The sequence below is a fragment of the Schistocerca americana genome, chromosome 3 (assembly GCF_021461395.2).
Source record: "Schistocerca americana isolate TAMUIC-IGC-003095 chromosome 3, iqSchAmer2.1, whole genome shotgun sequence".
Taxonomy (NCBI): Eukaryota; Metazoa; Arthropoda; class Insecta; order Orthoptera; family Acrididae; genus Schistocerca; species Schistocerca americana.
The window spans coordinates 959,102,704-959,212,165 of NC_060121.1; the positions used below are offsets into that span (position 1 = coordinate 959,102,704).

Below are 109,462 nucleotides of genomic sequence, written 5' to 3' on the forward strand. Positions count from 1 at the left end.
AAATCATATTTTTAGAACTTAATTAGATTAGAGATTAGATTAGATTAGATTAGTACTTGTTCCATAGATCATGAATATGACACTTCGTAATGATGTGGAACATGTCAGGTTAATAAAAGGTGTCTATGGGGGTTGGGGAAATTACCCACTATATCCAAAAATTCATCTAATGAGTAGCAGGAGTTGCCATTAAGAAATTCTTTTAATTTCCATTTAAATGCTATATGGCTATCTGTCAGACTTTCGATGCTATTAGGTAAGTGACCAAAGACTTGTGTGGCAGCATAATTTACCCCCTTCTGAGCCAAAGTTAGATTTAACCTTGAGTAGTGAAGATCATCCTTTTTCCTAGTGTTGTTGCCATGTACACTGCTATTACTTTTGAATTTGTTCGGACTGTTAATAACAAATTTCATGTTGTTGTTGTTGTTATGGTCTTCAGTCCTGAGACTGGTTTGATGCAGCTCTCCACGCTACTCTATCCTGTGCAAGTTTCTTCATCTCCCAGTACCTACTGCAGCCTACATCCTTCTGAATCTGCTTAGTGTATTCATCTCTTGGTCTCCCTCTACGATTTTTACCCTCCACGCTGCACTCCAGTGCTAAATTTGTGATTCCTTGATGCCTCAAACCATGTCCTACCAACCAATCCCTTCTTCTAGTCAAGTTGTGCCACAAACTTCTCTTCTCCCCAATCCTATGCAATACCTCCCCATTAGTTACGTGATCTACCCACCTTATCTTCAGCATTCTTCTGTAGCACCACATTTTGAAAGCTTCTATTCTCTTCTTGTCCAAACTAGTTATCGTCCATGTTTCACTTCCATACATGGCTACACTCCATACAAATACTTTCAGAAACGACTTCCTGACACTTAAATCTATACTCGATGTTAACAAATTTCTCTTCTTCAGAAACGATTTCCTTGCCATTGCCAGTCTACATTTTATATCCTCTCTACTTCGACCGTCATCAGTTATTTTGCTCCCCAAATGGCAAAACTCATTTACTACTTTAAGTGTCTCATTTCCTAATCTAGTTCCCTCAGCATCACCAGACTTAATTTGACTACATTCCATTATCCTCGTTTTGCTTCTGTTGATGTTCATCTTATACCTCTTATACCTTTTTTATATATATATATATATATAAACAAAGATGATGTGACTTACCAAATGAAAGTGCTGGCAGGTCGACAGACACACAAACAAACACAAACATACACACAAAATTCAAGCTTTTGCAACAAACTGTTGCCTCATCAGGAAAGAAGGAAGGAGAGGGAAAGACGAAAGGATGTGGGTTTTAAGGGAGAGGGTAAGGAGTCATTCCAATCCCGGGAGCGGAAAGACTTACCTTAGGGGGAAAAAAGGACGGGTATACACTCGCACACACACACATATCCATCCACACATATACAGACACAAGCAGACATATTTAAAGACAAAGAGTTTGGGCAGAGATGTCAGTCGAGGCAGAAGTGCAGGGGCAAAGATGTTGTTGAATGACACGTGAGGTATGAGTGGCGGCAACTTGAAATTAGCGGAGATTGAGGCCTGGCGGATGACGAGAAGAGAGGATATACTGAAGGGCAAGTTCCCATCATCTCCGGAGTTCGGATAGGTTGGTGTTGGTGGGAAGTATCCAGATAACCCGGACGGTGTAACACTGTGCCAAGATGTGCTGGCTGTGCACCAAGGCATGTTTAGCCACAGGGTGATCCTCATTACCAACAAACACTGTCTGCCTGTGTCCATTCATGCGAATGGACAGTTTGTTGCTGGTCATTCCCACATAGAATGCGTCACAGTGTAGGCAGGTCAGTTGGTAGATCACGTGGGTACTTTCACACGTGGCTCTGCCTTTGATCGTGTACACCTTCCGGGTTACAGGACTGGAGTAGGTGGTGGTGGGAGGGTGCATGGGACAGGTTTTACACCGGGGGCGGTTACAAGGGTAGGAGCCAGAGGGTAGGGAAGGTGGTTTGGGGATTTCATAGGGATGAACTAAGAGGTTACGAAGGTTAGGTGGACGGCGGAAAGACACTCTTGGTGGAGTGGGGAGGATTTAATGAAGGATGGATCTCATTTCAGGGCAGGATTTGAGGAAGTCGTATCCCTGCTGGAGAGCCACGTTCAGAATCTGATCCAGTCCCGGAAAGTATCCTGTCACAAGTGGGGCACTTTTGTGGTTCTTCTGTGGGAGGTTCTGGGTTTGAGAGGATGAGGAAGTGGCTCTGGTTATTTGCTTCTGTACCAGGTCGGGAGGGTAGTTGTGGGATGTGAAAGCTGTTGTCAGGTTGTTGGTGTAATGCTTCAGGGATTGCGGACTGGAGCAGATTAGTTTGCCACGAAGACCTAGGCTGTAGGGAAGGGACCGTTTGATGTGGAATGGGTGGCAGCTGTTGTAATGGAGGTACTGTTGCTTGTTGGTGGGTTTGATGTGGACGGACGTGTGAAGCTGGCCATTGGACAGGTGGAGGTCAACATCAAGGAAAGTGGCATGGGATTTGGAGTAGGACCAGGTGAATCTGATGGAACCAAAGGAGTTGAGGTTGGAGAGGAAATTCTGGAGTTCTTCTTCACTGTGAGTCCAGATCATGAAGATGTCATCAATAAATCTGTACCAAACTTTGGGTTGGCAGGCCTGGGTAACCAAGAAGGCTTCCTCTAAGCGACCCATGAATAGGTTGGCGTACGAAGGGGCCATCCTGGTACCCATGGCTGTTCCCTTTAATTGTTGGTATGTCTGGCCTTCAAAAGTGAAGAAGTTGTGGGTCAGGATGAAGCTGGCTAAGGTAATGAGGAAAGAGGTTTTAGGTAGGGTGGCAGGTGATCGGCGTGAAAGGAAGTGCTCCATCGCAGTGAGGCCCTGGACGTGCGGGATATTTCACAACCTTTCCAGCAAACCTCAACCACCTCTCATTGCACACAAACCCAGTCTCTCCCATCTACTCAGTCTCCCACTTCCAGCTCCACTCCCTCCAAAACCTCAAAATTCCAATCAACACAATCTGGCACCACAACACCCCAATTCAGTAATTAATCTTTCCTCCAAACCTCTCTCCCAATCCGAAACCTCTGTCCTATCCAAAGGCCTCACCTTCAGCCCCACTCCCAGATTCAACCAAACAGCCCTCGTCAAAGATTTACTGTCCTACACTCGTACTCTCTGCTGGAAGTATCACTTTGCCACGAAGAAAAATGATCCTAATCCTACCCCTAATGATCCAACTCCCCAAGACACTATCCAAATTGAACCCTGCCTGGAACAGTTCCATCCTCCATCACAGCGGGACCCACCTCCTCTTCCTCAAAATCACCCTCTCCAAACCTTCCAGGAATTTCTGACTTCCAGCCTTGCCTCTCAATCCTTCTTAAAAAACCTTAATCCCACTCCCAACATCACCACTGCTGAAGCCCAGGCTATCCGTGATCTGAAGGCTGACCGGTCCATCGTCATTCTTCTGGCGGACAAGGGTTCCACGACCGTGGTACTTGATTGTCAGGAGTATGTGGCTGAGGGACTGCGTCAGCTTTCAGACAACACCACATACAAAGTTTGCCAAGGTAATCCCATTCCTGATGTCCAGGCGGAGCTTCAAGGAATCCTCAGAACCTTAGGCCCCCTACAAAACCTTTCACCTGACTCCATCAACCTCCTGACCCCACCGACACCCCGCACTCCTACCTTCTACCTTCTTCCTAAAATTCACAAACCCAATCATCCCGGCCGCCCCATTGTAGCTGGTTACCAAGCCCCCACAGAACGCATCTCTGCCTACTTAGATCAACACCTTCAACCCATTACGTGCAGTCTCCCATCCTTCATCAAAGACACCAACCACTTTCTCGAACCCCTGGATCCTTACCCAATCCGTTACCCCCAGAAACCATCCTTGTAACCATTGACGCCACTTCCTTATACACAAATATCCCGCACGTCCAGGGCCTTGCTGCGATGGAGCACTTCCTTTCACGCCAATCACCTGCCACCCTACCTAAAACCTCTTTCCTCATTACCTTAGCCAGCTTCATCCTGACCCACAACTTCTTCACTTTTGAAGGCCAGACATACCAACAATTAAAGGGAACAGCCATGGGTACCAGGATGGCCCCTTCGTATGCCAACCTATTCATGGGTCGCTTAGAGGAAGCCTTCTTGGTTACCCAGGCCTGCCAACCCAAAGTTTGGTACAGATTTATTGATGACATCTTCATGATCTGGACTCACAGTGAAGAAGAACTCCAGAATTTCCTCTCCAACCTCAACACCTTTGGTTCCATCAGATTCACCTGGTCCTACTCCAAATCCCATGCCACTTTCCTTGATGTTGACCTCCACCTGTCCAATGGCCAGCTTCACACGTCTGTCCACATCAAACCCACCAACAAGCAACAGTACCTCCATTACGACAGCTGCCACCCATTCCATATCAAACAGTCCCTTCCCTACAGCCTAGGTCTTCGTGGCAAACGAATCTGCTCCAGTCCGCAATCCCTGAAGCATTACACCAACAACCTGACAACAGCTTTTGCATCCCGCAACTACCCTCCCGACCTGGTACAGAAGCAAATAACCAGAGCCACTTCTTCATCTTCTCAAACCCAGAACCTCCCACAGAAGAACCACAAAAGTGCCCCACTTGTGACAGGATACTTTCCGGGACTGGATCAGATTCTGAACGTGGCTCTCCAGCAGGGATACGACTTCCTCAAATCCTGCCCTGAAATGAGATCCATCCTTCATGAAATCCTCCCCACTCCACCAAGAGTGTCTTTCCGCCGTCCACCTAACCTTCGTAACCTCTTAGTTCATCCCTATGAAATCCCCAAACCACCTTCCCTACCCTCTGGCTCCTACCCTTGTAACCACCCCTGGTGTAAAACCTGTCCCATGCACCCTCCCACCACCACCTACTCCAGTCCTGTAACCCGGAAGGTGTACACGATCAAAGGCAGAGCCACGTGTGAAAGCACCCACGTGATCTACCAACTGACCTGCCTACACTGCGACGCATTCTATGTGGGAATGACCAGCAACAAACTGTCCATTCACATGAATGGACACAGGCAGACAGTGTTTGTTGGTAATGAGGATCACCCTGTGGCTAAACATGCCTTGGTGCACAGCCAGCACATCTTGGCACAGTGTTCCACCGTCCGGGTTATCTGGATACTTCCCACTAACACCAACCTATCCGAACTCCGGAGATGGGAACTTGCTCTTCAATATATCCTCTCTTCCCGTTATCCACCAGGCCTCAATCTCTGCTAATTTCAAGTTGCTGCCACTCATACCTCACCTGTCATTCAACAACATCTTTGCCCCTGCACTTCTGCCTCGACTGACATCTCTGCCCAAACTCTTTGTCTTTAAATATGTCTGCTTGTGTCTGTATATGTGTGGTTGGATATGTGTGTGTGTGTGCGAGTGTATACCCGTCCTTTTTCCCCCTAAGGTAAGTCTTTCCGCTCCCGGGATTGGAATGACTTCTTACCCTCTCCCTTAAAACCCACATCCTTTCATCTTTCCCTCTCCTTCCCTCTTTCCTGATGAGGCAACAGTTTGTAGCGAAAGCTTGAATTTTGTGTGTATGTTTGTGTTTGTTTGTGTGTCTGTCGACCTGCCAGCACTTTCATTTGGTAAGTCACATCATCTTTGTTTTTAGATATATTTTTCCTACGTGGAATGTTTCCCTCTATTATAACCATATGTGACTTACCAAACGAAAGCGCTGGCACGTTGATAGACACACAAACAAACACAAACATACACACAAAATTCAAGCTTTCGCAACAAACTGTTGCCTCAACGGGAAAGAGGGAAGGAGAGGGAAAGACGAAAGGATGTGGGTTTTAAGGGAGAGGGTAAGGAGTCATTCCAATCCCGGGAGTGGAAAGACTTACCACAGTCTTAGACTGTGTATGTGCGGATGGATATGTGTGTGTGTGTGCGAGTATATACCTGTCCTTTTTTCCCCCTAAGGTAAGTCTTTCCGTTCCCGGGATTGGAATGACTCCTTACCCTCTCCCTTAAAACCCACATCCTTTCGTCTTTCCCTCTCCTTCCCTCTTTCCTGATGAAGCAACCGTTGGTTGCGAAAGCTTGAATTTTGTGTGTATGTTTGTGTGTCTATCGACCTGCCAGCGCTTTCGTTGGGTAAGTCACATCATCTTTGTTTTTAGATATATTTTTCCCACGTGGAATGTTTCCCCGAGGCTACAGTGAAGATCTCTAGCTCTTTAAATAAGTGTCTGAAGGATGATCTTTGATGAGTTCCAGCAGTTATTCTGTTGACACGCTTTTGTGCAATGAACACTCTTTTACTCAATGATGAGTTACCCCAGAATATGATGCCATACGAAAGCAGAGAATGAAAATAAGCATGGGAAGATAATTTACTGAGATGTATATCGCCAAAATTTACAATGACCCTAATAGCATAAGTAGCTGAACTCAAACGTTTCAGCAGATCCTCAATGTATTTTTGCCAGTTCAACCCCTCATCAATGCATACACCTAGAAATTTTGAATATTCTACCTTAGCAACTGATTTCTGTTCAAAGTCTATATTTATTAATGGTGTCATTCCATTTACTGTGTGGAACTGTATATACATGTTTTGTCAAAGTTTAATGAAAGCCCATTTGCAGAGAACCACTTAATGATTTTCTGAAAAACATTGTTTACAATTTCACCAGTTAATTCTTGTCTGTTGGGTGTGATAGCTACACTTGTATCATCAGCAAAAAGTACCAGCTTTGCATCTTTGTGAATATAGAATGGCAAGTAATTAATATATATTAAGAACAGCAGAGGACCCAAGACTGAACCTTGTGGTACCCCATTCTTGATTGTTCCACCAGATTGAGAAATCACCAGTTTTTTGCATATTATGTGAACTGCTTATTTCAACTTTCTGCACTCTTCTGGTTAGGTATGATTTAAACCATTTGAGCACTGTCCCATTCATACCACAGTACTTGATCTTATCTAGAAGCATTCCGTGATTTACACAGTCAAAAGCCTTTGAGAGATCACAAAAAATCCCAACGGGTGACTTCTGGTTACTCAGAGCATTTAATATTTCATGAAACAAGCTTTTATTATCATGCTGGAAATGCCATCAATTCCATGTGAGCTTTTATTCCATTAACTGCCTTGCTTCTTCTAATGAACCTTTAGATCCTATTTTCCCTACAACATTTAAAAAATGATTATTCAAGATGCTTTTGACTTACGGCTTGTTGTTTGCCAAGTTTCCATTCACTTTGATTGTAATGTTGTCATCCTGCACTCTTTGTTCCCCTGTCTCCCTTGTAATAATATTCTAAATTGTTTTGATTTTGTTATCAGAGGTATTAATCTCAGATATGAGGCATATGCTTCTCATCTTTTTAATAACCTTTCTTTATGTAGCACAGTAGTTTTTATAATATTTGGCTGTTTCTGGGTCATTACTCTTTCTTGTTGTTAGATACAGCTACCTTTTGTGGTTACAAGATATTTTTATTCCTTTAGTAAGTCAAAGTTTTTTTGCATGGTTTCTTATAATTAGATTTAACTACTTTCTTGGGGAAACAGTTTTCAAATTCTCTTACAAGTGTATCATGAAATAAGTTATATTTTAAATTAGCATCGGGTTCCTTGTACACCTCATCCCAGTCTAACTGCTGAAGATTTTCACTGAAATTTCTAATTGTTGAGTCATTAATTGAACGCACAACTTTGGATGGTAGTTTTGAATTACTGAATGGAGCTATGTCATATACTGTAACTAGCTGAGCACCATGATCAGAAAGGCCATTCTCAAAAGGACAATTAAGACGTTCTAGACTCCAAAAACACATAAATCAAATTCCACAAAGAGCTAACACTTGACTCAGCCATTAGGAATTTGTTTGTCACAATGATTCATCTTCAGACCAGGATTTTTATTTATTTATTTATTTTTTTTTTTTTTAAGCACAGAATGACACCTGCCTGATCTTGAAGTAACTTATAACTGCATAAAAGAATTCAAATAGTAAACAAAATGACAATCAAAACTCAAATTTTAAACATTTATTATGTAAACAAATAACAAAATATACATTTTTGTATTAACTAATAGGCTGACAAGTCACCAGCAGCAAGTGCTGATTCTCCAAATAATGCTTGGAAATGCTTGACATATACTTCACAATGTTCACCTGCAAAAGAAAAAAAATCAAAATATGAAAAACAAGAGAAGGTCCATGTGATAATAATACTGGCATATGCAGCACGTTGGCATGTTTTAATTTTTTTTCCTTGTTATGTCTAATTGATGTAGTAGAAAGTCGTTTTGTGGTGACATCTGTTTCATAAGTGATGTGTTTCATTTGAAGAACTAGTGTGTGGCAAGTCGTCTCAACCCTCATACAGGGTGATGCGCTTAGGACTAGCCACTCCAAATACATACAGATGTTTTTTGCTAAGTTTTATCAGACAATGTAGAGCAAATTTTCTAATGTAATGCAGATGATACGTGCCAAATTATAACTCTGATTTTTTTTTTTTTTTAATGGAACTGTTTCTTTTCTGAAGCACTGCAAAGAGCTTTTGAAGAGGACTTCAAATAGTGATTCGATCAAATAGTAACAAGATAACAGTACCACAAACCACTGCACCAAATTTAAGTAAACACACAACTTAGGTAAGATATGTGCACTTGATGCCCATCAGTTTGTTCTCAGCTATTGTAGTGACCAGACAACTTGCTTATGACACTATTCAGACTTTCACAATGTATAGTGTTTGTTTATGGCAAACATCACACCCAATACTTTGTGCTTCTTTTTTACTGTTAGTATTTGATAAAGTTCTACACATGATACATCACTGAAATCCTATATGAAGACTTTTCCAGTGCCACAGGAAAATTACATGGCTCCATTTGGAAGAAAAAATCTGAGCCTAGAGTCATAATTCAGCAACTTTAAACATTAAAAATTATTTGTGGACATCAGAACATTTGCCCACACGTAATCTGCAAATATTGTACCTTTATATACTTTCTCATCCGGATATATCTGCAAAAATGGTTCAAATGGCTCTGAGCACTATGGGGCTTAACTTCTGAGGTCATCAGTCCCCTAGAACTTAGAACTACTTAAACCTAACTAACCTAAGGACATCACACACACCCATGCCCGAGGCAGGATTCGAACCTGCGACCGTAGCGGTCGCGCAGTTCGACTGTAGCGCCTAGAACCGCTCGGCTACCCCGGCCGGCTGATATATCTGTAGTGGCCTGTCTTTGCTGTATCATCATATATATGTACATTTGTTAAAAGTTTCTTCTTAATTTTTTTTTCGCCTTCTACCTCAGGATTTATATACTTCAGTCATTAATCATCCATTTTTTCCACTGCTGCCACTGTAAAGCTTTGCTGAGTACTACTTTTGTTTTCCCACTGGCTTACCTACCCTTATTATACATCCCTAGAAATGCATTAGTCTGTGTTTAGAACATAAAGTGGCTTGTGACTTGGTAAACAAAAAAAAGTCTTAACTTTAAATTTTTATAAATTACTTTCATGAATTTTCTTATCGTGCTGCTCACATAGAACCATTAAGTAAACCATTGTTGTTGTGGTCTTCAGTCCTGAGACTGGTTTGATGCAGCTCTCCATGCTAATCTATCCTGTGCAAGCTCCTTCATCTCCCAGTACCTACTGCAACCTACATCCTTCTGAATCTGCTTGATGTATTCATCTCTTGGTCTCTCTCTACAATTTTTACCCTCCACGCTGCCCTCCAATGCAGAATTTGTGATCCCTTGATGCCTCAGAACATGCCCTATCAAGCGATCCCTTCTTCTAATCAAGTTGTGGCACAAACTTCTCTTCTCCCCAATCCTATTCTATACCTCCTCATTAGTTACATGATCTACCCACCTAATCTTCAACATTCTTCTGTAGCATCACATTTCAAAAGCTTCTATTCTCTTCTTGTCTAAACTATTTATTGTCCATGTTTCACTTCCCTACATGGCTACACTCCATACAAATACTTTCAGAAACGACTTCCTGACATTTAAATCTATACTCGATGTTAACAAATTTCTCTTCTTCAGAAACACTTTCCTTGCCATTGCCAGTCTACATTTTATATCCTCTCTACTTCGACCATCATCAGTTATTTTGCTCGCCAAATAGCAAAACTCCTTTACTACTTTAAGTGACTCATTTCCTAATCTAATTCCCTCAGCATCACCCAACTTAATTCGACTACATTCCATTATCCTCGTTTTACTTTTGTTGATGTTCATCTTATATCCTCCTTTCAAGACACTGTCCATTCCATTTAACTGCTCTTCCAAGTCCTTTGCTGTCTCTGACAGAATTACAATGTCATCGGCCAACTTCAAAGTTTTTATTTCTTCTCCATGGATTTTAATACCTACTCCAAATTTTTCTTTTGTTTCCTTCACTGCTTGCTCAATATACAGGTAGAATAATATCAGGGAGAGGCTACAACAGTCTCACTCCCTTCCCAACCACTGCTTCCCTTTCATGCCCATCGACTCTTATAACTGCCATCTGGTTTCTGTACAAATTGTAAACAGGCTTTCGCTCCCTGTGTTTTACCCCTGCCACCTTTAGAATTGGAAAGAGAGTATTCCAATCAACATTGTCAAAAGCTTTCTCTATGTCTACAAATGCTAGAAACGTAGGTTTGCCTTTCCTTAATCTTTCTTCTAAGATAAGTCATAAGGTCAGTATTGCCTCACGTGCTCCAACATTTCTACGGAATCCAAACTGATCTTCCCCGAGGTCAGCTTCCACCAGTTTTTCCATTCGTCTGTAAATAATTCGCATTAGAATTTTGCAGCTGTGGCTTATTAAACTGATAGTTCGGTAATTTTCACATCTGTCAACACCTGCTTTCTTTGGGATTGGAATTATTATATTCCTCTTGAAGTCTGAGGGTATTTCGCCTGTCTCGTACATCTTGCTCACCAGATGGTAGAGTTTTGTCAGGACTGGCTCTCCCAAGGCCGTCAGTAGTTCTAATGGAACGTTGTCTACTCCCGGGGCCTTGTTTCGACTCAGGTCTTTCAGTGCTCTGTCAAACTCTTCACGCAGTATCGTATCTCCCATTTCATCTTCATCTACATCCTCTTCCATTTCCATAATATTATCCTCAAGTACAAAGCCCTTGTATAGACCCTCTATATACTCCTTCCACCTTTCTGCTTTCCCCTCTTTGCTTAGAACTGGGTTTCCATCTGAACTCTTGATATTCATACAAGTGGCTCTCTTTTCTCCAAAGGTCTCTTTAATTTTCCTGTAGGCAGTATCTATCTTACCCCTAGTGATATAAGCCTCTACATCCTTACATTTGTCCTCTAGCCATGCCTGCTTAGCCATTTTGCACTTCCTGTCGATCTCATTTTTGAGACGTTTGTATTCCTTTTTGCCTGCTTCATTTACTGCATTTTTATATTTTCTCCTTTCATTAATTAAATTCAATATTTCTTCTGTTATCCAAGGATTTCTACTAGACCACCTCTTTTTACCTACTTGATCCTCTGCTGCCTTCACTACTTCATCCCTCAGAGCTACCCATTCACCTTCTACTGTATTTCTTTCCCCCATTCCTGTCCATTGTTCCCTTATGCTGTCCCTGAAACTGTGTACAACCTCTGGTTTAGTCAATTTATCCAAGTCCCATCTCCTTAAATTCCCACCTTTTTGCAATTTCTTCAGTTTTAATCTACAGTTCATAACCAATAGATTGTGGTCAGAGTCCACATCTGCCCCTGGAAATGTCCTACAATTTAAAACCTGGTTCCTAAATCTCTGTCTTACCATTATATAATCTATCTGACACCTTTTAGTATCTCCAGGATTCTTCCATGTATACAACCTTCTTTTACGATTCTTGAACCAAGTGTTAGCTATGATTAAGTTATGCTCTGTGCAAAATTCTACCAGACGGCTTCCTCTTTCATTTCTTAGCCCCAATCCATATTCACCTACTATGGTTCCTTCTCTCCCTTTTCCTACTGTCGAATTCCAGTCACCCATGACTATTAAATTTTCGTCTCCCTTCACTACCTGAATAATTTCTTTTATTTCATCATACATTTCTTCAATTTCTTCATCATTTGCAGAGCTAGTTGGCATATAAACTTGTACTACTGTAGTAGGCATGGGCTTCGTGTCTATCTTGGCCACTATAATACGTTCACTATGCTGTTTGTAGTAGCTTACCCGCACTCCTATTTTTTTATTCATTATTAAACCTACTCCTGCATTACCCCTATTTGATTTTGTATTTATAACCCTGTATTCACCTGACCAGAAGTCTTGTTCCTCCTGCCATCGAACTTACCTAATTCCCACTATATCTAACTTTAACCTATCCATTTCCCTTTTTAAATTTTCTAACCTACCTGCCCGATTAAGGGATCTGACATTCCACACTCTGATCCGTAGAACGCCAGTTTTCTTTCTCCTGATAACGACGTCCTCTTGAGTAGTCCCCGCCTGAAGATCCGAATGGGGGACTATTTTACCTCCGGAATATTTTACCCAAGAGGACACCATCATCATTTAACCATACAGTAAAGCTGGATGCCCTCGGGAAAAATTACGGCTGTAGTTTCCCCTTGCTTTCAGCTGTTCGCAGTACCACAACAGCAAGGCCATTTTGGTTAGTGTTACAAGGCCAGATCAGTCAATCATCCAGACTGTTGCCCCTGAAACTACTGAAAAGGCTGCTGCCCCTCTTCAGGAACCACACATTTGTCTGGCCTCTCAACAGATACCCCTCCGTTGTGGTTGCACCTACGGTATGGCTATCTGTATCGTTGAGGCACGCAAGCCTCCCCACCAACGGCAAGTTCCATGGTTCATGGGGGGAGGAAGTAAACCATAACAAAAATTAATGGTGATGGCAAGAGATACATAAAATTTATAGGTAACACTGACCTTTAGCAAATGAAGCACTTCCTTTCAGTCTTTGATTTCTGCTTTCAAAAAATTTGAAAACAGCATAAAATATTGCTGGATCACCACAGGATTTTGCAGCTTCAAGAAATTTGCGAGATGAGACTTGATCAGCAACACCCGCACTTCGTACAAACCTATAATGAACATCATATTTAAAACATTAATACCGAGATCAGTGTATATCACATAACAATACAAAACTGTCTACATGAAATGACCAAATTATTTTCTCACTTATAAGGGCCACCAATAACAAGTTAATTCCCAAACCAACTAAAAATAGGTTTGTAGCCCAAAACCTATCCAGTTACTAATGATTTCAAAAGACATTCTTTTCACCTTTATAAATACACAAGATGAACTTTTCAAACTTCCTATATCTGAAATAGTCCTGATAGCTAATAGTGAATGATGATAAACTAAAACTTCAAATATGCCACAATAAAATCCAGTACTTACTTTACTGTCCCCAACTTGCTTCCACTTGTGTATCTTTTTCGGAATGGATAATATCAAGTCTGAACCGTGGCGCCATTGAGTTAGTAGACTGTTCTGTCTGGCACCACTGGCTCAGGTGTAGTATCAACTATCCTTCCTGTGGCCCCATTGCCAATATCTATGAGGAAGAGTTGGTATCTGTGGGTGGAAGGTCTTTGCTTACTGATATATATATGGGGTTCATCGGCCCGAGAGGGGAAACACCAAGTTTGGGGATTGGCGGTAGCGTTGCAACAAGAGGTGGCCACGAGGTCCGAGCGGCCGAAGCCATGAGCTGCACAAGGAGGGCCTGCGCAGAGCGAAGATACCGGAGTACTTCACAAGTAGCAGACCAATATCCTGTCGCTTGGTTGGCAATGTTCGTGTCGGACAACCGCTTGTGGCCTGGCTGCCCTCTCCTACCTCGCTTTCATCGGCACCACTCAGTAACTCCTGCAACGCACCATGGACTCATGGAACTGCTTGCTGATAAAGGGGAGTAACATTCTGTAATCCTTTTGGTGATTTGTTTCATTGTCTACCTGCCCTCCTCATTATTTTCTGGTTTGTACCCGACCCTGAGTTTTACTCGAACGGCTCTTTGGTCATAAGCACAGGCAGTAGTACTGTACAAAGACACTAGCTGTCATTTGAAAATTTGTCCCACTATTATATTGCCTTTCCTTTCTGGTTTGTAAATTAATCAGCTCTTGGTCATAAATACAGCTGGAACAATTGTACTAAGACACAGGTTGCCATTAAACAAATGAAGGACCTTGTGGTTAGATTTAGCTGTTAACCGGTTCAATTCTTTGATTGTAATTGCATTTCCCAGTCATTAGTTATAATCTGAGCAACCTGTTGTACTAAGCTGTTCATTTCTGTGTTTGAAAGACCAGGTCATTATTGGTGTATTTTAGGTGGATCTTGTGGTTCCACTGAGTGAGTTCTCAATACATGATCACAAGTTATGTTTTAAGACGTTCCTTCAGGCCAGTCTTAATAATTGACAATCAGTTTAACCTTGAAAATATTAACAGCCAACTTCACCAGGGTTTTAGTCAACTGTCAGAAGGGACGGATTGTGGTCCAGTCGCACCTTGTTTCCCGATTGAAATTAAGAGGTTGATTGCCTAGAAGTAAGCCTTATCATTGTCATATTGTCTGCTAATCTTTAACCTTTAAGCACAGTAGAACATCTGGACCCCGAACCTTTCGACATACAGCTTTCAAATTAAAAGTTAAGTCATTTGTTTTGAGTGATTGAAACACTCTTATCATTAATGGTGCTTATATAGTATTCATGGCTTGCAGGAGGGCATTTAATAAGACAGACTGTGTTTGGTGTGGTAGTAAACACCACTGTTTCACCCGATAACAGGCAGGCTGCAAGTCCAGACATCTTGTAATCATTGTCACATTGTTCATTTTGTTAAAGAAAATGTTATGGTTAAATGCTTCGATCATCTGTAAAACACAGCATATATATTGTTAAATAAACAGGTTGAGTGAAAAGAAAGTTATATTGGTGGGTCCTCCCTTCCACGTTTTCCTTAATTCCAGTAAGTGCCATGTATCAAAGTCTACATTCAATGCCTCTCCAGTTTCTTTCAGTCCTGTCCATATCTCACTATTACATAACTTTTCACAAAACAATGTACAAACAATTAGGGAATTGAATTAGAGGGGGCGTAAGATCCACTAGACAGCATTCATCCACTGGGGCATTGGCTATGCACTGTGACACTCACTATTTGTTGTTTAGAAGCATTATATATTCAGTCACACTGCATAGGTAAGACCTGACATTAAATGAAAGCAGATTGTGGGAACAAGTGTATTAAAAGCTGCCAGAGTGCGAAGTGTATGTACAGCAAAAAAGTGGGGAAGATACACAACATAAGGCATCTGAGAGAAGACAAATCCAACCCTCTATTACCAAAATTCTCTATAATCATAAATTATTACCATAAAAAGCTGCAATACTAATGTGATGAGTGATTTTAGAACTCAGTAACAAGTTGATCTAACCTGTAAAAACTGAACAATCACAGATCACAATTAATAACACATTAGTATACTATACCTATATGACATGAACAAATGTTTATCAGCAGCGAGTAATGGAAAGGGTGCAGAATGTCTCACCTGATCATTTATTTTTTTCCAAGCAGCTAACATGGAAGTATTATGGTTTTTCAAGTGTTAAGAATCATTTCTTCCAACTGTAAAAACATTTCATCTGACATTTACATCATACACAAGCAGAATGCTCCAACGAGGAAAAAAATGACAGGAAGACAATTATACTGTCTCCTGGGGTAATGGGGTTGCATTGTGTTAGGATACTACTTTGGAAAGCCCACTGACTGCCTGCAGAAATAACGCAGCCATCAACTATGTTACAGATGGTATGCCTTGTTTGGTTGATTACTAATGGCCTGTTTATTTATTTAATAGAAAAAAACTCTGCACAGTCTTCATTGTGGAATGTGCAGCTTCAGTATCAATTTTATTCATCACCGAAAATGCTGCAACTGGCCACTGGCCAGAAGCAGGCTGTGCATCACAATTTAAAAAATAAACAAAAATACTGCTTGGCTGTTTACACATTATTGTGTGTATTTTGCATTGTACAAATTGAAAAAAGATGAAATATGGACATTATACACAGTAATCAAAACAGTCATCATTAATATATTCATTGGAATGGTTGTACAGTAAATAACATGACTCATGCTATGATGTATCTCAGCTTTATTATGATAAAGATTATTTCACAGAATGGAAGAAACTGATTGAATGGGGTAAGACTAACAATAAGAGTTGTGCAAACTGCTGAATCACAGGGTTATCATACAGCCACATGAACAAGACTCACGAATTGACTGACAAGGATTGTGTAGGCAACATCTTTCATGCAGGACTTACTCTTCCTTAGATTTTTCCAATAACTCTTAGTTTGGCAACCACCTTCTGCCAGGCTAGTTTTTTGTGGTTGTCTCACCTCAAATCACTTGTGACTGAAACCCCAGATATTTGGGGAAGTTGTGTCTGATACCAATAACTAGTCACTAGTTGTGTCAAATCATATCTAAATCTATACTATGAAAACCACTGTGAAATACATGGCAGAAGGTAAGGCCTACTCTAATAGTTATTAAGGTTTTTTCCCATTGCATTCATGTATGGAGCACAGGAAGAATGATTGTTAAATGATTCTGGGCATACAGTAATTACAGTGGAACCTCACACAGCAAGCATAATTCATTCCAGAACCTTACTCCTCATGCAAACACTCATTATGTGAAACAATTTATCCCATATAAATTAATGTAAAGTGTTCCATGCAGAAAAAGTACTAAAAGCTTTATCTTATTCATCCCATTAACTTAAAGAAAATTATATATTCAGTTATAAAACTGTATTTATGATACTTTATTATTCAGGATACATAACTAATTCTTTTTTACTAGGAAACTGTCTATAGTCATTTGTTTCTGCAATGCTTCAACACTTGGCCAAAATGTGACACAACAGCATTATAGTCAAATAAATTTGTAGAGCACATAGCCACTGCTTTATTGGGGTGATGATTTTCAATGTATGATGCAACAGATTCCTACACCTTCAGCATTTCTCTTATTGCTCCAAAAGATTGCTGCTTTGCTGTTAATCACTAACTCCTCTCCACAACTTCCAGTTGCAAAATATACTGCAACTCCACAAGCTCTTTGATGGTCATTCCTTGGCTGTGATCCTCCACAAGCTCATTGATATCATTGTTATCCGCATCTAGTCCCATGCTCTTGGCCAAAGTCACAATCTCATTGACTACAGGCTCCACAGGTACTGACTCAAATACCTCAGTCACATTCAACAATGCACTGTGGCCAAAGCTTCTTCCAAGCAGAAGTAAGAGTTCTCTTGGTAACCCCTTCCCATGCCTTTTCGATCATCTTGATGCAGACAGTGATGTTGAAGTGATATTCCCAAAACTATCTGAGAATGAGATTGATAGGTTTAGTCAGCTCAAAGCAATGCTCGAAGAGTGCTTCAGTGTAGAGCTTCTTTAAGTTAGAAATAATCTGATGGCTATATGCTGGAATAATGGAGTGGTGTTGGGAGGCAGAAATTGGATCTTGATGAAATGAAATTCTTCAATGACATGGTGCTGTAAGCCTGGAGAATGGGCAGGAGCACTGTACATAACACACAAGACATGGAGCGGCAGATTCATCTCAAGCAAATATTTTTTCATTGAAGGACCAAACACTTCATTGATCCAATCACAAAAAAGATCATGTGTCACTCAAGCCCATTTAACCTGATCTTCTGGACTTTACACTTCTTGAAGACTCATGGGGTTTCTGAATGGTAAAAAGCAGTGAGATTTAATTTTCAAATCACAGCTTGCATTGGCACAGAATAGCAGTGTGAGACGGTCTGTCATTGGCTTGTGACCAGGCAATGTATTCTCCTCTGCTGTTATGAAGGTACGCTTCGGCATGTTTTTCCAGAACAGACCCATCTCATCACAATTAAAAACCTGTTACGGCAGACAACCCTTAGAATCTACAAGCATCTTGAAACTGCTGATGAAGTTCTCTGCTGCTTTTGTGTTGCAACTGGCTCGTTCGCCATGGATACTGGTTCTTCTCATAAACGTCTCAAACCACCCACAGCTTCCCTTAAACACTTCTTTGGCCATTGATGATCCTGGCATCTTCTCAATGAGGTCAGCAAAAATCACTCTCACCTTCTCACAAATGATGTTCTTGTTAATAGTATCACCTTCGAGCTGCTTTTCATATATCCATATAAGGAGTAACCTTCTGATGTTGTTCAGAGTACGAAACTGTTGTTTGGATATTCTTGTCACTCTCTTTGAAGCACCTATCTCCTTAATCTTGTCCTTGTTCTTGAGGATAGTGCAAAGGGTTGATGTAGATCAACTGCATGTGCAAGTTAAATCAGCAATGCTCACACCACGTTCAAGTTTTTCAATGATTTTACGTTTCATTTCTAATGTCATTTTCTTTCTCTTATGGTCGTCTTCTTGCGGCTTTATCTTTGAGGGCATTCCTACGAAGATTATTAAAATTTGCGTATGAAAAAACAGTTGTTAATACAAGTTTAGAAAAATGTGTGATAACAAGCTGCACTAGGATAGTAACATAAAGAGCACTACATCCAGACTGCAGTACATACTAAAGCTATTGCTCATACGCTGCTGGGTGAAAGGTGTTCATATTATTGAATGTTTCCTCCACCGGGCACGAATGGCTAGTGATGTGACAATAAATTGTCATCACTCGTTATGCAAAACATCACTTATTAGAAGAGTCACTTTTTTACAATTTGTTTTGCTTGTTATGCAAACTGCATGTTATGGGTGGCACTCATTACGTGAGGTTCCACTGTAATTTAATCTGGTCTTTGCAATTCCTACGTGAGCGAGATGTAGGGGGTAGTAGTATATTCCTAGGGTCAATGTTGAAAGCCGGTTCTTGAAACTCTGTCAGTATGTTTTCTCAGGATAATTCATGTCTGTCTTCAAGAGTCTGTCAGTTAAGTTTCTTCAGCATCTCTGTGACACTTTCCCATAGATCAAATAAACCTGTGACCATTTGTGCTGTCTTTCTGTGTGTATGTTCACTTTTCCCTGTTAGTCCTTTTTTGGTACTGGTTCTATACACACTCGAACAATATTCTAGAACCAATTGCAAGAGACATTTGTAAGCAATCTCCTTTGTAGATTGATTGCACTTCCCCATATTCTGCCAATAAACCTAAGTCTGCTGTCTGCTTTATGCATTTCATATCCTTATAAAGTGTTACACACAGGTCCAGTAGTGTCTCACTGATACTACAGTCATTTTCACTTTGTAAAGTGCACAATTTTACATTTCTGAACATTTAAAGCAAGCTGCCAATCTTTGCACCACTTTGATATCTTATGAAGATCTGACTGAATGTTTATGCAGTTTCTTTCAGTCAAATTATATCTACATCTATACTCTGCAAGCCACTGTGAAGCACATGGCAGGAGGTACACCCTACTGTAACAGTTATTAGGGTTTCTACCCATTCCATTCAGGTATAGAGCACAGGAGAAATGACTGTTTAAATGTCTCTTTGTGTATAGTAATTAATCTAATCTTGTTCTCACAATCCCTGTATGAACAAGACAAATTGTACCACTATTATTGTATTCATTATAGATAACAGCATCATCTGCAAAATGTCTTGAGTTTACTATTAATATGGTCTACAAGGGCCTTAATAAACTACATGAATAGCAAAGGTCCAATACACTTCCCTGGGGCACACCCAAAGTTATCTCTACATCCGATGATGACTCGCCATCCAAGATAACATGCTGTGTCCTCCCTGACAAAAAAATCCACAATCCAATCACAAATTTCACTTGCTACCCCATATGTTCATATTTCTGACAATAAGCATAGGTGTGGTACTGAGTAAAATGCTTTTTGGAAATCAAGATATAGAAATCAAGATATACTGCATCTACCTGACTGCCTTGATCCAAAGCTTTCAATACATCATGTGAGAAAAGTGTAAGTTGGGTTTCGCATGATGGGTATTTTCAGAATCCCTGCTGGTTGGCATGGAGCAGGTCATTCTGTTTGAGATACCTCATATATTTGAGCTCAGAATATGTTTTAAGATTCTACAAAGAATCAATGTCAAGGATATTGTACAGTAGTTTTGTGTATCACTTCTATTACCCTTCTTGTAAATGAGTGTGACCTGTGCTTTCTTACAACTGCTTGGCAAAGTTTTTTATTCGAGGGATCTACGATAGATCATAGTTAGAAGAGGGGCTAACTCTGCTCCAAAGTCAGTATACAATATGATATAAATTCCATTGAGCACTGAAGCGTTGTTCCATTTTAATGATTTCAGCTGTTTCTCAACACCACTGACACTAATATTTACTTCACTTGTCTTTTCAGCAGTACAAGAATTAAACTGGGGTATTTCTCCTGGGTTTTCCTTTGTAAAGGAACATTTGAAAATGGATTTAAGCATTTCAGCTTTTGCTTTGCTACCTTCAGTTTCAGTTTCTGTTTTACTCGTCAGTGACTGGACACTAATTTTGCTGCCACTAACAGCCTTTACATACAACCAGAATTTCTTTGGATTTTGTGCAACATCATTTGACAATATGCTGGTGTGACAGTCACTGAAGGCTTCACATATTGCTCTCTTGATGGCCAAACACATTTCATTCTGCATTTTTCTATCTATAGCCCTATGGTTTGTTTTACACCTATTATACTGTAGAGTCTGTTTCTTTAGGAGTTTCTTCACAGTGACTGCATACCATGGATGATCTCTCCCATTATGAACTGTCCTACTGGGTACACATCTGTCCAGTGCATGGTCAACTGTTATTTTAAAGTTTATCCATAGTTCTTCTACATGCTCCTGTTCTGTGCTGAAATTTTCAAGTTTCTAGTCGAGCTGTGACTCCACTTCTTTTTTTATCTAGTATACTGAAAATATATACCTTTCTACTTTTTGTAATTGGCCTTTTTACTTTGTTAATCATTGTTACCACAACCACAACATTGTCACTGATACGAGTTTCACAACAGACATCCTCAAAGAGGTCAGGTCTATTTGTTGCCATTAGATCTAATATATTTCCATCATGAGTGGGATTCCAAACTATCTATTTTAGGTAGTATAGTATCTCTTTGTGTCTATTTATATGAATAACACTGAATTTATTTATGTTTAAGCCTAAATTTCATAACAAGTTTCTAAGACTGTTGCGTTTCTGTAAACAAGTGTGTCATCTAGAAAAAGCCTCAAGGATTTAGACATTGTCTGTGGAGTGCAATGATCTGGTGCTAACTTCGATGGAAACAACAGTCAAGATAGCAATAACATTTGTTTATTATGACCAGTTTCAGCTTATATTAAGGCCATCCTCAAATGTTTTGACTCCCTATGGCTGGTGCTGGTGGCTCCTTGGTTCTTCACACGATACCATGATTGTTGACTGTATGATCGTTGTATCACGCGAAGAACCAATCAGCTGCCAGCACCAGCCATAGGGGCCCAAAATATCTGAGGATGGCTTTAACATAAGCCAAAACCAATCATTATAAACAAATGTTATTGCTATCTTGACTGTTGTTTCAATCAAAGCCTCAAGGGGCTACAGACTTTAGCAGCCAGACCACATACATATACAGGGAGCATCAAAAAGAAGCATCAGATTTTAAAAAATCATAATGATTATGTTATTTGAGATATGTGCATGAACAATGTACTGTTGGAAAGAGCAAACACTCGAGTTTTACATGGTTCCACTAGGTAGCAGCAGTGTGTGCCCGCTCCAGAGCTAGTAAAAATGGTGACAGGACAACAGTAAGAATTTTGTGCTCTATGTTTTGCACAGTGCAGGTCAGTAATAACTGTTCAGCATGACTTTCATACTAGGTATGGTGTGGATCCCCCCTACAGCACAGAGCATTGGATGATGGCATAAACAATTCTGAGAAACAGGTTGTTTGTGTAAAGGCAAATCACCAGGCCATCCACGTGCGTCTGGCATGAACACATCTGCCATAGTTGCACAAGCAGTCTGCAGAAATCCATTCGCCGTGCAGCTTGACAGCTCAACTTGCCCCCGATGTCCATCTGGCATGTGTTCTGTCGATGTTTACACATGAGACCATATAAGATTCAGCTTCTGTAAGCTCTTTGTGAAGGCGAAAAATAACAACTTGTGGAGGTCTATAATTCTGTTCTTTGCAAGATGGGGGATGGCATTTTTCTTCCACACTTACTATTCAGTGCCAAGGCAACATCCCATTTAAATGGAAAGGTGAACAGTTGTAATGTGTGAATATGGGACACGGAACAACCACATGAAGTTGTACAACATGAGAGGGACTCTCCAAAATTTAATGTGTTTGTGCAGTTTCGTGGGAAAGGGTGTATGGTACATTTTTCATCACCAAGAACTTTACATGCTTGAGAACCTTCTTTCGCCACAACTGGAGACTGATTCCAACAACTTCATTTACCAACAGGCTGGGGCAGCGCCACACGGCATCTGGAAGGGTGGGAATTTTTAAATTAAAGGATTACTGAATGATGGATCAGATATACTGGACCAAATGCAGATGTACAGGACCAAATGATTCAGCCTTACATTACTGGCTTCTGACGTCACTGGACCTGACTGTATGTGCCTCAGTTACCAATGCCAATGAATGAACTGAGACATCACGTAACAGCAGCTGTGGAAGCTGCAACTCAAGACATGCTCACTGCAGTGTGGGAACAATCTGAATACCGCATCAACATATGCCATACATCTCAAGTGGGGCCTATTAAACACCTATGAAAAGTATGAAAAAAAAACTATTTGAGTTTCCCTTTCATCAGAAAACAAAATTCATTGTATAGGTTTCCTAGTTTCAGAAATATAGAAGTGCCAAATCAGATGATTCTTTTTGATACACCCTGTATTGTGAAGAGCAGTGGCACTATCACACCTGCACTTCCAACGATGTGTGTCTCTTAAAAGTGACAAAGTTCTGTCTTCTATACTTCCTCACTCTAATTTCAAGTCAAGGACCTTCAGAGTCCAATGATTTTAGGTCTACGTTCCAAGTATGTTCTTCAGAAAATTTCTAGCTTGATTTTATTAGCTCATTCATTGTCAGATTTCTGTTAGATGGTGTTCTCAGATTATTTAGCATTCTGCTGTATTCATACAATTTAGATGCACTTCATCTACATGCTCTGTATTTATTCTGTATGTTCCCAAGTGATGCCAAAAGTATGTAATCTTCCTACTGTTTTTTTATGACCATTCTGAATCTATGTAACAACATTATTTCATTTTTCCTCATGTGGTTAGGTTTCTTTAAATCTTACTTATTTGTAATTTTACATTTTATTTTGTTCTTATCATTGTGGAACATTAATTACAATTAGAACTGTACTTAGGCAGATAGTGTGATTTGAAAATCACTTAATTGTTTAACAACATCCTTTGATTTTGCATGTTATTCTTCTTTAACTCTGAAGGTCCTTTACTTGTTCTGCTTTCTGCTTACACGTCGCTTGCTGTCGCTGTTCCACTCAGTCCTCACGTTAATTTATGTGTAGTTACATTTGTCACAACCAATTTCTCTAATGTCTATACATCTAAATGGCAATTCATGTATTTCTCATTAACTTTACCTCAAGACCTGTATGGCCCATGGTACATCTGTAACATTTTTCACATGTATTTGTTGTTACTACTTCGTCTGTGGATTTCATCTTCTATTTTCATTGCCCCATCTGATCTATTTTTGTATTTTTCATAGCTACCATAATAATGGTTTGAAACTGAACATGGTTGCATAGTGTCGCACATTTTTTTAAAATTCATATATGCTGTTGATTTTTGCCAAAACAAAATGTTCTATTCTGTACGCCCCGACTTTTGTTAATAGTCTGGTACAGTGTCAAAAACTCTTGGAAATCTTCGGATATGGAATCTTCCTGTTTGCCAGCACCCACAGTATACATAGTATTAGATGTGAAAAAAGTGAGTCATGTTTTGCATGAATGAGGCTTTTTAAATCCACATTCATTTGCAGACAGAAACATTTCCCTCTCTACGAAAATTTATAGTATACGCTGCAGTATCCTCCAACACACCAACATTGAAGACACTAGTCTACCATTTTGTTCATCCATTCATTTGCCCCTCTGCTACATGGGAGTAATTTGCCTTTTTCTCCACTTTACTGATAACTGTTCATTATGTTAGAGATACATAATAAATTTAAACTAAGAAAGAGCCAATGCCACAAGGTAAATTGAAAAACTGAACTGGGTTCCAAGACCTGGCTCCTTGTTGGTTCTCAATCAACTGTTTCAATTTTCAGACATAGCTGTTGATGGCGACATTCTTGAATAAATCTTTAATGGAGGTCTGACATGTCAGACTTGTCAGTGTCCAGCTTTCGATACAGGAGATATCTCCTGACAACGATGAGTCACTGAAAACTCAAGATTAACGAATCTGGAATGGCAAGTACTCCATGAAGCATTTATTCAACTGTTTCAACTGCCTTTCAACATCAGCGATGTTTATTCCTATGTCATCCTTTGAGAGTTTGTGTGGTAAACATGATCTTCCTGTGTGATAAATGTGACATTGAAAACTTCAGCTTTCTTTTTTGCTGTCTTCTACTTTCACATCAGATGGGTTGACGAATGGCTGACTGGGAACTTTCAATGTATTTTGCTTGGGAAGTGGTATTTTAAATATCTAGGTTCACTGGTAACAGGGTCACAGCATGAAGGGTATTACAAGGAGAACTGGCTGTTGACCTATCCTTGGCATCTCAAGTGAAGACTTTCTGTCAAGGTCATCATTTAGCATACCCTCTTCGAACAAGGAACACCACTTTTGTGTGGCTATTAAGTAAGATGTGTTCAAGGCCACTGAAGTTTGAAGAGGGAAAGTTTGCAGCACCCTATTTTGAAATATATGTCCACATTTTTCTATTTTTTATGATATCCATCTTTTTTTAGTGATTCACTATTCCACTTACAACAGTAAAAATGTGCTTACTACTAACAGTATACTCAAACTAATAGTAAGTACTGTGATCAAAACTATTTAAAACCTTTAACAGACCTTACAGAAACGTTTACCACAGCCCCCATCATTTCAACCTTCTGCAGCAATATGTTTTGGAATGATCAACAATTTATATATTTGCTTTCAGTTGTAATTGCAGCACATGCATATAAGATATTCTCTCTATTAAACAATACTCATACAATTTCTACTTTTTCTTTAAGACACTGTATCTTCAATCGCTTATTAAGTTGTACCTGTGCAACTTTAATTTTAGTTATTCATGTTAATGCATACCTCAGTGCTGACAATATCTGCTGCTTTGAGAGAAGAACCTCAATTATTTCTTCATTGGCTGTTGAAAGACGCTTCAGCATATCCAGTGCAAGTTGATGAGCAGCTGGGTATAGGTTTTCCAGTGACAGCAACAGGCATGCCTATAGGAAAGTGGAGTAATTATAACAAAAAAGCAAAGGACATGATAAAGTAAACAAATTTCTGGAATATGCAAAGTGAAAACCCAACATGCTACATTTACAGACAAGTTATTTATTGTTATTAAGCACCCACTTCCGGGACCCGGAGGTGCGCCAGCCCTAGAGAGAATACACTCAACGGGTTAACAATGGGTGTTGGTGTGCCAGCCAGCCTGGAAGTGGTTTTTAGGCAGTTTCTCACATCCAACAAGGTAAATACTGGGTTGGTACCAAAATTCTGCATCAGGTACCCACAACAAAAAATTAAGAAAATATTCTCACACTTAGAGAACATGAGATATACTCTAGACACACAAGTATGGGGTACACAAAATTATATCCTGAGGTAAAAGTGGCATTGTCAGGAAGGGCAGCCAGCCACAACTAGAACCAACCTTGCCAAAACCAAAGTAATATGCCAACCCCTTAAGCCGTTGGAAAAGGCAGAAGAAGAACAAGAAGAAGAAAATTATTCATTATTATTATTCCATCATCATCATCATCATCATCATCATCATCATCATCCTTTTCACAACAGAGATTGCATGTCAGATATTTTCAAGTTTGCTGCATGTTACGTCCAGGTTCCTCAGCTGTAGGCCTGGTGACTTAAGTGATTTTATAATACATCACGGGAGGTATAGGTAGCTCCAAACAGTACTGTATCTCGTATTTCACCCAGAGATTCTGGGGTTGGGTGGTTGTTGGGGAAGAGACCAGACAGTGAGGTCATCAGTCTCATCGGATTAGGGAAGGACAGGGAAGGAAGTTGGCCATACCCTTTCATAGGAACCATCCCGTCATTTGCCTGGAGCGATTGAGGGAAATCACGGAAAACCTAAATCAGGATGGCCTGACCTGGGATTGAACCGTCGTCCTCCCGAATGCGAGTCCAGTGTGCTAACCACTGCACCACCCCACTCGGTCAGAGATTCTGGACTGAGCACTCTGGAAGTTACGTGGTCCCACGGTGCCAGCGGTAAAGGGGATGACAAGTTCTAACACTTCACATTTGACTGACCTCAATGTTCAGATAAATTTCATGCAAGTCAAATTATCATTAATATTCTTACCACACAGGATTCATTAATATTCTTACCACACAGGATTGAGATGTTAATTAAGAGATGTGGTGTTTTATTTGGCTGACATACACACACAATGATGCCTAGATTGCTACATTAGGTCAGTATGTATTTGCTGATCATATGTGATAATGTTTCAACCAATTGTCAAGACTGTTTTAGGAGATATCTGTGGGAGATATCTGGTACTCGAGTTTCTAATAAGTATTGATATTTCTCCAAGATGGGGCAAACTGATATTACTTGGGCTGTTGTCCGGGTATGTCCTAAGTTCTTTTCATTACAACTTTTCTGCAGTTCTTCAAGCGCAAGATGTGATATTGTCCAGCAACTAATATAGCTTCTGACTCCACTTTTATTTTTGGCCTTTTAAGCCAGAGACCAGCCACAAACGCAGACTAATGCTGATCATACACATATTTCTGTGCCGAGGTTTGTTTCAGCTTATTTTTGAGTTCCCATTTTGTTGTTATTTTGCAGTATCAATATCTTCTGCATTCTGTGAGAATTTTATTGCAACCTTCTTAGCCTAGGCATAATTCCTCTCTTTCCATTTGCCATCTCAGACTTTTATTTGATGCATAGTGGATCATTCATGTGTTGGGTCACATACCTACTACATGCAAATGTCAGCTTAAATGTTTAACACCAATTTAGATTGTTATTTATTAGCTACCTTATTTATAGATGAAACAAACACGTACGCGCGTGTGTGTGTGTGTGTGTGTGTGTGTGTGTGTGTGTGTGTGTGTGTGTGCGTGTGTTTTCTTTTCTGAAGGACACTTTGGCCAGAAGCTAAATGTGTAACAGTCTTTTCGTTGTACCTGTCTGCAACTCAAGTGCCATCTTTACGTTGAGCAGCAATCTACCCTTTTCCTAAAGTTGTTCACTTGTACATGATATTGATATAATATTGGCCCAAATAACAAGTTTTCTCCTAGTGAGCTGTATTCTCCACAAACCAACATACTATTCTGCAGGTATTCTGTAAAACTGCTCTCTGCAGTTGCCAACAGTGCAAAACTATTTTTATTGTAGTATAAGTTATCTAGCACAAACTATAGTATTGAGACCAACTGAATGCAGTTGTTATTACACTGACTTCATATTTGGAAGGATGGAGCTTTGTCTGTCTGGTGTTGCTGATTTAGGTTTTCTGCAGTTTTCCTAAATTATGTCAGGTGAATGCCAGGATGGTTTCTTCTGCAAGGCCACAGTCAACCACCTGTCCTATTGTCATATATTAAATGTGTCTGCATATTTGAGCTATTTATTTTCTTAGCACTATGACAAATCCTTTATCATTATCATATTATCTGTGGACAAATAAATACATAAATAAATAAAAACAGAGTGGAGGATGAAATTTTAGATCCTGTAGGCTCTGCCAGTAGCTGGTACTACTGCAGGGGTGATGTGTACAGACTTCTGTTTCCATACAGCTTTTATGTCTGCTAGCTTTACGCATCTGACCATCTTCTCATTGCAAATTATGGGAACAGAGATGTCTATGAGGAAGAGACTTACTCTGCTTCACTGATAAGCATGAAGTCAGGTTGATTATAATGAATTGTTTTATCTGTGATTATGTTCCAGATCCAGTAAATTTTGAATTTTTCATTTTCTACAACAGTGAGAGGATCACATCTGTGGTAGGGAAGGAAGTCTTTCATTAACAGGTAATTCTGTCCCAACTTCTAGTGGATTACTTCAGTGACTTCTAGAAGTTGTCCTTCACAATGACCTTACCTAGTATTGCTGTCAGAAATCCCTCAGCTTTTGCATGCAAACCTGCATCCATGAACTATTTGTTTGGCTGAGGTCATTCACATGTTTCTCATGCAGTTCTTTTCTCAGCCACATGTTTCTGCTAGATTTATTTTTGCGTAATTAATGTCTGTGGATACTACTGCTTCACAGACTGACAAGCTGCTGTTGTGAAAACACTTCTTCATTGTGCCTTTTGTGCAGCTGCTCAATATCTATAAGCTCCCTGCCTTCCTTTCTCATGTAGGAAAGTCAGCCTTTTAACAGAGTGAAAAATACCAAATGACATGAAATATCCTGTGTTTTCCTCTGTATTTCTTCCAGGCTGGTTTTGTCCAGTTAATGGAACTTAAAGTGTAAGTTGGCACTAGAACTGCATATCTACTAATGGTGCTGAGATTACAATATTATGAAAAGAATAAATTGATACCCAACATACAATGGAGGTGTTGAGTCGCAGACAGATGAAACAAAAAGACTGCTAAACAAGTAAGCTTTCAGCCAAAATGTCTTCTTCTGAATTAGACAACAACTTACACAAACACATTCATGCAAACACAACTAACATCTAACATGCCCATGACCACTGCATCTGCCTGCCCTGGCCAGTCAGAGAGAGAGAGAGAGAGAGAGAGAGAGAGAGAGAGAGAGAGAGAGAGAGGAGAGGGAGGTCTAATTCAGAAGAAGGCCTTTTGGCCAAAAGCTCACTTGTTTAACCGTCTTTTTGTTGTATCTGTCTGTGACTCAACATTTTTCACTATTTAGTGAGTAGCAATCTGTAGCAGTCTATCATTTTCATAATACTGTCATTATTCCACCCTGGATTTTCCAGAGGCACTGAGTCTGGATTCCAAAACTGAGGAAACTCTGCTAATGTAAGTACTGATGATGGTTTGCTTTACAGTTTTATGCAACATTCGTCTTCTTTGAAGGAGAACTAAACACTTACAGATGTTATGTTCATTCATAGTTTCATTACCTCAGACCCCATAGCTTGGTGACTTTAATCTGTCCAGTATTAATTGGCAAAACTATGCATACATTATCACCTGGCAGGATAAACATTTTTAAAGTAATACTGAAAATTTTGTCTAACAACTGCCTCAAACAAGTCTGAAAACCCCACATGCAGAAGAAATATTCAAGATTTCCTACTTACAAACAGGCCTGACATTTTCAACAGGGTCACTAATGAGAAGGGATTAGTAACCATGATGCTATTACAGGAACAATGGTTATTATAGGCAAAAAGATCATCAAGAAGTCCAGCAGAGTATGTGTGTTTGGTCAAACTGGTCAAGTCTCATTATCAACCTACGAGATCTGTTTAAAAAATTCTGGAACGCTGTCCACAAAATTTTTCTATGCTTACCTTTTACTTACTGTGCATGTTCTCCTTTGAAATACTCTCCTCCACAATTGATACACCACTTCCAATGCCGTGTCCACTTCCAGAAGCAGCCTCTTGCTGGATCGCGCAAAGTGCCGTCTGCAAATTTTCTTTTATCCCATCTATCATTACAAATCTTTGCCCTTTCAACGGGGTTTGGAAATGGAAAAACGTCTGCAGGGGGCCTGTCTGGAGAGTATGGACGATAAGGCAGAACAGTGATTTCATTTTTTGTGCAATAGTCATGCACCGACAGTGATGAATGTGCAGGTGCATTATTGTGATGCAAGAGCCATCAATTGTCTCACCACATTTCAGACCATTTCCTTCTTACATTTTCTTGCAGATGTCGCAACACACGCTGATAGTACTATTGAGTAACAGTTTGTCCTAGTGGCATGAATTCTTGATGAACTAATCCTTGACTTTCAAGGAAAGCTATCAGCATGCCTTTGACATTTGACTTGACCTGATGAGCTTGTTTTGGTCTTTGAGAACCTTTCCTGACCCACTGTGAAGATTGAACCCTGGTCTCGACATCACAACCACAGACCCACATCTCATCACGATCCTCTTAAGGAACGCTTCGTTCTCATTTGCATAATCCAAAAGCTCTTCACAGATTGCAAGGCAGAGGTCCTACTGGTCTTGACTCATGAGTCATGGGACGAATTTGGCAGCAACACAATGCATTCCAAGATGCTGTGTCAGGATTTCATGACATGATCCAAATGAAATGCTACATTCTCCTGCAATCTCTCAGTCAGTCAGTCTTCAATTGGCACACACAATTTCATTGATGTTTCTGACATGAGCATCATTGGTAGATGTCAAAGGGTATCCCAAAAGCAGGTCATCTTTAACTTCCATCTGGCCTTTTTTAAACCATGTGAACAATTCATAACACCGAGTACGGCTTAAGCACTCATCACAGTAGGTTTCCTACATCATTTGGTGTGTTTCTGTAAGAGTTTCACACAAAATTTAATGCAGGCACATTGCTCCTCTAACTCTGCATCTCAAAATTCACAAACATATGACAAAATATTCTACTTTATACAACACTGAAGTATAACTAACACACGTAAAACAGTGAAACTTCCAGCAATTACACATTAAACACAGGCACATGCAGGGACGCTAACCACATTTCTCTCAAACGTACAACTGGCACAAAACTATGAGTGTTCTTGAATTTTTTGAACAGGCCTCATATGTAAAAGATGAACTGTTAACATTTAGTTCATATCTGCCAAATACAGAAAAACTGTGATTCAATTTGAGAGATGTTATAAACCACGGTATGAGCAAGTATGATCCAAGCTAAGTAATAAAAGATAAAAAAGATCCACCCTGATTTAACATTATAATTCACAGAATGTTGTGAAAACAGCATCTAGTGCACTGAAGGGACATTGACAAAGAAAGGTTAATAGCAACTTCTGCATCTGTAAAGGGAGCCGTACGTGAAGCTCACAATGATTTTCACAGTCAGATCCTGGAAAAAGCTTTGTCAGAAAGTCCTAGAAAATTTTGGTCATATGTAAAGTCAATGAATTGGTCCAAACCTTCCATTAAATCTCTCATGGATTCATCTGGTTTCAAAACTGGAGACAACAGGTAGAAAGCAGAAATTTTAAATTTTGCATTTCGAAATGTATTCATGCAAGAGACTACTGTTGTACCTATGTCTGGCCACCACACACACACATAAATGAATTCTAACAATATGAAAAAAAAAAAAGAAAACTACTCAAAGCCAACAACGCACCAGTCGCTGACAGAATTCCAATTAGGTTTTACTTTGCAGATACAACAGAATTAGCTCGTTTCATAGTTCGTATTTATTACTGAGAATCGCTTATAGGTAGTGAGTAGTCCTGTATCACTGGAAAAGTGCACACTTCACTCCCGTTTACAGAAAACATAATAGACTGGATGCACAGGTTTATACGTCAATATCACTATGTCCCTCTGTCCTAGTATCCTAGCGCATATTGTAAGCTCTCACATGACATTCTTGGAGGAAAATAAGATTCACTCAAAGAATCAGCATTGATTCAGAAAACAACACTTATGTGAAACACAGCTTGCTTTATTCACTCATGACATCCTGTAAATAACATATGCAGTGAAGAGATAGATTGTGTCTTCTTAGATGTCCACAAAACATTCAACACTGTACCACATCATCAACTACTAATCACTATAAGAACATACAGAGTATCTTAATGAATATGTGATTGGCTTTATGAATGTTAAACTAACAGAACTCAGTACATTATATTGGAATGCAGATGTTCCACAGAAATGAATGTAACATTGTGTGTGCCCCAAAGAAGTGCAAGAGGATCTCTAATGTTTTCAACACATACAAATGATTTATCAAATAGGTTCAGCAGCACTATAAGATTGACTGCTGATGATGCAGTTATGTACAGGAAAGTATTGTTGTTCGGTGATCACAAGGGATTGCAGAAAGACTTGGACAAAATTTATAATTTGTTTACTGAATGGCAGCTCCAATTAACTGTGGATAAAAGTAAAATAGTACCTATAATAAAGAGAAACAGTATCAAATTACACACACAACAGTATCTGATTACAAGATTAGTGAACACCTGTAGCATAATATATCATATAAGAATTTGTGGGTAATAACAAAATGGGTAGATCACATAACTAATGAGGAAGTATTGAATAGGATTGGGGAGAAGAGAAGTTTGTGGCACAACTTGACTAGAAGAAGGGATCGGTTGGTAGGACATGTTCTGAGGCATCAAGGGATCATCAATTTAGTATTGGAGGGCAGCGTGGAAGGTAAAAATCGAAGAGGGAGACCAAGAGATGAATACACTAAGCAGATTCAGAAGGATGTAGGTTGCGGTAGGTACTGGGAGATGAAGAAGCTTGCACAGGATATAGTAGCATGGAGAGCTGCATCAAACCAGTCTTAGGACTGAAGACCACAACAACAACAACAACAAAAATCGATATGAAATGGGACGATCACATAAAATTAGTATTAAGGGTGACAAATGGAGTACTTAGATTTTTTAGTACGGTTATGGGAAAGTGCAGTGCAGCTGTAAAGGAAATCACATACAAGAGACTAGTGCAACCAATCCTAGAATGTTGTTCCAGTGTTTTCAGACCTTATCAGATGGGTATGAGAACAGACATCGAATCAATACAGACAAATGCTGCTAAGATCATTAAAGGTCATTACAGCCCATATGGAAATATAACAGAGACGGTCAAGCAACTTACGTGGGACTCTGTGTAAGAAAGGAAACATATTTCTCATGATTTAGAGAACCTCTATTTGAAGAGGACTATGCAATCATTATGCTGATGCCAACATATGTCTTGCATCTGGATCATGAGAGGCATTTAGATAGATATTCTTCCCTTCTCTCGACATGCGAATGGAATAGGAGAAAATATGTAACATTGGTATGATGTATCCTCACAATGGACAGTACAGAAGCTTGCAGAATATTCATTCATATGTAGACGATGATTGAGGGCTAAACAGAACCATAAGAGTCTGAAGCTGTCCCCATAAAATACTTAATTTGTTGCTGTTATAATTTTGTTGTTGCCTTTCATATGTAAATGTGTCTTCCAATGCTTCATCATCATGGATGAGACAGTACTGATGACTGAACCATTTTTCTCATAAATCAACAGAACTTAAATAATCCATGTATGTGGAATGTAATCAAAGGCTTTTTTGTAATCAATGTGGGTGATAAATACATTATGGTTTTAATCTGCTTCCTCCTCTAGTATGGCAGACTATAATAAGCAGTTCTTTGCAACCTAAAGATTTCTTCATATAGTTTTTCTGCTCTTTTGGCAGTACTTTGTGTCTATACGGCATTTTCTTTACATTTGATGTGAACACTTCACACATTGTGTGTAAGCATGTTGGTCCAGTGTTTTGCATATTTGGAGGAGTCTGTTGTATTATTTTGGTATAATAGTGGGCTGTTCAATAATACCGAAATCCTTAGTGAAGTAGGTGCAAGTTGGATTTAAGCTACAAATTTGGTATGTTATCTGGGCTTGTTGCTTTCCAGTTTAACATTGATGTTATTGCCACAGTGACATCTTTCTACTGACGGTGTGACTTTCAATTTCTTGCAGATGTTTTATTCTTTCTTTCTCATTTTTAATTCAGGTGTTATTTGGCTCATAGTTCACTTCTTGTGTCCATTTGGAAGACCAGGTATGTAACATTTCTTGTTGATCAGGAAGCTCATATTGCTGGTTGATTTCCTTAGATGTCAGTAAAATTCTTTACATCACTTTAGCCTTTTGCTCGTAGCACTAAGTTTCTGTTCCAATGATTTTAACATATCATATGCGTTCATTGTCTGAGTAGTTATAATAATAATAACAATAATAATAATTATTATTATTATTATCACTTTTCAGTGTATTTTGATATTATTCCACATATGTGTGACAAAGTTAAGAGGTCATTTGAAGCAAAAAAAATCCACATTAAGACGATCTTATGAGAGATGTTCAGAAAATGTAGACAGTGTGATGCTGTCACGGGAAAACCTTTAAATGCCTAAACTATGTTACAGAACAAAAATAAATGTTCACATCACTGCTGCTTGCTTTTTTTCACTTTACTGCATTGACAGATGGTGAGTCTTCTTGTTTCCAATTACTTGTTTGACAATTCCCATTTTTTCACTGTACAGTCTACCATAGGCCTGCACTAGACTGGCAGGTCCTGCATCTTATCAAATTGAATCCTGTGGTTTTTTGACTGCAAAGCATGTTCTGCTACAGCTTTCAATTTGAAAGATGAAATGTGTGATTTTTTGACCTTCTGTGGATGTATCTTTCTATGAAATTTCCACTTCAGTGAAGAGTGAGCCACTAATGTAATGAACCTCCTTGAAAATGTCCTCCACAGAAGAAAACAAAATGCAGAAAGCATCAAGAAACGCCATTCAACCATGGCAGAATAGCCTGGATATTTTTAACAATTATAACATAACATTTATGGGTATACAAGCTTACATTTTATGGGTCTTGGGGAGACTACCCATTATGCCCTAGATTTAATTAAATTAATTAATTAATTAATTTTAATAAATGTAAATAAAATATGTGGGTGTCTGATTTATGTTAAAGTCAACTAACAATAGAATGAAATTTAAATAATCTCAGATTTATTTTTCTAGTGGAGTACCCAACTTCATTTGTGGTGGGCCAGCTAACATTGAGGAATGGACAAGTTAAAATCCCATTACAATTTCCTCAGCACAAATTAACTTAAGACTGGCATGGCTCACACAATAGCCAAAGTCCCACAATAGAACCCAGTAGTTTTCAAGCAGGACAGTTCTATAATTTAATGATACATGCACAGTAAAAATTGATACTAAGTGTTGGATATCATTTTAAACTATATTATCATTCCAGACAGAATCTTTCACTGTCCAGTAGAGTATGCACTGTTTTGTGAAAGGCAAGGTTTGGGTTTGAGTCCCAGTCTGACACACAGTTTTAATTTTTTTTCTAATTAAATAATTATGTAACGAAGGAAGGAGTATTTTTGAGAAGTCACGGTGAAATAACTTACCAGTGGTTTGGAATCTGATACCACATGGTACTGCAGCAACTGATGCAACTGGTAATATGCCTTATAGTGAACTAATGAATTAATCACTAGTTCATGAAGATAGTGTTGCACTGGTATGTGATAATCTGTCAGAGAACGGATGTACTCCAACAACACCCACACCACAAATTTGCCACCTCCTGTAACAGGATGCATAAACTGAATCACTTAACCCTACAATATATGCCATCTTAAAACTCATATTCATGAAAGACAAGCCTCAGAATGTAATAAAAAAACTGGAAACACTCTCCAGGTAAACACAAACAAAAAGTATTTAAAAACATCAATGAAGTTTAAATGCGAACATTTTTAGGTTAGGCTTTACCGTGACTGTTACTGACATTAAATGAAATAACAATTTCATTGTTACCAGTCACCGTTTTATTTATTTCCACGACACGTTTCGAAGGTTTAAACCTCCATCATCGGGTGGATTTACATTAGTTAGTATGATATTTGTGTGTGTGTTGTGTTACGATTTTTTTGGAGGAACTTCTGGCACTGCTTCCAGTGGTCACAGGTTCCTTTTGCTGTCGTAACACATCCCATGTATACTGCCACATTTGTAAACGCCATGTTTGTTTACAAATGTGGCAGTATACATGGGATGTGTTATGACAGCAAAAGGAACTTGTGACCACTGGAGGCAGTGCCACAAGTTCCTCCAAAAATCGTTACACAACACACACACAAATGTAATACTAACTAATGTAAATCCACCCGATGATGGAGGTCTAAACCTTCGAAACGCGTCGTGGAAATAAATAAAACGGTGTCTGGTAACAGTGAAATTGTTGTTTCATTTAATTAACATCAATGAAGACTAAATTTTCAATCGAAATCAGCAGGTATTGCGACAGAAGTGCATTTCTACGTTCTTTACTTTTTTTGTATCGAAAAATATGACATTTATTTCTGTAGCACTGATGTCACAAAATTATTAGAATTTACAAAACTACAACTGGAATACAAGAAAACTCACTTTGAAGATAAAAAACAGTACTGAAACATGTTTGGGTATAAAAAGTACCTAATCAGAAAGCAGAGATCTACTTACTTCTCACTGATACATATAATATGCATTTGCCACACCACTTCTACATGAATTTAGTCATCTTTGTGGAGCTGTATTCAGTAATGTGAGGGGTATCCAATAAGTAATGCAAGAATGTTTTTTTCTCTGCAAATGTCAGCTGAAAAAAATGTGGAATTTGTTTGGGACATTGTGGAATTATTCCCACTTGAGACCCTGTAGTTTTGTGAAGTTCTCACAAGTGGTGTTTACTATAAGTAGCTTTCAAAATGGCAGCTGTAATGGAGATGCATTCCAAGCACACAGCTGGCAGTGAATTTCTTTTGGTAGGGAAACCAAGGCATCATAAGTATTCCTATGTCCTTGCAGAATGTCTATGGAGACCTAGCAGTGAAAAAAAGTAGGATGTGTCACCATCACAACAAGGTCACGAAAACCTGTCCAATATTCTGCATGCAAGCTGGCCACACAGCTGTAATTCCTGCAATGTTGGAAATGACTTCATTGTGTTCATCACCACAAAAATGCCAACAAACTTCTCCTTCTCCATGACAATGCAGAGCCGTATGCAAGTCTGCACATCTGGGAGGAGCTAACAAATTTCAGTGAACAGTTCTTAAATGGTTCAAATGGCTCTGAGCACTATGGGACTCAACATCTGAGGTCATCAGCCCCTAGAACTACTTAAACCTAACTAACCTAAGGGACATCACACACATCCATGCCTGAGGCAGGATTCAAACCTGCGACCGTAGCAGTCGCGCAGTTCCGGACTGAAGCACCTGGAACCGCTTGGCTACCGTGGCCAGCAACAGTTCTCACCCATGCGCCCTACAGCCTGGACCTTGCATCTTCTGACTTCCATCTGTTTGGTCCAATGAAAGGTGGGCTCTGTAGAAAGCACTATATGGATGACAGGGAGGTTAATGATGCAGCAAGACATTGGTTCAGATGTCAACTAGTGGAATGATACCATTTGGGCACACTGGCCTTCCCAGTAAAGTGGCATATGGTCATCCCCCTGAACAGAGATTATGTTGAAAAATAGGAATTTGTAGCCAAACGAGTGGGGAATAATATGGTGCACTGGAATACTGAATGAAAGTAACCTTCTTTCAGGAAAAAAAAAAAAGTTTCATTGCTTACTGAACACCCCTCATACATTTATGTAGAATGGAAACAGTCCTCCCATCAAGTAACTTTTTCTTAATGAAAGTAACCTTCTTTCAGGAAAAAACAAAAAAAATTTCATTGCTTACTGAACACCCCTCATACATTTATGTAGAATGGAAACAGCCCTCCCATTAAGTAACTTTTTCTTTTGAATTTTGACTGAATGATGTGACATAAATCAGTGAAAGACAAAAAAATAACTGCCACCTAAAAAACATCAGGCATCAGACTGCAAACCCAAAGACTTGAGATTCACTCCTCTGCAGGCATAGAAATTTTCCTGTCACTTATCGTTTCTTTCTCATTTGGAAATGAACAGTATACGTGAAAAATTTTAAGATGCACCATAGTTTTAAGTCTGTGTTAAACTGTAAGTGCCCCCCGCCCCCTCCCCCCATATCTGATGAGGTTTGTCAGTTAAGATATGGTTGTGTCACCTCCAACAGGAACATTCCTGTACAGCACAGGGATATTCAAACCAGTCTTCAGATTGAGGATAGCTTTAGTTTTAGCTGGTCGAAAACATGAGCTGAAAACATTATTGCCAAAGAGCTACCCAAAACTACATCGTGCACACCAGAACCACTGGACTTCACTGGTGTCTTAAATGCACAGCAGACAGTTGCATGTTTGAGAGTACAAGGAAAGTTGTTGCTGTGGCAGTGATATCAGACAGCTGGGATACACAACTTGACTGAACAGCACTGAGGTGTGTTTACTGGGCAATCAATCCTTCTATTACTCATAGATTCTGCTAATAGTTTCTAACCACAGTATACACCTCTAAAAGATTCAGTCACGGGTAGACAAGGGCCACATACAATGCCACGACTGATTATTTGCAGTTATACTCTTAACACTTATGGAGCTGGTTTTGTATGTAGCTCCCATTACCTCTGGACTGGCTGAAATAGGATTTTCTTTAAGTTGTAACTTGTATATATAAATATGTACTTCACAATAAAGGATGACAGCCAAAAACAGTTGCAGGATAGAATTTTTTTATTAAAATTCTTGACCAAGGTTTCGGTACATATAAATATACCTTCATCAGAAGTAAAACTTCCTGAACAGAAAGACACATTCATTAGAAAAGCCATATCAACGAAAGTGAGAAACAGAAGCTTAAATAATGGTGAAATTGCTAAAGTAATACAGGCACAAAATCTTTAGTACTTACTAAAATTACATCATGCACTGGAGAATAATAAAACAATTATGCCAAAAGGCGTCGTCAATAATTAAAATATCATCTCCATTTGTACAACATGTGTAATGGGCACAGGATCAAAGCGAACAGTTTAACACCGTTACTTCGCCTATGAACTATTGAGACACGAGTGTGAAGGCACTAAGGCAGATTGTTTCGCCGAGAGAGGGCACTTGCATGTGCCAGACTCGCGCATATTACATTTCATAAATATATCTAAAAAGAAAGATGATGAAACTTACCAAACAAAAGCGCTGGCAGGTCGATAGACACACAAACAAACACAAACATACACACAAAATTCTAGCTTTCGCAACCAATGGTTGCCTCGTCAGGAAAGAGGGAAGGAGAAGGAAAGACAAAAGGATATGGGTTTTAAGGGAGAGGGTAAGGAGTCATTCCAATCCCGGGAGCGGAAAGACTTACCTTAGGGGGAAAAAAGGACAGGTATACACTCGCACACACACACATATCCATCCACACATACACAGACACAAGCAGACACGGTCTGCTTGTGTCTGTGTATGTGTGGATGGATATGTGTGTGTGTGCGAGTGTATACCTGTCCTTTTTTCCCCCTAAGGTAAGTCTTTCCGCTCCCGGGATTGGAATGACTCCTTACCCTCTCCCTTAAAACCCATATCCTTTTGTCTTTCCTTCTCCTTCCCTCTTTCCTGACGAGGCAACCATTGGTTGCGAAAGCTAGAATTTTGTGTGTATGTTTGTGTTTGTTTGTGTGTCTATCGACCTGCCAGCGCTTTTGTTTGGTAAGTTTCATCATCTTTCTTTTTAGATATATTTTTCCCACGTGGAATGTTTCCCTCTATTATATTCATAACATTCCATAAATACATATATAAGCGCATCAAAATTATTAAAGGTTGTGTTAATTCAAACTTTGTCTTAATAAATAAAACGTATTACGCCAATTAAAGACATTTATGTAAAATAGAAATATAGAACCAAATTTACTTGTGTCCTAGTGTCAAACAGATAAAGCTTGCGCTTGGAACATCTAACAAGAGAGGGCACTAGTGTAATGCGCGAGAGTCTCGCATAACGTAGGCAGTGAAATACATACTAGCGAAACAACCAAAATGTTATAATAAAACGAAACCATCTGTCATTATGAATAAAACACAGTAGTCATTTAACCACACATACACATTGAAATTCATAACTAACAAACATCACAATATGTAGAATCCCAACAAGACAGGAAAAGCGCATTTCACCGGCATCAACAAGCAAGAAAATAACTCCTAGTCAGCCAGACTATATTACATTAAGGCAATGAGGGGTTTGAGACCGTCTAAAAAATTTTTGTTTCGAAGCTGCACCTGTTCATTAAGAACAAAACCATCTTTTAGAGACAGATGCTTGAAAATCTCTAATTCTTCGAGCAAGTCTAGTTTGTAACCTTTATTAGCTTCATGAAGCAGCTCTACGTCGTCCAGTTGACTTGGCGTGTGCTGTAAGAGCCATAGATGTTCAGCAAAGGTGGAATTATATACGTTTTCCCCATTTTTACCTAACCTGTGTTCTTTATACCTAACTTTAATGGGTCTACCTGTCTGCCCTATGTAATAGTTTGGGCAGTCGTTACAAGTAATTTTGTATACACCGGACTTAGTGCTGAGTTCTTCTCGTGTTCCAATATTATGAATTACTCTACGTTTGAGGCTATTATTTACGGAAAAAGCAACTCTATAACCGTATTGTTTCTGTAAAAGTCTTTTTATCTTATATGAAACGTTCCCTAAAAATGGAATAGAAATAAAGTTATTACTCTCATAGTTTTTTGCCCTGTTATCTCCTAAAGTAGAAAATTTTACAGCTGTTTTTTTCTTAGCAATTTGGTCAATTAATTTAGGGTCGTATCCATTGTTAGTAGCTATTGATTTTAATAAAGATATTTCATTTTCAAAACAATTCTGTGCTAAAGGTGTGCTCACAGCGCGATGAACTGCAGAATGAAAAAAGGCGATCTTGTGAGTTTGAGGATGACAGGAATCTGCTGGAATAATATTATCAGAAAAAGTTTCTTTACGGAAAATGTCGAAGCTAATAGTGTTACCCGATAACTTAAGTTTCAAATCAAGAAAATGGAGTTCTCTCTCGTTATTTTGTATCTCTTTTGTAAATTTTATTTTCTCGTGGAAACTGTTGAAAACGTGAAACAGTTGTTGTAGATCTTGGTCACACCCTTGAAATAGTATGAGTATATCATCAACATAACGAGCATAAAAAGAAATCTTATTGCCTAACGTAGGGTTGTTTTTGAAGAAATTTTGTTCTAGTGCATTCACAAAGATGTCAGCAAAGATGCCAGCTAACGGGCAACCCATGGCTAAGCCGAATGGTTGCTCATACATTTTACCATTAAACTAAAAGTAATTGTAATCTAGTACAACCTGCAGTAGTGACATAAGTTCCGACAACTGTAGCTCACTTAAAGTTTTATGTTGTCGAATGTTACCTTCAATAATCTTAAGAGTGATATCCACTGGAACATTAGTGTATAAACTTACGACGTCAAAAGAAACCAAACGAGAGGAAGAAGTGATCTCTATTGATTTTAGCTTATTTATTACCTCAGCACTATTTTTAACAGAGTAATTGTTTCCAAAAACAAAGGCTTCTTTAATTTTAGTGTGTAAAAATCTCGCTAATTTGTGATGTGGGCTCTTTATTCCATTAACAATGGGACGAACTGGGTGTTGACTTTTGTGTACCTTAAACTGACTTCTAAGCATAGGTGCTCTAGGGTTCATATTAATTAAGGTTTTCTTTTGAAACTCTTTCACAAGATGTTTACTTCTTCTTAACGTATCTCTAATTTGCTTTTGTAACGTAGGGGTATGATCCTGCTCAATTTCAAATATACCATTTTCTTCGAAAAAAGCCAAAGTTTTAGTAATATATTCACTTTTATAGGCTACAACAAGCGAATTTCCTTTGTCTGATTTAGTGATGAGAGCCTCATTATTTTTTAATTTACGGTTAATACTAGTAATAATGTTACCACCTCTCTGTTTTAAATCACTGTTTTTTACCGACTTGACCTCTCTTTCTATAATTGCGCTACATTCATGAGCTATCCTATTTTGTTGGGATTTTTCAGTTTTTACGGAATCAAGACCAACTTTAAGGTCAACAATAAAATTATCTACCACTTTAGGATCGTTAATATTAGGCTTGAAATTGTATTTAAAACCTCTCGCTAGCATGGCGCTTTCTTGAGGGGTAAAGCTTATAGAAGTTTTGTTTAGCACTCTGTCGAAAAATTGGTGTTCGCAGTTGACAGTTCTGTTTGCATGAACAACATTAGATTTTGGGGTAACATTTTCCAGTTTATGAAGTTTAAAATCATGCCTACACTGAATTTCAACCTTACGATTGTGTAACCACTCATTAACACTATGCCAAATACTGTCTATGTGAAAGTTAAAATAATCTTTAAAAGTCCTAGTAATACAGAGATACAAAGAGTAAGCTTCTTCATTTAGTTTATCTTTCTTCTTATAAAGGTCACTGATTCTGTCACTCATAATTTGTTTCACCAGTTTAGCTTTAGTAGATGGAAACTTCTTACACTGTTTCACACTGATAAAAGCCTTCACGTAATTTGGTGTCAAATGGCGTCTCTCACACTGTTTAGTGAAGTCAATAGCCATACCTGTTTTCAGGATTTTAAATGAGATGTCCATGTATTTCGAAACAGCCTTTGAAACCTGGGCAGGTACATATTTCAAGATTTTAAACATGGCTGCAGCAGCAACTGTTAAAATTCTTCACAATAAAGGATGACAGCCAAAAACAGTTGCAGGATAGAATTTTTTTATTAAAATTCTTGACCAAGGTTTCGGTACATATAAATATACCTTCATCAGAAGTAAAACTTCTCCAGTGCATGATGTAATTTTAGAAGTTTTACTTCTGATGAAGGTATATTTATATGTACCGAAACCTTGGTCAAGAATTTTAATAAAAAAAATTCTATCCTGCAACTGTTTTTGGCTGTCATCCTTTATTGTGAAGAATTTTAACAGTTGCTGCTGCAGCCATGTTTAAAAAACCCTCTCTGTTTTGTGCGTTTTGTGAAGAGGAGAAACTTCTGGAGCAAATGTTTACAAAATCCTTTATGAGTCTGCAGATAATGAGAATAAAATATATGATAAAGATTCAGATTATGCATTAACATATTATTTTTCCTGATTGTGTTGTTATGAAAGATATTCCTGCAGGTAAATCAGGAAAGCAAACTGAGGATCTGATTCCAGTGAGTGTAGTGTTGGACTATGTATCTTTTCATGTTTCAGTTTGCATCACACGGTACTCTACCATAAATGCTAAAGTTTGGTTTGTACTATTATTTTGTGTGTTTCTTTAGAATTAAATGGGGTGTAAAAGAAATTTAAATGGAAAGATCACTTGTTTGCTTACCAGGGTATGTATGTGAATACCAGAACTCCTGTTCAATCTTTCTCTGTGATAATCGTTATTAAATCGAAGTTTGATCTCTGAATTCAGATTTAACACTAACAATGCCAAAATATGTATATTTATAGTAGAAATTCGAATAAACCTAATAATGTTTGGAAATTCCAGCTACATATTTATATCAAGATTTTAAACATGGCTGCAGCAGCAACTGTTAAAATTCTTCACAATAAAGGATGACAGCCAAAAACAGTTGCAGCAGTTCATAGGCGAAGTAACGGTGTTAAACTGTTCGCTTTGATCCTGTGCCCATTACACATGTTGTACAAATGGAGATGATATTTTAATTATTGACGACGCCTTTTGGCATAATTGTTTTATTATTCTCCAGTGCATGATGTAATTTTAGAAGTTTTACTTCTGATGAAGGTATATTTATATGTACCGAAACCTTGGTCAAGAATTTTAATTAAAAAATTCTATCCTGCAACTGTTTTTGGCTGTCATCCTTTATTGTGAAAAACAGAGAGGGCTTGAATGTTGTCTGATGCCTAAGAAACAAGAGATGATAAAGGTTTTAAAAATGATGAATTTTTCCAGTGATACTGCTGTTACCATCTAGCAAAAACTACAAAGCCTACAAACGTGACAGATGTTTGCGGGAGCTGTAAATACACGTTTGACACTGCTGAAAATCACCATAACAGCTGTGATGTAATATTACATCTGCCACACATTCCCATTTCCTGCAAGCACCATAACATTATGTCAGCCATATGCCAAGCTATAAAGAACTAAGACCACAGCATATACTATATACTGTCTGCCCTTCCTGTAGCCACCAGAAAGGTGATCTCACTGAATAATTGGTGAGGAAAGCTCCCTGAAGGTGGGTTTGAAATTAGGCATCCAGTCACATGTGTACTGCACACCACTAACCATGGCAGAGAGCATGTGTAGTGGACACGCCTACACACAGTGGACTGCAAATAACTGTTGTTCTCCTCTTGATGAACATGCACCTGATTCACTTCCTAGATGACAGTAAAAGTGTTCAAATTTGGTGAGAAGTCTGAAATTATTATCCATCAAATAAACATCGAAAAATATCTGTCAGATGAAGCAGCAACAGTGTATAGCACCGTGTATTATTATGTGGACATACATAACTCCAAATCTTTCCCTTTGAAACCGTGACAGAGCATATCATAAAGATTACATCCTTCACACTACTGAAAATCCTTATATTGATGTGATAGGTACTGATTTCAGTTTACAAGATGACACCAGTCAACCACACAATGCTCATGTTTTTTTTTTTTTTTGGTCATCAGTCTACTGACTGGTTTGATGCAGCCCGCCACGAATTCCTTTCCTGTGCTAACCTCTTCATCTCAGAGTAGCACTTGCAACCTACGTCCTCAATTATTTGCTTGACGTATTCCAATCTGTGTTTTCCTCTACAGTTTTTGCCCTCTACAGCTTCCTCTAGTACCATGGAAGTCATTCCCTCATGTCTTAGCAGATGTCCTATCATCCTGTCCCTTCTCCTTATCAGTGTTTCCCACATATTCCTTTCCTCTCCGATTCTGCGTAGAACCTCCTCATTCCTTACCTTATCAGTCCACCTAATTTTCAACATTCGTCTATAGCACCACATCTCAAATGCTTCGATTCTCTTCTGTTCCGGTTTTCCCACAGTCCATGTTTCACTACCATACAATGCTGTACTCCAGACGTACATCCTCAGAAATTTCTTCCTCAAATTAAGGCCGGTGTTTGATATTAGTAGACTTCTCTTGGCCAGAAATGCCTTTTTTGCCATAGCGAGTCTGCTTTTGATGTCCTCCTTGCTCCGTCCGTCATTGGTTATTTTACTGCCTAGGTAGTAGAATTCCTTAACTTCATTGACTTCGTGACCATCAATCCTGATGTTAAGTTTCTCGCTGTTCTCATTTCTACTACTTCTCATTACCTTCGTCTTTCTCCGATTTACTCTCAAACCATACTGTGTACTCATTAGACTGTTCATTCCGTTCAGCAGATCGTTTAATTCTTCTTCACTTTCACTCAGGATAGCAATGTCATCAGCGAATCGTATCATTGATATCCTTTCACCTTGTATTTTAATTCCACTTCTGAACCTTTCTTTTATTTGCATCATTGCTTCCTCGATGTACAGATTGAAGAATAGGGGCAAAAGGCTACAGCCTTGTCTTACACCCTTCTTAATACGAGCACTTCATTCTTGATCATCCACTATTATTATTCCCTCTTGGTTGTTGTAAATATTGTATATGACCCGTCTCTCCCTATAGCTTACCCCTACTTTTTTCAGAATCTCAAACAGCTTGCACCATTTTATATTGTCGAACGCTTTTTCCAGGTCGACAAATCCTATGAAAGTGTCTTGATTTTTCTTTAGCCTTGCTTCCATTATTAGCCGTAACATCAGAATTGCCTCTCTCGTCCCTTTACTTTTCCTAAAGCCAAACTGATCGCCACCTAGCGCATTCTCAATTTTCTTTTCCATTCTTCTGTATATTATTCTTGTAAGCAGCTTCGATGCATGAGCTGTTAAGCTGATTGTGCGATAATTTTCGCACTTGTCAGCTCTTGCCGTCTTCAGAATTGTGTGGATGATGCTTTTCCGAAAGTCAGATGGTATATCGCCAGACTCATATATTCTACACACCAAAGTGAATAGTCATTTTGTTGCCACTTCCTCCAATGATTTTAGAAATTCTGATGGAATGTTATCTATCCCTTCTGCCTTATTTGACCGTAAGTCCTCCAAAGCTCTTTTAAATTCCGATTCTAATACTGGATCCCCTATCTCTTCTCAATCGACTCCTGTTTCTTCTTCTATCACATCAGATAAATCTTCACCCTCATAGAGGCTTTCAATGCATTCTTTCCACCTATCTGCTCTCTCCTCTGCATTTAACAGTGGAATTCCCGTTGCACTCTTAATGTTACCACCGTTGCTTTTAATGTCACCAAAGGTTGTTTTGACTTTCCTGTATGCTGAGTCTGTCCTTCCGACAATCATATCTTTTTCGATGTCTTCACATTTTTCCTGCAGCCATTTCGTCTTAGCTTCCCTGCACTTCCTATTTATTTCATTCCTCAGCGACTTGTATTTCTGTATTCCTGATTTTCTCGGAACATGTTTGTACTTCCTCCCTTCATCAATCAACTGAAGTGTTTCTTCTGTTACCCATGGTTTCTTCGCAGCTACCTTCTTTGTACCTATGTTTTCCTTCCCAACTTCTGTGATGGCCCTTTTTAGAGATGTCCATTCCTCTTCAACTGTACTGCCTACTGCGCTATTCCTTATTGCTGTATCTATGGCGTTAGAGAACTTCAAACGTATCTCATCATTCCTTAGTACTTCCGTATCCCACTTCTTTGCGTATTGATTCCTCCTGACTAATGTCTTGAATTTCAGCCTACTCTTCATCACTACTATATTGTGATCTGAGTCTATATCTGCTCCTGGGTACGCTTTGCAATCCAGTATCTGATTTCGGAATCTCTGTCTGACCATGATGTAATCTAATTGAAATCTTCCCGTATCTCCCGGCCTTTTCCAAATATACCTCCTCCTCTTGTGATTCTTGAACAGGGTATTCGCTATTACTAGCTGAAACTTGTTACAGAACTCAATTAGTCTTTCTCCTCTTTCATTCCTTGTCCCAAGCCCATATTCTCCTGTAACCTTTTCTTCTTCTCCTTCCCCTACAACTGCATTCCAGTCGCCCATGACTATTAGATTTTCATCCCCCTTTACATACTGCATTACCCTTTCAATATCCTCATACACTTTCTCTATCTGTTCATTTTCAGCTTGCGACGTCGGTATATATACCTGAACTATCATTGTCGCTGTTGGTCTGCTGTCGATTCTGATTAGAACAACCCGGTCACTGAACTGTTCGCAGTAACACACCCTCTGCCCTACCTTCCTATTCATAACGAATCCTACACCTGTTATACCATTTTCTGCTGCTGTTGATATTACCCGATACTCTCATCTGACCAGAAATCCTCGTCTTCCTTCCACTTCACTTCACTGACCCCTACTATATCTAGATTGAGCCTTTGCATTTCCCTTTTCAGATTTTCTAGTTTCCCTACCACATTCAAGCTTCTGACATTCCACGCCCCGACTCGTAGAACGTTATTCTTTCGTTGATTATTCAATCTTTTTCTCATGGTAACCTCCCCCTTGGCAGCCCCTCCCGGAGATCCGAATGGGGGACTATTCCGGAATCTTTTGCCAATGGAGAGATCATCAAGACACTTCTTCAAATACAGGCCACATGTCCTGTGGATACACGTTACGTGTCTTTAATGCAGTGGTTTCCGTTGCCTTCTGCATCCTCATGTCATTGATCATTGCTGATTCTTCCACCTTTAGGGGCAATTTCCCACCCCTAGGACAAGAGAGTGCCCTGAACCTCTATCCGCTCCTCCGCCCTCTTTGACAAGGCCGTTGGCAGAATGAGGCTGACATCTTATGCCAGAAGTCTTCGGCCGCCAATGCTGATTATTTATCAAAATTTAGGCAGTGGCGGGGATCGAACCCAGGACCGAAGACGTTTTGATTATGAATCAAAAACGCTACCCCTAGACCACGGGTATCGGAATTCTCATGTTATGGAAGAATAATTATCATCAGCACCAAAGCAAATGCATATAATGACCAGCTCGGCCTCCCACCATGCCTAGACTTCTCAAGAGTTGCACTGTTGCTTGCAGTCTTCGTCCCCAGACCAATACTCATGTAGAGAGTTGCATGCATAATGGCATTCACTTCATATTAGCTCAGAAATGCCACTATTAACATAACATATTTCTGTTTGGGGTAACCACAGCCCGTACTGAAGTTTTCCATAACTGTGTACTTGTGTTTTGTTTATGCCTTGCTATGTATTCTGCACTATGGTTAAGTTTTGTATAAGAAGCAAATTGGATTTACTTGAGCTTATAATTATAAACTCTATCTATTCCTATCAATGATGGAAAATAAGAGACATAATTCATGTAGGCGCAAATAACTTGAAGACTGCAGACTGTAGACTGTTGTGAATACGTATCTCAGTACAAAATTTAAGTTCATTAAATTTCCTACTAAAAAGGTCCTGTTCATTTTTCCCTAGGACTAATAATCTGTGAGAGACAGGGGATTAAAAGATTACAAATTATTTCAAATAGTGTTTTAATTCTATAAAATTAATGCTTACTGTTAAATGAAGTGGATTTAGAATGAATATTAAATATATGAACAGCATATAAGTGCAGTAGAGCCATATTAAGAGTTAAATTATGTTCTGCTGATGTGACATATACAAGAGGATAGCATGTGGAGGCATGGAGGATAAAAGTGTGAGGGAAAGTAGATCAATGGAATGTGATTATGCCCTTCTCACCTTTGTGGGTCTAAAACTAAAGAGCAAGCAAGCTAATTCCCACTCTCTGTATCCGACTACACCACAAGAAGCATCTACTGGGAGTTTCAGTGTTATACCAACCCTTCTACAGAGCATCTTATAAATCAGTAGCAATGCAGAACATAGTTGCCCCCAGGGCTGTTTGCTAGGAAGGAAATTGGTTCTTAGTCATCCTGTATGGGAGTTGTAGCATTCTCCTCGGAAAGGCGATCATGAGCACTTTTTATTCCCAGTTTATGGACTGTACCTCCCCAACAGTCTCTCTCCCGTTCCCTCATATGAATAGACAAAACATCATCACTGTTCTCAAGTTTATACACTCCTGGAAATGGAAAAAAGAACACATTGACACCGGTGTGTCAGACCCACCATACTTGCTCCGGACACTGCGAGAGGGCTGTACAAGCAATGATCACACGCACGGCACAGCGGACACACCAGGAACCGCGGTGTTGGCCGTCGAATGGCGCTAGCTGCGCAGCATTTGTGCACCGCCGCCGTCAGTGTCAGCCAGTTTGCCGTGGCATACGGAGCTCCATCGCAGTCTTTAACACTGGTAGCATGCTGCGACAGCGTGGACGTGAACCGTATGTGCAGTTGACGGACTTTGAGCGAGGGCGTATAGTGGGCATGCGGGAGGCCGGGTGGACGTACCGCCAAATTGCTCAACACGTGGGGCGTGAGGTCTCCACAGTACATCGATGTTGTCGCCAGTGGTCGGCGGAAGGTGCACGTGCCCGTCGACCTGGGACCGGACCGCAGCGACGCACGGATGCACGCCAAGACCATAGGATCCTACGCAGTGCCGTAGGGGACCGCACCGCCACTTCCCAGCAAATTAGGGACACTGTTGCTCCTGGGGTATCGGCGAGGACCATTCGCAACCGTCTCCATGAAGCTGGGCTACGGTCCCGCACACCGTTAGGCCGTCTTCCGCTCACGCCCCAACATCGTGCAGCCCGCCTCCAGTGGTGTCGCGACAGGCGTGAATGGAGGGACGAATGGAGACGTGTCGTCTTCAGCGATGAGAGTCGCTTCTGCCTTGGTGCCAATGATGGTCGTATGCGTGTTTGGCGCCGTGCAGGTGAGCGCCACAATCAGGACTGCATACGACCGAGGCACACAGGGCCAACACCCGGCATCATGGTGTGGGGAGCGATCTCCTACACTGGCCGTACACCACTGGTGATCGTCGAGGGGACACTGAATAGTGCACGGTACATCCAAACGGTCATCGAACCCATCGTTCTACCATTCCTAGACCGGCAAGGGAACTTGCTGTTCCAACAGGACAATGCACGTCCGCATGTATCCCGTGCCACCCAACGTGCTCTAGAAGGTGTAAGTCAACTACCCTGGCCAGCAAGATCTCCGGATCTGTCCCCCATTGAGCATGTTTGGGACTGGATGAAGCGTCGTCTCACGCGGTCTGCACGTCCAGCACGAACGCTGGTCCAACTGAGGCGCCAGGTGGAAATGGCATGGCAAGCCGTTCCACAGGACTACATCCAGCATCTCTACGATCGTCTCCATGGGAGAATAGCAGCCTGCATTGCTGCGAAAGGTGGATATACACTGTACTAGTGCCGACATTGTGCACGCTCTGTTGCCTGTGTCTATGTGCCTGTGGTTCTGTCAGTGTGATCATGTGATGTATCTGACCCCAGGAATGTGTCAATAAAGTTTCCCCTTCCTGGGACAATGAATTCACGGTGTTCTTATTTCAATTTCCAGGAGTGTATAATGGAGTTGTTTTCAGTTTATTAAGTAAATACATACACTCCTGGAAATTGAAATAAGAACACCGTGAATTCATTGTCCCAGGAAGGGGAAACTTTATTGACACATTCCTGGGGTTAGATACATCACATGATCACACTGACAGAACCACAGGCACATAGACACAGGCAATAGAGCATGCACAATGTCGGCACTAGTACAGTGTATATCCACCTTTCGCAGCAATGCAGGCTGCTATTCTCCCATGGAGACGATTGTAGAGATGCTGGATGTAGTCCTGTGGAACGGCTTGCCATGCCATTTCCACCTGGCGCCTCAGTTGGACCAGCGTTTGTGCTGGACGTGCAGACCGCGTGAGACGACGCTTCATCCAGTCCCAAACATGCTCAATGGGGGACAGATCCGGAGATCTTGCTGGCCAGGGTAGTTGACTTACACCTTCTAGAGCACGTTGGGTGGCACGGGATACATGCGGACGTGCATTGTCCTGTTGGAACAGCAAGTTCCCTTGCCGGTCTAGGAATGGTAGAACGATGGGTTCGATGACCGTTTGGATGTACCGTGCACTATTCAGTGTCCCCTCGACGATCACCAGTGGTGTACGGCCAGTGTAGGAGATCGCTCCCCACACCATGATGCTGGGTGTTGGCCCTGTGTGCCTCGGTCGAATGCAGTCCTGATTGTGGCGCTAACCGCACGGCGCCAAACACGCATACGACCATCATTGGCACCAAGGCAGAAGCGACTCTCATCGCTGAAGACGACACATCTCCATTCGTCCCTCCATTCACGCCTGTCACGACACCACTGGAGGCGGGCTGCACGATGTTGGGGCGTGAGCGGAAGACAGCCTAACGGTGTGCGGGACCGTAGCCCAGCTTCATGGAGACGGTTGCGAATGGTCCTCGCCGATACCCCAGGAGCAACAGTGTCCCTAATTTGCTGGGAAGTGGCGGTGCGGTCCCCTACGGCACTGCGTAGGATCCTACGGTCTTGGCGTGCATCCATGCGTCGCTGCGGTCCGGTCCCAGGTCGACGGGCACGTGCACCTTCCGCCGACCACTGGCGACAACATCGATGTACTGTGGAGACCTCACGCCCCACGTGTTGAGCAATTCGGCGGTACGTCCACCCGGCCTCCCGCATGCCCACTATACGCCCTCGCTCAAAGTCCGTCAACTGCACATACGGTTCACGTCCACGCTGTCGCGGCATGCTACCAGTGTTAAAGACTGCGATGGAGCTCCGTATGCCACGGCAAACTGGCTGACACTGACGGCGGCGGTGCACAAATGCTGCGCAGCTAGCGCCATTCGACGGCCAACACCGCGGTTCCTGGTGTGTCCGCTGTGCCGTGCGTGTGATCATTGCTTGTACAGCCCTCTCGCAGTGTCCGGAGCAAGTATGGTGGGTCTGACACACCGGTGTCAATGTGTTCTTTTTTCCATTTCCAGGAGTGTATTTGCAGTTATTTGCAAGTTCTTAGGTAAATACATTTGTATAAACAACAGCTGCAAAGTATTTAATTTGTAAGCGTGATGTTGTCAGTGACATATGTAATATTTGTGGGAAAGGGACTGAATTGATAAATGTGGCACCTTCGTGGTGGCTGTCATTGACAGCATACTGTAAAGTTGAGTACACCAGTTTGTAGTCATTTGGAAGTGAATTAATAAATAGTAGGAAAATTACTGCACTTCTCTCACCATTAATTTTGTTATTAATGGAGTGCATAAACCGTTTCCATTCAGGAATTGTTAGCACTTGTACAGTGGGCAGCACTGAGTGAAGCCACTTAGCACACATCCACAGCATATCTTGCAAGGTGGGTATGAATATGTATGATGGAATGGGAATGATCCTGGTCAAGTCTAGAACAAGAGAATGTTGCAGTGCCTTGCTTCTCTTATGTTAAATGTCTTAAGTTGCATAACACCTAGCAGTTCAACAATTTTTGACCTAATCTATAAAAACACACAACAGTTTTCTAGTGCAAATTGTACTGAAAACTATGGAATCCCCGTATTTTCCCCCTTTCTGTTCTTGACTAGCTTTACATGAAGGACTGTTTCTGAAACTTGCTTCAAAAGCTCATCTAAGGTGAACTGGCAGTCATAATTTCCCCTCTATGGAACTCAGTATCTCTCCCCTATTGATGCAGAAATTTCTTCATCCTCAGTGCGTCCTCTTTTTCTCATTCTAGACACTGAGCCTGTAAAGAACATTTTGTAGCTACCCTCATGATATGAGTTGCTACCCAAACTATCCAAGAATTTCACTGTAATGATCAAACCAGTAGCAGTATGATGATCCACTGCTAGATGTCCCGAGGTACATGTCTTAGCTACTGTGGAACAAAGTTGCGTCGTCTGTTGTGCATGCAATTGTAAGTTGTTGAGGTGCATGTTTCAGTGCTTCTGTGAATTGTGAAACAGATAACAACAAGGAGCAATGGTTTTGGAATTCATTCTGTTTCAAGTTGAAGAAAACTGTAGCTGAAATCCAACCATGGTGACAGAGGCATCTGTTGAGTGTGCACTGGGTCAAGCAAGAATATTTGAGTAGTTCAAGTACTTCAAGGAAGGCCGAGAATCTGTGCAAGATGACAAAAATTGTGGTTGACAGTCAATACGCACAACACCAGAAATTACCATCAAAGTGCGTGATGTGATTCACAAAGGCCATAGGCAGACAATTCACTATGTTTGTAGCAGATTTGGGCTGTTATACAGTACACGTCAACAAATTCTAACCAACAAAATAAAGACAAGATGAATTGCAGAAAAGTTTGTCCCTCGCCTTCTCGGCATCAACCAACAAAACCTCAGTATTCAGATGTGCACTGAGCTGCAACAAAGAGTTTGAGAGTGTCCAAAATTCTTATCCAGAGTCATAACAGGTGATGAATCTTGGATCTACAGTTGTGACTCTGAAACAAAACAGCAGCCATCATAAAGGAAAATGACATCATCTCCAAGGCTGTAAAAACCTCAACAAGTTCACAGCAACATGAAGTCAATGCTGACCTTATTTTTGACATTTGGCCAATAGTGCTTAAGGAGTTTGTTCCACCTGGTCAGACTGTCAATGGGCAGTTTTACAGTGAGGTTTTGAGGTGACTGAGAGAAAATGTTTGGTGCATTGATGAGAGTTGTGGAAAAATAAAGATTGGTTGGTGCACCATGACAATGCACCTGCACACACCTTGCTCACTGTGAAGGAATTCCTGACCAAATGCAACATGGCAATGGTGCCCCACCCTTCCTTCTTGCCAGCCCCGTATGATTTCTACTTGTTTCTGATGATGAAAATCGCACTGAAAGGGCGACATTTTGGCTCAGTTGAAGATATCCAAGAGCAATTGCAATGGGTCCTGCAGACTTCCAGAAGTGCTTCCAAAAATGAGAACACCACTGGAATTGTTGCATACACACCAAAGGTGACTACTTTGAAGGTGATAGAGGACATTAGGAGGTAAGTACAGTTTTATTATAAAATTCTCGGATATTTTGGGTATCAGTTCATACTTTGCACCTACAGTGCGTCGATCCCCACAAAGCATGTATTTCTTTGGATAGTGTCTCCCAGTTAAACTTTCCTCTCCTGTGCAAGAACTGTATTTATATTGTCCTAAGTGAAGGACTGAGCAGTGCAAGCTTTTTGTTGCAACTGTTGAGATTTGCCATCTGTTTACCAACAAATTCATCCTCAACAGCTTTAACACAAAACAGACAGTTTTAAAACCACATTTCACTTCAGCTGAATGTAAAAGTGGGGCTCCATGTGACATTTCAGACTGTGTCTCTGAAAGAGCTTCTCTCAGAAATTTTTTCATTAAGTCAGCTCTGGTGAACTCTTTCCTGCAATATGCATGAAAAAAATGCTCATAGTCCCTGAAAACTTCAGCATTCCCATCTTTTCTCAAGTTACTTGGATTTATCAATCCAGTCTCTGTTCCATTAACATTAAATAGGTCACTGTTGACATCACACTTACAAATTAAACACTTCTCAGCCACTGTTTATATGAACTCATTCAATAACAGCACATAAGTACTCACTCAATAAACATACAGAATGACTAAGAATCAGTTTCCCCATTACAAGTATAGAACAGACTGCACAGATTTGCATACATTTTGTCCCATACTTATTTCTTGAATTAGTATTATTAGTAACTCATATCCACATTCCATTGACACATTTTGTTGAAACACACAACTTCAGATGTGCCTACACACTGCATAGCCACTGACTTGTAAGACGTGTAATGGAGCTGTTGGTATAAAATATTTCTTGTGACATATGGGGTAGAGAGAGTGGGAAGCAGCCTGCTCTGTCATGAGTTTACAGTCCCACAAAGTAGGAAAGTGCATGACCACATTCCACTGACCTTCACTATCCCCCCCCCCCCTCCTCCCTTCAACCCATTACACCACATGAACACAATTTATCCCTTAATAAAGTTCTATTGCACTTAGATGTGGTACACAAATTTAATATCTGTTCTTAACCCACTTCATTCAATAGCAAAAATTTATTTTATATATTAAAACACTGTTTTTAATAATTTCAATATTATGAAAACGACAGTTGCTACTCACCATATGGTGGAGATGCTGAGCTGCAGATAGGAATAACAAAAGACTGTCAGCAAGTAAGCTTTCGGCCAAAAGGCCTTTGTTGGACTTATACAAAACACACAATCCCCTACATTCCACAAATTATCAGTCATTAAAAATGATTAGGACCTTTTTGTACTAAGTTTAATGTAGTTTAATTTTGTGCTGTTATATGTTTTTGCTATGGTCCATGGTTTACAAGTTATTCAAGAAAAACATTAAAAAAGTTACCTCCAAATTAGCCCCCCACTTCCTGACCAACAAAGGTCTTGATTTTTACTATGTTTCTATAGTACTCCCTCCTGAGACTGTACGAAAGTTTGTGAGTACATGAATTATCTCCCCTATTTCAAGTTTTTGGGCAATGCATCTTCACAGATTGGGATAACCAACTTACTTGGGAACATCTGACTGTCATCATGCTGCCAGAGTCTCTGGTCTCTGGTATGCTGTGGCACCCTCTCAAACATTAACTGCTCCAGGAATTTCTCAATAGACTCTCAATTTTGACAACCCATGTTCATGTAACCAAAGAGATTTTAGTCACTGCCTCAGTAAAAGCTATTGCTGTACATTGTAATATTTATGGTCTCTCTGATGATTTAATCAAGCAGCATATGAAAATACTATTCTGGGCTGAATAGTACGCAGAAGTACATCTTTTCCTAATTTTGACATAAAAACTGAAGCACGGTCCTAAAAGAATGGCTACTGAGGTTGAGGTACAAGGTTAATCCTCTCCAAGAAAGGGAGTTGTAAGGATGCTCAGCAATTTAAAGATGATACATCTATAGTGCTCCTTCCTTCCTTCGGGACTACCAACTGCAAAATAGGTAGGGTCATGAGCACACAATGCCTAATATCTATTTTCTGTGTGCTTAAGAAGTCAAAAGACATGCTAGGCTTGATTCAGGACATTTTGATCTATGGATCCTTGGATTTTTCAATATTCCATATCCATGTGGAAGTAGTTGTGCCAGTTAGTCTATTGTACAGTTTCTGAACTTTGGGAAAATCAACAGTTGCTAAGCACAGCCTCACAAACAATAATAAAATTATGTTTGGTGAAATAAAATCTTGTTCTATAAATCAACCTATTGGAAATGTTACTATGATGCAAAGTTCCTTTGGACATGCATAAATGTCCAAAGGAACTTTGCATTGTAATCAGAATAATGCAGGCATGGCAATATCATATTTATCTGTCGCTACCCGGCAAGTGACTTTCAAGTACAATGTCTGACCTGTTTGGGAACACACATAATGATGTATGAGTACACATCACAGACGCATGTTTGATAACATATGGAAGTTTGGGTCTGGCCGTAAGTCGTGCATGGATAGCCGAATGGTAAGGCAACTGCAGGCGATAAGTGGGAAATCCAGGTCTGGCACAAATTTTCATTGCAGTCATTTCATTCTACAGCCAACGATTGGCCTCTTTCACAATTGCAAATTCATTTGATGTATACTGGGACAGTTGTCACCAAAGCAGCCGTAGAAATCAGAATGTGCAACAACAAATTTAACCAGGACAGCAATCTTAATGGTGCACAATATCTTAGTAGTGCATGGATGAGGGCTCTCAATACTGAGAGACTGCAAAGAATTTCATGTTCCAGCAGGCACCAACTGCATGGTAGACAAAACATGATCCCCCTTACAGCCATGATGCCAGTCAGTTGTTCCTGATGAAGATGAGGAAGATTGTCACCAAAATTTCGAGTATTCATTATGTTTTAATGCTACAGTAATATTGACAACTTTGTTCTCATATTGGTTAAGTTTTGTTACATTCAACATAAAATTTTTTAAGCTGTCATTATTGTTTTAAATTTTCCTTGATTTATAGAAACTATAGGAATACCCACATATTGAGAAATATAAGCTGCTGCTGTGAATCCACCAATAAAACAATTCGATACTATGATCATCATCTTTGCTAAATGATCCTAGAATATGTCATAATTTTTATTCCAGGAAATGTTTCACCTAATGCACAATGTGTAATAACTACTCCATACACAGTCCTGTCCTTCTACTTCATATACACACACTACAGACAAAACATTATTTTTTGTGTGTGCATTTCTCAGAATACGATAATTTCAGTTCAGAAGAGCTATCTCTGCTACAAGATGTTTATATCTTATAAATACAGTTGGCAAGTTTGAACAAACATGTGAATGAGTAGTGTTCTATAGGTAATTTAATGTAGCTAGTGCCATGACTGCCATTTGATGTCGTAAACGGTTTTCATTTCAAAAATATGCTGCAAGTATAGTTATGCGATTTTCCACATCATTCTCTTAACTTCCTTTGAATCTGGAGAGTTGATTATATTTTGTAACATCAAATGGGTGTCTTAACTCTTTAGTTTCCTGAGTTTTCTGCACACTTCATCTCCCACTAGTTGTCAGCAACAATACAATACTTGGCCTTTTGTTTTTATTCTCACTTACTCTGCACCTTATTTGATATGTTGCATGCCTTCCATCGAACATCTGAAGGTGAAAATCATGTAATCAAAATCAAAATTATCATAACTGTTCCCATCTCTTCATCATTCTCACATTCATTTGAAGGTGCTGGTAACAGAACTAAATGAAAAGTTCATATTTCTGTCTTGATTTCAGACTTAGCACTCGTTAATTTATAATAGTATCTGCTCCTTCCCAGTCCTTCAAAGTATTTCTACACTTCTAGAAAAGAAGTATCCACAACATAGATATACACATTTTTTTGTAATGGAGAGTTTCTTCTAAGTTCATAAAAAATGGAAATCAGAAAAACAAAGATGAAAAAAATGAAAATTAAAGAATGAATACAAAACACATGACTTAAGCTTCCAAAAGGTCAAATAGTTAATGAGTAATTCTCTTCTACTGCCGATAACGTTAATACAAGTGCCAGATAAAAATGAACTATTCAAACTATCATGGTGTATTATATTTGAATCTAGCATTCCAAAATATTTTGTCCTCATATACATATATATAACTCTGGAAAAAATGAAGTATTAACATCAGAATGTATACCTCTGGTCTCTTCTTCCTTACTGTGGTCAGCATATTTTGAAAAGACATTTGTGTACAGATCAGCCTGGTCTATGACAACAGATGCCTTTGGTACTGCAGGGACAGTAGGTTTGGCTGAACTTACACTCAGACCAGTTGATGCCGGGGTTCCCATCTGGTTAACATAGTTTTTGTTACAAGACTTAGTGACAAACAATTCCAAATTACATTAATATAGGTTAGAAAATTACGTCATGTTCAAGAATATTATCACAAAAAAGCTGCAAAGAAAAATGATAATAAAGCCTAAATCTTCTCTACTGTACTCTGTAAATCACTATAAAGTGAATGGTAGAGGATACTCTATATTATATCAGGTATTACGGTTTCTTTCTATTTCATATGCACGTGGACTACAAGAAGAATAACTGCTTATGTGCCTCAGGTGGAGCATTAGTTATTTTAATTTTACCTTCATAGTGTCACTGGGACCAAAAAAATTAAGGTGAAGAATTTTGTTTCTGTTCTGGAACTATTTCTTGGATTTTATGAGTAAATTTTTGGAATGTATTAGGAATCCTTATGCAACAGCCAGCCATTTGTTATTTTTCGTATCTCTATTATATTTTCCTGTGAGGCAACCAAACCTTTGAAACTTCTTGGCAGGTTAAAACTGTGTGAAAGACTAGGACCCAGTGTCCTCATGTGCAATGTTTTTACAGACTGAACTATGCAGGCATTGCACACAACTTGGTCTCTAATCTATATTTTTGCCAGTACCCGCTCCAGCATTCCAAACTTGACAGAAGCCATCATGCAAACCTTGGAAGAAAGGATATGCAAAGAAACAGCTAAACTGTGGTCTATGGGATTGTCTCCAGAATGAATCTTTTTAGTATGCAGTGGACTCTGCACTATGAAACTTCATGGTAGATGAAAACTGTGTAGTGACAGGGGCTCAAACCTGACACCTTGAGGATGGGTTGTGAATTATGCCTGTGTAGTTCAGTTGGTAAGAGATTCCTTGCACAAGGCAACATTTGAGATTCTAGTCCGAGTCTGGCACACAGTTTTAATTTGCAAGGAGTTTCAAAACAATGCACACACTGCTGCAGACAGAAAGATACATGTTGGACAACTGTGACTGCTCATTCTGTACTTCACTGTATACACTCAATGAGGTGTTGGTCCAACATGATACGCATCTCTCACACTTTAACAGTATAGGCCATACAAGAGTTTCATATGCAACCTCTGTGGCAGATAAGCTTCAGATGTTGAGATATGCTGCTCTTGTCAGAAAAGTCCATACCAACATTCAAGGCAGACAGTAAAATTAATTTATTGTATAAGGGCTTAAAATACTGGATTATGTACAGAGGCATTGTCATTTTTCTTGTGTTCCATTTGTAGGTAGAACAGAGAAAGAAGTGACAAATAAATGAAAAGTACTCTCCACCACATAGTATACCAAGGATTGTGGAGTTTAATGGGAGATTTCTTTTAATGATTATATATTTACCTGGCTCTGCATTTCGACTTCCAAAAAACTCCAGTAAACATCATTCAAGTGATCAAATAGCTCTGATATGACTACAAGATAAGCACGGTTTTGTTCTGTGGGTTTTAAAATATCTTGTAAAACCTGAGAGGAGAAAATACATAAAGTATGTTACAGCCTGATACTATCAGTGCACAAGAATAATAAATAAAATTAAAAAGTATCACTGGTACTTTTACATTTAATTAAAATATGCATATAACTCAGAGAAAGAAAAAAATAGGTACATAAAACACACCTACTTGGATGATGACTGACTTGGAATCTTTGCGCTGCATGAGGAAATCCACAAGCAAACACCTGTCAGGTATTAGCTCTACCAGTGGCTCCAGATTAAGTTCAACATACCTAAAACAAACCCTGAGCTGTCAATGTAATTTCACAAAGTCTTAAAATTCTAATAGACTATTAACAAAGGCTGATAAAGGTGTTTAGAAACATTTAGTGGAGGGGAATGGGGTGATATCGTAATTTTTCCAGTTCATCTCTAAGCATCTACAATATTTGTTAAAGGTAGGAAACAAGAGAACATGTAAATGTCTGATAGCCCTGTAATGGTAATAATGTGTAACTCAGCCTGAAAACTGCCAAACTACAAACTATAAGGTATTATTTTTTTATTTTTTACTTAACCACTTAATTTAAAATACAACCATAACTGGTTTCAACCTTTATTTGACAATGCATGAATCCTTATTCATCTAATGGCACCCTTAGAATCTGTAAATGGCTTTTGAAGGCTGAAACTGGTTGTGGTTGTAACAAAAAAAGTGACTGAGTAAAAAAAAAAGTAATAATACCTTACAATAGGTCAATAACTGTCTCTGGAAATGGAATGTCATTTTTTCTACAAATTGTATTCAAACAAAATTTCCTGAAATGTTAAAACTGTATGCTGGACCAGGACTCATTATAAAATTTTTGACTTTTGTACAGAGTGCTCATACCAGGTGAGGCATCTCACCACACATTATGGTGGCCAAGGCGCAGCACCTCTCTCTCTCCCTCCCTCCCTCCCTCTCTCTCTCTCTCTCTCTCCCCCCCCCCTCTCTCCCTCCCTCCCTCCCCCCCCTCTCTCTCTCTCTCTCTCTCTCTCTCTCTCTCTCTCTCTCTCTCCCCCCCCCCCCTCTCTCAACCTCTCTCTTATCATCCTGCATACCTTGTGTGTTCACACCCCATTTAGCAATGACACAGTGGCAAGTGATATAGCTGCAGTCCACAGAGTGCTTCTGGCATGATTCTTCCACTCTACCCAACAATTACAGTTAATGAACTTTTGTACCCAGAACTCTTTTACAGTGAGCCAACTGTGTCTCTTCCCTTTCCGCTTTTCCCAACGATGCTTGATTTTTGGAAATAATTATTTCTTTGACATGCCATCCACAAATCAAGTTATGATTGTACTAACAACTTTGCAGTGCAGGCACTATTCTGACCACAGTCCTCAGTATAAAATACTAGGAATGAATGCTATGTGCATATTATTTTGTACTGCTGGTGATGAGTGTATGTGATGGCAAGCTTAATCCAAATAGCCACCACATTTGATGAGAGCTGACAAGTGATTTTTTTCTGGATAGATGAGTCATGGTAGCAGCATAATTTTACAATCAACTAAGAGAGGTTTACAAATATGAGCCAGTGAGCAATTTTAAATTTTACCTGTGATTGCAGCTTTCTCAACATATTCTAATGATAAGATCTTCTCAGGTGATCAGCTGAGGGGTGCGTCATCTTCTCACAATGTTTCAATGAGTTTTGTACCCACCATCTTCAGGCAAAGACGGGTATGAAACTCACTGAAATGTTGCAACAAGATGATGCCACCACTCGCTTATCACCTAAGAAAATTTTATCAAGATTTTATGTTCACTTCACACTGTGAGGATTTCCACAGGAAAGGACAAATTGAGCACACACTTAAGTGACGGAGGAATTGGTGGATGTTCTGATGTAGTGATTAGGTTACATTGAAAACATTTCACGATGGTGACACAAGCAATTCATGAAAACGTATTTAGACTGGATTTTATCAGAAAATGTGAGCTATTTCATCAGTCCTCAACATAAAAATGAAACAGTTAAAAAATGTGTTTAATTTCACTTACCATAGACACCCTATTTTGGCATCAATTACAATATTTGGCTGAAACAAAATCCAGTTAGGAGAGTATGGACAAAGTTAAGAAAAATTTATAACAAGATTGGAACATTAAAATTGAGCACATACCAAAATGTTTAATAACTACCTTTAGGTGGAAACATTAATCTAAATTATGGGGTGGAATATAACAATATTTCATTATACATTTACAATCTATCCTGGATTTTCCAGGGTGGAATGTAATATGCATAGATGATAATATGTCACTATTCACAAAGTAGATATGGTATTAAAAAAAAGTTGCATGTAAAAAAGACAGCTTAGCTTTCACACTAATCCTTCATTTGTGTTACCACAAATACATTTGCGTTACCACACATAGCCACTATTAATGTTTTCCTATCTTCTATACATTACTGTTTATCATTACCTCTAATTGATGAATAGCATTCACTATTATTTTCAAGTAGATGTTTCTCAATACTGCACAAATAGAAAAATAAGGTGAACATTAAAAGCATATAAATATAAGCCACTGTTGTTTATTCAAGTCTTTACCACTCCACACACTCTAAGAGATTTTTCTGTTGCTGCTATTGTAAAATTTAAACAATGATAAAATTATGAAGATACAGAATGCCTGGGCAGAACTTCATGAGGTACAATTCCTAGTGCTGCTAACAGGAACATTTAAATGTAGAAAATAGTAACCCTAGCTTCCACCTTTTTGGAGGAAAAAGGGACTGGTTGGGGAAGGTTGAAAAACAGAGTTAGGCAAGTCACTCAGGTCCATCTGCTGTGAGAATGACGTGAAGCAAAGGCAATTATGTAGTGTTTACACTTTGGGATACTTCTCTCCAAAAAAAAAAGTGCAGTTGAAACAAATAAATCCCTTAAATCCCTTGACGACCATCTGCAACTTGCAAAGTGGACATAACAATTTGCAAAAGAATCACAATCCACTGAATCCCCAAGTTTACAGTGTTACATGCTGGGAATATTATTAGAGAAAAACAAACTAACCTGGCAAGTCAAGTGTGAGTAAGAAACAAAAACATTAAATGTGCAAAATAATTTCAGTATTCATACTAAGTGAAATCACAATACTGAGTTTTGTTTGTCAGGAACAACTGATTGTCATAATTGCTGTGTTGTGGCTTTGTGATAGGTCGACAACTGGTCAACCTACGTCATTGTGACAACATGTTGCCAGAGACTGCAGTATCTCTTGTACTAATAGCACTTATTGGAACATAAACAGCTCAACTCGATGAATTTCTCTGTAATCTCCAATGTCAAGAGCCCAACTCCATGCACCCTTAAAATTATAGCTCCTGTCCCAGCACAAGCTATAGCTGTACCTCCTGACCTATACTGCCTTTTTCATGAGAGATTCCCATATGCCAACACATCAGGCAAGATTTTTATGTTATCAAACATAACTCTATGTTTATTCATGAAAGAACACTCATCAATTGCTGATTTTTCTAAATTATGATCATTAATTACTTTTTTAAATAGGGGTCCATAGCTTCCATAATTAAAAAAAAAAAAAGAAAGAAAAAACATGTCACATTGCTTTTAGCTATTATTGTTTTATCATAAAATGTAAGCTTTCACGGCTGGTACTGACATCATTTAAAATTTCAGGCTATTAGGCTGTGCTCGATGTATAAAACTTTCTCCTAAAGTTTCGTCTCTGACTGCAGGAGACATCTTCAGAGATAGAATGGTGAACTGCAACCAAAACTTGATGGAGTGCCAAATATATAGGCAGTGTAGATGGCAGCACAATCTATCATGTGATGTCAGCTATGACATTACCACTGATAAGGCCAACATTCTCAATTAAAAGTAATGGACTGTCATTCTTACATTGCAAGGTTGACATTATTAGTAATGCTATGCATGTTGTGACTGGAATACAGTTGATGGTCTAACATTCAGGACTATGAAAATTACAGCAGCGACATCAATTAATACACAGAAGAAGAAGTTCGCTAGTCTACAGAAGAAAAGTCAGTAGCTTCAATTGAGGATAATTCTTGAACTGTTATTAATCTGTCTGGTAAAAATTTGACTGAAGCTGAAATTTCTGTTCAACCAAAAGAAATAATTTTGCTATGACGCCTTTAAAAGTATCCACGGAAGATATTATAGCAAATATTGAGACAGGGATCCATCAGCTTCCACAGCAATTGGCTGATGTAATTAGGATGGAAACAGCTAGAAATTTACGTACATGTAAGCCACCTAACAGAAATGTGTCACAAGCACAAAGGACAGCACTGAGGGATATCAATGCAGATAAAAACATTATCTTTCTTACCGCAGACAATGGTAATTCCACGGTCCTGACGAGGAGTGAGGACTATCATGGAAAGATTAATAATATTTTGGATTCCACTAATTATAAAAAAAAATTCAGAAGGATCCAACTGCAAAGATTTTAAAAATCATTAATTGAATGGTGGAAGCTTCTTCACTCTCCTCTGACGATAACATGCTACTCTGCAAAACAAAGGTGTTTCTGCCTAGGCTCTATGGATTACCCAAAGTGCACAAGCCACAGATTCCTAAGAAACCTATTGTGAGGGCTGTAGGGTCTCCCATTCATCAATTAGCTAGACACCTTGCCTCACTACTGCAACTTTACGTTGTGGAACTGATAGTAATATTAAAAATTCATTTCATAGACAAATTAAAAGAAATGCATGTGGGAAAAAGGTGATAGCGTTGTTAGTTTTTATGCCGTGTTGGTATTTACCATGAATCCAGTAAACAAAGCTATCTCATGTACAGATAATACTTTTCCAGCAGATATTGTGGACTTATTCAGATACTGCCACACCACGGCCTATTTTTGAAACAATAATGATTTTTATGAATAGATTGATGGGTTGCCTATGGGCTTGTCCTCTTAATCTGGCTGTTGCCAATATGTTTATGGAGAACTTTGAACAACAGGCATTGCAGACAGCCATGTCGATGATACTTTCGTAGTATGGACACATGGTGCAGAGGAACTGGATGTCTTCCTGATACATCTCAACAGTAGCAATCCCAAGATACAATTTACTATGGAGACAGAAAAGAGGCCAGCTGAATTTCATGGATATGTTTGTTAACAAGTGAGGGGCTGGACATTGACCCATATAGTATACAGAAAAGCCACACTTAGTGACTGTTACCTGCATAAGGACCACATCAGTCTAAAAAGAGGTATGATTAAAAACTTGGTAGTTTGGTGCATAAAATTTGTGAACCAATCTACTTAAAAGATGAGCCTGAACATCTACAGTCAACATTTAAGAAGAATGGTTATTCTAACAAGGAGACAGATAGAGCATTTCACTCTAGAGAGAGAATCAAGACCGATGAGGAAAGATGGCTGTTCAAAGGGAAAGTTTTCCTTCCATTCATCAGTATAATTACAAATCACATTGGGATAGGGTTGAGTAAGTACAGTGTGGAAACTGCATTCAGACCCTCCAGAAGACAAAGGAATGTTTAAGAGCGTCAAAAGACATACAATATCCTGTGGCTACACCAGGTGTACATAAAATTCTTTGTAGTTGTGGACTAGTTTATATTGATACCACAAAAAGGAATGCTAACTCGTCTCGCTGAACACAAGAGGAATTGCACCTGGGACATACAGATGAATCATCCATAGTGGAACATCTTTACTACAGCGAGGGGGGATCATGAAATAAAATTCACTGAGATGAGTGTTATATTGAAAATACCTCATTATTATACACATATGTACAGAGAGGCTACTTAAATTTATAAACATCATAATAATTTTAATAGAAAAGATGAAGGTGTTAAATCAGATAAAATTTGGATGTCAACTTTGCAACGTAAGAATAACGATTGATCACTTTGAATTGAGCATGTTAGCATTTCCAGAGACAATCTCATAACCAATGTCACATGATAGACTGTGGTGCCCTCTACATTACCTATGTATTCGGCACTCATTTGAGATAAGGTAGCAGTTCTCCATTTTACCTCTGAAGATGTCTCACGCAGTCGGAGAGGAAATGTTAGAAGAAAGTGTTATACATCGACCACGGTCTAATAGCCTGGAAGTTTTAAATGAGTTTATTGTTTTATTTCACAACTGCAGTTTCAGCATTTGTGCCATTTTGAAGCAAAAGATTTTTGACATACAGGTTGATGACAAATTGTATGTCAAAAATCTTATGCTTGGAAATGGCACAAATGCCAAAACTGCAATAATAATATAAAACAGTAACAGCTGAAAGCAATATAACATAACTTTTATTCCAATTAAAATAACTTCATGATTTGCAGATTTCATTGGTGGGGGGAGGGGGAGAGCAGTGCTGCCAGGCTACCAGACAGCCATGCTTCACAAGACACAGCAACTAACTACAAAACAGGCAACAAAGTGAGCATGTGACACTCAAAAATGAACTATGGTTGCCTGGCAGGTAGCCTCTACCACTCACCTTGCTAAAATGACAAATGTGCCGCTGGTGTTGTCTACAACATTTGGAACCTGTATGGCCTGACTGACCAACACAGTGGTATCTGCACTGACAAGAGATGATGTAAATTCAAAAGACACTGAATAGAAGAGATCCTCAACCACGTGCAGATCTTTTTATGATCTGACTACTACATAAAATTATAGTAAGATGGAAGGCCATCAACACAAGAAATGAGCTACTTTTTGCATACTTATTGTTCACTTTTAATATAACATTTCTTGGGTAATATTTTAAGGATTAGCAAGATGACACAATTTTGTTTGCTGTCTGCACCTGAAGAATATGATTTCTACATGTTGTACAAAAACAGATAGGTACTAACAAGGTAAAAAGTTTTGATCTTCTGGTAAGGTTAAATGGAGTAGCTCCTTCAGGATAAGTAAGATGTGGTAATGGACTTCTCTATGATTCTCTTATCCACTTGGCAACTCTTGTTGCTGAGGATTACAAACAGCGGAAGAATTTCAGAGACATCACTAAGAACTTAATTTCATTGTATTCACGAAATATTATTCACACAAAAATCAAACAACAGAAAATCCAGGATGGAATGTAACAATATTGGAGAAGGAAATCTTTGCAATCTGGATTGAAGGTGAGGACACCCTATCCTCATTCTTCCAAAACCTCAACAACTTCTCCCCCATTTGCTTCACCTGGTACTACTCAACCCTACAAGCCACCTTCCTAGATGTTGACCTCCACCTCAGAGATTGCTATATCAGTACCTCCGTCCATATCAAACCTACTAAACCACTTCAACAGCTGCCACCCATTTCATACCAAGAAGTCCCTTCCATGAAGCCTAGCCATCCATGGTTGTCACATCTGCAGTGACAAGCACTCCCTCTCAAAATATACTGAGGGTCTCACTGAAGCTTTCACTGACCATAATTATCCTCCCAACCTTGTACAAACACAAATCTCCCATACCTTATCTTTCCAGTCTCCCACCACCTCCTTACACAACCCTTGCTCCCAATCCCTTACTCATGGCTCATACCCCTGTAATAGACCTAGATGCAAGACCTGTCCCATACATCCTCCTACCACCACCTACTCCTGTCCGGTCACTAACATCACCTATCCCATCAAAGGCAGGGCTACCTGTGAAACCAGTCATGTGATTTACAAGCTAATCTGCAACCACTGTGCTGCATTCTATGTAGGCATGACAACCAACAAGCTGCCTGTCCAGATGAATGGCCACCGACAAACTGTGGCCAAAAAACAAATGGACCATCCTGTTGCTGAACATGCAGCCAAACACGATATTCCTCATCTCAATGACTGCTTCACAGCCTATGCCTTATGGATCCTTCCCACCAACACCAGCTTTTCTGAATTGCGCAGGTGGGAACTTCCCTGCAATACACACTACGTTCCCGTAACCCTCCTGGCCTCACCCTTCATTAGTCACTGTCCTCACCCATCCAGCCCCCTCCCTGTTCCCATTCCAACACTACACAGCCATTATTTCACCGCCACACCCAGTCTTCTAATTTCGTTTTATTTCTCTCCTTTCTGTTACTTACCTCCCTCCCCCTCCCCACCTTCTCTCCTGCCCTCCATCTAAACTGCAGCACTTCACTGTCCACCACCCCCCATCATAATATCCCTCCCCCTCCCCTCCCCAGCCTCCTCCTTACACCCATCCAGCCGCCACACCCATCATGCACTGGTGTTGCTGCCCACAGTGTGGTTTCAGTTGTCTGAGACTGCAGACGTGTGTGCAAGTTGTGTTTGCCTGAGTGTGTGTATGTGTGACTATTGCTGACAAAGGCCTTAATGGCCGAAAGCTATAATTGTGTGAGTCTTTTTGATGTGCCCATCGTGACTCAGCATCTCCACTATATGGTGAGTAGCCACTTTCCTTCTCTAATATTGTTGTTCATACAAAAATTTATTCTCATGCTGAAACTACTGTTGTAAGTGCAAAAATGTTTCCCCAGATCTAAAGTCATAATCATAAACTATACTTAGAAAATCATTGTAAAAGCAGTTCCAATGCATAACAAACTTTAACTGCAATTTTTGACATTATTGAAAACTGTTGTTTCTAAATTAAGATGACTAAATAACAACAAAATGAGATGGACAGATTGCTACTCATCAGTGAGCAGCAGACAAGCATACTGACAGACGACTGTTAGATACTGTATGCCATCAGATAATGTTTAAAAAAACACACACACACATTAACACACACACACACACACACACACACACACACACACACACACACTTATACACCCATAACACAATACACATTGCCAAATGCTACGGCTTGCGTGCATTTTTCTATATCTGGAGGAGGACACTGTCCTATAGCTTATAATGTCTAGCAGTCTTCTTTCAATGTGCCTTTTTTCTGCTCAATACCTCTTATATGCTGTAAGCAGCAATCTAATCTAGCCGCTTCATGTCATTACTACATCCCAGATTTTCCATTGTTTAAGAGGATTAAAAATGCAAATGAGCTACATAAACATTCCCCAAATGAAAATACATCAAATGTCTGTACTTTGGCATCAGCTCTGATGGACTGAGGGTTGAACTAAGACCCTTCTAGTCACCGATACGCATAGTGTCTACTGTCACCAAGCACCACCAGTCAGATATTGGAGACCAATGTTCTCTCTCTGGATGCATCACCAGTTGTTGTTGGGGCATGCCACCAACACACTGAGCTTGCAGTATTGCCCTTCCAGTCTGCAGCACCAGCAACTGATGCAGCTCCATCACTCTGCTTCCATGCCACAACGAGGAATAGCAGCCACAGGAAGGTATACAACATCACTTTCCCAATGGGACTGTGGGTTTGATGCTTGCCCCTGTCTGTTGGACATGGCATTGGATCTCCACTGTAAGCTGAACCTAAGATGTTGTCATCCTACAGTGTTACATTTGGTGTCTGAAGAGATAGTGGGGGCTACGTGTGGTGTTGGACATCATTTACATTGAAAATGCAGAGCAACAATGGCGCATCCAGATGCAAATGCAATTCATTGACAGTGTTCAGCAGAAGTGTGCAAGTAAGTGCCAATTACAAATATTGTATGGGCTTGTTGGGTCTTTCCTCCTCCCCCCCCCCCCCCCCCCGCCCCTCCCACTTAGTGGTATTCCTTGTGTAGTTGTTTTCCTTTCAGCGTCTGATGGTAACACATTTTGAGCAAGATGACATCAGGTACTGAGAGTAAGAACGTGACCATCCAGGAGCAGTCACCCAGATGTGAGATGACAGCTTTGAGTTGCACAAGGAACCAGAGCAGTTAGAGAAGAAGAGAAGGAGACAGCCTCTCCTAGTGTACTCATACCCTTCTTAGATGTTAGCACTGCCACATCAGTGATTGTTTAGGCAAGTAGGGAAGATGCTTTTGTAGTAACACAATTCACAATGTCCGTCACACTTCACATGTTGTAGACTGGGAACTGTCCGCTTGGCATGCCCAATGTAAACTGACTGGGCACGGCCCATGCTGCTTGAGTTGTTGTTCCGCCGGCAGAGGGCGCGGCCGAATTCTCGCGTGTCGTCTGGTGGACGGGACTTTACCTGCGACAACTACTGTCCTTGACGCGCCGTGCTGATGTGCGCCTCCCGCGATCTTTCTGGTGGCTACTGCACTCCTCCTCCTTCGGGGGGTGAAGCCACTGTGATTCACTGCGTCGGAAGGTGGAGCATCGTGCAGTAGCGATAACCACCGAGTCCATTGGAAGGCTGGAGTCGGGGGGGATCTGCCAACCCTCGAGCCGGAACCTTCGAATACGGTTGGAAGTGACCCACATGAAGAGGCCCCCGTCGTCCCACCACCGCAGCCCAGGACAGAACGAGCGACAAGCCATCAAACTCCGGATCCCAGTCCACCTCGGGAGGGGCAAGACCCAGTGGTGGGGACGATGGGGAAGGGATGACCACAGGTGAGCCAGCCTCCTGAGAAACCGGGCCTGCGAGGGGGGCCGGCTCTCGCCGGGGCATCTCTAACGATGGTGATGCCCGCGCTGGTGCTACTGGAGGCCGCCAAGGCGGAGAACCATCGCAGTGTGGTGGAGTCACAGGTGGGAGGGGCGGTAGCGTCCCCTGAGAAAACAACACGGGTGCCGGCAATGGGGAGGCCAGCACCCGAGGGGTTGGAGGGTGGGTGCCCAAATGTGGACGTAGCTGATTTTGGCGACGACGTACCTCCCAGTCCCCCGCCTGCAAGGTATAGAGCCAGCGGCCATTGCGATGCAGGACCACCGCCAGTATCCAACGTGGATTGCGACCAAACTCACGTGCCCAGACCGACATATCCGGTGGAAAGCCGAGTACCCCATTCTGCGAAGACTGGCGAGGACTAGGCCGGAGGAGGTGCACCAGAGTCCTAGGTTGGCGCCCGTGGAGGAGCTCTGCAGGGCTGCGTTCTCCCATCCGTGTGGTCCAGTATGCCGTCAGGAAAAACGTCAACACCTCCTCTGCAGGAAATTCATGCACATACTTTTGCATCTGCGTCTTAAGTGTTTGCACCATGTGCTTGGCTTCCCCATTCGATTGTGGATGAAAGGGGGGAGAGCAAACATGCCAAATACCGAAGCGCCTACAAAAATCCTGGAAGGTCTGCGAAATAAACTGAGGTCCATTGTCCGATACCAGGGTGACTGGCAGACCTTCCACAGAAAAGATGTTTGCTAGTGCCTGGATTGCAACTTCTGAAGTGGTTGAGAAGCAGTGAACCACATATGGAAATCGGGAATAAGCATCAATGATAATGAGCCAAAAGCCATTGAGAAACGGGCCCGCAAAATCTATGTGAACACGTTCCTATGCCTGGGTTGCAGGCGGCCATGAAGAGAATGCTGACCTGGGAGACGCCTGTTGGCTCGCACACTGGGAACAGGCGGCCACCAAGTGCTCAATTTCTCTGTCAATACCGGGACAGTACACATGTCTGCGAGCCAAGGTTTTAGTACGGGAAACACCCCAGTATCCCTCATGTAATAACGTGAGGACCTCCCTTCGCAAACTTGCAGGAACAAACACGCGAGGAGCTGTATCATCAGTAGCCAGAAGGAGAACTCCTTCCAAGACTGAGAGGCGGTCTCGTAGAACAAAATAATTACGAAGAGGGTCCGAGGCCTGACCTGGAGGTCGGGACAACCACCCCTGCTGAACGAGGTGAACTACTTGCTGGAGAACCGGGTCAGCTGCCATTTCCCTGGCGACTTGAGAACTAGTGATCAGGAAGCCATCAACTGCTTGGCGGGATGCCACATCCAACTGAAAACACATAATCTCCTCCCGATCGAACTTAGGATCACCAGAAGACGGGAAAGAGTGTCGGCATTAGCATGTTGTCCAGTAGGGCAAAAATGAATGTCATAATGGAACAAGGCCCAGCGCTGCAGTCTGTGGGCCACCCTATCTGGAATCTGAGAGGCGGGGCCAAATAACGATATTAATGGCTTATGGTCAGTGATTAACTGAAACTTCGTGCCATACAAGAAAGGGTGAAGCTTGGTAACAGCGTAGACAATGGCCAAAGCCTCTTTTTCCACCTGGAAATAATGGGCCTGCGCGGGACTAAGAGTTTTAGATGCAAACGCCAGTGGCTGCTTGGAGCCATCCGCGTTGCAATGGGCCAGGACCGCCCCCACCCCATACTGTGAAGCATCTGTAGCCAGGACCAATGGCTTATTGGGGTCAAAAGTAACCAAACAAGGCGCTGACGTGAGGAGGCCCTTCAACGAGATGAACGCTCACTCGCATGCAGGCAACCAATCAAAAGGAACACCCTTGCACAGAAGGCAGTGCAGGGGGCGGGCTATGGTGGAAGCCCTGGGAATGAACTGGTGGTAATAGGCAATCTTGCCTAAAAAAAGCTTGTAACTCCTTCAGCGAAGCGGGCCGTGGAAGGTCGACGATACCTTGGACCAAACTTCCTAGCGGCTGGACACCGTGCCAAGAGATGGTGTAGCCCACATACTCAATGGACGGTTGGAAGAAGTTCGACTTACGCAGGTTGCAACGCAGGCCACAGACCTGAATTTGAGAAAAAGGGTGCGAAGGTTGTGCAAGTGTTCCTCCATGCTGCAGCCTGTGACAATTATGTCGTCCAGGTAATTAATACAATGAGGGATTGTCGATGTGACATACTCAAGATAATGCTGAAATATCGGCGGGGCACTGAATATTCTGAAGGCCAACCGCCGGTATTGGTAAAGGCCAAATGGGGTGTTTACGACAGACAGCCTTTTGGAGTCCTCATCAAGTGGTATCTGACGATAAGCCTCCAAAAGATCGATTTTCGAAAAATATTGGCCTCCTGCCACGGCGGAGAACAATTCATCAAGGTGTCTACCACCAACTGGGAATTAATGGTGGCCCTGAAATCGGCACAAAGACGTAATTTTCCCAAGGGTTTCCTGACAATAATGAGGGGCGAAGCCCACTCACTAGAAGATGGTTGGTTGGTTTTTTGGGGGAAGAGACCAAACAGCGAGGTCATCGGTCTCATCGGATTAGGGAAGGACAGGGAAGGAAGACGGCCGTGCCCTTTCAGAGGAACCATCCCAGCATTTGCCTGGAGTGATTTAGGGAAATCACGGAAAACCTAAATCAGGATGGCCGGACGCGGGATTGAACCGTCGTCCTCCCGAATGCGAGTCCAGTGCGCTAACCACTGCGCCACCTCGCTCGGTCACTAGAAGAAATGGGAAGAACGACCCCCAGGGCTGTCAGCCGGTCTAGCTCTGCTTTTACCTGAGGGCGGAGAGCCAAGGAAATCTGCCTCGCGTGTAGGAAACGCGGGCGAACCGACGCCTTCAACGTTAAGTGAGCTTCAAAGTCGGAAACATGCCCCAGGCCTTCCTCAAAGACATCCTTAAAGACAGAGGCCAAAGATTCCAACGATTGATAGGGAACATCTTCAGAGACCAACTGTATGGTGTCTGTGATAGAAAAACTGAAAGCTTGAAAGGCATCCAATCCAAAAAGGTTAGCTGAGCTCGCATCACTGGCAACAATAAAAGTAAGAGGCCGAGTGACTGATTTGTAAGTAACATCGGTAGTGAATTGACCCAGTAGGGTAATGAACTGTTTACCATAACCGCGGAGATGCCGGTAAACTGGCACCAACGGGAACGACCCAAGGTCGGAGTAAGTTTGTGCAATCAACAAGGAAACTGCCGCACCCGTATCTACCTGCAGTTGTAGTCGGCGTGATCGAACCAACACCTCGATAAAGAGCTTGTGTGCCGATGCGGCGGGAGCCTGGCCCGATGAAACTTCCTGAATGTCCACGTCCATGTCCTCCGTACCCGCTTACTTCCATTCCTTTGAGGCTGAGCGGCAAACTTTAGCAATGTGACCTTTTTTATTACATTTGTGACAAACGGCCCAATGCTGGGGGCACTCTGACCGATCATGATGTACATAGCATGACACACAGGATGGTAACAGGGGCCGGTGGCCAGAACTCTGTTTACATGCCGTGCGGGAGTGGCCGCAATGGCCGGATCGAACCGCTCACACTTTGTCCACCCCGGACGCAGTGGATGCGGCCGCGCCGCCCTGAACCGCCGCGACGTCACACCACGCTTCCAACTGTTGACCTGCGGCATGAGAGACTTCATACGATTGAGCAATGGACAGGACTTCCTCGAGGGAAGGGTCTTCCAACTGCAGGGCCCGTTGCTGGACCTCCCTATCAGGGGCCGAACAAACAATGACGTCTCGCACCATAACGTGGGCATACGATTCTCGCGACTGCTCCGTGACAAAATGACACCTGCGACTAAGACCATTCATGGTAGCGGCCCACGCCAGGTAAGACTGATGGGGCTGTTTCTTGCATTGATAGAACTCGACCCTAGCTGCCACAATATGCGTGCGGTGGTGATAATAGGAAGATAGCAATGAACACAATGCGTCAAAAGACAAGGACGAGTGTTCCTGCAACGGCACTAGCTGCCGCAAAACTTGGTACAGTGAGGGAGATATCCAAGACAAGAAAAGAGCACGACATACCTCCGCATCGGCAACATGAAACGCCTGGAAATGCTGCCGAAGGCGATGTTCATATGCGTCCCAATCCTCCGCCGTCTCGTCATACAGGGGAAAAGGAGGAGGGAACGACACTGGAGCAGACAGCGTGGAGAGCAATGCCGGAAGCGCTTGTGTCATGGTTGCCATGAGTTCCTTCTGCTGCTCAACTAAAACCCGCACTAAATCCTCCATGCCGCGGATAAGCTGCGAAACTGGAACAACGACGCAACACGCGAAAGAACGACCCTACTCGTCGCCAATTGTGTAGTAACACGATTCACAATGTCCGTTGCACTTCACATGTTGTAGACCGGGAACTGTCTGCTTGGGCCCGATGTAAACTGACTGGACATGGTCCATGCTGCTTGAGTTGTTGTTCCGCCAGCAGAGGGCGCGGCCGAATTCTCGAGTGTCCTCTGGTGGACGGGACTTTACTTGCGGCAACTACTGTCCTTGACGTGCCGTGCCGATGTGTGCCTCCCGTGATCTTTCTGGTGGCTACTGCAGTTTTGATGTTTATGGACAAGCTACACACAGCCACAAAGTTACAGTGGAACAATAAGCAATTGTCGAGTATGGATCGATCAAGCTTAGCAAGGGAATATGTTATGTGCTGTGACAAGTTCCAGGATGTTTGTTCCTTCCAGGATTTGTGGGAAGGGTTATTAGAGTGCTGGCAGAGGAAAAACATCTCTAGGTACTATCATAAACAGCTAAATAGTCTATCTCAGAGATAAGGGGAATCCTTATAAAGTTTTGTGGACAGTATAAGGTAACTAAATACTAATACCTATAAGCTTACAGAACATGACAGCATCAATAAAGCCATCCTACATGAAGCACATTAAAGAGCAGTGAATGCATTCCTATGTGCTCGAGTTCTGAAGTTTTCCCTAAGGTACCAGCAGAGTTTCTGAAATCACTGACTGAGGTTGTGGCAACTGTAGCAGCTCTGTCAGAAATAGATGTAGTGACCAGTCCCAAAGAGAGGAGGTGGGTATTTAATACATAAGTCACACATTATAAGTATGGTTAGCCTGGGCATATTCAGCACAACTGCAGGAAACCTCAGAGTGGGATTATTAACAAGTTGCACATTTGGTCCAACAATGTCAGTGGAGGTTTTCACATACAAAGGCTAGATGGAGCCAAAATTAAACAGAAATGGTAATGTTGCAGCCACTGTGTAGTGTTCCCAATAAATGTAAGCAGAGGAAAGTTGTGTACAAAATTAGTGGCGGATATTGTATGACCAGCTGTGTAAGAGAAAGAATATGTGTTTCCTGAGTATTGGTCACAGGTTTCCATGGTAAGTCAATATGTGCCTGGTGTAAGAAATTTGGACTTGCCTCATTGCAAACTGAGTGGCGTAAGGAGTGAGGGGATGTGATGTGCACTCATTCAGTAATCTATGAGCAAGTAAGAAAGACTACTGGGCTTCCTTGGAAGTACTTCCAACATTGGCAGCAGCTTTTATGTCATATTTCGACTGGATTTTCTGAGTAACCATCAAGCAGAAAGTTGATCTAGAATGGTGGATAACAGAGCTGGATGGCACATCATTCCATTTAGGTACTACTGCTGCTACAAGGCAACCCAATAGGCCAGGAGAAGCCACCTAAACTGTGTGCACAGTCCCTTAGAATTGACTCTCAAGATAAAATACTGAAAGGTGCAAAAGCTATTCTAGGCAAATGGATTTGGCACTCAATGTTTAGTGGATACTGATGTAATGGACAAAGTGCAAAAGGCTGTGGAAGACAGATAGTGCCCATCACTATGGATAATTTTGATTCAGGTAGTGGCACTATCACAAGATGTCCTGACAGCCAATATACAGGTACTGGAGGAGGAAGATTTGAATAAAAAGTTAACTATAGAGTACTCTAAGCCAGGACAATCTGCCATTTTAGTCACAGTGCAGGAGAAAGTGTTGCATTTACAAAGAGGAGATAAGGAGAAAATGAAAAATTGTTAGAATACTACGCGGAGGTGTTTTGCTCTCACAGATCATTGCCAACAATGCAGCATATCGAATTTCACATCACTTTCAATCAGTGTTGGAAGAGTTTATAAATCAGCAGCTCTGTGATGGGATTATAGAAGAAAGTACCAGCCCTTAGCAGCCACCAGTGGTAATTCTACCAAAGAAAAGCACAGATGGGAGTAAGCCATTTCAGTTTTCTTGTGACTGTCTACATTTAAATGTGTAACTAATGGTGATATTTTACAATCATGGATTTTGAAGCAGGTTCCATCAATTGGAAGTAGCACTAGAATTACAGTTCAATCCAGCATTATCAGTTCCGACAAATGCTGTTTGGATTGAAGAATGTGCCAGCAACACTCCAACACCGGTTAGATGGAGTGCTAAAAGGCCTGAAACCAAGGCAGTGCACGATATACTTGCATGATGTTGCAGTGTTTCCCAAGAACATCACAGAGTGCGTAGTATGGTTACTGGATGTGTCTACTCAACTACAAGCATTACAGCTGACAATGAGTTTGGAGAAATACCATTTTGTCCCAAAGGAGGTTTGCTATTTAGGCCATACTATGGGCTAAGATGATGTGCAAACATCTAACACTGAGTTTGATGAACTACCACCTTGTCCCAAAGGAAGTTTGCTACTTAGGCCATGTTATTGGATAGTCTGGTGTGCAAACAGAGTCATGTGGGAATTTTGTGCTTCTGATTGAGAATAGGATCTGCAGCCTTTTTTAGGTTTGGTTAACTACCACTAACATTTCATGCCAAAATTTGAGGAAGTAGTGAGGCCCCTCACATACCCGCTGAAGAAGGGGGTAATTTTCCACTGGTCACTGAACTGCAAAGAAGCCTTTGTGCAGTTGAAGGACTTACTCACCACTGTCTGGACCTTGTTTCCCAGATTGCTAGAAGCAATTCATATTGTTATGCAATCTATCAATCATGCCTTAGGATGCATATTAACTCAACAAATAGACGGAGGAGAGCACATGACAGTCAGTGCTGCCATGCAACTAAACAAGGCAAAGAATAATTATTATACCACAAAAAAAGAGATGCTCAACCTCGGAACAAGAGATGCTCAACCTGACTAATCATATCACATATTTCTGTTGTTATTTGCTTGGCATGAATTTCAAATGAGTTATAGGTCATACATAATTAAAATGGCTTATGGGCTAGAAGGATCTGGCTAGCCACCTGACCCAATGAGCATTATGTCTTAATGAATTTACCTTTGAAGTTACACACTGCCTCTGGAAAACTTGCACTAACACTGACAACCTCAGTTGGAAAGTGTGCGCAATAGAGCATATTGGCATTTCTGCAGATGGATGGCGAAAGACACTGACCCAGATTGTTAGCAGTTCGCAGCACAAACGCAGTTCTGTGCTGACAATGGGGTTCTTTATAAACTGACTAAGCACAGTTGACGTATATTCATATCAGCAAGTTTATGCGGCAAGGTACCAAAGTGGCTCACAATCCTACCTTGGCAGGGCATGAATGACTGTGCACTACGGACTCCGTACACTGTGCAAAAAGGGTGGAGCTTAGCCATCAGCAGGTAACACTCCAGAGATTACCAGAGGCCAGCCATCATTTCAAATGATTGGTATAGATATTCTTGAGCCCTTCACACAACACAAGTGGGAATTGCTGTGTTTTAACCATCATTGATCACTTCTCACACATACAGGGTAGACCAGAAATGTTGCACAAACCTCGAGGGGGTTGTAGAAGGTGTCTTGAGGAACAAATCGAGGATAGGAGTCCATGTCAGTGACGCTACAGAGCACCAAAGTTGTAAGTAACAGCACCTGTAACTACACCACCCCTTCAGCAGCAAATGTGACTTTGTATGCTGACAGACTATACGCAGAACTCTCACAACACTTTGTTTTTCAGTGATCACAACTGATTGCTACTATAGCCAGTGGAGAAGATGGAGCGGGCTGTTACGCAGACAGGCCTTGTCTCCTACAGATGTGATGCTCTGCTGCTTTGGAGGATTATGGTTTTGAACACAGGATCCCATCTCCAGTTTATTTTTATCCTGTGAACCAAGAAACATTGGAGGTTTAAGAGGGTTCCAACAGTAAAATAAACTGCTCTGAGGCAACAAAGCATCCCATTCATAAGAGACAAAGTCTTTCTAAGCAGCAGCTAGCTCCATCTTCCACTGGTGATTGTGGCAATCAATCACGATCACTGAATAACCAACATCACGAGACATTACGCTCATGGTCTGTTAGTGTACAAAGTCACATTTGATGCTGGATGTGTAGCGTAGTGGCAGGCACTGGCACCTGTAACTTCCAAGCTATGTAGCTTCATTGGATGACGTTTCCAAAAACAGATTCCTCTCCTAGATTTGTTCCTCAAGACACCCTCTACAAACTCCCCCCCCCCCCCCCCCCCCAAAGTTTATTGCAACATTTCAGGAACGCCCTCTGTATCTATGATTGCTATACCAAATAACCAAGCAGAGATGGCAGCTCAGACAATGGTTAACCATTGGATCTTGAAGTCTGGGACACCAAAAATCGTGATAACCAATCATGGAGCTAATTTTACATTTGAAGTGATCAAGCAATGATACTGGCTTCTGCACAGTTGGAAGTTACAGACAAGAACACTGCATCTGCGGATTAATAGAAGAACAGCGAATGCACAAGAATATAAGTAAAATGTTGACTTACTACAGGAATTGTCACCATAGTTATTGGGATGCTTTTCTACCATATGTAGTAGCAGCAAACAACTTACACGTGCATAAGAGTGTAGAACTGTTACCCTATGAAGTTTTCTAAGGACAGAAAATGCCTTCCCCTTTCAGATTATGTAAACCACCCACTGGCAAGGATGTGGTCAAGTATCCAAAGTTTTACAAAAATGGTAACAGAGATGTGATGTCACTTAAAGAAAGCAAATACCAAAGTACTAGAATGGCAAGAAAATGCGCAAATAGCAAAATAAAACTGCCTAAATTCCACATCAGAAAATGGGTGATGTTGAAGAACCCTATGTTCCTAAGTATAAAACAAAGAAATTCATTAAGCAATAGCAGGTGGCCATATCAGGTGGTTAAATGACACTCCATCTCCCAGCACACACTACTGTGGTGCATGTGGAGCAAAAAACCCCAGAAGCTCTGCCACAGTTGCAAGCAGTTTCCTTGAAGGAGAGGAAAGAAGTGGTAGGAGGTAAAGGCAAAATGAAAAAAGTACATCTGCAGTAGCACATGCATCTCCATATGCACAGAGGTCATGAGGTTGATCGTCTTAGCTGGGGGAAGACATTGACTGTACATTTCAGCTATGGCATGAATCACAATACTGAAAACTACCTATTCATTGCTTTACCTACCCACCAGTCTTCCTTTTGAGTTTCTGTACAGTGAAAACCTAACATACTTAAACCCCACCTAGCACTCAACACGTTTTGCTTCCCTGGATGAAATCGTAGCAGCTCAGGATAATTGAATTTCAATGGAACAGCTATTGGGTCAGGTAAGGCAATATTTCAAGAATATCATCAACAACTCCTTGCATTAGTAACTTCTATTTAAATCAGTCTCTTAGTCTTTATCATGACAGGTGCTGCCTTTTGTTACCATATGCATAGAGCAATCCAAATCCCACCCTTACCATCCTTTTACCTACCTACAATGTTGGTCCTTATGGAAAAATGGTACAACTGGAAAAATCAGAACTGTCTCTGCTAATATATAATATTTTGACCAGTACATATAAAATAAGTAATTCATCAATACTTGCAAGTATAGGAGGCTTGCCTGCCTTCACTGATTATAATGTGGAAAATCCAGGATGGAATGTAACAATATTATGAAAAGGAAAGCTGCTACTCACCATACAGCGGAGATGCTGAGTCACAGACAGGCACAACAAAAGGACTGTCACAAATAAATAAAGCATTCGGCCATTAAGGTCTTTGTCAACAATAGACATAGAAAAACACAACACACATCCACGTACATGCCTACAGTCTCAGCCAACAGAAACCACACTGAGCTTTATTTATTTGTGACAGTCTTCTTGTTGTGCCTATCTATGACTCAGCATCTCCGCTATCTGGTGAGTAGCAACATTCCTTATCATAATATTGCGACTATAATGTGTGATCGTTCTTAGTGCAAAAAGGAAGCTATACAGTTACAACCACAGCATGGAATACAGGGGGTAAAATTCTTCAAAGAGGGAAGAAATGAAGGCATCTTCACCAACACAAGCAACCCTTGCTGCAATTGTATTGCTTGCAATAATCACTCATTACAGCATTACATCATCTAGCGTGCTCTCAATATGTTGGTACGACCACTCAATCAACAACCAGCAGTGTTACCGAAATCCAAGATGCAGCTGCAGCACTGTGACAGGGGAGCTATGCAACGCACGGGAAATCTGCATGTCAACATGCCTGACCCAGCTTCATTTAAACACTGGCTGCGCACCAAATTGGTGACCACTGTGGAGCAGACTACCACACCATCCACTGGTGCAGCCATCATCGACTGTCATCTTACAGGACCGCCTGCCATACAGATCAGCATTGGCTCCAAACGAACAAAGGTCAAATTAGGACCCTTATAGCCACTGACCCACGTAGCATCTGCCATCACCAGGTGCCACAAGCCAGATGTTGGGACTTGGGTTCACTCCCCAGATGCCATCACTTCTGTCACCAGCCACTGTTGGGGCACAGCACCAGCAAGCCTTGGCAGTCTGCTGTGCTGGCAACTGTTGTAGGCTGAACCTAAGAAATAAAGCAATTGCTTCCATCCTGAGTGTGACTAGATTTGCTCCTGCTCCCACTAGAGAACCCATATGCCTGGGGTGAGGGGGTTATATCGGGAGCCCCGGCAAGGCAACTCCTGACCTCCCCGCCCTCCAACAGAGTAACGCTATCTTGCACTGTTGACACTGTTATAAACTAAATTAATAAATAAACCTTTATATGACTAAACAATTATGATAATTTCTTTATATATTAGTCACATATAAGTTGTCCATTTCTTTGATACAAAAATAATAACAACTGATACACATACAACACAGAAGTCTGAAGGATACAGAGATCACAGCTCATTTGTGCAGGTTCATTCAGAACCTGTGTCGTTGTGGCAGGTGGAAGTCGGAGGCTGAATGGTTTAATTGGCCTTGGATTTGCTACTGGCTGATGATATGACACAAAGCCATCTGATTCTCCATTCATGTTGATGTCAAAGAGCATAGATGTCTGTAATCACATAATAGAGTTATGTCCATTACACAAGTAATTCAAGCAGCATTACACAATACAAATACAACAGCAAACATAGATAGAATGGGAGCAAAGATAACCAGAAAACGTAACTGTGATAAATATTACATTTTTAGAAAAGTTACAAAAATATATGTAAAACTGAAAAAGAAAGTGAAAAAAGAAAACACCAGACCAGTTCTCCAGAAGGAAAATTAGGGTTTAATATCCACCAGTTCTCCAGACATTATCACCAAAGAAAATTAGCCAGTTAAATGCAGTGGGATTCTCTGAACCTTTATGTTTCTTGTCTCCCATTCTATGACAACCCCACCATTTCTGTTTGCTTTCTACAGCCACAGAAAGAGAATACCATTGTTCACAACCTACACTTAATACTCACTACCTAATGGCTCTTGTCAAATCTTTTTCGTGTTCCATTGCATCTGTGGACACAAGATTGAATTGGAAGCAAAATTCCCAATTAATCTCTCACACTGCAGTGGAGTCTGCACATTTATGAAACTTCCTGGCAAATTAAAACTGTATGAAAGTTCTGGACTCTTAAGTGTTCCACTGACTCTCAAAGGAAGTGTTGTTACCAGCTGAGTTATCCATACAACTCTTAACCTGTCTTCACAGCTTCAGTTCTACCAGTAACTCTACCACTTTGCATTAAGAGTCCAAGTCTGGTACATAGTTTTAATCTATCAGGAAATTTAATTTCATTGCATAATGTGATGCAAAGCAAAAAACTTCTTTATAGGACACTTTCTTTTTAATTAACTGAACTCTTCTTTTTACTTTCATTTCTCAAAGGTTAACTTATTCTTAATCTACTACACAGCTGCTTGCACTGTCACAGTAACTTTATAACTTTGTTATTATAGAACAGTGACGCCTCATTACTTGCCTCCTTCTACATCAGGGGTGTACAATCTTTTAGCTTACCTGGGTGACATTAGAAGAAGATGAGTACTTTCAGACAGCACATAATATATTTAAAACTAAAAACAACCACTGAGGGGAAAAAGTGTCATATGCAGTACTAACACATTTCAATTTATACCATTCATCTGGTATGGTAAAAATTGCACACAAAAGCAAAAAGGTTTCATGAAAGCCCATTATAGAACCATTCATGTACAAATGTGGTTTCTATTTGTAGCAACAGATACGATATAAAATTCAACCTACTATAAAACATTATGCTATCGTTAAAGAGCAAAAATGCAATCCAGATGAAGGTTTCTAACTTCTGCCAACTTGTACTGATCAGAATTATGGTGAAAAAGGTTCTTTTTCACAATTTTACAGAAATAACACATAATTTCCTTGTTCATCCATAAATTGATTTCATTATACATCTAAATCACTAGTTTTGTAGTTGCAACTGAAGTAACCATAAGATAACAGACCAGCACATCTTACAGATTGGCTGATCATACGAACGAGACTCTTGGGGTCCAAGTATAGCACAGGTAGCAATGTTAAAAATGCGATGGATCCATGAGAGAATAGCAATGTGTGCCAGGAGTTTCAAATTGAAGGAGTAAAAAGCAAGGGTTATTGAAAACTGACTTTATTATTTATGAAAACATTTACTATAAACAGTGAAATTTAGAATGATTGTATGTCACAGCATTTACAAGATGATTCCTCTACGTCAAGAAATTATGTTAGTTTACTTACCAAAGTGACAGTAATACAGAGTCATTGCGTCAAAGAAAAAAAACAGCATGTCTATACAGACAGGACAACTGCTCTCCAATTATGGCATAGGTCGAAAGTAGACACAAGAAGGAAATATAATTACTGCAATAAGTGAAAGAAATTTGACAATGTCTGTACTACTTTGTGTAATCTCCAGCAGTTGAATAAAACTCACTCTTAGTTTCCTACATATTTTTCTCCTTCAGTGTACAATTGCTAATATCCTACAGAAACCTTTTAAAACTCTAATTTAAATTTAAACTGACTTTTTCTCCCTTTACAAAGGTGTTGATGTGAAAAATTGTTATCTACTAGTTACCTTTGATGCCTGATGATGAACAACAATCAAATTATCAACAACGTTAATTGCAAAACGCCCACTCATATCCAATCGCAGAATGTGAGTCTTTTTTGCCATCAGCATCCTGCAAGAACATAGAAAAATTACAAAATTATTTGCTGTTTTCCACCCAGAGCAGAACTTTCTAAATTATTACAAATGCAACTTCCTTCCTACAAGTTTATCGCATTTTATATGCAACTTATGTTATCTTAGAAATTAATTTAACTCATAGCTTATGGAATCTCTGGTAATGTTGCAATTTTGAAAATTTTAAAGAGTCTGGCAAAGAACTCATGAAACTCCAGCAATCACAATTTTTTATTCAAACAAAAAAGAAAATATTACACAATACTAGCACTGACAGATATTTGTAACTCAAACTCAGACATTGGTTTAGAAAAAAATTATGGTGCCAATAAAATGGATAATTCAGATTCCATTAAATTTTATTTTGTCTATTTGCTTTAGAAGTCTCTGAAATTTGATAGTTATGAGTGTTTTCTTACTTTTGAATGGTGTACACAACCACTTCAGCGCCAGGTGAGCCAACACCCCTAGGTTGATGACGAAGAACAACAATACTTGGTTGTCCATACAGCACAGCCAATATTACATCCCTTGCCAAAAGGCATAACTTTGGTGGTTTTGGAATTACAGGAAGCTCAACTGTAGTGCACATAAAAAGAACATTACAACCAAATTAGCTCCAATTCTTGTCAACAGTGAGTGTAACAACAACATAATAGTACAGGTTTTATTCATTAGCACACTAATTTCAAATACTTAAGTATCATCTAATATGCAGTGCGTGTTGTGGCTTTCAGTCCGAACACTAGTTTGATGCAATTTTACACCCTAGTCTATTCCCTACAAGCCTTTCTAATCTCTGAATAACTACTGCAGCCTACACTGATGAGCCGCAACATTATGACAATTAGCAACCAAGAGGCTGAATGCTACCCGGTGGCGTAGTGGACACAGCACACAAAAAGGAAAGTATGTAAGTGAAACAGATGGTAAATGGTGTGCTTCTAGATGATCAGCCATGAAAAACTGAGAAATCATATCAAAACAGAGATGAATAGGGGAATCACTTTAATGACAATACAGGCTGCAAATGGGAAAATCCACTGGCATAACTGACTTTGACTTATGGCCTGGCACCCAGCAGCAAACATCTCACAACTGACACAGCTGGTTGGCTGTTTGCATGCTACTGTCATGAGCACCTATGGAAAGTGGTTGAAGGATGTTGCAACCCTGAGTAGCTGACAAGGTTTTATATGTCCACATTTCATCACAAAACATGAAAATTAGAAGCTTGCCTGCTGTGTAAAGCAGGACAGGTGGCAATCTGATGACAGAGCACAATGCTGGAGCAGGCAAAAGTGTTTCACAGCATACCGTTCACTGCACACTGCTGAACATGGGTCATCACAGCAGATTGCCCCTATTTGTTCCCATGTTGATCCAACAGAACCATCAATCATGGTTGCAGTGGGTACAGGATCATCAAGAGTGGACTGTGGATCAATGGAAATGTTTTGAATGGTCTGATGTTTCTTGTTGCACCAGCTCAATGGTCATATTCAGACATGCCATCATTAGTGCAAACGGCTGCTCAAAACATGGGCAGTTAGCTCAATGGAGGTAGTGTAAGGCTATGGGGAGCATTCCTTCCAAGGGATCTGTGCTACTAATTGAAGGTACCATGACTCATGCAGACTATGCGAACATTATTGTGGACCCCCTTCATTCCTGGTGTTTTCCCTGATGGTGTTGGCGTCTTTCAGCAGGATAATTGTGCATGTCACAAGGCAAGAACCATGCAAGAGACAGTTTATGGACATGATAGCAAACTGACGTTGATGTTTTGGGCATCAAATTTGAATTATCTGAGCCCAATAGAACACATCCAGAATGCTATCAACTGGCAGCTCCACGCCCATACATCACTGGTCCATAATTTACTGGAATTTCATGACCTGTACATACAAACCTGCTGCCACGTACCTTCGAAAACCTATCAAGAACTGGTTAATCCATTCCACACAGAATCAATGCTGTATTCTATTGCACAGCTGGACCAATGCAATATTAACCAGGTGTTCATAATGTTTTGGCTCATTGGTGTACATTGATTTGAAACTATTTACTGCAGTCAAATCTTGGTCTCTTGCTACAGTATACACCCCCTATCTCATACTCCCCTTTTTAGTATCTGCACAGATGTGACAGTGCCACTACACTGCACTAAACTGTTGGCACAGTTACTGCACAAGCCAACAGTGGCTTGATGATGACCAAGGAACAGAAGCCCCTGAGAAGAAATGAAAACTCGCCATGCAAGTCAGTCTATGGGAAGCAGAAAATCTGAAACCAAACAGAGACATACATGGGGATAAGCTCAGCATGTACCTAGCATGGGCAGCTGACAACTGAGCACTTGGTAACAACACTCAGGATGAAGCACAAAGAGAGATCCACAGTAGTTGAACTCAGCATAAGCCCTGGAGCACAGAACCACCAACTTGCTATCAAATGCACATAAACACTTCTGTCAGAGGGTCTGTCTGTCCATACTATGTATCATGTGTACCCTCTATGGCAGGTTTCTGCATTATTACACTGTGCTACAGATGCCAGCTCATCTCCCTTCATCACAATGTCCGTTATGGGGATACTAACTTCCTCTCTCCCTGAAAAGGCATTATAAGGCCTAAAATGGCCAGAATTAGGCGGTGACCTTTGCTGCAGAGGCAGAGAACAGAGAAGACCAACCACTCCTGGCTAGGGCAAAAGGGCATGTAGGCTGAGGAAATGGAGTGGGGGGGGGGGGGGGGGGGCAACTGGCAGCAGTGGAGATGAGGCCACCTCCATCAGCAAGGGGAGAGGGGAGGCAAAGGGGGAGAAGAGTGGATCAAAATCCATAAGCTTCACATTGGCAGCCACAGGCATGAGAATCCCTCACTGGTGCCTGAGGCTGCAGGCAACAGAACAATGGAGGGTACACAGTGGGTGGCAATGGGAGGATGCACCACTGCAAGTGGGAGCCTGCCCCTGGAAGAATGTCATGACCAACCCTGCCACCCGGCTAACCAGAAGACCACGGCAGCAATGCCACAACAGGACACGGGTGCAACTGATTTGTATGATGGGTCATCTGCTCCCTACCTACATCCACCATAATAAACTGCTGATCTTTATGGCTCAACACAAGATCCAGCAGCCATCCCGCTGCCAGCACAAAGGATCAGCTGCAAACGGTAGCTCTGGGAGGAAAGCACAGTGTACTACACTGCAGGAGACCCCACCGCTGGTGCCCATAAAAACATTCTGCTGGACTGCATCAAAAACATTCTGCTGGACTGCATCCATCAGCCAGCATCATCTGGTATGCGACCAAAAAACTTGAGAATGCATCACTGCGGAAAGAGGCAGAGACAGACTTCTTCATTTGGGTCTTAAATGTACGTGCGAAGAGCTCCACCTCTGAGTCATAAGCCAAATGAAACAAGGCAGCAGTCAAGAGGCCAGATATCACAGCAAAGACAAAATCTTTCAAAGCCCTGTGACACAAATTACCTACCATTACAAATGGAAAAAATAACAGACAACACACAAACAGTGGCAGTCAATGATGTGGAGGATAGCTTGGCTGCAGACAGCAAATGGGGTAATCCACTGACCACCAACAACCACAGGCCACTCAAACACAGACCCGCGAGACTGACATGCATCCTGTCCCAAGGGTGCTCCAGGGCCATCCACGGAGAAAACTGGCACAGTGGTGCATCCTGGTTACATCCACAGGCCCTGTAAGCCTGCACCAGATGTCCAATGTCATACTTGATCACCGGCCAGTAGACGTAATATGGCACCAATGTCATCATAAGAGTCATTCCTCAGTGCAATGCATGCAGCAACTGGACTTTGTGAGGCCGCAATGCTACAGCTACAACAACTCAACAGCATTGCTTGCCCATGGCAAGAATGAGGATCATCTGGACAACAGTGAGTTGATCATGCAAGAGAAAAAATATACACCTTGCCAGATCAGTATCCAAAGACATGTGCTCGGGCTAATCAAACTGGACAACTGAAAGGATTTTCCAAAGAATGGGATTAGTGGCCATGTTGGATGTGACCTCTTGTACTGTCAACAGAAACTCTGACAGGGCTTGCTGCAAGACGTCATCAAACACACACACACAAGAGCCTCCTCCTGATCAAACTTCATATCGGACCGCACAGGTAGGTGCAGTAGTGCATTGTCATTGGCATGCTGAATGGTGAAGTGGTAACGAATGTCATAGCAACAGCTACTGAGAAAGGGGATCCATTTCTGCTCTCGATGGGCAGCCCTCTCAGGCAGCTTGGAATGATGACCAAATAAGGAAACCAGTGGCTTTTGGTCAGTGATGAGGAAGAACCCTGACCCCGTACAAGAAAACGTGAAACTTTTAACTCCAAAAATAACAGCTGGCTTCTCCTTTTCCATCTCTGAATAATTACACTGTGCAGCAAAAAGCATCTCCAAAGTGCATGCGATGGGCTGTTCAATGCCATCTGGGTTCCCATGGGGCACGACTTCAACAAAGCCAGACCGGAACACATCACAGGCCAGAGTTTAAGGTTTATCTGATATAAAAGAAGCCAGGCAGAAAGCACAGCACAAACACTGCATGAGAAATTGAAAAGCAGGCCAGAAAAACTTTACTCCATTCTATAAAAGCCTTTTAAGAGGATGGCAGATGTGTGTGGGCCGGGGAATGAACTGAGCATAATATGAGATCTTACCCACAACAGACTTGAGTTCCTTCAGTTTCTTGGGTGCTGGCAGATTGACAATAGCTTTGACATAGGCATCAATAAGGATGAGACTATCTTTGCTAAGCACATGTCCCAAAAAATGCACCTTTGGGAAGAAAAACACTGCACTCCCCTATATTTTTTTTTTAATTGCAGCAAAGTTTATCTACCCAAACCCAGTTACAAATATTGCTCAGCTTTAAACTTACAAAAAAATTTACATTCCATGTTTACTCACTCTCAAGTTTGTTGAGTTTGTTTATACTGCCTTGCTTAAAATGTAGAGGTTGTACTTGATTCCCTAGTGTTCCAGAAGAGAGTAGAACAAGACAACTTTGTGGGCAGTACACAAACCAGTTAACACTGAGACTGTATGATTTGAGGGCCTTCAATGTATGCTTTTCTGGGACAACCTACAAAAAATTAAAATTAATTTAAAACAACAATGTTAAAGAATTGATGAAATATATATATCTTTTTGTTCTTTTGATTTTTTGTAGTTTTGTATTATCACCTGAAACAGCTCCACACCATGATCAGTAACAAATACTATTTCATTCACATAGGTCCAGACAAAACCTAAGATTGTTGTATTCTTTCCTTTACAACTTTGGGAATATTCCACTGAGTCCATTTCACCCAGGAAGTTGATGAATTCCTTCAAATAAAGAAATACTGATATCAGTACACATCAACATTATCATTCACACAAAACACACACTATGATGCCATATTCACGCAAAAGTGGATATGTAGTTGTGTGAGTCATAGGTCCCAGACTTCCCTCTCAGTACATTCTCTACATTTTTAAATATTTTGTTTCATTATGAAATATCAATATGCATTATATCAATGAACCAACTTACAAGACCTCTAGAATACAATTACAAAATCATGATGTTCAAATTATCAAACATCAAAGCTGGTTTACCATCTCTGTAATAAACACATTATGAGTATTGATTTTGTGACAAAATAATCCTTCCTAAACTGTCATTTCTAGAAAAATCTTGTTTTAATATCTTGAGTCATTTACAAAATATTCTTGGTGTTCATGTCACTTGAGGAATGCTTTTTATTGATATTCTCACTTCATGGAAACACATTCTCGTCTTAGATATGGGGTCACCTTCTGGGGAAACTCTAAAACAGCTAATAGCACTTTTAAACTACAAAAAAGGGCCATTAGAATCTTGTTTGGGTGCAAGCCTAGAGACTCTTGTAAACCCCTGTTTAAGAAATCTGGTATTCCTCCATTACCATGTGTATACATTATGGAAACCCTTTTGTTCTTTAAATTAAATGTAATAGGCAGGGACCGGAGACTGCAAAAAAATTGTGATATACATGAGCACTTTACCAGACAAAACAGAAACTTACATATGACTCAAATCAGCACAGCACTGTGCCAAAAAGGTACTTTTCACATGGGAGTTAAGCTTTATAACAAACTTCCTGAAAACATAAAAGCTATCACTGAGGTCAATACATTTGGAAAATCTCTTAAGTCATATTTACAGCATCACTGCTTTTACTCCATTGAACAATATTTAAATTTATGAAATGTGTTATATAAATACTTACGTGTAAAGTGTGTTATTGTAACCTTAAATATGTATGCCTTTTAATGACTTTCAGCCTGTATATTTATAACTTGACTTGTCCAATGTCTTATGCATAAGCTGCTATGTAGACAACAGGACCAATAAAAAATACAATACAATACAATACATACAGAAGCACAAAATGATACATAAAAGTTCCGAGTCATTTCCTATAGAACAGGTGACAACATTTACAAAATATGACACGACACACAATACTGGGAGTCTAAAATATCTCATTTAGCCTTTTGAGCAATTTATATTAATAGCTCTCACGACTGTTCCGAACTGTTAAGAAATTCATAAATCACATTTAACATATTCACATGCAAGGCCAGAGCTTCAGAGATGTGTTGTAAGGACTACCCATGAGCCATTATTATGCAGCATTCTCCTTTATTGCTACAGCCTCAAGAAATCACATAAGCCTTTTGTGGTTATATGATTAGTACTTTAAGATCACTTACCACTGAAGTTTTTGTGCGTTGTATAGCCAAAACTTGCTGATTTGGTGAGAATTTGATGGAAATAACAGGTCCTTTATCTTCCATTCGAAAACTTGTTGTTGTCTCCTCTGTTGGACCTTTCACAACCACCCCAGTTACTCCTCCAGATCTTACAGCAAATACCTACAAAAGTCCCAATATACATGTACTGCAGATACTTGGTAGAGTCAGTCACTTATTTACATGTTCCATGATTCGTTATTTGAGGCAACTTGCTATGATGTGGAGTGTGCTATTTTCTCTGTAGAAACCTGGCTACATCTGGGCTGTTTACAATTATAATAGCTTTATTTTCACTTTAATCTTAATCTAATAAACATAACTCAACAACATATATAGAAATTAACCTATGGAGTTGAGGTACATGTCAAGCATAAATATTTCCAACTTTTTCCAAATGCACTTATTATCTGCCAGCAACTTTAATTCATATGGGAGATGATCAAATATTTTTATGTTACACACTTTTTTCCTTTCTGTAGAAGAGTGAAGTTAAACTGCAGCTAGTGGAAGCTATTTTTACTCCTAGTGTATTAGCCTAGAAAATGCTTTCATCACCAAAATCAGTAATTACACGTAGGGCAAATAGTGGGGAATTTAAGCATTCGAGAAGATCTGTAATATGCAATCCCCAATTCGACTTCTAATTAATTCGCCCTCTCTGCATTTATAACATTCAGTTCACATATTTTCTGAGAAGCCACAAATATGTTTCCCAAATTTTTCATTTATTGTTCTTTTTGTTGACAAATTCATACAGGGCTCAAGTACGATGTTTGGATTATCAGTAAGGAAAGCAAATTTTTCTTTGTCAGTATATGATACAAGGTCATTTATACTAGCAAATGTAAATTGAACCCTTTTGACTTGTCATAAAAACAGTTAGAACTTAATAATATGTCCATTTGTTTCCTATCCAGTAAGTACTAAGCGAAAACTTCCTCTTTGTATTATATCTTGAGAGCCATAAACCTTGTAAGTTTCTCCAAATTAATGTTGTAATTTGTACAATCAAATTTCATTGAAAGACCACAAAAAAATCATGGTAGATGAAATCCCCCCCTCCCTTTTTGATAATTTAATACATGGTCATTCAAATGACAGACGCAAAAGCTCTACAGTAAAAAAGTTAGCACTGTTCTGAAAGGAGATGCCTAAAACGCTCTTTGCAGACAGCAAAAAAGCTTCGCCACACCATGGTCATCCTCAGAGCCATTGGTATAAATAAAGATGCTGTTCACAAGCTGCACGTGAAGCTCCAGAAATGTTGATTGAATAACTGAAGCCGGAGCAGTTATTTGAAAGTGAAGTAGCCCCAAGAGGAATACTGACCTCTGCATGGGGCCAGTAGGTTTGTTGGTTTGGGGTTAAGGTACAGTGAGGTCACCAGTTCCTAGGTCTAGATGTTGTTCACCTGGAGTTAGCAACGTCTGCCACAAATTTGATCACATTATGACAGAGTGTAGCATTAGTAAAATTGAGATACTGGAAGCAATATTTATGCCAGAGCTGAGAAAGAATTTAAGAAGAAGAGAAAGTATATGGGTCAAGCAGGTACATAGGGCAGAGCAGACAAGGGGTTTCCTACCTTTGGGAGAGAAACCCTACCTACACCTGACCCTCTGCCAATCCAATTAAGGGCAAAGACAGTTCAAAAACTGCCTTCTAGCCAGGAGATTGGTTATAGATAAGTGAGGAGGCTAAAAACATTTTGGACATCAGCTGATAAAAATACACATTTAAAATTGGTGGTAGGCATAAAACACCATCCGAACTAATACTAACTGCATTTCCCTAAAATTATTTAGAGCAATCACTTCAGGAACCTACACAAAGTATAAATGGTTGAGATAACATATTAAATCTCTTGGCAACAAATAATCGTGAGCAAATAGAGCCTTATGATGGATACAGAGATTAGCGGCCTTGAGGTCAATGTAGCAAGACTGAATGCCATAACACATGAACAGACCAAAAATAAACACAAAATATATCTATTTAAAAAAGGACATAAAAATTCTGCTTGATAGCTTCCCAAGAGGCTGTCCTCATTCCTTCCAAACTCATTATGTAATTGTAGAATAGATGCGGCTTAGACTCAAAGAAATAGTACAGACAGCAATTGAAAAAATGGTTCAAATGGCTCTGAGCACTATGGGACTCAACATGTGAGGTCATCAGTCCCCTAGAACTTAGAACTACTTACACCTAACTAACCTAAGGACATCACACACATCCATGCCTGAGGCAGGATTCGAACCTGCGACCGTAGCAGTCACGCGATTCCGGACTGAAGTGCCTAGAACCGCTCGACCACCACAGCCGGCAATTGAAAAATTCATACCAAATAAATTAACAAAAAAAAAAAAAAAAAAAAAAAAAATCGATCCACCATAATACACAAACCAAGTCAGGATACGTTGCAGAAGCAACAAAAAAAGTATGCCACATTTCATGTAATACAGAATCTCCAAGACTGGCAACATTTCCCACAAGCTCGAAATTTAGTGTGGATTACCATACTGAATCTCTATCTTGAAATCTGGCAAAAAATCCAGATAGATTCTGGTCTTATGTAACATGTACCAGTGGCAGCACACATAAAAGACATTCACTGTGAGATAGCAATGATAACGTCACTGATGACTGTGTCACTAAAGTGGCGTTACTAAACAATATTTTTCAAAATTCCTTCACCAAAGAGGAAGCAGTAAATATTACAAAATTCAAGTCAAGAACTCCTGATAACAAAAGTATCTTAGAAGCAGATAGCCCCGGAGTAGTGAGTTAACTTAGGTCACCAGATAAAAACAAGTCTTCCAGTCCACATTGTATACTAATTAGGTTCCTTTCAAAGATGCTGATGCAACAGCTTCATATTTTACAGTCATATATAACAGCTTGCTAGATGAAAGATCCATACCTAAGAAATGGAAGGTTGCACAGTTCACACAAACACACAAGAAAGGAAATAGAAGTAATCTGCTGAATTATGCACCCATATCACTGATTCAACTTGCAGTAAGATTTTGCAACACATTGTGTGCTTGAATATTTTGAAATTCCTAAAGAAAATAACCTAAAGACACAAGGCACAGTTTCTAAAAACATTACTCTTCATTCGCCCGAAATAATGAGGTCTTTGGACAAGGGATCTCAAGTTGGTTCCATATTACTAGATTTCCAAATGCCTTTGACACCATTCTTTGCAGACAGCTTTTTACCAAATTGCATGCCTATGGAGTATTATATCAGTTGTGTGACTGGATTCACAATTTCCTGTCAAAAAGAACACAGTTTGTAATAACTGATTGGAAAACAATGAGTGAAACAAAAATGATATCTGGACATGTAGAGGCCCACTACTATATCTAATCTATACAAATAATTTGGGAGACAAAACGAACAACCATCTTACATTATTTGCAGATGATGTTGTTGTTTACCATCGAGTAATATCATCAGAAGATCAATACAAATTACAAAATGATTTATACAAGATCTCTATATGGCATGATAAGTGGCAACTGATCCTGTATAATAGGAAGTGTGAGGTCTTCCACAAGAATGTTAAAAAAAAAAACCTGTTACTTTTGGTTATATTATAAATAAGAATACAAATGTACAGCTTTTTTTCAGTTTATTGGCTTGCAGGTTGTGCCCATCCAACTATCTCAATAGTAGTGTCCATTATAACAATACAGGCATAGAGACAACACAACACCCACACCCCGTGCAAGGAATATGTAGGAATCCAACAAATTAAAAGGTTGCTGATTCAACTAAATGTCAAGGGACTACAATTACAAACAACTTCAGCAGGAACTATCGCATAGAAAATTTTGTGGGAAAAGTGAACCAAAGACAGATCACTCAGAAGATGCAACAAATCTACTAAAGAGACTGTCCAAAATACATTTGTCTGTCTTCTGCTAGAGCACTGCTGCATGGTGTGGGGTGCTTACTAGATGACATGATTGATGGAGCACTTCACAGAAGTTCAAAGAAGAGCAGCTTGTTTTGTATCACCACAAAACAGGGGAGAGAGTGTCATGGATATGACACACGAGCTGGGACAGCAATCATTAAAACAAAGACATTTTTTGTGGCATGATCTTTTCACAAAATTTCAACCATCATCTTTCTCCTCTGAATGCAAAACTATTTTGTTGACACACACCAATGCAGGGAGAAATTACCATTGTTACAAAATAAGAGAAATCAGAGCTGTATTAAAAGATTTAGGTGCTCATTCTTCCTACTTGCTACTCGAGAGTGAAACAATTTAGAAATAAACTGAAAGTGGTTCTGTGAACCCTCTGGCAAGTACCTGGATTGAAATGCAGAGTAATGGCATGGATGTGTAGTTGTTAGATCAACAAGAATGAAACAATGTGAGAGAAATAAACATTTCAGTAGGTGGGTGGGGCCAGGAAAATGTCACTCAGGGCTCTGCATGCAATGGGGACCACCCTTCCCACAGCCATCCCACTCCTGATCCACTATAGCCAAACCCTTAAAAGGAGGGAACAGCACACACTATTCCTCAGAGGGCTGCTTCTAAAACAGATAATAGGGTGTCACAGAAAAAGGGGCTAACTACATCTAAAAGCAATTACAAAGAATAAAAGAGGAATATCAACGCAGCTGGCAAAGGATGCAGTGTCAAGGTTCCCTAAGCCCAGCAAGCAGCAGGAGATGCAATAGCCCAACCTTCCCGTCCACAACCAAATACAGTGTGAAACATTATAGCTGAGAATAGAAACCAATTTCTCTGAAAAAATGGGCAACCAGTCCAGTCATACTTAGTCAACAATCAATATTAAAAGCAAATAATCCAGAAGACTATGCTTAAAATGCAGAGCCAAAATAAGGGGTCATTCTATCACGATGTGAAGTACTGACTGTAAGGCTCCACAATCACAATGAGGGGTGGTTTGTTACATAAAATAAAATTATGCATTAATATGGTGTCACTCCAGTGGAGGTGACACAGGATGGTGGATTCCTTCCAGGAGGAATGGAAGGAGCAATGCCACACAGCAAAATGTTTCCTTCATTGTGTTAAGTTTATTACAGAGGGGGCAGTAGCCCACCAGATGTTGTTCCATGTCTGAGTGAGGACAGATCTTATTTGCACTTGCAAGGCTGCACCTGGAATCATCAAAGCAAATGTTTGGTGAGTAAACGATTCCCCTGCTAAATGATTGGACAGTTCATTCCCTGGTATACTTTCATGATCTGGGACCCAGAGAAAGATAACTCAGCAGGCAGTATGACTAAGGTCAGAAAGAAAGTCACGAATAGCAGATATCAGAAGGTGACAAGAATAACATCAGTCAGTAGCATGGAGACTGCTAATTAAGTCACTACAATGCAGTCAAGAGGGTCCAGCTTAACAGAACATAGGGCTCTGTTGTGGCAATCAGCTATGCTGATGAAACACAGCACATATCTGGAAACAAATGTTAATCCTGAGTGGTGGGAGACGTATGATCATACCCCATTCCATCAATGGCTTCACAGCCATCAGCTTAAATAACAGCAGCACCTTAACACTCCTGAACATCTGAGAGGAACAGGCACCAAAAGGTCATGGGGTCAACTACATTTCTAGGATCTTGAAATAAACTTGTCCTAATTTGTGGTCTGGGTACTAACCATGAAAAGGAGCAGAATGTGGTGGTGGTGGTGGTGGTGGTGGTGGTGGTGGGGTGGGGGGGACAGTGGCGGGGGGGATGGTGAGGGGGGAGGGGGGGGTTGTTCCACAAAAACACAGGGAGCAGATTCTAAGGAAGTTAAGTGGAGATCCTGACAGAGGGCCTTGAGGCACATTCCAACTGATAATCCCACCCAAAAGCAGAGTCAGTGGATTGATGCCCTGTGTATACAGAAAGAATTTGATGAGTTGTATGATTAGGAAATTGTCTCATGATTGACTGCATAAGGAAAAAGATTGGTACCATTGGAACTGAAGCAGGAAGATTCCTTCATTGGGAAGGGGACTGTCCAGAGAACTAGCCAAAAATGCACTATTGGCCAATCTTACTCCATGGTGATGGACTGGGTTCAGCAATTTCAAAGCTAAATGACAACCTCAGTCTAATCATAATGAGATCGGAGCCTAGTAAATGTGGAGGAGAGTAGCACGATCTGACCCCAAAAAGTGCAGGTAACGAAGCAGAGTGTGTATGTTTTGCATGCACCTAGTCCTTAGTTGATGAATGTGGGTCAGCCATGTCAGCTCCCTATCAAAGAGGAGTCCCAAAAATAGGGACTGAGTAAAATGTCCAAGTGTTGCAAACTGAAGTAGCTATATTTGTAGGTCAGTGTGGACCATGGTATCACAACAAATGCATGGCTCACCTTTTTGCGGGAGAGAATTGGAAGCCATGAGAAAGGTTCAAGCAAAGGCCCTTCCAATGGCACCTTGGAGCTGGCATTCAGCCAAATCTAGCGACTAGGAGACATACCAAATGCAGAAGCCATTGACATACAATGCGGGGATGACCTGCAGTCTGACAGAGATCATTAGCACATTGATAGTGAAGAGGAAGAGCTTAACACTCAGCATGTAGCCCTGTGGGACACCATTCTCTTTGACCAGCGGGGCACTGCTGAGTGATGTAAAAACTGTACGCCAGAACACCAGTAGGATAGAAAGCCAATGAATAAAAGTACATATAGAGACTCACATGTTACAGTCATTGAGGGTACGTAAAATGTGAGGGCGACAAGCAGTGTCATATGCATTATATAGGTATAAAAAGAATGCAATAAGGGGTTGACATTTAGAAAAATTCTTTCAGATTGCTGTTTTCAACCTAACCAAATGGTTGGTTGTGGTTCATCCCTCCTGTGACAGAAGGCCACGTGATTCAAGAACTCAGCATAATCGTTGGGTTACCATCCTCTCATGCAATTTATAGAACATGGAGAGGTTAATTCATTGGCAGCTGTCAATGGATATTAAGGTTTTGCATCACTTAAGGATCAGGATGATGACACTATCTCACCATTCCAAATGCAGAACATCTTCTAGCCAAATATGGTTGCAAACCCTGGGTAGACGGCATCTTTGATGAACATTCAGATGGTGGACCTTCTGATTATGAGTAAAATAGGCACTGGGGCTGTATCATATGTTGAGACAAGAGCCTGAAGCAGTACCTAATCAGTGAAAGGTTAATTACATCATTTTGTGTAGCTGGGTGTGAAGGATAAAGAGATGTCTTCAACTTGTCATTTTTGCCTTACAAAGACAGCCGGGTAAGAAGACCATGCAACGTAGGTTGCAAGGGGTTCAGCAAAACCCGATCCACAGGTGCAAATACCACTCTGAAGGTAGAGGTCTGAAAGAGCTGTTAATCTTTGGTGCCCGGGGGAACTTGGCTTGCGCCTGGGATGAGGAGGAATAAATTCCCATGAAGGAGATGCAGCATTCACAATATTACTTTTTACTGTGTTTCATTAGATACCAAGTCTTAGCTTGAACCCAGTTACAGGTGAGGTGGGTGGTCTGTGAAGGATGCCACCTGAGAAACTGCATGGCCCTTTGATGATCCTGAATGGTTATTGCAATGTCTTTTGTCTGCCATGGTACTGGCCAGTGATCAAGGGAGGCTATAGAAAGGGGAATAGCAGTTACAGTGCCACATTTGATCACAATGGAGATGACTTCCACTACCCCATTGATGCAACTGCAAGGAAGTGACAGGATCACTGGAAAGCTGTTACTATGACAAAGATCATTGTGTAAGGAAAATTGTAACAAAGCCACATAATTAGGGGAAACTTGAAAAGGTGAAATGGTCAGCACTGATGTTGGCATGAGTACTGTCACTGAGGGACAGAGATCAAGATCAGGAAGAAGCTTGTCCTACTAGACAAAGCAGTACTTCTCCATATGTGGTGATGCATACAGAAATCCCCAACTTGAAGAAAGAGGGGAGAGAGTGGTCGGATTAAGGTGTTCATCTCCAGGTAAATAAGTGTTCTGCCTGGAGGTAAATAAACATGATGACTGCTGGAGTCATTTGCAATCACACTGGTTCCTCTGCAGTACAAAGTGGAATCCACTCACTGATGACAACTGTGTGAACTAATGTACAGACCTACACAGTATGCTTCCAACAGAATGAACAGTAACCACAATGAGTGGAGGAATTGTCATCAGTGATGCACATTTCTTGAAGAGCAACAAGAACTTGTTGTTGTAGTTCTGGCAGATGATAGTAATATCCATTGCAGTTTTATTGGATCAGCACATTCAGGGTGTCCTGATTAGCTGTGAAGGGACCAGGAAGACAAGTAATACTTCACAATCACTATCTGTCACTGAGGGAAGGGCTGGGTGGGGCGGTCACCAAAGTAGATCTTTCCCAAGATTTCTTCTTATTCTCTTTCATAATTTATGCTGAATGAGATCAGTAGGGTCATTCTGCAGTCAGCTTCAAATGTTGGTTCTTGTGAGATTCAGTGGGTGTAGCAATGAATTCTGATCTTTTCTGGAAGTGAATTCCGTCAAAAAAGTGGATAAATGTGCAAATGTCTACTTTGTCATCTGGCACGCCTCAGTGTACACGACGTACAAAGTAGATCCCTCACCTCATCAAGTGTTTATGTAGTTCATCTGTCTGTAGCATTAGAGGCTGCAGTGGAAAATGCTGTGACTGTGACTGTAACTAGTACACTACCAAGTTGTTTACAAGAGAGTGACACCCATAACTGGGTAGGATTCATCGCATTAACTAACATGGAACCAATTCGCAATTTTCTAAGGGAAGAGAGTTCACCAAATTCACTTTCAGTATTATCCACTAAAAAAAGAAACATTGGTTTAGTAGTGAGAAAGGACCCTCCATCTGTTTGGGTGCAAAACATTACCTAAAGGGAATAATTGTCCACAAGTCACTTAGTTTTGTTTTCCTTGTATGGAGTCGCCAAGCATGGAAGTTCCTAGGTCACAACAATCGGCACTAAATTGTGGTCTTTCTAAAGAGACTGCCAGAACATCACAGCCACCAGTGGATAACTTTGGGCATTTGACGATGCCAGATATCTGCCTCAGTGGCACCCACTCCAAATGAGGGCTCTCTCCACAGGTGCCACCCAGGCAGAGAAAAGGCCACCTGGTGTGTGACGGCTAGCGCCTGGATTTTCAGTGACCCCAAAGGGACCTCAATATGTGCAAGGGGTGGATTTGTGTGTGTGTGGGCGGTGACACCTCAGACATCAACAGTGTGATTCCTGAATGGTCCTGGGTGCCTAAAACCTGCCATATAGACTGACTACCATATTAGGTAGTGGGTGACCTTTGTTCACAATCTCTAAAATATTTTAAAACCCTGGAGGTCCAAATCCACACATGGACTGAACTTAAATTATCCAAACCACATGGTGCAAAATAAGAGAACAAAGTAGGAGAAGCCAAAATTGTCTTATGTGTGAGTTAGGTTGACAGCACGGAATCTCCAAAGTATAAGTCAGAGAAAAGGCGTAGTCAGGAAGTAAAATGGCAGCACAGAAAGTGGGACAAATGGCACTGGCTTGGTATCCAACAATTGTCATGCTTGCACTCACAAAAGATTTGTTAGCCCCCTGGGTGTATAATTTCATTTTTTGCAGACATGTAACAGCTAGGGATTATGAACATAATTGCACGAGCATTTCTGCTCTGTGTGCTCTGAAACCATGTACATTCCACTGAATGAAATATTTATGGAAGATATACATCTATTGCATTAGCGGCAATTACTTTGTCAGCTTCAAGTGCATCGTTTTGTATCCGAAGGCTATTATAGTTAAGAAGCAGAATGATCCTCTTCCACACTTTTTCTTAATTAAGGTTTTCCTCCCCAGGTCAACAACCTGTCTATAATGTAGAGGGTGAATTAGAAATTTGTGCTGGTGATATGGAGGACGGCAAAGTGATATTTCTGCTTGGTGTTGCCATTAAGGAGGATCTCAGAGTTGGGGAAGGGGCAGAATGTTTCTCTTTATTTGTCTTCTTAGTTGCTTTGTGTTTGTTGGACAAGGATCTCGACTTTTGCTGACCAGATGTAAGCGGGAAATCTTTTCAGGAGCATTTTTTCTCAAATTTCCATTTTCCTTTATGAGTTATGAGAGAGACTTCCTATGTTTTGCTGAAGGTTTTCTAGTATGCTGTGCAAATACAATAGTTACAGATAAGGATGCTCCTTTAGTACTTGGGATTTCTGACACTAAACTGGAGGTTGCAGGTCTGTGTGGTAAAACACTTGTTTGTTTGTGGCATAGTGAGGACAGTACTGCAGTTGCTGGATGGTGGTAAGGAAGGCTTCCAAATGACAAATATTCTCCAAGCAATAGAAAGGGAGACACTTTCCTTTACTGGCGTCTTCTGTATAGCTCACTTGTCACAATACACAGATCATCTGTGGGATGAAGTGGAAAGTCTCCTGTGCAGTAACATTGCAGAAGGAAGGGGATGCAATCTTACTCCTGAGCATCTCTGCCACAAATTACAGATTTGGCTGCATTTTCGTAGGACATACGAGTATGTTTGTAGTATTGACTCTGGTAACAACACACCAGGTTAAATATATAGGGTCTTACATATACAAGGTCTAGCTACAGATACACAACAGTTTGTTATCTATCTTCTTGGTAACTTGATGAACTTCTTTTACTCCCTAATCAGAATATAACCTCAGATTTCCCACTTGGTTATATCGTCATGCACCCAGATAGTAATAACGCCATGTGAGTAATTCAGTGGTTGATGGGCATCTATACAAATATGGGCCTGGTGATGGCACTGTCTGTTTGAATTAATGGTTCTGTCAACTATTGCAGTATTTATTAGGAAACTAGCTTCAAACCTTACAGGTTCATTTTCAAGCCTGGCCTGAGGCTGCACTGACAGTGCTTGATGTTAATATTAAACATTGAGTGGCAACACATGCCATGACTATTAACAAGTCAAAATCACAAACTCACCCATTAATAAATGTGTTGAGGAATTTAAATAAAGTTGTTGCTCTCTGTCAACAAAATGTTGAAACTGAATAATGTTGTTGTTGTGCTTTTCAGTCCAGAGATTGGTTTGGTGCAGCTCTCCATGCTACTCTATCCTGTGCAAGCTGCTTCATCTCCCAGTACCTATTGCAACCTACATCCTTCTGAATCTACTTAGTGTATTCATCTCTTGGTCTCCCTATACGATTTTTACACTCCACACTGCCCTCCAGTACTAAATTGGTGATCCCTTGATGCCTCAGCACATGTCCTACCAAACTATCCCTTCTTCTAGTCAAGTTTTGCCACAAACTCCTCTTCTCCCCAATTCTATTCAGTACCTCCTCATTAGTTACGTGATCTTCCAATCTGATCTTCAGCATTCTTCTGTAGCACCACATTTTGAAAGCCTCTATTCTCTTTTTGTCCAAACTGTTTATCATCCATGTTTCATTTCCATACATAGCTACACTCCATACAAATACTTTCAGAAATGACTTCCTGACACTTAAATCTATACTCAATGTTAACAAATTTCTCTTCTTCAGAAAAGCTTCCTTGCCATTGCTAGTCTATGTTTTATATCCTCTCTACTACAACCATCATCAGTTATTTTGCTCCCCAAATAGCAAAACTCATCTGCTACTTTATGTGTCTCATTTCCTAACCTAATTCCTTAAGCATCACCTTATGTAATTCGACTACATTCCATTATCCTCGGTTTGCTTTTGTTGACATTCATCTTATATCCGCCTTTCAGGACATTGTCCGTTCCATTTAACTGCTCTTCCAGGTCCTTTGCTGTCTCTGACAGAATTACAGTATTATTGGAAAACCTCAAAGTTTTTATTTCTTCTCCATGTATTTTAATTCCTACTCAACAAAAAATTGTTTTGTTTTCTTTACTGCTTGCTCAATATACAGATTGTATACCTTAGGAGATAGGCTACAACCCTGTCTCACTCCTTTCCCAACCACTGATTCCCTTTCATGCCCCTCCACCCTTATAACTGCCATCTGGTTTCTGTACAAATTGTAAACAGCCTTCGCTCCCTATATTTTACCCCTGCCACCTTCAGTATTTTAAAGAGAGATTCCAGTCAACACTGTCAAAACTGAATAATAGAGCTCCATAATCTAGATGGGAGCATGACTACATTGGGGCTGTTATTGTGTCTATTACTCACCAACAGACAATCATTAACATTTAACAAAACACAGAAATATTTCTATGCATAACACTATTAGGTAGTGAGCTGCAGCTGGAAGAGTTGCTATTTTATTAGCTTCATTCCACTTCCATTTGTTTAACAGAGACTGAATAGATAAATTTTGTGTACTCATTATGGTTTGATTGCCATGACTGCCAGCATCTCTGATGACATGCTCCATCCCTATAAGTGTTCCCCCACATTGGTACCAACCCACCTCTGCTGATTCCAATTCCCAAATGCCAAGCACAGGAGGAACCAACTACTGGTTCACAAGGTATCAGCTTAGGCCCTTCCCTGGGCCTTGTCTTTAGCGGGGATACATATGAACTTTACCTGTCAACCTGGATGCTGTAAATTATGCTTTACGCAGTTACCCCTTATGAATCAAATATGTGAGCCAGCCTTCAGGAAAGCACAGGGAGTAGAAGAGGTAAGAAGGAAGACCTGAAACATTGAAGTGAAGGAGGAACATAAGAAGTCTGTGAATAATACAGTGGGAGTAGGTGGCAGTGTCAGAAGTGGGCACAAGGGCCAAGTGGGAAACATGAAGACAGACATTAGGGCCTGACATAGAGAAAGAGAAGCAATGTCACAGCCAGCCACTTGCTTACCAGACGTGACCCTCCTAGGTCAGGAAGGGGTGGGGAGGGGGAGGAGAAAGTAAGTAGAAGGATAGACCTGCAAGCACTCAGGTCCTGTTTTTGCCTAGCACATATTCTGAAAATAATTGTAAGCTCACTGGAGGGATCAACACAGGCACTCCAAGGTGTCTAAAAGGAGTGGTGTAACACTCAACAGTCAAATAACACATCAAAAGAACAGTGGTCACAAAGACTGACAGAGAACCAAGTAGCCTACCATATCTTTCAATGACAAAGTTTAAAAGCTGACAGAACTGTTACTGTAGCAACTCAAGGTCCATCTCAACAAGTCTCTGAATTAACATTTCAAAGGGACCTACATACAACTGACATCTGGAAATGGTTACATAAAAAAAGGTCACTGCTAAAAGTGGCATATGGGGCTTCCATATTCAATGGTCCAAATACCATAGGAACTGAACGGGAGCTAAATGGACACATTGGTATAGTCCTGTGAGTCATGATTTTACCTCTTTTTAAATGATTCAATACGCCAAGTGCATCAATAGCTCAAAGAGGCATTTAACGTTCAGCATCTGGAGGGTGCAATTCAGGACAGAGGAAATAATTTTGGGAGCATTTTTTATCCCTGATTTGGTCCACTAATTAACGATATTGTGAATGTGAACCAAGAACTTTATTCTAACATTCTCAGTGACAAAGTGTTCTTCCACATATTCATGATAAGGACAATGTGGGCACTCTGTCTTCCAAGATTACAACAGTCATGCTTTAATTGCTGCATGCTTCCATTCCTGGTTTAATTGACACTCAGGCAGCATATCACACCTTGGCCACTAAATCATCAGATCTTAATGCAAATGGTCTAGGACCATTTGGAACTTTGGATGAAATGTAGCAATTAACATCTCTCTCTTGAAGGTGTGTGCAGCATACATATTGGGACTTTAAGGTTGCAATAACATACAGCCATCCCCCCCCCCCCCCCCGGCCTCCATCCCCCACCCACTTAAGCTCATATTCGTTACTTTGTGTTATCCTGTAGTGTTGTTGGTGATGTCATTCGCTGGTCATTTCTTGAAGGTCAGATCTCCACCATGTTAATGACATCATCCATTAACTGGCTCAGTATCATGCTGTTATCTAAGTGCAGTTCTTCAAAAGTCTAACATTGAGTATGAACTAAGACATTGTAAATCCATATAAATTCGAAAGGAAATAAAAATGTTTAGTATTACAGTAGCTTCAATTTCAACAAATTATCTAATTACTTAGTTTCAAGGAATAGACAGTCTTCTCACATGGAAAGCAAGTTGCAACATTTACTGTAAATAGCTTTCTGGCTTGACATGTGCAGTTAACGGTTATTTCTTGATAAATATAGGGATGATGTGTGACTATTATGCAAGTAGTAGGTAACAGACAGGAAACTTTTTATGTAACTGAAGGAACAGAGCTTTCTTGCAAATTTTATTATATTTAGTGCAGCCTATCTATGCACAAATAGTATATAACTAAATAGTTATAATACAGTGATATGACTGTAGCTGTTTATGTATAATTTGACTAGTTACACATCTTTGAAAGTTCTCGTTCATAGTGGAATATAAAGAACAAGAGTGAATAGTGCTTGAGCAAAGTAAGTATTTCTTGCCTAAGGGATAATTTGTCTTAGAAAATTAAAACATTTAATGGATATAAACTGAAATTAAGAGGCAATGCCATCAATTAAGGATACAAGCGTTCCCCATTCAGTTTGTTACATGGATTCGACGTTTTGAATCTAACTGAATCCAAAGGATTCCTCAGGTAGGCCTATAAGATTTATATTTATGGTAATGAGTAGCAAGATGAACAGTCAATTTCTTAATAATACTTCGCTAAAGCGGGTTAACTGAATCTACCGATACCGGTATAGAATAGGTTAGAAGTCGACAGTTTGGTTGTGAGTTTGCGAAGTTGCGTCAAAGGTTTCAATTAACATGGGTGCACTACTGAGTGGTTTCCGAAATTAAATCCTCGATGAAAGCACTCCACTCACCTGTTTATTGGAATCATCAAAAAATACATTTGTAACTTTGCTCACAGCTTCGAAACGGATCGGATTCGGTGAAAGCTCCAAATAATATTTCTCCCGACTGGTATCTGCAGCCATTCTTCTTTCTCACTTCCGACTCCTCCCCCCACACACAAACAAAACGAAAACACGCCACCACTTCAATGACAGCAGTACATAAACAATTCACTGATTACGTTTGAGACAATCGATTAAGCCACGTCGCATCGAAATAGAGGTCAAAGATCGATTTGCTATCGACATGTTCAACATTTTTACAGCATTGGTCCGTACACTAGCAAACAGTGCCGACCCCTATTTTTACGCTGAATGACAAACTGGACTATGCTTAAGTTAAAATGAAAAGTCGAGATCGCAATAACATTTGTTTATTAACCGGTTTCGGCTTATGTCAAAGCCATCTACAGAATTATTGGCCCCATATGGCTGGCGCTGGCGGTTCCTCGGTTTTCTTGTGATACCACGATGATACACATAGGGGGCCAATAATTCTGAAGATGGCTTTGACATAAGCCGAAACAGGTAAATGGTTCAAATGGCTCTGAGCACTATGAGACTTAACATCTGAGGTCATCAGTCTCCTAGAACTTAGAACTACTTAAACCTAACTAACCTAAGGACATCGCACACATCCATGCCCGAGTCAGGATTCGAACCTGCGACAGTAGCAGTCGCGCGGTTCCGTACTGAAGCGCCAAGAACCGCACGGCCACAGCAGCCGGCTATTTAATAGTACTTCTTCGGATTCGTAGAGAGTATTTGTAACGTATTGCAATCTGCGTTAGTCAAGTACATCTCTCGTCCGGCCCAGTAGCCAGCACCAGCTGTGCGACCATGAGAACCAACATCTCCTCCCCTTCCAACTCCACAGCAAGCTACGTTTTTACTGCAGGGTGACAACTCATAATAATTTGATATGTAACAGACAGTAACTTTCGCTGCACCTGCCTGTCGTTCCCATATGGATGGATGGATTGTTTGTATGTACGATGGTTGAATGAAAAGTAGTGCCTCCACCTTCGTTAATTGGGACTGGATGGGAATACTTTAATAAATCAAACGCAGAAATAATCCTTAGACTGTGATCTTTAATTACCAAAATTCACTTTTCCATATAATCACCAGCCAATTGGACACATTTCTGACAACAAAGAACACGTTTCCTGAAGCCATCACAAAAGAAGTCGACACTCTGTTTCCGCAACCACAGTCTCACAGTTCTCTCAACTTCTTCATCAGAAGCTTAATGATGTCACACAGATCGTCTTTCATTATCAGAAACAGATAGAAGGCTGTGGCGGCATGTGAAGTGCGTGGTTTGGCATTGTCATACTACAGGAAAACATTTATCTTTTTTTTGAACCCTTGTTAGCCATCGTTTCAGAGTTTGCAGCATTGTGATGAATTGCTCTGTAGTTATTGTTGTTCCACAATCAAGGAAATCTACATGGAAAACACCATTTGCGAGTATTGGGGCAAGGGTGTTCTGGAACACTCTGCATTGTTGCCAGATGTATCCAAGATAGCGGCGATGACGTCATCCAAGATGGTGTCGTGTAGACTTGGCAACAGCGCAAGACGTCATTCAAGATGGCGGCCATGACATCATTCAAGATGGTGAATTTCGGCGGGAAGTTTGAATTTTGGCGGGGAAGTTTGAATTTTGGCGGGAAAGTGCCACACCCCACCTCCCTAAGAAAAATGGCAGGAAGTTTAAATTCCAACATGATGATGCAACACACCACGGTTATCTCTACTAAGCAAAGAAAATCGCGGGAAGATAGCTCACTTGTGTTACCTCCACTACCCCAAGTCATCCGACCGCCACTTCCTCCTATGAACTGGCACCAGGTTTGAATTTTGGCGGTAAACAAAGATCACTTGTGGTTTTGCTAACAACCTAAGACAATCGCAGGAAGATAGGTCACTTGGCCTAACTCCACTAATCTAAGTCACCCGACCACCAACTCTTCCTGCAAACTGGGGCCAAGTTTGAATTTTGGCAGTAAAGAAAGGTCACTTGGGGTTTCACTACCAACTTAAGAAAATTTCTGGAAAGAAAGGACATTTGGACTAACCACAGTCACCCGACCACCACGTCCTCTAGGAAAATGGCGACAAGTCATATTCCAACAGGATAATGCATCACACTGCAGTTATATCTACTTAACTTAGAAAATCGCGGGAAGATAGGCCACTTGTCCTACCTTCACTAACCTAAGTCACCCGACTGTCACTTCTTTCTATGAACTGGCACCCAGTTTGTATTTTGCCGGGAAACAAAGGTCAATTCCCATATCTCTACTAAGCTAAGAAAATGGGACGATAGAAAGGACACTTGCACGTAAGTCTTTTTTTAATCATTTTCATGCAGTATGGCCATCCAGTGTGTTCACTATGAGGCATAGTACACATCGCCACCAGCAGAGGGCGCTCTCATTTGGGACGTAATCCAAGATGGCGTTAAACAGGGCATTCACCAAGTGCTCCAAACACCAACTGACTTAGTACACAGTACCGGCACCAGAGAGAGCTTTCGTCCGTGACGTCATCTAATGACACGACTACCATTATTCAAGATGTTGGCATACATTGCGTTCACCAGGAGGCCTAGTACACATTGACTCCACCAGAGAGCACTACCGTGGACTTGGACTGAATTTCCGTGAATGCCACACCCACCTGGAGTCTGAAGAAAATACTTAAACTCTTCACCACAATCATCAACCGACCGCCACGTCCCCTACCAACCAATGTTGTCAGGCTAATGTACACTATTGTGCACTAAATTGTACTAATGTGTACTAAAGGGAACTAACGTATACTAATGTCCACAGTGAATGACGTCATCCAAGCCGGCGGGGGGAAATGGCGGGAAAACGACTCTGCCTATGATGGACATAACTTTTTATTTTGCAAGCGATGACACCACCATGAGATCTAGACTCCAACTGACCTAGTACACATTACTGCCACCAGAAGGTACTGTCATCCCTTCTGTGACCTAATTGCAGATGGTGGTCTGTAGGGGGGAAATGGTGCGAAAATGACTCAGGCTGCGCTGGGTTGCTGGGGAGAGTAAAGCAGTGCACTCTATTTATTTTGGAAGGTTTTATTTAGGGATGGAGTATATTCATCACACTGAAACATAACACTCGCCCTTATGTGCTTCGGGTCACAGTACACAGTCTACAGACACTCAAGCAACTCCTAATTTTCCCAAATACTTTCAGTACAGACCAGCAAACTGTTCCTAAATAATGCAGCACAGTGATCTGTAGACATGGTCAGTACTCGTAAACTGTCCAAATAACGCATATCACAACCCACAGACCTGCTTGCAAAATTATGCAATCAACTGACGCAAGCACCCTCCGCCACCCCCTGTCCAGCAGAGCGCACAGGAGTTTAGCGGCAACCCCCGCCATGTGATGCGGCCATCAACTGTCAAACCATGCACAGCTGCCCTCAAGCATGAGGTGGCGACATCCCATTGATACTTGACACTTGACAAATTCCTATCCAAATACGTGTTCACCTAGACACTGGCTCAGACGCTGCTGGGGCGCGCACAGCCGCAAGCCGACGTCGGACGCAGGTGAAAATTCCCCCTAACACAACATACGAGCTGCGTTCTGCCGTGCATACCCGCAAAACGTTCACTTGGCGACTTGCCATCTAAAATGTTCTTCTTACATCACATGGCTTTGTAAAAAATAACAGCCAAGTCGACCTCTCGGGAATTGTATAGTGTCCTAGAAATAGTTAACGCTCGCTTCCTTGATGTCTCAGCTTGTATGCTGGAAATTCTTGCCCTAACAGAATCTGTTAACGAAAATAACAACGAATGAACTCTTCCCAGCGCTCCTAACTTTATAGCCTTCATGCTCTCAACATACGCAAATGTTCTCACCGCTATGTAGATGTGATTAAATCGAGCATGATTGGCTCTTATCGAATTTACCTGCCAAAT

At 40.7% G+C, this 109,462-nt stretch overlaps 1 protein-coding gene across 2 annotated transcripts; it reads right to left on the reverse strand.

Annotated features, from left to right (window-relative positions):
• Positions 1-8,053: 8,053 nt before the first annotated feature.
• LOC124606866 (regulator of MON1-CCZ1 complex) lies at positions 8,054-105,666 on the reverse strand. 2 transcript variants are annotated; one of them, XM_047138953.1, is made up of 15 exons: positions 105,454-105,666; positions 90,560-90,721; positions 89,003-89,146; positions 88,727-88,901; positions 84,183-84,342; positions 83,653-83,758; positions 81,452-81,617; positions 61,830-61,893; positions 59,964-60,069; positions 59,683-59,805; positions 58,182-58,335; positions 35,426-35,604; positions 25,394-25,533; positions 12,967-13,121; positions 8,054-8,196 (listed from the first exon to the last, which is right to left on the reverse strand). In XM_047138953.1, the coding sequence occupies exons 1-15, from the start codon at positions 105,565-105,567 to the stop codon at positions 8,111-8,113; spliced, it is 2,034 nt and encodes a 677-aa protein (XP_046994909.1). In that variant the 5' UTR covers positions 105,568-105,666; the 3' UTR covers positions 8,054-8,110. The 2 variants fall into 2 exon arrangements, with proteins under 2 accessions (XP_046994909.1, XP_046994910.1); XM_047138954.1 differs by lacking the exon at positions 105,454-105,666 and adding an exon at positions 93,117-93,247.
• Positions 105,667-109,462: the final 3,796 nt, after the last annotated feature.

What these genes read in the sequence shown, in the direction of transcription:
- LOC124606866 (XM_047138953.1), bottom strand. Translation starts at nt 105,567, where the DNA reads ATGGCTGCAGATACCAGTCGGGAGAAATATTATTTGGAGCTTTCACCG. An exon ending in AACGCACAAAAACTTCAGTG is followed by an intron (nt 89,147 to 90,559) that starts GTAAGTGATCTT and finishes CTTTATTTGAAG; the next exon opens with GAATTCATCAACTTCCTGGG. An exon ending in AAGTGCTTCATTTGCTAAAG is followed by an intron (nt 8,197 to 12,966) that starts GTCAGTGTTACC and finishes TTTCTTTTGCAG; the next exon opens with GTGAACATTGTGAAGTATAT.